The 103810-nt window shown below is 45.5% G+C and overlaps 1 protein-coding gene across 2 annotated transcripts; it reads right to left on the reverse strand.

The window, feature by feature from the left end:
- Positions 1-35340: 35340 nt before the first annotated feature.
- Positions 35341-100982, reverse strand: CUNH2orf42 (chromosome unknown C2orf42 homolog). 2 transcript variants are annotated; one of them, XM_073569082.1, is made up of 9 exons: positions 100826-100982; positions 90830-91665; positions 79071-79196; positions 58229-58321; positions 57528-57632; positions 50760-50867; positions 49507-49607; positions 48085-48244; positions 35341-36542 (listed from the first exon to the last, which is right to left on the reverse strand). In XM_073569082.1, exons 2-9 carry the CDS (start codon positions 91650-91652, stop codon positions 36331-36333), a joined length of 1728 nt encoding a protein of 575 aa, XP_073425183.1. In that variant the 5' UTR covers positions 91653-91665; positions 100826-100982; the 3' UTR covers positions 35341-36330. The 2 variants fall into 2 exon arrangements, with proteins under 2 accessions (XP_073425183.1, XP_073425185.1); XM_073569084.1 differs by lacking the exon at positions 79071-79196.
- Positions 100983-103810: the final 2828 nt, after the last annotated feature.

The following is a 103810-nucleotide window of genomic DNA, read 5'->3' on the forward strand; positions in this document are numbered from 1 at the left end:
GTATTGTATATTACCTACCAGTACTGACATGCTGCATTATATCTGTCTCTTATAGTTTTTACCTGAATCATCCACATTTTGTACAACAATCTCTGAATCATCCACATTTTGTACAACAATCTGCAGAATCATCCATAACTGTGTTCAACAACCCCTGATATCATCTACAACTGTGTTCTACTATACCATCTGTTATCATCTCCCATTGTTCTCCATATCATCCCAATAAATAATAGACTTACGCACCCATACAGTCTTATTTCTGGGAGTGGATGAAAGGTTAAGCCGTATGCTGGAATCCACATAGCGTCATATGTGGAGGAAGGCAGAACAGTAAAAACGGACCGCCGATCGCAGGCAGTGGTTACCCAGGCTATACGGCACCGCTACCACCCAAACTGCTCCGCATGCGGGTACTATAGCAGCCGCCATACAGCCGCAGAGACAAGAGCACAGGGCTCTGTAAAAACGGAACTGCTGGTCGCAGGCGGTGGTTACCCAGGCTATATGGCACCGCTACCACCCAAACTGCTCCACATATGGGTACTACAGCAGCCACCACACAGCTGCAGAGACAAGAGCACAGGGCTCAGTAAAAATGGACCGCTGGTTGCACGCGGTGGTTACACAGACTGTAAGGGACCGCTATCACTCAGACTGCACCGCATACGGGTATTACAGCAGTCACCATACAGCCGCAGGAAATAATATCCCAGGGCTCAGTAAAGGACCGCCGGTCAACCGCGGTGATTGCATAGACTGTACGGGAATGCTAGCACCCACACTGCTCCGCATACGGATATCACAGCAGCCGCCATACAGCACAGAATGCTACTGCAGCCCGCCAAGAAGTGCTACATCTTGCCCGCCACGCATAGACTCAGTTCCCACCAATATATTCAGCAGTACGCAGCTAGACGCACAATGTCTCAAAACAGCACATCCTCACTCAAAACGAGGTCACGAGCAAGCAACAGCAGCGAGCTCTGCTAATGATGACCTGCTGGAGCTTGTGACGAAGCTGAGGCAGCCAAAGCAAGATCTTCGTTCGCCGAACGAGATATGCATCTAAAGCTGAGACAAGCAGATCAAGATATGGAAGCTGCATGTCTGCAAGCCGAAACTGCGCGCCTGCAAGCTGGAACTTCACGCCTGGAAGCTGGAACTGCACGTTTCCAGGCAGAGCTAGAAAGACGTGCAGCAGACAAAGAGACAGCAGCCGCAATAGCTAAGGCTGAGTATTTGGAAGCCATGAAGAATCCTGATTCTGAGAGACGCAGCAACATTCTCGGACCAGATCTAGAGCAGCAAGATCCAGCGCAGCGCGTCGCAGAGTACGTCTGTCAACATTCCGGTGTGGATGACAGCCCTGAAGCATCATATCGATCAGCCCATGCCAATTACCAGCGACCCAACCCCGAGCTTGCCTACCATAGGCAAGAAGTCCAGCAGAGATGTCGACCACAGCTACCGTTCCACTGAGAAGAAGGTACAGCTCCCATCCCGCCTTAAATAGACACCTTCTTCACCGACAATATCTGGAGTCAGAAGCATCTTACAGGTATGGTGATACACCACACACTAGACATAACTACAATACACCGGCTTATGCGAACACTGACCGAGCCACCACGGACATTGCAAAGTTCTTTGCCCGCCGAGATCTGGTTACTAAAGGACTTGTAAAGTTCACTGAGAAACCTGAGAACTATCGGTCATGGCGAGCCTCATTACGGAACGCCATTCATGGTTTGGACCAGTCTTGTTGTGAGGAGTAAGATATGGTAAAGTGGCTCGGAAGTGAGTCAGTCGAGCATGACAAAAGACTGAGAGACAATAATGTAAAGCATCCCCGCACAGGTCTAAGTAAAGTGTGGGAAAGACTTGATGAATGCTATGGGACAGCAGAGGTCATAGAGAATGCTTTACATAAAAGAATTGATGATTTTCCTAAGATAGGACCTAAAGGTTTTCTAATGCTTAGAGATCTGAGGGATTTATTGAATGAGTTACAGGCTGCCCAGGCGGAAGGAGACTTGCCTGGATTGGCATTCTTAGACACCGCTAAGGGTGTCAATCCGATAGTACCGAAACTTCCTTACAACCTACAAGAAAAGTGGATTACATGTGGTTCACAGTATAAGCAAAAACATATTGTATCATTGCCTCCTTTCACTGTATTTGTTGATTTTGTCACCAAGCAATCAAGGATTAGAAATTACCCTAGTTTTGACTTTACTCTTTCATGTTCCGCTGCCCATGGTGTCAAACCCAGTAGGACACCCGTGGCAGTCCACAAAACTAACATTGTTTCCACAGGCCCTCCTCATAAGGTGAATAAAACCCCTCCAGATGAGAGCGAGTCTCAGGATTTCAGTAAACATTGTCCACTACACAAGAAACCACATCCTCTACTGAAATGCAGAGCCTTCAGGGAGAAGTCTTTGGAGGATCTCAAAGGTTTCCTTCAAGGAGAACAACATCTGCTTGAAATGTTGTGCCACAACCTCTCACTTTGCCAGGAACTGTGAAGCTAGCGTGAAATGTGCAGAATGCAGCAGCACGGATAACAATACAGCCATGCACCCTGGATTAACTCCACGAGTATTGTCGCTAGCAGAGGAGCACTATGGGAAGCAGGACACTGACGAAGGCACCCCTGAGGTCAGCTCTAAGTGTACAGAGATCTGTAAGGGACTCGAAGAAGGTTCTGTTCAAAAATCTGCCTTGTCCGAGTCTATCCTGCAGGCCGCAAAGACAAAGCATTCAATATATATGCAATCCTGGATGACCAAAGTAACAGGTCTCTAGCCAGGTCCATCTTCTTTGACAACTTCAGCATTGTAGGTCCTGGTTCTCCCTACACCCTGAGGACGTGTTCAGGTACCGTTGAGACGGCAGGGAGAAAAGTAACCGGATACAAAGTGGAGCCCGTAGATGGCCAAACCTTCCTATCATTACCGACCATCCTGGAGTGCAACCAGATTCCTGACAACAGGTCAGAAATACCTTCATGGGAGGTGGCGATTCATCACCCCATCTAAAGCGTATAGCCCACCTGATACCTGAGATGGATCCAGGAACCCCAATAGCTCTACTTCTGGGAAGAGATATACTACGAGTCCACAAGGCTAGAGAGTGTATCACCGGCTCCAGGAACGCTCCGTACGCACAGAGGCTTGACCTTGAATGGGTCATCATGGGAGACATCTGTCTAGGAGGAGCACACAAGCCAGCCTCAGTCAACAGTATGCTTACCAGCACATTAGAAAATGGACGTCCGTCTCTCTTCCGGCTATGTCACAATAGTCTGCTGGTAACGGAAATGCCAAACAGCACTCCACTACCTTGCCCTTTCTCAGCACCTACCAATGAAGACCACGCCTGTGAAGGTGAACAAGACTACATGGGATGTACAGTCTTCAAAAGGACAAAGGAGGACTACAAGGTAGCGATGTCCATAGAAGATAGGATGTTCCTGGACATCATGGATAGACAAATAGTCAAAGACGAATCAAACAGCTGGGTCGCACGTTTACCATTTCGGCCTTAGAGAAGGCACCTGCCCAACAACAGGGAACTGGTCTACAGCCGATTCATCTCCATCAGGCAAAGGCTTCAGAAGTCACCTGAGACGAAGGAACACTTCTTTACCTTCAAGGGGAAGATATTCCAAGACAACCACGCAGAGATTGCACCTGCACTTCGGCCCTCAGAGGAGTGTTGGTACCTGCCCATCTTCGAAGTATACCATCCTAAGAAGCCAGGTCAGATACGAGTGATATTCGACTCAAGCGCCAAATGCGAAGATGTTTCATTAAATGACGTCCTACTGTCGGGTCCAGACCTCAACAACAGACTTCTGGAGGTACTACTCTCTTTCCGCAGAGATACGGTGGCATTTATGGCTGACATACAACAGATGTTCCACTGTTTTCTAGTCAAAGAAGAACACAGAAACTACTTGAGATTCTTCTGATACCGTAACAACAATCCGGATAAAGACATCACAGGTTTAACACAGATAAGTGTAAGGTTATGCACATGGGAAGGAGAAACAGATGCTATAATTACTTACTAAATGGGAAACTGCTGGGGAAATCAGACATGGAAAAAGACTTAGGCATCTTAGTCAATAAGAAGCTAAATTGGAGTTCCCAGTGTCAGGCAGCTTCCACCAAAGCAAATAGGGTCATGGGATGCATTAGAAGAGGTCTGGGGACACGAGATGAAAACATAATTCTCCCTCTGTACAAATCACTCGTCAGACCACACTTGGAGAATTGTGTGCAATTTTGGACGCCGGTGCTCAAGAAAGACATTACTGAACTTGAAAGGGTTCAAAGGCGGGCTACTAAAATGATAAATGGAGTTGGTTCACTACAATACCCAGAAAGGTTATCAAAATTAGGTCTATTTACTCTAGAAAAGAGAAGACTTAGGGGAGACTTAATATATATCTACAAGTATATCAGAGGGCAATACAGAGATCTCTCCAATGAACTGTTTGTACCAAGGACTGTGACAAGAAAAAGGGGGCATTCTCTTTGTTTGGAGGAAAGACAATTTCTGCACCAGCATAGAAGAGGGTTCTTCACGGTAAGAGCAGTGAGGCTCTGGAATTCTCTTCCTGAGGAAGTGGTGATGGCCAACTCACTGAATGAATTTAAGAAAGGAATGGATGCTTTTCTTGTGAGTAACAGTATAGAAGGTTACGAATAACAGAATATTATAGGTAGATGGTTAACCCAGCTTAGGGAAATGAATTTTTTTCCCTATGGAGAAAATTGGCTTCTACTCTGTGGGTTTTTGCCTTCCCCAGGATCAACAATGCAGAACAGCTGCACTAAAAATAGGCTGAACTAGATGGACATAAGGTCTTCCTTCAGCCTTCAAAACTATGTTACTATGTTACTAGAATACTGGATGAGGGTGCACATCTTCGGGAACAGCCCTTCCCCAGCAGTCACTATCTATGGCCTCCGAAATTCCACCAAAGAGGGCGAAGAAAAGTATGGATCAGACATCAGATCCTTCATAGAAAAGGAATTCTACGTAGATGACTGTTTGAAGTCCACACCGACAAATGAGGCTGCAAAAAGTCTACTGAAAAGGGCTCAAGAAATGCTCGTCCAGTCTACTCTAAGGTTACACAAGATTTCCTTCAACAGCCGAGAGCTGATGGAAGCCTTTCCCTCTCCAGTGATTTAAAGGACCTAGACCTAAGCATCGACTCCCTTCCAATGCAGCAGAGCCTTGGATTGCTTTGGGATCTTAAGACAGATGCCTTCACCTTCCAGATCAGCAAGGAGGAGAAACCCTTCAAGTGCAAAGGAGACCTCTCTTTTGTGCATAGTCTCTACGACCCCCTGGGATTCGTAGCTCCAGTAACTATCCAAGGTAAAATGATGCTGAGACTTCACCCAAGACACGTCCGATTGGGATGATCCACTTCCAACAGAAAAGGCAGACCTGTGGGAAGAGTGGAGGAGTTCTCTCGAGGCCTTGACCGACCTTCGTGTGAAACGACCGTATGCTCCTGTGCCATCCACAGAAGTCAAGACACAAAGACTTTGTATCTTCTGTGACGCATCAGTCAAAGTGAACGTAGCAGTAGCATATCTCAAAACCATTGACAAGGACAAACAGAGCCACATCGGGTTTGTGATGAGCCGGACTAAACTGGCACCACTCCGTGAACACACGATACCCAGACTGGAACTCTGTGCTGCTGTCCTTGCAGTCGAGTTGGCTGAGCTTATCTCGGATGCTATGAATCTGGAGATCAAAGACGCAGAGTTCTACACTGACAGCAAGGTGGTACTAGATACATCTGCAACGAAACTCGACGCTTTTATGTCTACATCAGCAACCGGGTACTGAGGATAAGAAGATCCACCTGCCCTAATCAGTGGCACTATGTGCCTACTCACCTCAATCCTGCGGACCATGCGACTAGATCCATTGCTCCAAATCATGTTAAGGACACTACATAGTTCACAGTCCTTGCTTCCTTGTACCGTTCGATGCCCCACATCGACAGGCCTGATACGTTCGAACTAGTGGATCCAGATGCCGACGAAGAGCTTCGTCCTCTAGTGTCTGCTCTGCATACCGGGATTTCAACCATCACCTGGAATCTCATTGGTTCAGCAGGTTCTCAACCTGGAAGTCACTTGTTTGAGCCATAGCCTGTTTACTTCATGTGGCCGAGTCCTACAAGTCAGCATCATCTGAAAGCCAGGGATCTTGTAAAGGATGGCATCACTGCAAGCATGTGTTTACTGCCCTCAACCAAAATAGCCAAATTGTGGCATCTGTTGATGTCAAGCGGGGAGTGTTCTGCCTATTCTGTGCAGCTAGATGTTTTTAAGTGCTGTTCCAGCTATTGCCAGTAGGTGTAATAAGTTGCCCTCCTCTTTTTTTATTCATGTGTTTGGAATCTTCTGTTCCCCAAATGGTTAATTGTTCAGAACCGCCATTTCTTCCTGCCCAGGTTTTGCAGCATGTAACCATTTTTCCAGCCATCTCCTGAGTGGCTCACACCCTGATCAGCTCTCTGCAAAACCATTGCTTACAACAAGCGGATTCCGGTAAGGATAATGCAATTATATGGTATGCATCTGTGTTAGCTGGCCATAATGCATTCCTCATGATGTTTGCAATGCATGTTCAGCTCCTCTAATGCTAGTAAACTGCATGATAGTTATGCATCCTCCGTTCATTGAGTGGAGTGTAAAGCTGGCAGCCATTAGTTGTTATACATCTTTCTCTTTTACTGCTGTGTATGTTGTACTGCTCAGCTTCTATATAATGCATGCTACCGATATAACAGCATCCTGTATTAATGCTACTGTTGTGATAATACCTTGTATTGCTGCGATTACCTGCCAGTATTTGTGTATGGTATATTACCTACCAGTACTGACATGCTGCATTATATCTGTCTCTTATAGTTTTTACCTAAATCATCCACATTTTGTACAACAATCTCTGAATCATCCACATTTTGTACAACAATCTGCAGAATCATCCATAACTGTTCAACAACCCCTGATATCATCTACAACTGTGTTCTACTATACCATCTGTTATCATCTCCCATTGTTCTCAATATCATCCCAATAAATAATAGACTTAAGCACCCATGCAGTCTTGTTTCTGGGAGTGGATGAAAGGTTAAGCCGTATGCTGGAATCCACACAGCATCATACGTGGAAGAAGGCAGAACAGCCCATCTGTACTGGGCACTACAATGTACGGGCACTACAGGGGCAGATTTGCAATTTTCACTCAGCAACATTCACTGCTGCTTGTTTCTGGAATGAAAATCGTCACTGCACCTGTAGATAAATTCCCAAAGGGGTGTTATTTCCAAAATGGGGTCTCAAGGGGGAGATTCTGCTCTTCTTGCACTTAGGGGTTGTGTATATAAAGTCTGCAAACTATTCTATGATTTGTTCTCCAAGAGTCAAATAGTGCTTCTTCCCTCCCAAGTCTTGCTATGTGGCTATCTAGTACTATACAGACAAACATGGGGTATTGCCATGTTCAGCAGAAATTGTATGACAAATGTTTACACCATTTTTACCCATTTCCTGAGTGACAATGTATGGTAAAATCTGGGACTAAAAGAACATTTTTGAGGTAAAAATCTAATTGTTTTGTCTTCACTGCAAAATGGTATAAAATTCTGTGACACATCCGTGGTGGCATTATGATCACTGCACCCCTAGATGAAATCATAGAGACGTGTAGTTTGTGAAGTGGGGTCACTCATAGGGGGTTCTGCTGTTTTGTCACCTTTGGGGTTGTGCTAATGTGACATTGCACCCTCTAACCATTCCAGCAAAATCTGCACTACAGTATGTTTCTCCTCTTCTGAGCTTTGCACCAGGGGCGGACACTGACAGCTTGGGGCCCCTGTGCAAGAAATGTGTCTGAGCTCCCTTCCTTTTATGACTACTAATCTACATATATATATATAGCCACACACACATACATGCATATATATTACATAGTCTCCTTTATTATGTATATTGCTGTCCCTTTTACAGTGCCCTCTCTTGTAATGCACAGTACCGTCCCTTACATATTATGTATATTGCTGTCCCTTACACAGTGCCCTCTCTTATGTACAGTACCATCCCTTACATATTGGATTATATAGAGCCCTGTTTTTTATTACATACCATCCTGTCTTGTTAGCTGTATAATGCAATGATGGCTGATGGAGCATGGGAAAGCTTCCTTTCTAATGGAGGAGCTGATGGACTGGTAGTCTGGTCACCGGCTTCTCGATCAGCAATCATTTTATATCTAAAAAGAGAGGGCACTATGTAATAAAAGAGGGCACTGTGAATAACAAAATTAACAAGAATACGCTAGATGACCTCTTTTTAATATGGGACACACGTTTTATAAGTGCTGCTCAGTTCATTTCCACCATACAGAATAATAACTGGGGACTGGAATTCACCCCTCACATCAGTAACCAAACCATGAACTTTCTAGACATTACTTTTTATGTCAAGAATAGTAAGATTTGCACCAAGACTTATTTTAAACAGGTAGATACAAACAGCTATGTCCATTTTAGTAGTAGCCACTACCAGAAATGGCTTTTTAATATCCCTCACAACCAGTTCCAAAGGATCCGCAAGAACTGTACTAGTGATGATGATTTTACTAGCCAGGCTAACATTTTAAAGGAGAGGTTTTTAAGTCAGAAGTATCCTAGAAAATTAGTTTCTTCCACATGTGAGAATGTTTTTAAAAATTCTAATCAAGATCTTTTACTGTCCAGAAAGCCCACTCCCAAACCCTCAGGTGATAAATTTTGTACCAACTTTATCACCACCTACAGTTCACAACACAAATCTATCAGGAATATCATGGAGGGTCTGTGGCATATTGTCAAAAGAGACCCCATTTTAAACAAAATCATTCCAGAGAAACCTGCTATAACCTTCAGGAAGGCTAAATCCTTAAAAAACACATTGGCACCCATCAGGCTCACTATTCCATCTCACAAGCAGAACAATTTCTTATCTCTTGGCATCTATAAATGTCATCACTCTAAATGTAGTTGCTGTCACAATATTGCACATCAGACTATCACTTTCTCACATCCCATCACTCAAGAAAAATTCCCCATCAAATACCACCTCACTTGTCTGTACTCACACGTCATCTATATCATTACATGCACTTGTCCCAAAATCTTTGTTGGACGTACCACCCAGGCACTTCATTGTCGGTTATATTCCCACCGACATAATATTAAAATTGGCTTTCAGAGCATGGTCTGTCACGTCACTTTGACCTTAACACATGGTTGTGACATCAAGAAACTGACTATTTACCCCATTGAACAGATACCAGACAATACACCAAACCGAATCCAGACCCTTAATAGGAAAGAGGTGTACTGGATTTACAAATTAAAATCTCTGGAACCCTTTGGACTAAATATTGTTTCTGATGTCTTTTATTAAAAGTCCATTTTGTTTTTTGGAGATTTTTGTCCCTGCCTCCCATGCATACTGAACCCTCCATTGGGATGTTTAGCCTGACCATCTTATTTTATCCTTCCATTCCACACATTGGTTTCACACAGAAAGCTCTCTCTTTTAACTGTAGTATTCTTTTCAAGATTCTGCCCTTAATCATTTTTTTTATCTGTTATTCAGGGTACATCTCTTTGGATTTACTCTTTATTCTGGAAGAGAATGGATTGATCTTAACATTGATCCGAAAAATCATACCCCATTCCTCACTAGTCACCATGGTCTTGTGGATTAAAACACCATACACTCTCAACTTTGGAACTGTGTTCTAGACTCCTTGAGGATGGTTTAACTACTTTTTTATTGGACCCCGTGATCCCCCATGTCTATTTCAAAAGAAATATATATATTTTCTTTTTTATTGTTCTTGAGTATGTATTCTTATTATATGCGGTTTTATTATATTCTATTAAAATACAATTATTTTAATGTGTTTTATACCATTGCCTTGCTGATGTGGCAGTTACTTGTCCTGCCCCCCTTTTTTTTTCCACTTTGGATTGTATATAAACTCCTGCATTGCATGCTTGTATCATGCCCTGATGAAGTGAGCTGGGACAGCTCAGGAAACGCGTAGGCACCAATAAAGTTCCTTGAATTATACCTACAGCAGCGCAGTGTATCATTGCACCTTAAAGCCATCTTGACTTACAAGTCTTTGGACCCTGTGCAGACTGCAGCAGCTGTTTCATGCGTTTGTAGGTGTTGTGACCGAAGTTTCACATACCTATCAGGTGAGTCTCTCCTTGCCTCACCATTACAATTGTATTTTAAAGGTTTCACACAGTGGATGCGTCCTGTTTTGTTTCTTTTAAGAATACACTATGTAAGAGACAGCACTACTGTATTCATAACAGCAGAGGAAGCTATATAATAAGGGACCATATATAACTAGAGAGGATGGTACGTAATAAGGGAAGGTGTTATACATAATAAAAGACTAAACTAGGTAACTAAAGATGGTGTTATACAGAATTAGTGAGTACACTATATGCTTAGGACTGTGTTTTACATAATAAGTACATACACTATATACTAAGGCAGGGTTCCCTAACTCCAGTCCTCAAGGCCCACCAACAGATCATGTTTTCAGGATTTCCTTAGTATTGCCCAGGTGATAATTGCATCACCTGTACAATACAAAGGAAATCCTGAAAACATGATCTGTTGGTGGGCCTTGAGGACTGGAGTTGGGGAACCCTGTACTAAGGGACTGTGTTAAACATAGTGAGTACACTATATACTAAGGGACTGTGTTTGACATAATAAGTGAGTACACTATATACTGTAATGCAGTGACCTCTGTGACAGCTAGGGGGCGCTATGTGGGCTCCCCAGGTCATGCATACAGGCATTCCCTCTGTGGTGATGCAGAAACAGTGACTGGCAGGGTTGTGAATGGCCGATATGTCCCAGGGATGGATGCTCCCTGAGATGCAACCCGGAGTGTTTTATTATTAGTGCACGTGAGCACTAATATAACGGTTAGTGCACCTGGGTCCGGGTTGCAGGTAGCTATGAGGGATGGGAGGGTCAGGCTACCCATATTACCTCACCTTTGGGTGAGGGTGCTGGCTGTACCCCTGTTTTCCTTCGGGACCTGCAGGTATTTTCAGGACCTGCCGTGAGGTCATGACCAGGTGACCAGCCATGTGATCCATACCTCACCTGGGGTTAGTTTACAGCCTACATAATGAAGGTGTGTTTAGCACATGAGAGAGTGTGGGGAGTCTGGATTGTGCACAGACTTCCATGTGTCCAGGTGGGACACTACAGAGTTGTCTGTGACCTGGGAGGTACTGTAGAAGGCCTCCTGTGTGTGTGGCTCCAGGCCAAACCTGCTTGCTGGATATCACACAGCCTGGGGAAGCAGTGCTGGCTTTCCTGAACCAGAGGAACTAGGTCTGTGAGATACCTCCAGAGTGGACGGTCGGACAATCGAGAGTGGCACTGACCCCGGTCAGTAAGAGGCTGTACTGTCCTATGGAACTGAGTGTTTAACGGACATTGCCCTGGCCTGTGTGTGAACAGGGTCTGGGGAGCAAAGCCCTGTTTATGGACATTATTATTTTTATGTTACCGGACGTAAAGGCTGACTACTCTGTGTTTGTGCTGCTGGGGATATGGAGCAATAAACCCAGGAGAACTTTTAAGAAAATTGAGTCTTCCTGTATGTTACAGCGCTGCCAAGCGGGCGTTCCCTAATGCACTCAGTGAGCGCTGCCTTACAATACTAAGGGACTGTGTTAGACATAATAAGTGATAATGTCTTCCTCCACCTCCCCCTGTTCCTAAGGCCATTATAAGTCCCCCTTCCTCCCATCCCAATCCCCCACACCCCTCATTGTCCTCCTCCCCCACATCCTATTATTGTCCTCTCCCCCACCCTATCATTGCCCTCTTCACCACCTCCATCATTGCCTCCTCCCCCTCCACTATCTTTGCTTTCTCCCCCACCACTCCCATCATTGTCCTTTCCACCACCACTATCATTGCATTCTCCACCACCACCCCATCATTGTCCTTTCTACAACCTCCATCATTGTCTTCTCCCCTACCACCCCATCATTGCTCTCTCCATCACCCCCATCATTGCCCTCTCCATCTCCCCATCATCCCCATAATTGCCTTCTTCTCATCACTCCCATCATTGCCTTCACTATCACCCCATCATTGCCTTCTACCCATCACCACCATCATTGCCTTCTCCATCACCCCATCACTTGCCTTCTCCCCATCACCCCATCATTGCCTTCTTCCCATCACCCCCATCATTCCCTTCTCCTCTACCTACACACACACACACAGCACCATTGACCTATCTGCATATTCCCCCGCGGCACTACGCATGCAAGCACGCGTGCGCGCACACACACACCACACCACTCATCTCTACACACACACACACACACACATACAAAACACACACACAGCACCTCTCACCTGTCCGCAGCATCACCGGCGCCCACGCTTCCTCGCTCTGGCACAGCGGCCGCTGAATGTTGACGTCATCCAGGGCACTGCTCTCTGTGTCAGAGACAGGAAGCTTGGGTGCTGGGAAGGAAGTAGGACGGATCCTTGCAGCTCCGCTTCTGCCATTTCCTCTTGCAGGCAGCGGAGCTGCTGGGATCGCCCCCTGTCCGCCACACAGGCAGAGAAATTCAACCCATCTAATTCAACCCATAGCCTAATATGTTGATCCAAAGGAAGGTAAAATAAACCCATGCGGCAAATACTAAGCTCCACATTGGGGAAAAAAATTCCTTCCCGACTCCACATACTGCAATCAGACTAGTTCCCTGGATCAACGCCCCATCAAGTAATTTAGTATATATAACCTGTAACATTATACTTTTGAAGTAAGGCATCCAGGCCCTTCTTAAATTTTAGTAGGGAATCACTCATTACAACAACATACGGCAGAGAGTTCCATAGTCTCACTGCTCTTACAGTAAAGAATCTGTGTCTGTGATTATGCTTAAACCTTCTTTCCTCCAGACGTAGACGATACCCCCTTGTCCCCGTCACAGGTCTAAAGGCCTCGTCTCACATAGGGAGATCGCTAGCGAGATCGCTAATGCGTCACCGATATTGTGACACAACAGAGATCTCGCTACATGTGGCACTTAACAGCAAACGCCCCCCCTGCTGGATATCGCTGATCGTGCTTGAATGTCCTGGGCCATTTTTTCATCATCGGCGTCCTGCTGGCCAGCGCGCATCGTTGTGTTTGATCGTCGCTAGTGAGATCTGCCTGTTTGGCAGCTTACTAGCGACCATTGAGCGACACACCAGCGATCCCTACCAGGTCGTATCGCTGTCGGGATCGCTGGTGCGTGAAACGGGACCCTTAGCGACGCATCAGCGATCCTGACAACGATACGGCCTGGTAGGGATCGCTGGTGCATCGCTAAATGGTCGATTGGACCCTAAGCCTTCGTTTTTCCAAACTAAATAACCCCAAGTTGTAATAACCTGTCTTGGTATTGCAAACCCCCCAGTTCCCTAATAAGCTTGGTCGCTCTTCTCTGCACCCGCTTCAGTTCAGCTATGTCTTTCTTATACACCGGAGACCAGAACTGTACACAGTATTCTACTTCTACAGTGCCTTGCGAAAGTATTCGGCCCCCTGGAACTTTTCAACCTTTTCCCACATATTATGCTTCAAACATAAAGTTACCAAATATAAATTTTTGGTGAAGAATCAACAAGTGGAACACAATTGTGAAGTTGAACAAAATTTGTTGGTTATTCTAAATTTTTGTGGAAATTCAAAAACTGAAAAGTGGGGCGTGCAATATTATTCAGCCCCTTTAACTTAAAGGGAATCTGTCACAGGAAGTTGGAGGCCTATGTAAATGGCCTTTGTCCGGTCTGATGGGCGGTGTTTCTGCTTCTTTTTACACCCCATCCGTGGCCCCCGTCTGCGATCTTTGCTCAGTTTATTCACAGCTGTGTATTCACAGCTGATCACCGTGAGAAATTCTCACGGTGATCAGCTATGAAGACACTCAGCTTGAACTGCTGTGACCTCATCACTGGCATTTTCCAATGGTCCTCAGGTCACAGCAGTTTAGCCCGGCTGTGGGAACAGCCTCAGTGACTATTGGTGACGTAGCAGTAACCTTGTTGTTCAACGATTTCTCAAAAGCTATCTGGAGCTGCCCGATCTGCTTGTGAAAGTACGCCGCCTGTGTGCCCATTTTAGAAAGTCAGCTACAGCTTCCGCCGCCCTTGCCGTGCTTAAGCAGCGTTTGCAGCTTCCGGCTCACCGACTGTTGTGTGATGTCCCTACGCGTTGGAACTGTACACTTCAGATGTTGGAAAGGATTTGTGAGCAGAAGAGGGCAGTTGTTGACTAACAGCATCATCAAGGCCGTTGGTATTCAGTTCAGATTATACATAAGACCTCAGGAGTGGACATGGATGTCAGACATATGTACCATCCTACATAACTTTGAGGAGTCCACCAAGATGGTGAGCGGCGATGACGCCATAATTAGCGTCACCATCCCGCTTCTCTGTGTTCTGAAATGCTCTCTGCTCACAATCAAAGAAGATACATTGTAGGCGGAGCACAATGAGATGGAGCAAGGAACCATACAGGGTGATTACACACAGCCCAGCCACATTTCATCCCAACGTGGATTGGTTGACAATGAGGTTGAGGAGAAAGAGGAAGAACAGGAGCTACTTTCATGCGCTATAGACGGTACTACAAGCACAACTGTCATACCATCTGTTCAGCGTGGATGGCTTGATGTTACGGTGTGGCGGAAAAGCAAAGGAGTACCTGGAAGTGGACCCTCTGGGTCACGGCTCCAGAGCCCCCAGAGGCGAGTGCCCAGGTGAGGACCACCCCCTATACAGGGAGTGTTAGGGACAAACCTCCTGGGGATAGAGCCGCGACAGCCGGAACCAAAGGGACGACTGAGGTAGGAGAACAGGAGGCAGCGTATAAGGTGAGGCAGTAACCCAGTGGGTGCGGAACCGGGGACCCAGGGGCGCACAGGAACGGAGGCTGTAGATGTAAAGAAGCAAACAAATGAATACAGGCTGTACAGCAAATAACCCGAGACGGAGAGGGAAGTAGGTAGCAGGACAGAGGAGGGAAAGCACCAGGGAGACAGGGAGGGCAGAGCACAGAAAAGCAGACCGAGGTTAGGCAGGTGGAACCACGGTAAAACAGGCAGCAGGGACAGAGGACAAGAGGGGCCTGAGGACACAGAGAGCGAAGCTGCGGACAGCGTCACCGCATGAGATACTCAGGCGTCTTACCAGGACTGACGCCGGCCATATGTAGCGGTGGGCGCCGCCATCTTGGGGGCGGGGCCTAGCACGTCAGCTACCCAGGAGGCTGAGCGCTGTGGGCAGGAACCCGGCGCCGAGGGAGCCGAAGGCCGGGCGCGGGGACGCGCCGAGGGGCAGGAGCGCGCCGGACAGCGCGCGTGGACAGCGCTGTGACACTTGATGACAGGGAGGAGGAGAGTATGGTCAGTCGTCCTCTTGGTGAGGACACGGATGTCTTGTCTGTTAGCAGTCTGGCACGCATGGCTGACTTTATGTTGCCCAGCCTTTCCCGTGACCCTCGTATTCTCAAAATTTTGGGTGACAGTCATTACTGGTTGGTGACACTTCTAGACTCACGCTACAAGGATAACTGTCAATCTCTTCTTCCAGAGGTAGAGGGGTGTATTAAAATGGTGCAGTTCCAGAAGGCCCTTGATGCGGAATTATTTAAAAAAAACTCCCATCTGAAAACACTGGCGGCAGAGGTCACAGTTCGTTGGACAACCAAAGAGTACAGGCGAGAAAGACAACTCCAATCCAGCAAAGGCAGGGGAACGCTGGCAAAGTTCTAGGAGTGTTTTCTCAGACCCTCCCATCGCAGTGGCCCTGAGGCGTGGGGTACTCTCACAAGGAGTGCAGAGTTTTGGAAGATGCTGAGGGAGTCCTTGCTGACCATACCAACGTCCTCCGTGATTCCTCTGTGCCTTTTAATTATTGGGTCTCAAAGTTGGATACGTGGCATGAACTGGCTCTCTATGCCTTGGAGGTCCTGGCCTGCCGCTAGCGTTTTGTCAGAGCGCGTTTTATGTACCACTGGTGGAATTATAACTGATAAGCGCATCTGCCTGTTAAATGAAAATGCTGACAGGCTCACTCTTATAAAAATGAACAACAGCTGGATTGGGCCAGACTTCTGTACACCACCGCATGATAACAGCAAAACATAACCTCAAATCCAGTCTTTTTTTGTGAGGTATATTCCCATGCACATCGTCACACCCACACATGGGTATACGCTTCCTGATTTTGGCTATTTGCTGTTATCCTTCTCCTTCTCCTCATCATCCACCACTAGATCACCAGGGTGGGCGTCTTCCGTGATGCAACAGCCATGCTATTCTTTTGAAGGGTGTTTATGATAGCTGTAAAAAAAAAAATGTTGACACAGTAGGTTGATATATATCCCCCCAAGGTGCAGTGTTTGTCAGCCAATACACTTAGGGTATGGGCATTACAAGTATAGGAGACCCGCTCCTTTAAACTGGGAAAACATTTATCGGAGGCATCCTCCACGTCTCTTCCAAGGGGGACTGGAGTGCGTGCAAATTTGGGGAAGGCCTTGAATTCACTTCATGGGCAAACTTTATGTGAGTTAAAAAAAAAAATAATAATGGGAACTTTGGTTTCATGTGGCCATCCAGTACTTGGGTTCCAAGGCTTATTGGGGTGCATGTAATTTTGGGGCAGGGCAGGCCTTGCATTCAATGTGTAAGGAGGTGAGGGCCTAGCCCTGTAAATATTGTTATTACGTATTAACTGTGTTCCTTACATGTTTGTGTAGAGTATATATGTCGTGTGTGCGGCTGCATGACAATAGTTAGTTATTTGTAGTACCATTAAGGGACACTAGATGGGAGCACTGAGCATAACTGAGGGAACCTGTGGAGGGGGTTAAGTTAGAGGAGTGGCTAGCCAGAGACAAAAAGGAAGAGAGTTTTCCCTCATGTGGTAGTTGAGCAGAGGGTAGCCATACTGGACGGTGGAGGACAGAGAATGCTTACAGCAGTAGCCAGTACGTAGTGGTACTGGAGGTCCTACAGTTAGAGACTGGGAACTGCAGGACTAGGGAGACCGAAGGAGGAGGCTCAGCTAGCATGGAAGAGCTGAAGTGACAACCAAGCCAGTCTATTCAAACCAACCCGTGTCTGGAGTTGTGCAAGCCAGGGAGGTCCGTGGGTGAGCCCCCTTGAAAGTAGCAGCTGGAGTATGGGAGCTTTGTGAAGAGTCTAGTGAGCTGCAAATCTAGGTCATGAACAGGAGCAACAGTGCCGTAATGGGGTGAGCTGTAAGGGATAAGTCAGGTACCTTCATGGGCTGAAGTCTGGCTCAGGAAGAAGGGAAGTAGTTCCATGTTCACCGTGCTCCGTGTCAGCTTGTCTGTGTGGTTCATACGTGTGAAGTGAAGGAAGAAGTGGCGTACTGGTGTAGATGAAGATGTATTGTTGTTATCGAGTAAAGAGTCCTGTAGCCATTGTGGATATGCTGTTCCCTGAAGAGAATAAAGCTGCATTGTTAAAATTGTTTCCAGCCTCCGTCTGCAGTCATTTGAGTCCCCAAAGTGAACAGCATATGGGTGATGAAACAGCCTCCAGCACAGTGAGTACTGGAACGACCGCAGAAGCTACCCCCCCGGGGGCCGCATTATTACAAATGCATAAGCAAACTGTATGGGAGTACCAAATAAATAATGGGAACTTTGGTTTCATGTGGACATCCAGTATGTTGGCTCAAAGGCTTATTGGGGTGTGTGTAACTTTGGGGCAGGGAAGGCCTTGCATTCAATGCATAAGCAAAGAGTATGGGAGTACCAAATGAATGTTGGCAACTTTGGTTGCATGTGGCCATCCAGGACGTCTGTTCAATAGGTTATTGATGTGTGTACAAATTTTGGGCAGCCCTGCCACTCACTGCATATGCAGTAACAGTATAAGAGACCCACTGTTTAATAATGGGAACAACAAAGCGTAGCCGGCTGATGGCTCTCTAAGAATAGTGAGGGCCGACTGCTGGCCCTTTAAGAATAGTAAAGGCCGCCTGATGGAGCTATAAAAATAGGCTTTGTGAAACATAAATGAAACAGGATGTGTCAGATGATGAGTCACACACCACATGGCCAAGTAAGGTTGTAAAATGTTAAAATGACGTTTACCAGTTATCGCATTTGTCTTGGTTGTAAGCAATGCTAAAGCTGAAAAACGCTACATGTGAACATACCTCAAGTGGTGGAGGAACATTTTACTACTGGTTTACAACTGCAAGACAGCGACCTAGACCCTGGACTTCCAGTACCTCGTGGTAACATGGGCCTGAATATATCCATGAGAGTATCTAGCACACAAAAATCAATTAAAAAGCTCTAATTGACAAAATTAATTATTGATATTTTTCTTGTAAAGAGGCACATGGTGACATTACTATGAAGAATGGCATCTCCAGGGAGGTTTGTTAGGCAGCTGCAATAGTGGAGGAAATAGAGATTTTATTATTCTAGCAATGTCGTAAACAGAAATGCAGAGATGGGAAGACATAAGAGGACTATACAAAGACAAATATGGAGAGTCACATTCTCCAGACCCTCAAAATCAACCAAGGTCACAGGCGAGGAAAGGTCAAAGCAGAACGATCAATAAAACTAAGAGGATGGTTAATGGAAGAAAGTAATGATAATTCCCATCCAAAACGTACTACAAAAACATTGGTTTCATTCATGGTAGACATCTAAGACTATCTACACTATCTCAGTGATGGCCAGAAGAACTCATATGGCACAGAGATGTTCCACCATGATGCATGTGAGTATAATTTATCAAAAGAAAGGCAAGTATTAGCCAAAACTGTGTAGCATCAATGATGGGGTTAAGATTTTGAAGATGCTTTGATGACCAAAGACATCTCATAGTGTATCCCAGCCTCATTTGTAGGAACAGTCATGGCAAACATGAAGTTGTTTGTTTGGATCTCATATCTACAGCAATGACCAAGAGTCCGACAATGGTGTAGTACGGAGACACTCCAGTGTCACATGGAATATTTAGGACACACCATAAATGTGCAATGATCTCCCCTATGGAAATTATTTAGGTTTTTTAAAGTTCAGTTCCCACTATGAGTTTTTACACTGTCTCTGAGCTAAGATGGGATTTATAGGAATCCTAAACTAAGCTATGGGATTAATAGAAATCTCACGTCCATGTTTTTTTTTTTATGTTTATGCTGTGTAAAGTGACCTGTGGTGTGTTTTTTTTTTCAAATCCACAACATGACAATTTCTCTTGTGGGTGCGCCGAGTTTTATGTGCAGATTTTTCCCATAGAATTGCATTAGATGCCAAAAATCTGTAGGTAAAAAACGCATTTACGATACTAATATGTTTCCACTAAAATGCATGTAATCTGTACATGATGGAATGGATAAGGTTTTGGTGAAGCCAAATACCAGGAAGTATCAAAGCTGCTTTATTTAAAACATGACACCCCAACAAGAGACAAAAAAAAAAACAGCATAAAAATTGTGATAAAAATGCATGTAAAAGATGCAATGAAAAAAAACTAAATTCACCCAATTTAGCCAGTTAGAAAATTTGCAGAAAATCTGGAACAATAAAAGGTCATTATATATGTCATGATCCGTGTTGGATTATGACAGATAATTGCACAAGTAACCTTTTTTTTCCTTAAGCTGTGTGCTTAAAGGTAGTTTTGCCCCCGGTAGCCATTAGGGTCATTGCACTGTGGTGATTTCAGTTCTAGTTTTGCCCCCGGTGGCCGTTAGGGTCATTGCACTCTGGTTACTTTAGTTTAGTGCACGTGATTATCACTAGCAGGTGTGATTGCTCTGGTTTAACTATATAGGAGTGTCTTGTTCTCTCACTCACTGTTGGTGATATTGGTCATTTCCAACCATCCCTGGTGGAGGAAGGAGCTAGCGAGAGTTCCTTGCAGCACAGAGTCCTGGTGTGGAAGGACCCATGGTGAGGAGTTCCTTGCAGCTCTGACAACGCTTGGTGAAGTGGCAGCTATTCAGGAGGAAAGCTGCATTCTGGTGCTGGACTCTGTTGCTGGGAGCAAGAGCAACAGAGCAAAGCTAAGTGGTGTTATCCCTGTTTGTACCTTTCCTTTTGTTTCAGTGCAGTGGTGGGATTAGTTTCTGCACTGTCCATTTCACTAGAAATGGCTAGGTGCAGGGCGAGCTAGGGTTTTTAGGTATCCTGCTCGGCGCCAGGTGCGGAACCTGTATAGGGACTGTTAGGAGTGTAGAGACACTGACTCAGGGGAGTGCAGGAGGTCTCCACGTCCCCGTTCCCTATCGCAGGGCCCTCCATTGTATCGGTTTCCCTGGTGTTTCCCTTTATTATTTAAATTTGCCCTTCTGCAGGCAATGTATCCAGATTCGCGTGTAATTCTGAAATTCGCCTGCTGGAGGCGGTGTATCCGGCTGCACGTTATATTATTTAAATTCGCCCTACTGGAGGCGGTGTATCCAGGGTCACGTGTGTCAGAGAAATTCACCCTGCTGGAGGCGGTGTGTCCAGTCACACGTAACCATCACAATATACTAATTGTGGGAATGCGGCCTTAGTGTTTTTTTCTCACCTGCCAATGATACGTGCAATAATGTGCGATATGCAATGGTCATCTGACAAAAGTGCAAAATGGGCATGGCAGAACATGCAAAAATAAAATCATCTTGGGGCTTTGGCCTCATAATGCCAGAAATATGTGCCACAAAAGAGAAACTGTATGGAAGTACTTTAATCCTTTCGTCACCTTCAGTTTTTCCGTTTTTGAGTTGTTGTTTTTTTTTTTTTTGCTGACCTTCTTCCCATGTGAGGGCTTGTGTTTTGCGGAACGAGTTGTACTTTTGAATGATGCAATCGGAATGTACTGGAAATTGAGAAAAAAATTCAAAGTGCGGTGAAATTGCAATTCCACTATGATTCTCCAGGTCCTTACGAGTTTGTAGATATCAAACATGTATAGGTTCTTTTTTATATACAGTGGGGGAAATAAGTATTTGATCCCTTGCTGATTTTGTAAGTTTGCCCACTGACAAAGACATGAACAGTCTATAATTTGAAGGGTAGGTTAATTTTAACATTGAGAGATAGAATATCAAAAGTAAAATCCGGAAAATCACATTGCATAATTTATGTAAATTCCATTGAATTTTGCAGTGAGAAATAAGTATTTGATCCTTAGAGCAGCAGCTGGAAGAGCCACATTGCAGAACGGGTGAGGAGATATATATATATTTTTTTACCCAACCCAGCCCTAAAACAAATCCAGGAAAATGGTGGCCAGTTGGCAGACATATTGCTAAATTCAAATTAAGAAAATAGAAAAAAAAATTGACCAGAACCAAAAAACTGTATTATGGCAAATAGGATTTCCTTTGTAAAATTAGATTCTCTACTAATAATTGCTGAATCTGGCCACATACAGCACAGACCAAAAGTTTGGACACACCTTCTCATTCAAAGAGTTTTATTTTCATGACTATGAAAATTGTAGATTCACTCTGAAGGCATCAAAACTATGAGTTAACACATGTGGAATTATATAATTAACAAAATAGTGTGAAACAACTGAAAATATGTCTTATATTCTAGGTTCTTCAAAGTAGCCACCTTTAGCTTTGATTACTGCTTTGCACACTCTTGGCATTCTCTTGATGAGCTTCAAGAGGTAGTCACCGGAAATGGTTTTCACTTCACAGGTGTGCCCTGTCAGGTTTAATAAGTGGGATTTCTTGCCTTATAAATGGGGTTGGGACCATCAGTTGTGTTGTGCAGAAGTCTGGTGGATACACAGCTGATAGTCCTACTGAATAGACTGTTAGAATTTCTATTATGGCAAGAAAAAAGCAGCTAAGTAAAGAAAAACGAGTGGCCATTATTACTTTAAGAAATGAAGGTCAGTGAGTCCGAAAAATTGGGAAAACTTTGAAAGTGTCCCCAAGTGCAGTGACAAAAAGGAGATTTTTGTGTACTCACTGTAAAATCTCTTTCTCTTAGCCTCTAATTGGGGGACACAGAACCATGGGTGTTATGCTGCTGTCCACTAGGAGGCGACACTATGCATAATCTGAAAAAGATTAACTTTGGCTCCTCCTCTGCAGTATACACCCCTGGATGGCGTCAGCCTTCTCCAGTTTTGTGCAAAAGCTTTAGGAGGAAAATAACAGAAACAACATAACCATGCCTGTAAGAAGGCTACTATGCACGAGCTCAAGAACAGGAGCTGTGTCCCCCAATTAGAGGCTAAGAGAAAGAGATTTTACGGTGAGTACACAAAAATCGCCTTTACTCTGTCGCCTCATTGGGGGACACAGAACCATGGGACATCCCAAAGCAGTCCCTGGGTGGGAAGCAATGGACGAATATTGTGCTGACAGGTCCCTAAACTAGGGGCACTGCCGCCTGCAGAACCCGTCTACCCCGGCTCGCATCCGCTGAGGACTGGGTATGAACTCTGTAGTGTTTTGTAAACATGTGTAGGCTAGTCCAAGTGGCTTCCTTGCACACTTGTTGTGCCGAAGCCTGGTGCCAAATGGCCCAGGAGGCCCTTACCGCCCGCGTAGAGTGTGCCGTGATACCGGCCGGACAAGGAGAATTGGTAAGACGGTAAGCCTCTTGTATGGTGGACTTGATCCACCTGGCAAGGGTAGCTTTGGAAGCCGGCAGACCTTTGCGAACACTTCCGGAAGAAGGAAAGGGAATCAGACTTCCGGAAGGGTGCAGTCCTAGACACATATATACGCAATGCCCTGATGAGGTCAAGCGTATGCAGAGCCTTCTCCACTCTATGAACCGGAACCGGGCAAAGGGAAGGCAGTGAAATTTCCTCATTGAGGTGGAAGTTGGACACAACCTTCGGAAGGAAGGACGGGACTGTACGGAGAACCACCTTGTCCAGGTGAAAAGCCAGGAAGGGCCGTCTGCAGGAGAGTGCTGACAGCTCAGACACCCTGCGTAGCGAGGTGATTGCCACCAGAAGACCACCTTCTGTGATAGAAGGCGGAGTGGGACTTCCTTAAGGGGTTCGAAAGGTGGTGCCTGCAATGCTGTCAGGACCAGGTTGAGGTCCCACGTTTCCAGTGGACGTCTGTAGGGGGGAACCAATCGGGAAACCCCCTGGAGAAAAGTCCTTACTTGCGGCTTGTTAGCAATGCATCTTTGAAAAAGCACTGAGAGCGCTGACACCTGGCTCTTAAGGGAGCCCAGGGTTAGCCTGGCGTCCAGGCCCGATTGGAGAAAGTCAAGTACCTTTGGGAGGGAATAAGGGAGTGGGATCTGGCCGCGAGATTCGCACCAAGTAAAGAAAGCTCTCCAGGTACGGTAATAGATCTTGGCGGAGGCTGGCTTCCGTGCCCTGATCATTGTTCTAATGATGTCCGGTGAGAGCCCTGCCTGGGTTAGAACCCAGGTCTCAAGGGCCACGCCGTCAAATTGAGAGCCCCTGAGTTCTGGTGGTAGAACGGGCCTTGTGACAAAAGATTGTGATGGTCGGGGAGATGCCAGGGGGCGTCTGCTGTAAGTTGCACTATGTCGGCGTACCATGTATGTCTGGGCCAGACCGGTACGATCAGGATGGTTGGAACTCCCTCTTGTTTGATCTTCCTCACGACTCTGGATATCAGGGGGAGAGGTGGAAAAATGTACAGAGTTGGAACTGGGTCCAGTCCTGAACCAGGGCATCTGCTCCGAGCGACCGCGGATCGCGTGTCCTGGCCATGAAATTGGAGACCTTGGCATTGAGATGGGATGCCATCAGGTCGACGCTCGGGGTCCCCCAGCGATGGCAGATCTGGCGAAAAATTTCGGGATGGAGGGACCACTCCCCCGAGTCCACTCCTTGTCTGCTGAGAAAGTCGGCTTCCTAGTTGTCCAAACCTGGAATGTGGACCGCAGAGAGTACCGACCTCGTGTCTTCCGCCCAGTGGAGGATATGTGCCACCTCTCTCATCGCCTGGGTACTGCGGGTCCCGCCTTGGTGGTTCACATATGCCACCGCCGTGGCATTGTCCGACTGTACTCTGATATGAGAGGCTGCCAGTAAGTGACGAAAGGCTCTCAATGCCAGCAAGATGGCCCGAATTTCCAGGATGTTGATGGGCATGCTCGCTTCTACTGGTGACCACTTGCCCTGTGCTCTGTGATGTAGGTGCACTGCACCCCAACCTGTCAGGCTCGCGTCGGTGGTCAGGACCTTCCATTGACCTGAGAGAAAAGATTTTCCCGTTGCAAGCGAGGTTGGCTTGAGCCACCAGTGCAGGGACCGCCTGGTTGCCGATGTTAGCCGGAACTCCCAGTCAAGGGAGAAAGGATTCCTGTCGCAGGACTTGAGGATGGCTAGTTGAAGAGGCCTGAGGTGAAGCTGGGCAAATGGTACCGCCTCCATTGCTGCTGCCATCCTGCCAAGGACTCTCATGGCAAACCGGAGAGATGGGGGGGATTGCGGAGGAGTATGCAAACTCTTAGATGGAGAGCCAGTGCCTTGTCCCTGGGAAGGAGCACCAGACCCCTGGAGGTGTCGAATAGCATCCCCAGGAATGTCAGAGACTGACTCGGGGCAGTCGATGACTTTTGCAAGTTGACTAGCCAGCCCAGGCAACTCAGAGTGTCGATTGTGATTGAGACGCTGACCTCGCAGTCCTTGAAGGGGAAGCCTTGATGAGGTCATCCAGGTATGGAATGACTACTATGCCTCTGGAGTGTAGAACGTCCATGGTGGCTGCCATGATCTTGGTAAACGTTCTTGGAGCCGTGGCGAGTCCGAACTGGAGAGCCACGAACTGGTAGTGGTCCTGGTTGATTGCGAAACTGAGAAATCTCTGATGGGCGGGAGCAATTGGTATAGTATATGCAAGTATGCGTCTTGTATGTCTATGGAGGCTAGATATTCTCCCTTCTCCATGGACGCAATGATTGACCGAATGGACTCCATGCGAAAATGACGAACCCGTACGTACTTGTTGAGTTGTTTTAGGTCCAGAATGAGCCAGACGCTGCCTCCTTTCTTGGGGACTACGAACAGATTGGAGTAGAACCCTCGGAAGCGCTCGGCCGCGGGAATCGGTACTATGACTCGTGCTTGAAGGAGGGAGGAAACCGCTTGGTGGAAGGCACGAGCCTTGTCTGGCGGCTTTGGGGGAACAGAGAGGAAGAACCGGTTCGGTGGGCTGGAAGTGAACTCTATCTTGTATCCGGAAGACACTATTTCCTTGACCCACCTGTCTTCTGTAATAGGCAGCCAGACTTGCTGAAAGAGATTAAAAACACATGTGACATGCACAAATGTGAACAAGTCGGTCGGACAGTGTTCACACCACCCACTGACTGAAACACAAAAAGAAAACACAGAATGACAAATGTGCATGACTACTGTCATATTTGTTACTGCAGGGTATACCTATAGGAGAGCCTTATAGGTAATATGGATTCACAGCTGAGTAAAGAAAACCCAGCTGTGATCTTACCCCACCAGTGTGCCCCTAGGTCCAGCACCGACGATTCACAGTCCTGTGCCCCCCGGAGACTGGCTGACATTGCTGCTGACGTCACAGATGCCTTCTGCTGCAGCAAAAATGGCCGCCGAGAGGACGAGGAGGGAGAAGGGGGCGGAAAGCTGAAAAGAGCGTGCAGTGCCAAGTAAAAACGCACCCTTTCTGTGTCAATCCGCCCCTTCTATGACACTGTAGAGTGTCATATTCGTCATCCGGGGGGCGGGGGAGGAGGCGGCGGCTTCAGCTAGGCCGAAGCCGCAGTCTAAATTAGAAGCCTGATGCCCAGAAGGGCTCCAGGCCGGCGCAGATGTCCGGGAGTGGGTCGGATCTGAACCAGACCCCCCCAGATTAAGAGGCAGGATAGCGGTGGGGCTAGAAGCTGGAACGAGGTCCTGTGAGGGGTCCCCCGAGGCGCTATGGAGCCGGTGCTGCCGCAGAGACAGGGGCGCAGGGAGCCCTGTGTCTGCATGTGCCATGCCTGCCTGCACTCTCCCCCGGCCCCAACAGGAGCCCGCAGCGAGCTGGGGTCCCTGGCTTTCGGAGCTGCAGAATGCTGCCTTGTTCAGACCCTACCTGAGGCGTCTCAACCTAATGCCCCCAGAGGGGGATTAGGGAGGGTGCTTTTGTCACCATCAGGGGCCTTCATCCTCGCCTCGACCTCAACCCAGAACCCAAAGGAATTAGGGAAGGAGGGGGGTCTCGACTTCGAACCAGTACCCGAGGGACTGGGGAAGGAGTGACATGGGGAATATCCATCTCAACTTCAATCGGGCACCCCATAATAGGGGAACGAGGTAGGAGCCATGCCGGGAGTCTCGCATGAGACCCACTTTTCTTCATTTGTAATCCGTTGGAAAAAAAAAAATCTTTAGGTGTGCCTCCTATGCGACACTAAGCGAAAACTGGAGAAGGCTGACGCCGTCCAGGGGTGTATACTGCAGAGGAGGAGCCAAAGTTAATCTTTTTCAGATTATGCATAGTGTCGTCTCCTAGTGGACAGCAGCATAACACCCATGGTTCTGTGTCCCCCAATGAGGCGACAGAGTAAACCATCAAGCGCTACAAAGAAACTGGCTCACATGAGGACCACTCCAGGAAAGGAAGACCAAGAGTCACCTCTGCTGCGGAGGATAAGTTCATCCGAGTCACCAGCCTCAGAAATCGCAGGTTAACAGCAGCTCAGATTAGAGACCAGGTCAATGCCACACAGAGTTCTAGCAGCAGACACATCTCTACAACAACTGTTAAGAGGAGACTTTGTGCAGCAGGCCTTCATGGTAAAATAGCTGCCAGGAAATCACTGCTAAGGACAGGCAACAAGCAGAAGAGACTTGTTTGGGCTAAAGAACACAAGGAATGGACATTAGACCAGTGGAAATCTGTGCTTTGGTCTGATGAGTCCAAATTTGAGATCTTTGGTTCCAACCACCATGTCTTTGTGCGACGCAGAAAAGGTGAACGGATGGACTCTACATGCCCGATTCCCACCGTGAAGCATGGAGGTGGTGTGATAGTGTGGGGGTGCTTTTCTGGTGACACTGTTGGGGATTTATTCAAAATTGAAGGCATACTGAACCAGCATGGCTACCACAGCATCTTGCAGCGGCATGCTATTCCATCCGGCTCCCACGATCAAAAATATATTAGCCCCCAGTCGTTTGAAGGAGACGACCTCTAATCCTTTTTTGAACATTAAAAAAGCCAGCAATATTGGAGTGTTCCAGTGTGGGAAACAAATGCCATTGTTGCAAAGGCATTACTCATAATGTGTCCGCTTTCAGCTCTACCTCTACTAATGAATCCTTTCCCATACCTGAAAGGTTGTCGGACTTTGTTATTTATTTGATACAGTGTAGCTGCAATAAACAGTATATAGGGCGGACAACACAGACATTAAGAAAGAGAATCAATGCACATCGCCATAATACTAAAAAAAGGCTTCATGAAGCACGGCGTGTCCAGACACTGCGTTATTACACATGGACGGGATTTCTCGGGTTTGCGGTTTCTACCTATTGACCGGATTACTCCTAACAGATTCCAGGCTCTATGTAGGAGAGAAATTTATTGGATTTATAGGATGAATACTATAAACCCGAATGGCCTCAATGAGGTGTGTGATATCTTCGAGTAAAACTTCCTCATATGTATTCATCCGGCATTTTTTTTTCCACCTGGGATCCTCTGATACTTTTTAATGATCCCAATAGCTCAGACATCTGGTGTTGAAGGGTTCGGCTGACATCTCTCCGCTTCTTTGGAAATGTCTCCCTGGCCTCTGACGTCAGTACTGACCGTGGGAACTGGAAAACCCTTTGGGTTACTCAGTCATGGTTTCTGGGGCTCCCCGTGTATAATGTTTACTTTCCATTTTAACATACGTCTCTCTTATCAGTCAAATATAGCAGAATGCATATACCACTACTAGTTAAAGCGGATGACTTTGGTTCATATACATACATTCAGTCCCACAATCTTATTGGTTTGATTCTGGTGTGGGGAGTCTTTTATGTTTCATTTTTAAATACTCTTATTTTTTATTTTTTTTAATTAGTCCAACTTGTGATCTATGGGATGTAAGTTATTGTCTTTTAACACTTGGTCGTTTTTTGTGAAATTTCTATGTACTTGCATTTGGTTACTGCCCCGTCCCCCTCCATTTTTTTTTTTTTTTGAACAGCGGGGGGCCTAACCTTGATATGATATAAACCACCAACTTCTGATTTATCTTCATTTCTGTACATTCGACCTGAAGAAGAGGTCACTGAATGGACCTCAAAACGCGTTTTCTCTGTATGTACCATAAATAAAGTACTGAAGTTGGAACCAATTTCTACAATCTACTGGATTTCCTCTGTTTGATGGTTGAAATATAGCAGCGCGGGAATCTGGTGTTTTTTTCCCTCTTGGGATCTGCTCTTTGAATATTCCATCCGGTTTGCGTTTAGTTTGGACCATCATTTATTTTTCAACAGGACAATGACCCCAAACACACCTCCAGGCTGTGTAAGGGCTATTTGACCAAGGAGAGTGATGGGGTGCTACGCCAGATGACCTGGCCTCCACAGTCACCAGACCTGAACCCAATCGAGATGGTTTGGGGTGAGTTGGACCGCAGAGTGAAGGCAAAAGGGCCAACAAGTGCTAAGCATCAGTGGGAACTCCTTCAAGACTGTTGGAAGACTATTTCCGGTGACTACCTCTTGAAGCTCATCAAGAGAATGCAAAGCAGTAATCAAAGCAAAAGGTGGCTACTTTGAAGAACCTAGAATATAAGACATATTTTCAGTTGTTTCACACTTTTTTGTTAATTATATAATTCCACATGTGTTAATTCATAGTTTTGATGCCTTCAGAGTGAATCTACAATTTTCATAGTCATGAAAATAAAGAAACCTCTTTTAATGAGAAGGTGTGTCCAAACTTTTGGTCTGTACTGTACATTTAATATCCGCAGCCCAATTGAGGGTGTCACAAGTATATCCGATCACACATGACCATTGCCTCTAGATTTATATAAATATGTGTAATAAAAATATCCGAGGGAAAGAACAGCAGAGAGCACTTATGTCCCTCATAATCTGGGATACAACTGGGTTGGACCCACACCGATCACACATTTATGTCGTATCTAATCTAAGCGTGTTCCGATGGACAGCCCCTTTAAGAACATATGCTGCAGCATTGCACTTATCTTGCCCGCTGTGCTGCTCAGAGATAAAGGCTTGTGCCAGACGTGAAAGGAAATCTCTTTAGTTTGTGAAACAGATCTCCGGGGATCGCGAGTGAGCGAAAATGCTCACTCCGAGGCCTGCTGTTCTGCTGCTTTGTTTCTTTATGGCATCAATAAAAAGGTTCTGGAAATAACTAGTAATAAACCGAGCACAGAAGGGAGGCCAGCGATCATTTTAATTAAAAAAGACCTGATGACACCACTACACAGACCACAGGGTGCCCAAATGTTTAGAGAAAGCCGTTGGAAAATGTGCTGACCTCAAGATGGACAAGCGAGGATATAAGAAGCTTCAAGGGGCCACAAAGTCTCATCAAGTTTCAATCACGGAGAATGATCACGTGGTTCTGCTAAACCCCAAACTATATCTATGAAGCTTCATTAAAGGGGTTGTGCGGGCTTGGGGTTCATATCTGCAGTCATTCTATGTGACTGCGGACTTGTGAGTCTTCACAGCGTGCACAGTGCGTACTGTCAGGATTCCCCAATGCCAGGATGCGGGTGCTCATATGACCACAAGTGTGCGATCTGCATACATCCATCCACATTCAATTCACTTGTACTGAAGCCGCAGACATCTAGTCAGCATGTGACTGCATGTATGCAAATTACATACTTGCGGTGCGCTGAGAGGATTGACAAGCCTTTAAGAAGCTGGCGCACCTGCAATTGTTTTCCTTGGTGAAGCCGCTTTGGGATAAAAAATGGCAATCATTTTACTGAAGTAGCTTTGCAGGTGGTTTTGCCGACATTTCTGCGGCATCTTGTTTTTGCTATTTAAATTAGAATAAACATGCTACATATTTTAATTGCTTCATAGTTTCCAAATGTTGAAGTGATTAAAAGAATAAAAGACTGAACATCACACAGCAATGTGTTTTTTATATTGCTGTGCATTATGTGGGCTCAGCAGGGCTTTTTCAAACATTCCAGGTGGAATTCGCCTAAAAGGGGCTTTTTCCAGACAGATTCCATGTGGAATTTGCCTTAAGCTGCCATTATGACTCAATGCTCTGATGTGTTGCACTGATGCAGTGTTTTTATGTTGATGTCTGATGCGGCTGTTTTTATTGTATAGTAAGTGCCTTTTCTTTTATACTGAAGCACATTACTGTGATTTTGTGGTTTACACAACTCTCTTAGGCTACTTTCACACTTGCGCTTTTTTGCGCTGCGTGCGCAGTGCAAACGCGCATAAGAAACGCATCATGCGTTTTTATGCATTTTCTTGGTTTTTGCGCATGGTTTTTATAAAAAAAAGCATGCGTGCGCATGCGTTTTTTTGAGACAGGTCAGGCACACAAAAAATGCAACAGGATGCATTTTGTGCGCCCGGGCGCACACTACAAAAAACCGCATGCGCCTACAATCGCATGACTATGCGCACCCATGTTAAGTATAGGAAAAAAAACGCATGCGCATTTATGCGCAAAAACGCAGCGCAAAAAAAACGTAAGTGTGAAACCAGCCTTATTACATGATAATTACTAGAAAGTCTGATACTAATGGGGAGTGTCACTGCCGATACAGGGGCAGGGAAGAGGTAAACCGTTACAGCCAGACCCTGCAGATGGGAGGTCGGAGAACACAAAAGATATGGTTAGAAAGTTCTAGTCGGTTTAGTTAGGGAGCAGAAAGTTCTTAGGAGTGTGGTACGTTGGGCCGCAGAGTGTAGAGGAAGGAGCCAGAGGTAACAAGTCTGCGACTGTACTGAAACGTGGTTATTGGGTCTGAACACAGCAGCACAGAACAGACCACTTCAGTGCTTCGGAGCAAGAGGTCCAAAAAGGTATATGGGCTATAGCTTAGGCCTGTTTCACATTTCAGTTTTTCGTGTCAGTTCGAATCCGCCAAAATAGCGGAAAACGGATGCGCAGGCAGACTGACAGGAACGGGTGGCATCGGATGGGCGAATGTACGGATCCGCAGAAGTTGAAAATTTAAAGGAACCGCGCCTGTGAAAAAAAAAAAAAAAGTAAAAATATCGGTGATGTAGCGCTGTCCGGGAGCGGGCATGTTGACGTGGGAGCTGTCATCGGGATGACGTGGGCACGGCGGGATTAGCAGGTGCGATGTCGTGGAGAAGCAGCATGATGTGCCGTAAAGGACGGAGAGAGATCTCGCGGGAGCGGCGATGACGAGAGATCTCGCGGGAGCAGTAGCGGCGATGGGGAGAGAGAGATTTTATCCAGCAGCCAGACAGAAATGCGGGTTAAATCAGTAAATAGCGGATCCGGACACCAAAAAAGTTACATGCTCCGTCCGGGCCGCTGAGCGGACGCCAAAATCTTAGCGGATCCGTACAAAAGCGGATCAAACGGACGACCATCCGTCAAGATCCGTCGATAATGCAAGTCTATGAGGAAAAAACCGGATCCGCCAAGAAAAATGGCGGATCCGTTTTTTTTCAAATCGGCGGATCTTGACTGATGGTCACAAACGGAAGTGTGAATCAGGCCTTAGCTGGCTATAGGTTAGCTGGGAGCCTTAGATGGCACAGGAGAAGATGATAACACAGGAGGCCTGTAGCCTGGACCTGGAAGGATATTGAAGGAATAAATAGTTAAAAAGGTTTTCGGATATTAAAAAAAAAAAAAGACAAGATCAAACAACAGCTGCCACCACTTCCATTCACCAAACCATTAAACTATTCAGCCCCTTTTAGTCGCTGACACTACTCACAACTTATCCAGAATCTGGGCACGAGTGCTGGACCATAAGCTACATAGATGGCCTTCATCCCCCAAGACCAGGACTTCTCACTCTTGGAAGATAATTTATTAGTAAGACAGAACGCTTTTCACTTTGCCCTCATTTTCTCGTGCTAGGCTGTGGGACGTTCTGCCATCAGAGCTCTCCTCGGCACTAGATAGGAAGGAATTGGTTCTTATTTCCTCAAATATTTCAATATGGTGCAGAATGCGGAGAAAATCTTACTCCTTAACGCAGTGTTTTCCACCTAACAATCAGACCCCACTGTTTCCTTAGGTGGCAGAATGATCTGACAAAGTTTTTTTTTTTTTTTAACTCTAGGTAAGAGTGAAAGACAGATTTTCACATAAATCTACCATTTCTGGGAGAAAGAAACTACAAAATGTTCTCTCTGACATAGGCATTATGCACCTCTCCACTCATAGGCGTATTCGATGGGATTGTCCTTGTCTGCACCGCTTCTAGGTGATCTTCTGTGGATCATCAGCTCCTCCTCACTATGCTCCATTCCATTGGCCTCAAGGACACCGTTCTCTCCTGGTTCTCCTCCTATCTCTCCGACCGCTCCTTTACTGTTTCTTTTGCCGGTTCCTCCTCCTCTCACCTTCCCCTTACTGTTGGGGTTCCTCAAGGATCGGTTCTAGGCCCCCTCCTCTTCTCCTTGTACACTGCCCCTATTGGTCAAACAATCAGTAGATTTGGTTTCCAGTACCATCTCTATGCTGATGACACCCAATTATACGCTTCTTCTCCTGACATCACGCCAGCCTTTCTAGAAAACACTGGCGATTGTCTAAACGCTGTGTCTAATATCATGTCCTCACTATATCTGAAACTGAACCTGTCAAAGACTGAACTCCTTGTGTTTCCTCCCGCTACTAATGTACCTACACCCGACATTGCCATTTTCGTCTGTGGTTCCACTATTACTCCCCAGCAACATGCCCGCTGTCTTGGGGTCATACTTGATTCCGAGCTTTCCTTTGCCCCCCACATTCGATCACTGGCTCGCTCTTGTCATCTGCACCTCAAAAACATTTCTAGAATTCGACCTTTTCTTACTTTTGACTCTGCAAAAACTCTTACTGTTTCTCTTATTCATTCTCGTCTCGACTATTGTAATTCTCTTCTAATCGGTCTCCCTCTTACAAAACTCTCCCCTCTCCAATCTGTCTTGAATGCTGCAGCCAGGATCATATTCCTCACCAATCGTTACACCGATGCCTCTACCTTGTGCCAGTCATTACACTGGCTACCCATCCACTCCAGAATTCAGTATAAACTTATTACCCTCACCCACAAAGCCCTCCATGGCTCAGCACCACCCTACATCTCCTCCCTTGTTTCAGTATACCACCCTACCCGCGCCCTCCGTTCTGCTGATGACCTGAGGTTAGTATCCTCAATAGTCAGAACCTCCCACTCCCGTCTCCAAGACTTTACACGTGCCGCGCCAATTCTTTGGAATGCACTTCCCAGGTCAATACGATTAGTCCCCAATCCCCACAATTTTAAGCGTGTCCTGAAAACGCATTTATTCAGACTGGCCTATCGCCTCAACACATTAACCTAACCTATCCCTGTGTGGCAGAGCCAAAAGTTTTACCATAACCAGGTTCCCAGCATCATGTTCCCACATGCTTTATGCATCCATTAGCCCTCTGTGTCTGTACTGTTACACACTTATCATTATGGCTGGTCCATACAATCAGGGCAACTGTTACCACCCACCTTTCGTGTCTACCTCTTTCCTCATAGACTGTAAGCTTGCGAGCAGGGCCCTCACTCCTCTTGGTATTTGTTATAATCTACTGTATGTGATTATTGTTATGCTGTAATGTCTATTGTCTGTACAAATCCCCTCTGAAATGTAAAGTACTGCGGAATATGTCGGCGCTATAAAAATAAAATTTATTATTATATTATTATTATCTTCTCCCTGCATAATAATGTTTGCAGAGGATGTCTCACATTGACATCTGACATGAAGACTTCTCCTGAGCGTTCTCACTAAAGCAGTGATGGGTCTGTTTTAATACATTGTAATTATTGGAGTGGTTCCCAAGAGACAGGAAATCACTCCTTCCCTTCCCTAATGGAGGTTGAAGACACTTAAATAAGTAATCGATAATGGCTTGTTATAAACATCTCCTGACTCGAGCGCCAGGGCTGGCATATTCCCTCTCCATTGGCAAGCTCCTCTACATGTCGGGTTGCCAAGTATCATGACTCCTATGTCATCATCTCGCTGAGTTATATAAACCGGCTAAGGCAGACGGCAACCTGTCGCTTCTTTGAGCTGGGACTCCTTTATTGATCCAGCTCTGCTACATCTGCCACCACAGTTCCAGCTTCGCTACATTGGTTTCCACTTTAGTAACTACAATGATCTAATCCAGGCTACATTGCGTCTCCCATTTCTATAGATTACGTTGCTCAGTTTTGCTACTCCATCACATCAGCTCAACAACACAACTAATCTGCTACACCAGCTCCATCTGTCCGTGTTACTTACACTCTACACCAAAGGCCGTGGCTCCAACTCAGCAGGCGACACATAGCAAGAATGCATTGGTTACTCCCCAGAAACATGGTATTACTAGATGTCTTTTCACTTCCAGCATTGAGTGCCAAGTAGTATCTCATAGACGGGCGCTAGGTGGCATCTATTAACAAGTTAAGCTTGCCTCTTACTTTGGCTTCTGCTACTCACTTGTGACTACTCGCACTTCAGTCATTAGCATCATAAGTATAGTATGTACCTACCTCAAGGACGTGTCACTTGAAGCGCCTTTCATTTCAGTTCAAAATGTTAATAAAAAAGCAATTTACCACAAGAAAAAAATAATAATAAACATGTCTGCTTTGTTCTAGAAACAGCTCCATTCTTTTTCATGGCATTTGTCTGATATTGTAGTTCAGTAAAACTCACTTAAAAAGGGCTGATCCGCAATGCCAACACATACAAGTGGCACACACAACTTTTGCTTAGCACAAGGACTACGCAGATCACTGAAATAAAGCAAATAATAGGAATGAGAACTTGGGATTTTTGCTCATTTTAGTTTATGGTGTCTAAGAATCTCATTTTTAGTCTTCACAGGGATTTTGTGCTCATTTGTCAGATTAAGTTAACGGTTACAATTCTTCCGTTAATGATCGCCTATGGTTGACCGATATATTAACTATATACACTGGGGATTAAAAAAAAATGGGTTACACAGGCAGGGAGATAAAATAACAGATGGGAAATCTATAAAAAGGCTTTACTGGAAGAAACTCTTCAAGGTGATCTTTTGTCATCTTATATTCAATATCAGAGGATGCTCCCTGTCATCCCTCTACCAATGTGGCCACTTTAAAGCACCACTCCAGTGTTTTTTTTTTCACTTTACAGATGGAGTGGTGCTTTTAATCTTAGGTCCCTGCTCTAATCTAAGGACCCTGCCCCTACTCTCATACTTACCAGCCGCTGCCTTCACCTTCTACGCCGCAGATCCCATTATTGGTCTCCAACAGCTTGTGATCTGCCGGATGGCTCCAGCGTTTGCTGGGCAAGCCGAAGGTCACTTTTCAATGCCAGTCTATGAGAGCCTCGTCTGACCATCATAGAATGGCATTGAGAGATTGTGAACGTTACTTAAGACTTCTGGACAGTAAAAAGTTGCGGTCACAAGATGGCACTGATAAAAGGTGAAGACAATGGGAGTGTGTGTGTGTGTGTGTGTGTTGTGTGTGTGTGTGGGGGGGGGTGTCGACTTGGCCAAGGGCCTCAGATTAGAAGCACCATTCCAGTGCTGAAAAAAAAAAAAAAAATCCACAAATTGCTGGAGTGGTGCCTGAATGACAAGGCTCCTGTATGACAGCTATGGATGGAAGGGTCATAAAAACTTGGAACAATTAATTTTTCAAAAATTGATCTTAAAATACGGCTTCTCAAAAAATTCATAGTGAAGATATGAACCCCATTTCAGTCCAGACTTGTTTCTTCAGAACAATATTGGCTGTTTTATGAAGACAAGAAGGAAGCTTGACTTAAATACACACAAAAGACAGTGTACCATAGCAGCAAATCACATTTAAAAAAGAGAAACTCTGCATATTAATGCACAAGAAAAGTTCATGGTCCTGAATTTGTGTCACTGGATGAAGCGCTCCTCCTTTGGCAGCTCACTAAACAACAAACCACCAAGATGGCAGCTGGAGAGCAGTCATCCTGCTGCTTCCTACTGTATAGAATTATCAATCAAAGGTAATGGTGGTCAGAGGTGTGATCTCTAGGGTGTGCTCCAGGGCGTGGGGAGCGGGATCAGTGAATTCTGGCAACGGTCCGTTTCGATGGTGGCCATATTCAAATTTAATGCGCAGCTCTCCGATCTTGGAGAGAGGAAGAATATCTGGGATCCACTCAATAGTGAATGGGGTGGGCTCCTTCTGATCTGGGGACGTGTTACCTGCAAAATAAAGAGAGTGTTAAAAGCCTCGGATTTAACCATATAAAGTAAACTAACTGGTATGTACTGTACATACATACACAAAAATGTTCCATTTTTTTAATCCATCCAGACCCATTTTTATGAATATGGCATTATTAGTAATAAAAATTATACATAAAAAATGTCAATAGTTCGTCAGTTATACATAAACAGAGGTCTTCTAACCAGGGCTGTGGAGTCGGAGCTCATTTTGGTGGAGTCGGAATAAAATGGTCCGACTCCGACTCCTAAAATAATAATAAATTGGGTACAGTAGTTCAATGCAGAATGTGCTGAATATTTTTTCATAGGAATTTGGGAAAGTTATGAAATGTCCTATAAATGGCTGATCTAAGGCTACATTCACACACAGCGTTTTTCCTGCGTTTTTTGTGGATACATTTTTCAGTTGCGAAAGCAGATCAGCTTTTTAAAAAACGGCATCACCTGAAAGATTTTTGAGCTCATAGATGTTTTCAATAGCAAAAGCAGATTAGAAATCTGCTCTATCTATATATCCATTTATCCATATCGGTCTATCCATATCATATCTGTACCAAAAAGAATGAAAGCCGGGTAGCACACAGACTAACACTCCTTTTTTTTAGCACCAGTCAGGTACACCTCATAGCTGCCCAAAAGGACGCCCAGGACAGGCATTGCTCGTCTTCAGTAACATCAACATCAACTGATAGTTGGAATAAATAGACTGTATTCACCACATCTTCTTAAGGTGCAGGCTTTATTTTATTTGGGCTGCATGTCTTGGGATTCTGGGAAGAGGGACTATGGGTAAGAGTGGCATTATTAATATTCGTGACTTTTTCCTGTAATTTACTTGGATATTGTTTACTTCGAGTGGCTTGTTTTTAGCCATTAGGCCAATCTATTTAAAACCTTTAACACTGGTCCATTTATGACCTGGATGTCAAACGACACTGTCAATCTGGCACTGAAGTACATTTTGGATCATACAGATGAACTGCACTCATATGTCCGGATTCTTTTCATGGACTTTAGCTCAGCGTTCAATACCATTGATCCGAATTTACTTCATAAGAAAATGGTAGCTCTTGGAGTCCCTCTCAACTTATGCTTGTGGATTTATAACTTCCTGACAGCCAGGATACAGAGTGTAAAAGTTGGACCATTCACTTCGGACACCTTGGTCACAAACATCGGGGCACCTCAGGGGTGTGTTTTGTCCCCGTTATTGTTTTCTCTCTATACGAATGATTGCATCTCTTCAGCAGACTCAGTAAAAATCTTGAAATTTGCCGATGATATGACACTGATTGGTCTCATCAGGGGAAATGCTGAAGACTTGTATCGGAGTGAGGTGAAAAGAATATGTGACTGGTGTAAAGCCAATAATCTTGTACTCAACAATAAAAAAAAACTGCTGAGATGGTTGTGGATTTTAGGAAAGATCAACATGAGATACTTCCAATCTACATCCATGACGAAGTGGTTCTTAGGGTAACAGAGACCAAATTCCTTGGTGTTATCATCTCTCATGATCTTAAATGGGGGAAAAATGTGGATGCTGTTATAAGAAAAGCACAACAGAGGATGTTCTTCCTGCGTCAGCTGAAAAGATATGGTTTGTCTAAGAATCTACTGATCTTATTCTTTAATGCTGTCATCAGATCTGTGATTTGTTCCTCTCTGATAGTCTGGTATGGGGGAGCCACTGCGCATGACAAACTCCGCTTACAAAGGACTTTCAGAACAGCAGAGAGAATTATAGGTTCCCCCCTGCCTAAAATCCAGGATCTTTATGATAAGAGTATTCGATCCCACGCATTGAAAATTTCATCCGATCCCTCTCACCCGGGACACTCCTCATTCCAACTACTCCCTTCAGGACGTCGCTTCAGAGTCCCCAAATGCAGCACCAACCGCCATATGAACAGCTTCTATCCACTCTCTGTTCAACAATTAAATTGTCATGTGTAGACTATATACTGTATCTGTCTTGTTAGATGTTACTTGTTGTATCTGTTGTTATATATTATGTTGCCTCTTTGCCACAAAGAATTCCTTGTGTATATGTAATATGTACTTGGCGATAATAAATTTGATTGATTGATTGAATTACTAGTTTGATATAGCATATATTTCTTGGCCATATGCAATGAGTGTTTTTCTTGCACCTTTATTGGTTACTACGATTGATTTACAGTATTTGCCGCTCTCCCACCTCTTTACATATATCTTCAGTACCAGACCCGGTGTGACATACTATTTTGCTTACCCTTTCCCTCGTCTTATGTATTTAATCATGTTTATGATATTGTATTACATTTTCTAATAAAGTATTGTACTTTTACATATATGGGATCTACACCTTGTCTCTTTTTGGTATCATTTTATTTTCAAGTGTAGGGGTGTGAAATATGAGGTTCCGCAGCAGCTGAGGTGTGCAGTATGAAATTCTGCGGAACAGGATGAGATTCTGCCCCCCCCCTCCCCGGGTTTGATCCTGGCTACGCCCATAGTGTGAATGTAGCCTGAGGATCTAGGCTTTATCTTAGCCGAGATATGTCATAGTGTGTGTGTATATATATATATATATATATATATATATATATATATATATATATATATGGAACAAAAATAGGCAACACTCAAATTAAATGTGAAAAAGTAGCCACCTTTTGCTTTGATTTCTGCTTTGCACACTCTTGGCATTCTCTTGATGAGCTTCAAGAGGTAGTCACCGGAAATGGTTTTCACTTCACAGGTGTGCCCTGTCAGGTTTAATAAGTGGGATTTCTTGCCTTATAAACGAGGTTGGGACCATCAGTTGCGTTGTGCAGAAGTCTGGTGGATACACAGCTGATAGTCCTACTGAATAGACTGTTAGAATTTGTATTATGGCAAGAAAAAAGCAGCTAAGTAAAGAAAAACGAGTGGCCATCATTACTTTAAGAAATGAAGGTTAGTCAGTCCGAAAAATTGGGAAAACTTTGAAAGTGTTCCTAAGTGCAGTGGCAAAAACCATCAAGCGCTACAAAGAAACTGGCTCACATGAGGACCGCCCCAGGAAAAGAAGACCAAGAGTCACCTCTGCTGCGGAGGATAAGTTCATCCGAGTCACCTGCCTCAGAAATCGCAGGTTAACAGCAGCTCAGATTAGAGGCCAGGTCAATGCCACACAGAGTTCTAGCAGCAGACACATCTCTACAACAAGGGTTAAGAGGAGACTTTGTGTAGCAGGCCTTCATGGTATAATAGCTGCTAGGACACCACTGCTAAGGACAGGCAACAAGCAGAAGAGACTTGTTTGGGCTAGAGAACACAAGGAATGGACATTAGACCAGTGGAAATCTGTGCTTTGGTCTGATGAGTCCGAATTTGAGATCTTTGGTTCCAACCACCATGTCTTTGTGCGACGCAGAAAAAGTGAACGGATGGATTCTACATGCCTGGTTCCCACCGTGAAGCATGGAGGAGGAGGTGTGATGGTGTGGGGGTGCTTTGCTGGTGACACTGTTGGGGATTTATTCAAAATTGAAGGCATACTGAACCAGCATGGCTACCACAGCATCTTGAAGCGGCATGCTATTCCATCCGGTTTGTGTTTAGTTGGACCATCATTTATTTTTCAACAGGACAATGACCCCATACACACCTCCAGGCTGTGTAAGGGCTATTTGATCAAGAAGGAGAGTGATGGGGTTGCTCTTTAACTCCTTTGCTCATATTGGCGTAACTCTACGTCCGTACTGGGGTGACCACATGTGGAGGGGGCTCAGGTTCCAAGTCCCCTACACATGCCATTTCAGCAATTTTCCCCTCCCCCCTTTTTTATCATGGTTTTAATTTTTCCCTGGTTAATTAAAACATTACGTTTATTTGTATCTACCATTTTTGCTGCGGATGCTGGGATCGCACATTTTTTTTCTAGCCTTCATCACCCAGAAGTTGGTCTGGAGCCTCTGTGCTTCGCACCCTAATCACAGTATTTTCCCATATTTGGTGAGCTGACGTCCATGCTTTTTTCTCTCTCCCTCCACATGTGGCTGATAGCAGCTATAATAAACAGCTGGCACCCTTTGCTAACAGCCGTGGCCGGAGCAGAGGTCCAGCTGCAGCAGGTAATAACCATTTAAATCAGCAATCACAAACATTTAAATGATGTCGCAGCCAATGTGATCAAGCGCTGGCTCCCATCGGCGCTCCGTGATGCGATCATCGGGCGCCGGCAGAAGGTCCCTGTGACCGCCATCACTGTCCTCCACTATATATGGAGCTTCTAAGGAGACTCAGATTTACACTATCTACTGGAATACCCAAGTACTGCAGTATATAGTATAAGTAATCAAATGATCGCAGGTGCAAGTAACCTAAGGGGAAAGATGCATAGAAATTCAAAAGTTTTTAAAAATGTATATAAAAAAAATTAAATAAAAATTCAATTCACCCTCTTTCCCTCATTAAAAATAATGAAATGAAAGAAAAAAAAAAAGATGGATTTTTGGTTCTTACCGTAAAATCTCTTTCTTGGAGCCTTCATTGGGGGACACAGAATACCATGAGTGTATGCTGCTGCTGCTAGGAGGCTGACACTATGCAAAAACAAGAAAATTAGCTCCTCCCCGGCAGTATACACCCACCGACAGGCACCAAGCACCTCAGTTGGTGAAAAAGCAGTAGGAGAAGCAACGAGAAAAACTCGAACCATATGTACCAACCCAACAAGGGACTCTAAGACCCAACACGGTACAACTTAAACAGGGAGGGTGCTGTGTCCCCCAATGAAGGCTCCAAGAAAGAGATTTTACGGTAAGAACCAAAAATCCATCTTTCTTTATCGCCTTATTGGGGGACACAGAATACCATGGGACGTCCCAAAGCAGTCCCAAGGGTGGGAACAGCAAAAAGGGACGACAGTAACCGAAAGGCTCAGGTCGGCCGGTGAGCCACCGCCGCCTGCAGGACCTTCCTACCAACCACAGCATCAGACGAAGCCTGGGTATGAACCCTGTAGAACCTCGTGAAGGTGTGCAAAGATGACCAGGTTGCAGCCTTGCAAATTTGCATGGCTGAGGCCTGGTGACGAGCAGCCCACGAAGCCGCCACAGCCCGGGTGGAATGAGCTCTTACTCCCGGAGGGGGCCGCTTTTCCTGAAGACGATACGCTTCCAGAATGGTAGAACGAATCAGAGATGACCAGCAAGGAATCGGACAGACGAAAGGAAGAGGTCCTGGTAAGATAGACACGCAAGGCTCTAACTACGTCCAGTTTGTGGAGAGACTTCTCAAGAGGATGAGATGGAGCCGGACAAAAGGAAGGAAGGACGATATCCTCATTGATATGGAAAGCGGAAACCACCTTTGGAAGAAAAGAAGGAACGGGCCTGAGAACGGCTTTGTCCTGATGGAGAATGAGGTAAGGGGAATGACATGACAAGGCCGCCAATTCAGAAACTCTTCTGATGGATGAAATGGCGATCAAAAAGGTGACCTTCCAAGAGAGAAGGGACAAAGGAATGTCCTGGAGAGGCTCGAACGGCGCCTTCAGGAGCGCGCTAAGGACGAGGTTGAGATCCCACGGGTCTATTGGCGAATGATGAGGAGGAGCCACGTGGGAAACCCCTTGTAGAAAGGTCTTGACCTGTGGTAGAGAAGCTAGCTCTCTTTGGAAGAGGATAGAGAGAGCGGAAACCTGGCCCTTGAGTGTACTGAGGGACAGACCCGCGTCTAATCCAGCCTGAAGAAACCCCAGGATAGACGGGATAGAAAAAGACATTGGGAAGACTCTGTTATCATCGCACCAACGGAAAAAAGCCTTCCGGTACCTATAGTAAATGCGGGAAGAGGCTGGTTTCCTGGCTCTGATCATAGTTTGAATACCCTGACTGGACAGACCTGATTCCTTCAGAATTGCGGTCTCAACGGCCATGCCGTCAAACTCAGAGACTGAGAATTCTCGTGGTAAAGGGGGCCTTGCGAGAGAAGATCTGGACGTCCGGAAGCCTCCAGGGAACGTCCGCGAGCATGTTGACCAGTTCCGCGTACCAAGGCCGTCTTGGCCAATCTGGAGCGACTAGAATCACTGGTACGCCTTCCGATTTTATCTTTTTGACCACCCGAGGGATCAATGCCAGAGGCGGGAACAGATACGGAAGTTGAAACTGGGACCACGGAGTCACCAGTGCGTCGCATGCGACGGCTAGAGGGTCCCTGGACCTGGCTACGAACTGCGGCACCTTGTGGTTCATCCGAGATGCCATGAGATCGACATCCGGGGTGCCCCAACGGTCGCATATCTGAGAGAAAACCGCGGGGTGCAGGGACCATTCGCCGGACGCTAGGCCCTGGCGACTCAGAAAGTCGGCTGCCCAATTTTCCACCCCTGGAATATGGACGGCGGAGATTGTCGGAACGTAACGTTCTGCCCAGCGTATTATCTTGGCCACTTCTGACATTACTTGTTTGCTGCGCGTGCCTCCCTGATGGTTGATGTAATCCACGGCCGTGGCGTTGTCCGACTGAATCCGGACCGGCTTGCCGGAGAGGAGGGGCTGCCAATGAAGAAGGGCCAGGAAAATAGCCCTGATCTCCAAAAGATTGATTGGGAGGAGAGACTCCTGTGGCTTCCAGCGGCCTTGGGCCGCTTTCTGATGGAACACGGCTCCCCATCCTAGAAGGCTCGCATCTGTGGTGATGATTTGCCACTGAGGCGGAAGGAATGACCTCCCTTGGAGAACTGACGCTGGCCGTAGCCACCAAGTGAGAGACTGCCTCACTCTGAGAGGAAGCCGAATAGGACGGTCCAAGGACATCGTGGTCTTGTCCCAGGCTGAAAGCAGAGACAGCTGGAGGGGGCAAAGATGAAACTGCGCAAAGGGCACTGCTTCCATGGAGGCCACCATCTTCCCTAGGACCTTCATGCAGAACCGAATGGGAATGGGAGCAGGCCTCTTGAGAGTTCTGATGCTCTTGGACAGAGTTGTAAATTTTTCCTTTGGAAGAAAAACACGGGCTAGCTCCGTGTCTAATTCCATACCCAGAAAGGTCAGACGCTGGGTGGGGATCAGAATGGACTTCTCCTTGTTGACCAGCCAACCTAGGCGGCTGAGAGTGTCCAGGGTTATCTGAAGGCTCCGGAGACAGTCCTGGCGAGACGAACCCTTGATCAAAAGATCGTCCAGATAAGGGATGATGAGGATCCCTCTGGAGCGAAGGATGGCCATGACGGTCGCCATCACCTTCGTGAAAACCCGGGGAGCTGAAGCCAGGCCGAAAGGAAGAGCTGTGAACTGAAAGTGGCCTCCCTGAAACGCAAATCGAAGATACTTCTGATGTTGCACACAAATTGGAATGTGCAGATAGGCATCCCAAATGTCCACCGAGCAGAGAAATTCCCCGGGCTCCATGGAAGCAATCACCGACCGAAGAGACTCCATTTTGAAATGAAGAATCTTCACGTGGCGATTGAGCAATTTGAGGTCCAGAATAGGACGAAGAGAGCCGTCTTTCTTCGGGACCACAAAGAGATTGGAGTAGAACCCGGAAAACCGTTCGTCTGAGGGAACGGGAACAATGACTCCGGCGGAAAGAAGGGAGGAAATGGCCTGCAAAAAACCCGGAATCTGGGCCCGCTGTCGCGGAGGCCGAGACCGGAAAAACCGTCTGTTCGGGAGTGAAGCAAATTCGATTTTGTAACCGGACGCGACGAGTTCTCTGACCCAAGCGTCGTCGACAACGGACAGCCAAGCATCCGCGAAAAAGGAAAGTCTGCCTCCCACCCTGGAAGAAATTCCAGGTGGGGGTGACCCGTCACTTAGGCGAAAATCTGCCGGAATTGGCTCCTGCAGATCTGGAATATTGACCTCTAGATCTCCAGCGAGGAGCGGGTTTGTAGGAAGGTTTCCTCTGATCCCGCTCCCTGGTGGCAGGCGGCCGATCCTGTTGAGTGGCTCTCTTCGTGGCAGAGAAGGGACGAAAGGGCCTGAACGGTCGAAACCCCCTTCTGTTGAAAGGACGTTTTGGTCGAGACTGGGGAAGCGAAGTACTTTTACCTCCAGTGGCATCGGCAATTATCTGATCCAGCTTTGCTCCAAAGAGCCTAGAGCCATGGAATGGCAGATTGGTAAGCGACTTTTTCGAAGTAGTGTCCGCATTCCATGACTTTAGCCAAAGGACTCGGCGTACAGCTACTATGTTGCTGTTAGCCCTTGCTACGCAGCCGGCCGCGTCCAAGGAGGTGGCCAAAAGGTATTTTCCCGCCTGGTTAATCTGATCTGCAAGATCTGCCAACTCGTCTTGAGGAGCTGACGCTAAAACGCCTCTGCGAAGAATTTTTGCCCAAGCGGAAATGACCTTCGCCACCCAGGCGGATGCGAAAATAGGGCAGAGAGAGGCGCCAGATGCCTCAAAGATAGACTTAGCCAGAGATTCAATCTGCCTGTCAGTAGGATCTTTGAGCGATGCCCCGTCTGGCAGAGAGAGCACCGTTTTTGAGGCTATCCGGGAAACTGGAGGATCTACCTCGGGAGCCTTGGACCACTTTGAGAGCAGTTCTGCGTCAAAGGGGTACAGAACGTCCAAGTACTTGCGGCCTGAGAAACGTTGCTCAGGGCGCTCCCAGTGTTTGGATAAGGTAGTGTCGAAATCGTCGTGATTGGGAAAGGTTCGAGACGGAGGTCTGGCTCGTCTAAGGAGAACAGAGCTTTCCTGAGTTGGAGCCTCATCCTGTTTAAGTTTTAGTGTTTGGAAGATAGCTGCAATAAGACTATCGACCATGTCCCGCGTTTTAGAAACGCTGTTCCCCTCTGAGCTAGCTTCCGAATGAGAATCCTCGCCTGATTGAAGGTTGTCATCCGAGGAAGGAGAAGGAGGCCTGGGCGCGGAAGGGCCCTGCGAGCCCGAAGACGAAGGGGACAGAGCCCGCTTCCTAGAAGTCCTTCCCTGTCTGTCTCTCTGAAGGTCGCGGTCAGGTGCGGACGACTCACCCCGAGAGGTGGTCGGAACAGAGGTGGCTGAGGATAGCTGAGGTAATCGTTCTAAGACCTGGACCAGCGACTGTGATACTTTTGTCAAGTCAGAAACAGACTGTGACATTGTAACGGCCCACTCCGGGGGGAAAGAGGAGGGAAGAGCGCCCTCCGCCCGGGACTCTGTGCGTTCCTGAGATGCTGACATATTTGAAGGACTGCAGGGGGGGCAGAATGGGGACGACTGACCCGATGCCCACTTCTTTTTACAGCGCGCACAGGCGTAATAGGTAGCGGTGGGCCTGAAGCAGAGATCCCCTGAAGGGTTGGGCATAAGTAAACTGCACTGATTGGCTGCAGATATTAGGGAATAACTGCCGAGGAGAGCTAATCCCTGCCCCAGAGCCGAGCCTACCGAGATTCTGTGAGCAGCAGAAGAAAACGCCGAAGTGTCCCCCAAGCAGCGCAGGAAGGAGTGGTTCAGGCATCAGGAAACGCTGTGCTGGGAGATGGGGGCAGAGCTTAGCGGCCGCGCCGTGATTGGTTAATAGCGCCTGGGGAGGGCATGGCAGAAGAGGGGGCTGGCATCCAAGAGAGAAAGAAGCCCTGTGATGGGCTAGAAAGGGCGCGCTGAAAAGAGCGCGCTCAGGAAGGGAGGAGGGAGAGCAGAGGAATTCCCCGCGCTGAGGGGAAAGTGAAAGTGCCTCCCACCCTGACGGCGCCGCAGCCCCATGCCCGACATACCGCGCTAAGGATGATCTGACCAGGTCCTGACGCTGCGGTGAGTGAGGGGATCCCCGTAGACTCCCTGGCTAGAGCAGGGAAAGTGAAGGAAGGCAAGCGCTGAGCACGCGACAGGCAGAAAAGGGCGGGAGATTCAAACTTGTGGAACTGCAAAACAAGGTCCCTTCTTCTCCCATGTCACTGGAGCTTATGCGGGGCCGGAGGGAACGTACAGGCACTTACCTGACGTCCCAGAAGAGGATGACCACAGGGGCCCACGGGGAAACGGCAGGCCGCTGGGAGGGGAAGGAGTCCTCTGTACCCGCATCCTGCAGAAGACGGCTTGAAACACCTGCGATCACCGTCTTCCTCTCAGCCCTGTCCCGAGAAAGGGGTGAGGAGGGGGATTCGGCAAGGACCAGCCACCTGTCCGTAACCCTTGTCACCAGAAGGTGATAGGGAAAAGTCCTGCCTGCGGTACTGAGAGTTGCGATGTGGGTGACACCACACTGCTCGCTCAGCCGCATGATATGGGAAATCAGAGTGATAACTATACCCTGTTTCCCGATGGAAAAGAACCTAAAAGAGAAAAGAGGGAAAAATTAAAAAGTTCAAACTAAACCTGAAAGGAAAATTGGATTAAAACTGCGGATCTGGGGAGATCCCGGTCCGCCTCCTACAGACACTAAGCACAAACTGAGGTGCTTGGTGCCTGTCGGTGGGTGTATACTGCCGGGGAGGAGCTAATTTTCTTGTTTTTGCATAGTGTCAGCCTCCTAACAGCAGCAGCATACACCCATGGTATTCTGTGTCCCCCAATAAGGCGATAAAGAAAATGCATTTGTGGTATCACAGCTGTAGTAAAGGTATGGTTTACCAAAATATAAAGTTAATTAACCCGATCAGGAAATGCGGCAACAAAAATACATTAAAAACAACCACAGAATTGTGTTTTTGGTCAAAATAAAAAATAATACGAAAAGTGAGTGAAATGTTGCATGTACCACAAAAATGGTATCCGTGAAAATGGACTTTGCTTTCATACAGCTCCATCGATGGAAATGTAAAAACGTTATGGGTCTCGGAAAATGGGGACACAAACACATTTTTATTTTTTTCCTTTACAAACTGCTAAATTATTATTTTTTCATTTAAGTGGTGAAAAATAAAAGGTGGAAATTTGGTATTACCACGATTGTACTGACATGGATAATTAGGTTTATAGGTCATCTTTACCATTCAATGAACATTGTAATAACTAAACCCAAAATAACAATGTCAGCACTGCATGTTTTTCACCATTTCGCCCCACTAGGGAGTTTTTTCCCCACCATTATTCAACATATGATAAGGTAAAAAGAATGGAGTCATTCAAATGTACAATTCATCCACAAAAACAAGCTCTCATACTGTCGATAGAAAAAATAAAAAAATGAAAAAAGTGGGGGGAAAATGAAAGAAGAATTGAAAGTGGTTTATTTTTTTACTTTATTTTAATTCCTCTGTATACTGTAGCATATACAGTATTACAATATATAGTACAAATATGACGCTTCATACGAGGACCAAGATGGAAATGACAGGTGCCTTCAGAAGGCCCCCAGCTGCTTTGGCAGCCCACCAACACCACGTGAATGTCACAGACAGGGATTGACAATGGCATGTAAATGGTTAAACAGCAGAGATTGGAGCTACAGCTAGGTGCCATGTATGGATCGGGCCCAGCTCCTACCAGCCGGCACTATATGGAGCGGGCACAGTTTCTGAGCCTGCTCCATACACCCACAGCCTCCCTAGGACGTACCACTACCTCCTGGGGAGTTAGAGAGCTAATTATGCACAAAACATACCAACTTTCAGGAAGGTTTTCAGCTCCAGAGGGCGTATAGGCTGTTTTTCCAGTCTCCCATATGTTTCTGCTATGTTTTCCACTTCCACTTTTGGGCATTTAAATAAATCGAATGTCCCATCTCTGTTCTGAACAAAACTTCGGGTAATTTCTAGGGGCATCTGAGCAGGAGAAAAAAGATCTATTAGTGCTGTGTAATACTGACATATAGCAGCCAAACGTACGTACTCCGTTTTGTCATCTGTTTTGGTACTGAAAGCACAAAAGCATGTCAGAGTATTTACTAGTGATGAGCGGGTATACTCGTTGCTCGGGTGGTCTCCGAGTATTTTGGCGTGCTCGGAGATTTAGTTTCCGTCGATGCAGCTGCATGATTTGCGACATGTAGACAACTTGAATACATGTGAGGAATGCCTGTTTGTTAGGAAATCTGCACATGTATTCAGGCTGTCTAGCAGCCGCAAATCATGCAGCTATACAGCTACAGAAACTAAATCTCCGAGGACATCCAAATACTCGGGAGGACACCCGAGCATGCTGGGGAAATCTCGAGAAACGAGTATACTCGCTCATCACTAGTAGCTACCCATCTTATAGCTGAACGTTCAATGCAAATGTGAACCTCGTCTGACTCGTGTTAGAGATCAAAATAATATTAAAAAGTGAATAAAAGAGTCAAATTTTTCCAGATAAAAGTTGGTAATTGGCCATGTATTCTGCTCTTAATAAAGATACAAGTGGTTCCAGCTTTGCAAGAAACCACATTTTCTTGAAGTCAGTTGTGTCCTGCCTCTAGCATGCCAATCAATTAGAAAAAAAAAACACTTTTAATTTTAACATTTGTTATAAGAGGGAGGTTACACCATCCCCTCTTCTCTGTTTCATCTTTTTCTGCCTGCAGGCTCTGTGTAATTGTGGATAAACCTCGTCAGTCAGTAAGGGTCAGTTTATATAGAACGACCGGTGGCATGATATGACTGCTGATCAGTATAAACCCTTTGGTTTACACAGGCAGATCAAAGTCTTTGGATTACACAGGATGATGATCTTTTATGCTGCACAACAAGCATTTTGCTCATTCATTGGGTGATTGGCAGCCTGTTTACATGGCAGGATAATCGTGAGACGAGAGTTTTTAGCAATATATCATGCTTTGTAAATGCACCTTAAGTAGAAGATAAGGAGGAGGGGGATGCAGCTGCAGTCATGAAGTGAATGCTGCCAGAATGGAGGTGTACAGAATTGGGGATAGATTTATTGTGATGTCCAAGTATGATTTCAGAAGAGCGCAGCGGCTCATGAAGAGAGAAAATAGGTATGCTCAAAAGAATACAAAAAGATGATATTAAGACCCCAAATCACAATATCTACAGCGTCCCCATTGTCGTAACCTAAGCAGCTGTAAAAAGCCACAATGCCCTACCTCTGGTGTGTCGAAGATCTGTTTAACATGTAAAATGTTAGTGATGTGCCAGGTATACTTGGAGAAAGTTCCCAAAGGAAGAGCGTCTTTTCTTACGAAGGCTGAAATATACAGACATTCAATGCATCAGCTCAGCACATTCTTTATAAAGCAGGTATTGCAAATTTACTCTTTAATATCCACTTGTCTGTCTGGAACATACCGCTTAGAATTATCCCCAAAAAGTTCTATCGCCGTCTCATCAGACCAGAGAATCTTATTTCTCATAGTCTGGGAGTCCTTCATGTGTTTTTTTTTTTAGCACACTCTGTGCAGGCTTTCATATGTCTGGCACTAAGGAGAGGCTTCCGTAGAGCCACTCTGCCATAAAGGCCTGACTGGTGGAGGGCTGCAGTGATAGTTGACTTTGTGGAACTTTCTCCCATCTCCCTTCTGCCTCTGTGAAGCTCAGCCACAGTGATCTTTGGGTTCTTCTTTACCTCTCTCACCAAGGCTCTTCTCCCACGATTGCTCAGTTTGGCTGGACGGTCAGGTCTAGGAAGACTTCTGGTGGTCCCAAACTTCTTCTATTTAAGGATTATGGAGGCCACTGGGCTCCTAGGAATCTTGAGTACTGCAGAAATTCTTTTATAACCTTGGCCAGATCTTTGCCTTGCCACAATTCTGTCTCTGAGCTCCTTGACCAGTTCCTTTGATCTCATGATTCTCATATGGTCTGACATGCATTGTGAGCTGTGAAGTCTTATATAGACAGGTGTGTGCCTTTCCAAATCAAGTCCTATCAGTTTAACTAAACACACCTGGACTCCAATGAAGGAGTAGAACCATCTCAAGTAGGATCACAAGGAAATGGACAGCATATTTCAGCTTTTCTTTTTTAATAAATTTGCAAACATTTCTACATTTCTTTTAATTTTCATTCAAGATGTGGTGCAGAGTGTACATAATCACACTTTAATAGGAAAAAAAAATGTGTAAATCACTTGGGAAATATCATCTGATTGGTAAGGGGAGAGGTGATAATATGAAGACAAGCTCGAGTCCTGTATGACATCTGAGGCCAGTGGAGGCTGCACAGTGAGAGAAGTGACAGGAAAGGATTGGATCTTTATTCCTGATCTCAACTGCAATGCCATTATTCTCTATCAGGTGCTGTCCAGGTGAATCTGCAATGTTACCGTGACATACAAGACTCTGTGCACATGAATTGGTACGGCAGTGCGGAGCGACGTGTGCATATGACATGACAGTACCTGTAGTGCAGTTGGGAAGGCGCATCCTCACATTCCCCATGGACAGTCTCTGTGACAGGGCATCAAAGAAAGATTGGGGAATGTGAAACACCAATGGCTCTGGTTTACCTAGGAGAATTATTAAATGAAGAGGTTAGTTCGTGTATAGAGAGTAATCTCCTGCATAAAACACATCTGCCATAGGCTCTACTAAGGGCAGTTTATAGGGAGGGACGTAAACTTTTATCAATGGAACCGACTGACAAAAGGAATTTGTTCATGTCATTAAAATGATAGAATTTGTTCAAAGTGATTAAAACCTCAATGGGACCTATGACGGAGACTTGAGCTGCAAATGTAAATATAAGACTTACAGTTTTTTTAATTAATTTATACACATAAAAGTAGTGACCGTGGAAATACATATAGTGGATATAAAAAGTTTACACACCCTTGTTAAAATGCCAGGTTGTCATAAAACAAAAATCATACCAAGAAGAATAATTTCAGAGCTTTTTACACCTTTACTGTCACCCATGACATTATCAAAATCATTTTGAGGGGGAAAACAAAAATAACAAAACTAAAATTATGTGGCTGCATAAGTGTGAACATCCTCTTATAACTGGGGACATGGTTATGTTCACAATTAGCCAATCACATTAACGCTCATGTTACATAGTGATCGGTACACAGCTGCCATCATTTACAGTGATTCTGATTTACTCCATAGAAAGTTTAGCTGTTTTCGGAGGATTTTCCTGATATTTTCTAAGTTGACTATTACAGCAAAAGCCATGGTATGTAAACAGCTTACAACACAGCAAAGGGATCTTATTGTTGAATGTTATCAGTCAGAAGGGTACAAAAACATTTCCAAGGTATTTGATATACAAAGGACCACTGTGCAATATGAAGTGGTTTAAATTTGGCACAACAGTGATATTATCTAAATTGGACATTCCTCAAAAAATGGTGAAAAGACAAAAGGAAAATAATAGTCAGTACACAGCTGCTATCATTTACAGTGCTTCTGATTAACCCCATGTAAAGGTGTTGTAGTAGGATTTTACAGCAAAATCCATGGTTCGTGAACAGGTTACAACACAACAAAGCGATCTCACTGTGAAAGTTATCAGTCAGGAGAAAGGTACAAAAAATTCCAAGGTATTAAATGTAGCTGGTCCCTCAAAAATTGATGAGAAGACATTAAAAAAATTGGTCCGGGAGGCTCCAAAAGGCCTACAGCAATAATAAAGGAGCTGCGGGAATTTCTGGCAAGTACTGGATGTGTACTGCATGTGACACCAATCTTCTGCATTCTTTATACATCTGGCTTGTGGGGTAAGGTGGCAAGACGGAAGCCTTTTCTTACAAAGAAAAAATTCAAGCCTGCCTATGTTTTGCCAAAGCCTACTTCGAGTCTGCCAAAAGCATGTGGGAAAACAGGATTTTTGGTTACTCACAGTGAAATCTGTTTCTATGAGCCTTCATTGGGGGACACAGGAAACCATGGGTGTATGCTGCTGCCACTAGGAGGCTGACACTATGCACAAAAAAGTTAGCTCCTCCTTCACAGTGTACACCCCACCGACTGGCACTAGGTTAATCAGTTAGTGAGAAAGCAGTAGGAGAAGCAACAATTAAAAGAAACAAATAACTCAAACTGTAACAATATAACACAGTAAGCAGAGCTGATAAACATGGGAGCGTGCTGTGTCCCCCAATGAAGGCTCCGAGAAATAGATTTTACAGTGAGTAACCAAAAATCCTGTTTTCTCTATCACTTCATTGGGGGACACAGGAAACCATGGGACAGTCCCTGGGGAGGGAAACGCAGAAACTCCGTTCAGGTTGGAGATCTCACCACTGCCGCCTGCAAGATCCTTCTACCTAGGCTGGCGTAGGAATGGACCCTGTAAAATTTGGCGAATGTGTGGATGGAAGATCAGATTGCTACTTTGCAGAGTTGCAGGGCAGATGCCTTATGATGTACTGTCCAGGTAAAGTGTGCCTTAATCCCAGGGGGAGGCGCTTTGTTCTTAACCCAGTATGCCTCTAAGATTGCCTTCTGGACCAAAAGAGCAATCATAGCCTTGGAGGCCTGCAGGCCTCTTCGTGCACTCTGTGGAATGACAAAGAGAGAGTCAGTCTTTCTAAAGACTGATAGCCAGATAGATCCGCACCGCCCTGACCAGGTCTAACCTGTTCCGTGAAAGCTCCAGAGGATGAGTTGGAGCCGGGCAAAAGGAAGGGAGGACAATATCCTCATTTAGGTGAAAGGTGGACACCACCTTGGGAAGGAAAGAAGTAGTGGTATAACTTGAAGCTCATGGGCCAACGATGCAAAAGCTCCAATGGGGCCCCCAATTACGGAAAGTCTTTAATAGAATTGGTCTTTTCATAAGGGCCAAAGGGTTTCTTTAGGCCCTTTAGGCTCCAGGGCCCGGGTGTAATTGCAACCCCTGCACCTATTGTAGTTACGCCCCTGGAAAGAAGGTAGAGGCCGCAAAACCACCTTGTCCTGGTAGAGAACCAGGAAGGGGGGGTAACAAGAAAGAGTTTCCAGTTCCGATATGCACCTAATGGAGGTAATGGCCACAAGAAACACCACCTTCCAAGGCAGAAGGACAGAGCGACCTCTCAGAATGGTTCCAAGGGAGAACTCTTAAGGGCCTCCAGGACTAGATTAAGGCCCCAGGGTTTCACGATTGTCCGATACGGGGGCGCAGCGTGTGCTACCCCTTGGGTTCTGACCTGAGAACAGGAGGATACATTTTTCTAAAAAAGAATAGAAAGTGCCGACACCTGGCCCTTCGGCAAACTAAGAGCAAGACCAGTGTTAATTCCTGCCTGGAGAAATGCCAGAATGGAAGGGAGAGCAAAGGACATAGGCGGGATGTGATTAGACTCACACCAGCTGAAATAGGCTCTCCAAGTCCGATAATAGACCCGGGACGATGACTGCTTCCTAGCCTGGATCATGGTTTGAATCACCGGATCTGAAAACCCGGAAGCTCTCAAAACCACAGTTTCAAAATCCATGCCGATAAATCAAGCGACCGAGAATTCTGGTGGTAGATCCTTCCTGTTCAGTCGGTTCGCCATAAGGTCCACATCAGGAGTTCCCCATTGAAGGCAAATCTGATGGAAAACTTCCTGATTCCTGATGCAGAAACCACTCTCCCGTCACGAGACCCTTGCGGCTGAGAGAGTCGGTGGCCCAATTGTCCACGCCGGGAATATGCACTGCAGATATCGCCGGAACAGTCATCTCTGCCCAGAACAGAATCTTGGATATCTCGGCCATCGCCAAGGGACTCCCGAGTTCCTCCTTGGTGATTGACATATGCCACCGCCGTGGCATTGTCCATCTGAACCCGGATTAACAGACCCCTGAGAAGCCTTTCCCAGTAGCGGAGGGACAGAAGAATGGCCCTTATCTCGTGGATGTTGATCGGCAGAGAAGGGCGACAAATTGAAAATGGTCTTGCCATATCGCAAAATGCAGATATCTCTGATGCCCTGGGAAGATAGGGACATGGAGATAGGCGTCCTGGATGTCTGTGGAGCACAGGGACTCCTGCGGCTTCATGAAAGCAGTTACTGAACGAAGAAACTCCATCCTGAAATGACGCAGACCAACACTTTTGTTCAGTAACTTTAGATCCAGAATGGGTCGAACCGAGCCGTCATTCTTCGGCACAACAAATAGGTTTGAAGAAAACTCTGTGAAACGTTCCTGGTTTGGGACGGAAACGATGACACCTGAACTGAAAAAGGAGGCAATGGACGCGAAGAATCCCGGAACCAGAAGCATGTCGTGGAGGATGGGATTTGAGGAACTGATCTCAGGGCCACAAAAGAAAATCTATTTTGTATCCTGAGGATACAACCTCCCTGAATCATGCGTCCTCCACCGAGGCGAGTCAGACGTCTCTGAAAAACCAGAGGCGGACCAGCCTGGCAGATTCCCTGGAATCTGGAGAGGAGTCATACAGAGAAAGATCTGCCAGTTCTAGACCTGGTGGATCTACCCTGTGGGTTACGGAGACGCCAGGAGAGAGTGGGTTTAAACTAAGCACTTTTCCTATCTTGGTGAGCCTGTAGCCTCACTTGGCAGGAGAAATATCGAAAGAGCCGAAGCTTACGCTTCACAGGAGGCCGATGAGGTTTGGACTGAGGAAGGAGTGCGCTCGTCCCTCTGGTGGCCTCCTTAATAATTTGGTCCAGCTTGGAGCAAAATAGACGGGAACCCTGGAAAGGCAAGTTGGTAACGGCCTTTTTTGAAGATAAGTACGTCTGCCATGCCTTAAGCCAAATAGTCCATCGGATGGCCACTAAATTGCTGGACGCCTGAGAAGCACATGAAGCGGCGTCCAGTGAAGTGGATACCATGTACTTCCCTGCATGAGAAATTTGGTCCGCGAGGTCGGCCAATTCCTCCGGTCGGGCTCCAGAAAGAATGCCCTGACGGAGTTGTTTAGCCCATGCAGCTATGATCTGTTCAAGTAGTGGCAAAGACAAGGCACAATGTAGTAGTGGCCACTTTATAGGCAGACTTTACGAAAGACTCTATGATCCTGTCATTGGAGTCCTTGAGGGATGCTCCATTCATAAGAGGGAGGACCATTTTGGTGGACAGTCTGGAAACTGGAGGGTCCACAGTCGAAGAAGCGGTCCAGTTCGCAGTGAGTTCAGGGATATAGAATGCCGAGGCGCTTCCCTCTTTGGAAGTGTCTGGTTATCCTGTTCCCTGGAAAGTATCTCCTTAAATTCTCTGTGTGGGGCAAAGAACTTGGGAGCTGGTCTCGACCTTTTATTCTGCGGGTTCCGAAGTGGTATCCTTAAGGATAAAAGTCTGGTTGACCGCCACAATGAGGCTCTGGACCATCTCTCTCATAGTAAAGGCCTGGCCAGAATCCAGGTCTGAGTCATCCTCTGACAGTATATCCGAAACCGCCTTGCCTGACTCAGGGGAGGAAGACCTAGAACGACGCTCCTGCCAAGATCTCTTATAGCCCCTGTTGGTAGGTACAGTCAACGAGTCCTGCGATCTGCTAGTAACGGCGGAGGTAGGAAGGGGCAATCTATCAAGAACTGACACCAGGGTCTGCGACACCTTGGTGAGGTCCGTCACAGATTGCAACAGGGAGGTAGCCTACACTGGAATAGAGGAACCATTCTCTCCTGGGGCAGTAGGGGGTTCTCCTGGGTAGCAGGGGGATTGACAGACCTGAAGGGAGTTTGCATTTGCATGAAGAGCAGACAAAGTACCTTACAAGAGCAGAGGAAGAAGAAAAAGCAGGAGGGCGGGAGCACTCTCCTTTAGGAATAGGCAGACCCACTAACTAATGTTAGAAGGTTAGGGGACAGAAAGATATATGCTGAGGATTGTGTCAGATTGCAGAACTATGAGAAAATAAACCGCGGTCAGAAGGGCGCCAAGGAAGATAATTTTTTGATATCTTTATTCCACAACGCGTTTTAACAGCAACACGCGTCCTTGGCGCCCTTCTGACCGCGGTTTATTTTCTTACAGTCTTCATCTCTCAATGAGCGTTTGCGGCAGGTGCTGCCTTGGACTTGGTACTCATCTTTCCCTTAATCGGCGTGGCTGAAGTTAGCGCTCCATTGAGACTGCTTCTATTATATTTTAGTCTGCAGAACTACTCACAGAAAGATGCAGATCCTGTCTGGTTCCAGGCTGTAGGGGAGCTCCAGGACAATTTCAGGAGTAAATGCAGACCTTCCTGCAGAGAAAAGCCACCTTCCGGGTTCCGATGCCGGCAAATGGTGACCGCAGAATGAAAAGCCAGGTGGATAAAGACTACCAATTCTAGATGTGCCATACTGATAGACTTCGACCCAAAAAGACTGAATGCTGTTATAAATTCAAAGGGTATTTCAACAAAATATTAGTTCAAGGGTGTGCATATTTTATCTATGGAATCACATTATTTTAGTTCTTTATATTTCTTCCTGCACCCGAAAACATTTCAGTATATTTTTCAACTGAATTGTACATATTATGGGTGACATCAAAGGTGGAAAAAATACAGAAATGATTCTTCTTTATAGTTTTTTTACATGACAAAAACCTGGCATTTTAACAGGGGAGTGTAGACTTTTTATATTCACTATAGCATTACTTATATTTTACTGCACTAAAAGGGCCTATTTTTCCAGATTAGCGTACAGTAACTACGCTTTATATAATGAAATTATAACCATGTGCAGTGCAGACACTGAAGAAGCAAAAGAAGGCTGGAAAGTGTTCAGCTCTGAAACCTTGAAATTTTTAAAAGCAGCTCTAGATAATATAGGCCTTAGGCTTGGACCATGTAGAAAGTATTTCCAACAGTACTCCATGTTTTCGAGATATCAGTTCTACATAATTAGCAAGAGGTGTATAATGAAGCTACTGGGTACCAGCTCAACATCTGTGTCATTTATAAGAAGAATATTAATAATAATAATCTTTATTTTTATATAGCGCTAACATATTCAGCAGCGCTTTACAGTTTGCACACATTATCATCACTGTCCCCGATGGGGCTCACACTCTAAATTCCCTATCAGTATGTCTTAAAGTATGTCTACTTATATTGCAAAGACCTTTCAGGAACAAGCGACTTGGTGCAACCGATACCTCAGCAACCCCTAAATATGTGTAAAACGGTGTTCATAAGTAACTTTAGACAATAAATGTAGCCATTTTATTAAGCCCACTCACCAATGAGAAATGGACTTACCACATTCCCCACCACTATGTATATGGCTACTTACCATCAAACTGGAAATGCATGGTCTGGTGGATCCGCTCTGTCACGCTGGCCAACCAGTCAAGGAAGGTCAATGACACCTGACTCTCGTTCATCAGCTGATTTGGCACTAACAAACATATAAAAAGTTGTCAAATTTGCACACAGAAAAAAATCCAGTATTATTTGTCCGCCTGTACAGAGACGGGTATGGAGTTAGCTTAACAGACAACTGGAGCGTAGCAGCAGCAAGTTGTGTGTGAGGCAGGAGATGACACTAAGAGGCAATTGTGTCAATTTAAAAGTGTAAAATTGCTGGGGCTTGTATTTAATTAAAAAGAATAAATGCCAGTTCCTCTTTAAGACAGGGCACCAATGTCAGATCACTTGGCACCCATGCTGACCAAGGTCACGCACTTCACGGATTACCAGGTAAAGCGTCAGACATTTAGCAGTGGCAGTGCCTGGAATTGCAGCCTAGTCGCAGTCACATACAGTATATAGTACTGAGCTGCGGTACCAGGCAATGTCACCGCTAATGATCAGATCTGTGGCTGATATACAGTGGAGGACACCAGACTTATGCTCCCTGAGTATTCACGGTTCCTTACACTGATAAGCAATACGACAAAACAAAGAAGATCCACTCCATGGCTTGAAGGGGTTTTCTTGGATTATATTTTTTTACAGGGATTTAAAAATGTCTTGCAATTTAAGTTTGTTTACCTGGTCTCTTTGTAGCGGAATTGATTACTGGCTTTTTTGGAGTGGTCTTCTTCAGACTGGGTGTTACAGAATCCTGGACTAAAGAGTTTACACCTGACAAAAAAAATAAATAATAATAGAAAGCTCAATCTGAAATCATCATTGCTAAATGGTAGAGAACTACTACTATATGTGCATGTTATGCAAGGGCACAGTTAGCGAACTGATTTCTGCTCGAAGGGTTGTCCACTTAAAAGTTTAGCTTAATTTAAACCTAAATGCATGCATCTTGGGCTTAAAAATACTTCTTGAAAAAAGGATTTTTGGTAATTCACCATAAAAACTGTTTCTTGGAGCCTTCATTGGGGGACACAGGAAACCATGGGTGTGTGCTGCAGCCACACTAGGAGGCTGACACTATGCAAAAAATGTTTTTAATCTCCTTCCCAGTGTACACCAACTGATACCAAGGTAATCAGTTAGTGAGAAAGCAGTAGGAGAAGCAACAGGTAAGGAAAGCTATACCACAAAACCAAACTGCAACAAAGGAAAGAATCAACACAGTTTTCAAACAGGGGAGGGTGCTGTGACTCCCAATGAAGATTCCAAGAAATTTTATGGTGAGTAACCCAAAAAAATCCTGTTTTCTCTATAGCTTCATTGGGGGACACAGGAAACCATTGGATATCCCAAAGCAGTCCCTGGGGAGGGAAACAGTACAAACTCCATTCAGGTCAGAGATCTAGCCACTGCCGCTTTCAAGATTCTCCTACCGAGGCTTAGGTATGAACCCTGTAGAACTTGGCGAATCTGTAAATAGCGCCGCTTTGCAAAGATGTAAGGCAGATGCCCGAAGGCGAATGGCCCAGGAGGCACCCGCCACTCGAGTAGAGTCGGTCTTAATTCCAAGGGGAAACGCGTTCTGTTCTTAACCCAGTAAGCCTCCAAGACGCCCGCCTGGATCCAGAGAGAAATTGTAGCATTGGACAGCGGAAGGACAATACGATAACCTTCAGGGACAACAAAGAGAATTTGTCCTCTGGAAGGGGGCGGTTCTGGAAAGGTAAAAGCGAATTGCCCTGACCAGGTCCAACCTGTCCAGAGAATGCTCCAGGGGGATGAACCAGAAAAAGACAGAAGGAGGGGAGGAAGCCCACTTTTCAGGATAGAAAAGAAAGGGAGACTTCTCTGAGCTGTTCAAAGGGAGAACTCCTGAGAGCTTCCAGGATCAGGTTGACGTCCCAGGGATCTACTGGCAGACAATGCGGAGGAGCCGCATGAGCCACTCCCTGAAGAAAGCTTCATGGTCTCAGGTCAGAACCGAAGTTCTTTTGGAAAATAATAAATAATGCTGAGACTTGGCCCTTCAGTGGGCTGAGAGCAAGTTCGCATCGAATCCTGCTTAAAGGATGGCCAGAATAGAAGTAAGAGAAGACCATAGGCACAGTGTGATTAGACTCACACCAACGGAAAAAAGCTTTCCAAGTCCAATTGTAGACTCGAGACAATGAAGATCCAAGCTTCGAAGATTGCGTCTGAATCACTCGGCCCGAAAACACGGATGCTCTTAGAACCACGGTTCCAACAGACACGCCATCAAATTAATCGAATGAGAATTCCATATTCTGGCATGCTCGGAGATTTAGTTTGTGTCGACGCAGCTGCATGATTTGCGGCTGCTGGACAGACTGAATACATGTGAGGATTGCCTGTTTGTAAGGGAATATTATTATTATTTATTTATATATATATATATAGCACCATTGGTTCCATGGTGCTGTACATGAGAAGGGGTTACATACAAATTACAGATATCACTTACAGTAAACAAACTAACAATGACAGACTGATACAGAGGGGAGAGAGGACCCTGCCCTTTCGGGCTTACATGCCACAGGATGGTGGGGAAGGAGACAGTAGGTTGGTGGGTTGCAGCAGTTCCGGTGTTGGTTGAGGTGATATCGCCGGTAGTGGTGAGAGAGAAGGAGGTAGCGGGGTCATTGCAGGCTATAGGCTTTCTTGAAGAGGTGGGTTTTCAGGTTCCGTCTGAAGTTTCCAAGTGTGGTTGATAGTTGGACTTGTTGGGGCAAAGAATTCCAGAGAATAGGGGCTATTCGGGAGAAGTCTTGGAGGCGGTTGGGTGAGGAGCGAATAAGTGTGGAGGAGAGAAGGAGGTCTTGGGAGGACCGGAGATTACGTGAGGGAAGGTATCGGGGAGATTAGTTCAAAGACATATGGGGGAGACAGGTTATAGATGGCCTTGTAGGTCAGAATTAGTAATTTGAACTGGATACGCTGAGGGAATGGGAGCCAGTGAAGAGATTTGCAGAGGGGAGAAGCGGAGGAGTAGCGAGGAGAGAGATGAATTAGTCGGGCGGCAGAGTTAAGGATGGACTGGAGAGGTGCGAGGGTGTTAGCAGGGAGACCACAGAAAAGGATGTTGCAGTAGTCGAGGCGGGAGATGATGAGGGCATGCACAAGCATTTTAGTAGATTGAGGGTTGAGGAAAGGACGGATTCTGGAAATATTTTTGAGCTGGAGGCGACAGGAGGTAGAAAGAGCTTGGATGTGCGGTTTGAAAGACAGGGCAGAGTCAAAGGTTACTCCGAGGCAGCGGACTTCTGGTACTGGGGAAAGTGTGATGTCATTAATTGTTATAGCTAGGTCGGGTAAAGAAGATCTGTGAGATGGAGGAAAGATGATGAGTTCAGATTTGTCTACATTGAGTTTGAGGAAGCGAGAGGAGAAGAAGGAGGATATGGCTGATAGAATACCCACATGTATTCAGGCTGCGTCGACACAAAATAAATCTCCGAGCACGCCAAAATACTCAGAGACCACCCAAGTAACGAGTATACTTGCTCATCACTAGTCAAGACCAATCTTCAGGTCACCTGAACATATCCTGTGTGTTAGGGACAGGGGTTCTGCTGGATAGACAGATGAGGATACAGGGTGTCAGGCCACGGCGTACTCTTTCCCTCTACGTGGGATAAGAGATTGACTATTCACACTGTTTCCTTTCAAGAGATAGAAGAGAAGAACCTTCTGAAAAAGGGGAAAACGATACTGAAAAAGCAGAAAACCGAGGTGGATATGGGTCTATTGAGAGACCTGTGTCCGCCTCCTACTGACACGAAGCTAAAACTGATTAATTTGGTGCCAGTCGGTGGGGTGTACACTGCAGAGGAGGAGCTAATTTTTTTGTGCATAGTGTCGGCCTCCTAGTGGCAGAAGCATACACCCATGCATTCCTGTGTCCCCCCCAATGAAGCAATAAAGAAATTGGAATGTTGCACAGTTTGCCTTCTATACCAGTATAGCTGTCCTCTGTTGGCTATAGATGGAGTTAACTGAGAATCTGTTAGCAAGCTTTTCTGACACAGAGTCTGACTCTTATCTGTCTTTTCCTAAGTTTCTCTCAGTTGATTTGTAACCACAGGCCATATCAATGCTGAATAATTTTCACGCTCTGAATATATAATTTTGCAATGAGGGAGCCAGCAGTCCTGGTGGCATTAAACAGATGACAGTTTCCCTTTAATTTGGTAACAAAATCCAGTAAGTGTACAGCGGCATGTAAAAGTTTGGGCACCACTGGTCAAAATTACTGCTATTGTGAACAGCTAAGGCTGGTTTCACATTAGCGTTTTTTAGCGCTGCGCTTCGTGCGCGTCCATGCACATTCGTCCTGCGCCCCTATCTTTAACATGGGGGCACATGGTCTAGTATATGCATGCGTTCGCATGCGTTTTCGTGTGCACGCGTTTTTGTAGCGTGCGCCTAGGCGCGCGGGATGCAACCTGTTGCACTTTTGGTCCGTCCGACCTGTCTCGCGCACGCTTGTGCACGGAATGCGCAAAAAAAAAATCACATTACAGTCTATGGGAACGCAGGGGTGCGCATGAACATGTGCACGACTGCGTTTAAAATCGCATGCGTTTTAAGAGTTAACATGGCTAGAAACTGGTTAAAACGCATGCGCCTAAAAAAGCAAACTCACACAAAACGCATGATGCGTTTTTTTTTTTACATGCGATTCTATTGCGCACGAAGCGCAGCGCTAAAAAACGCTAGTGTGAAACTAGCCTAAGGCCTCTTTCACACTTCAGTTTTTTGCATCAGTTATAATCCGTCAAAAAGGCGGACAAGCGGATCCGTTCTCAACTGATGTCACAGGATCCGTTTTGAGACGGATCCTGAAAATGACGAAATTTAAAGGAAACGCTGGGAGAGAGAGAGAGAGAGAGAGAGAGAGAGAGAGAGAGAGAATGAATTTTTTTTTCTTCTTCTTCTTCTCCGGCACCCAGACAGAATTTGGGGTTAATTCAGTGTCTGGAGGATCCGCCAGAGAAAAAAACGTTGCAAGCTCCGTTTTGAAATCTTTGAGGATGTTGATGGACACTAGCATCGTGGCGGATCCTCACAAAAAACGGATGCAACGGACGGCAATCAGTCAGGATCCGCCAATAATGAAAGTCAATGGGAAAAAAAACGGATCCGCAAAGAAAAATGGCTAAAGGTTAAAGGTGACACATTTCATTTGTAGGCAAAAAAATATTTTATTATATATATATATATATATATATATACACACACACCGTATATCTAATATATAAAGCTCAATGTGGCTGTATGTATGTATGTGTGTATGTCCGGGATTGGCATCCACACTGTCGCAGCTACAGCCACAAAATTTTGCACAGTCACACGTCTGGACTCCGAGAGCGTCATAGGCTATGTTGTGAGGCAAAATTTTAACCCCGCGCTTTCCAATTCACCAAACAATTTTGCCCCTATCTACATAATGGGGAAAAGTGAAAGGAAAATTGTTGGAAGGAAATTGACAGCTGCCAGATGTGAACAAGGGGGACATAAAGAATGAGAGCGATGGCGCCAAAGAGTATATACCGTACAGTTGCTAAGGTGGGGCCCTGACATGGGATACTCACCACACACGGGGATATGAACACACACAAAATGCGCCGCACACTACCACGTGCTTCAACACATATACCACCCTCAGCACACATTTCACCACACATACACCAACCAGTGCTGTGGAGTCGGAGTCGGTATAAAATGGACTGACTCAGACTCCTAAAATATATAATAAATTGGGTACAGTATTCAATGCAGAATGTGCTGAATATTTTTTCATAGGAATTTGGGAAAGTTATGAAATGTCCTATAAATGGCTGCTCTATTCCTGATCTAAGGCTACATTCACAAACAGCGTTTTTGCTGCGTTTTTTGAGGATATGTTTTTCAGATGCAAAAGCAGATCAGATTTTTAAAAAACCGCATCACCTGAAAGGTTTTTGAGCTCATAATGTTTTCAATAGCAAAAGCAGAATAGAAATCTGCTCCATCCATTTATCCATATCTGCCTGTCCATATCATATCTGTACCAAAAACAATGAAAGCCGGGTAGCACACAGACTAACACTTTTTTTTTTTTAGCACCAGTCAGGTACACCTCATAGCTGCCCAAAAGGACGCCCAGGACAGGCATTGCTCGTCTTCAGAACACATCAACTGATAGTTGGAATAAATAGACTGCATTCACCACATCTTCTTAAGGTGTAGGGGTGTGCAGTATGAGGTTCTGCAGCAGCTGAGGTGTCAGTGGTGAACTCTAGCACCAGTGAAGCTCCTCCTCTACAGACAAGGGTACAACACAGACAAGTAACCATATTAAGAAAGAAGGAAGGCACTTATCTCAGAAGAATTGCTAGAGTGAACAGGATAACAAGATTAAGGTAATTACTTCTTAAAGCATTTTTAAACTTTCAATAAACTGTGCATAAATCAATAGTCCAGTATACTGTATGTTCTCTCTGTATGCTTGATGCTTGTTTGTTTTTTCTTTGAGCTCATATACTTTTGGGAAGCTAGCTTTTATACAATATACAGGGAAAATAAAGCAATAGGTATGGAAGCCAAAACATCAAGTTATTAGCTCTGTTATCAGTTTCTTTGTTCCTGGAGTATGATACACAACAAACTTGCTCCCTCCCTCCTCATAGACTGTGAAGCATTTAGTGAGCTGTACCCTAATAAGAAAAGCCTTGGAAATTCAAAGTAAAGCTATCTAATGACATATTTTACAAACTTTATATTTGTCATCTGTACTATTGATTTATGCAAAGTTTGTTTTATTTCTATATAAAATTATACAGTGGGGAAAGTATGTATTTGATACACTGTTGATTCCCACCTACAAAGAATGGAGAGGTCTGAAATTTTTAATCATAGGTACACTTCAACTGAGAGAAATAGAATCTACAGGAAATGTCTGACCTCTGTAATTGCAAACAAAGGTTTCTGTACCAAATATTAAGTTCTGTTTTTCTATTGTATCAAATACGTATTTCATTCAATAAAATGCATATTATTTAAATCATACAATGTGATTTTCTGGATTTTTTTAGTCTGTCTCTCACAGGTGAAGTGTACAATTGTAGACCTCTCCATTCTTTGTAGGTGGCAAAACATGCAAAATTGTCAGTGTATCAAATTCTTATTTTCCCCACTGTACATGGTTCCCTGTTCTTGCTGGAATTATTTTATTTTATAAGACAAAATTATTTTGAGAGTGAATTTATATGATTACAAAATGTCTAAGAAGTTCCCCATGAAGTCAGCTGTATTTGAGCATTTCACAGTGACGCCAAAATCAGCGCATACTCAGGCAGTGATAAAAATGCTCCTACAAGAGCTTCCAATCTAAAAAGACAGTTACAACGCTTCCACCTAGAAGTTTTCAAAGCTGTGACTGAGAAAGATAACAGCAGCACCAAGAAACCAGCACCCAGCACTTCCTGCCAGGCAAATGAGGAGGAAAGAGCATCTCAAACATCATTAACAAGATATTTTGTAAGTGATAAAGTTACTGTAACAATGACAGCAGATATGTTTAAAAGACAGCTCATACAGCTTGTTGTGAAGGACGGTGTACCATTATCACTATTTGCACGACCAGCTTTTACAGCTCTTACTGGAGAAATGGCCCGCAAACTTGGTGTTTCTCTGGAAAGAGAAAGTATTAGAAAATTAGTGATTGAAGAAGCCCTTAAACAAAAGGAAGATCTTAAAAAGACTCTCAAAAGACGCTTCATGTTTCTTAAAATGGATGCCTGCACACGTCACAGAGTGAACTATTTTGCCATCAATGTTCGATATGTTTGTGACAACAAAGAAATTGGTACCAAGACATTGGCAGTAAAAGATACTAAAGCTCATCACAGCAGCCAGTTTCTCCAGGCCTTAGTGGAAAAAGTCCTGCAAGATTACAAACTCAAAAAAGAACAAGTTCTTGCTATTGTAACGAAGAATGCTTCAAACATGATAAGTACAATTAAACTGATGAATGAGAGTAATGAACAACAGCTAGAAGAAAATTTAGGATTTAGTATGTTTGAGATGGAAGGCCACAGTGCTGTTCATGTAACTGAGGAACAAACAGATATTACAACAGAAGAACAGCAAAATTATACTTTAGAAATAGATGATCTTGTTGAAGCTGCTTCAAAACACTTTCCTATTCATCACATGCATTGTGTTGTGCACACGCTGCAGCTGGCAATAAGAGATAGTCTGCAAGAGGGACATGCTAGAAATCTGACTGGAAAAGTGAGGAAATTGGCTATTGCTGCCAGAACCCCTAAAATTGATTCCATCTTGAAGAGACGTGCTGGGAAAGGGGCAATTGTCGATCAAGCCACTCGGTGGGGCAGCACTTATTTAATGATTGAGCGATTGCTTGAACTAAAACCATTTCTTATAGATATGGCGAACCCTCAGGTAACCCTGTTACAGAACCACTCAGCATCCAGAATATGTTGTGCAGTTATACGTATATATAAAAGGTTCCATGTGAGATGCATGTCCCTAATGTATCAGCAGTGTCAGCCTTCCCCCCACCTTTGTAATTCCCACAGTAAACATCCGCAGGCTCCGGCCACCGGCAGCTTTTGTAATGCATGTCTGGCCTGACGCTTGTCTATTGGCCGGCCCTCTGTATCTGTGTGATATATTCTGTGTCCTGTGAGTAAAGTGTTGTCAGACTGGAAATACATGGAGAAGCAGTGATCTTTTATATGCGCCCATGCACTCAGAGGAATTCCAGCCAGCGCCATTCATTCAGACTCCAGCCAACGCAGAGCGGACCTCCGAAAACACGGGGTGGTACTGAAAGAGGTACCCCAGCTTGGAAGACCCCGTTACACCCTAAATGAAGGTCAATGGACACAGGTGGCTGAATTGAAGGAATTGCTTAACCACCCATTTACCGTGACTAAAAAATTACAAGCAGAGGATTTAACTCCTGGCATTTTCAGAAGGGAGTGGAAGAACTTGCTATTTTGCCTGTTTCAAATAGGAGGTTTAATCGCAGATGGCATTTCTGCTTCAATGAAACGGAGAGAGACACAGCTATTGGAAAATAAAATTTTTCTGGCAGCTGTTTATGTGGACCCAAGTCATCGTATACTGCTTGATGATCAACAGCTTACTAAAGGAAAAGAAGCTCTGACTGAGGTAGCAGTTAGGATGAGTGGCCTACAGGAGGACTGCCAGGCGCAAGAGGACTTGGGTACTGACAGTGCTACTGCTGCCATATCTTCATCCTCGCCAGATGAGGAGTTTGACATTGACAAGTATTTGGATGACATGGAGCAGGAAAAGCGTTGCTGCAAGGAAAAAGACTTCACTCAGTCTCCTATAGCAAGCAGATTGACCATATTTCAGCAAAATGTTTCACTTGCTCTCAAAGAAATAGAAAAATTCAACCGTTCATCAAAACTGACTGTACATGAGGCAATTCCTTTATACCCGGAAATTGTTAGAGATGTTCCCATGTGGTTACGGCTTTGCCTCCAACCCAAGTTACTGTAGAGAGGTTGTTCTCTGGCCTTAAAATTATTAGGTCAGATTTGAGGTCATCTATGAAGGAGGATCTGGTGGAGGCAATTCTATTTCTTAGGACAAATTCATAGACTGCACGAATGTTGCTTAGTATGTTTTTGTTGAAAACTGCTTTTTGCCACTTACATAGTTTATTATATATAAATATATATATATATATATATATATATATATAAATACACACACAATATGTATATATATATATTTTGTGGGGAATAGATAGCTCAGCTGGGATCTTTGCTTTGGCACAAGCGTGTGGCTATGGAGTCACTACAGTAGACTAGCAAGTTCCACATGGATATTGACACGGCATATTTATTGTTACACATGCCAAACATGAAATAAAACATCTAAGGCCGTCTGGCCACTAACTAACAATAGCAGGCTAACTACAAAATAAACCTATACAACAGCAAACAAGTCCATGTAATCTTACTGTGTCAGCTCCCAGCTCAGCAGACGAGATAGACAGAGCTCCCAGCTCCTCCTGATTATATCAGCTGGACCAGTCAGGAAACCAAAACCTGGATTGAAGTAGTGGAGGGGGAACTACCAGTCCTTTCTATGCTGATCACTAAGGAAACCAGGACTGGATTACAGTGAAATAAACTGGCTTCATCATCAGTACAGGGAGACATATGAAATGAAACGGGGAGAAATATACCTGTTTTCTAGTACCTCTCCCCTTGGCACCTCACACACCCCCCTCCTCTGTTTGAGCCCGTGGGGTCGGACACGACGAGTCACCAAGCAGTGCGTTCTAGACAACGCATCTGCATTTCTGTGCGCTGTGGCCGCCCTGTGCTCAATGGAAAATGTAAACCCTTGTAATGCTAAGAACCAGCGTGTCACCCGCGCATTGCCCTCTTTTGCCCGGGACATCCACGTTAGGGGCGAATGGTCTGTCACTAGCCTAAACTGGCGACCTAGTAAATAATAGCGCAAGGTGCACAGGGCCCATTTCACAGCCAGGGCTTCCCGCTCAACTACACTGTAGTTCTTTTCTGCTCTCGTAAGCTTTCTGCTTAGATAGGCCACTGGGTGTTCCTCGCCATTTACTTCTTGAGACAAAACCGCGCCGAGGCCCACCCCAGAGGCGTCCGTTTGGACAATAAACTCCCGTTTAAAGTCTGGTGCAACCAACACTGGATGGTCACAGAGGACTGTTTTCAATCGTTGAAAGGCCTCCTCTGCTTCTGCGTTCCACTTTATTGTGACAGATTTCGACCCCTTAGTAAGATCTGTGAGAGGAGCTGCGATGGTCGCAAAATGTTTGATGAACCGCCTATAATAACCAACGATCCCTAAAAAAGCTCCAACCTGTTTTTTGGTTACCGGTCGTGGCGAATTTTGAATAGCGTCCACTTTATTGGCTTGAAGCTTTACGACTCCTCTCCCTATGCTATATCCCAGATAGCGAGCCTCTTCCAATCCCAACGTACATTTCTTGGGATTGGCAGTCAACCCAGCTGTTTTTAGGGAGTCTAAGACGGCTTGTACTTTTGACAAATGCGTGTCCCAGTCATCGCTAAAGATAATGATGTCGTCCAAGTATGCGGACGCATACTGGCCATGGGGTTTTAGGACAATATCCATTAGACGTTGGAAGGTGGCTGCGGCACCGTGCAACCCAAATGGCATATCTCGGTACTGGAATAATCCCTGGGGCGTAACAAAGGCAGTTTTCTCTTTGGCTGATTCCGTGAGGGGAATCTGCCAATAACCTTTTGTTAAGTCAATAGTGGATATGTACCTGGCCGAACCCAGTCTCTCTATCAGTTCATCGACTCTTGGCATCGGGTAGGCATCGAATTTCGATACTTCATTTACTTTCCCAAAATCGTTACAAAATCGGATAGTCCCATCGGGTTTGGGCACCAGTACAATAGGGCTAGCCCAGTCACTCCGGGACTTCTCAATGACCCTGAGCGCTAACATCTTCTTCACTTCCTGGGCAATGGCTTGTCTCCGAGCCTCCGGAATTCGATATGGTTTTAGCCGTACCCGCTCCTGTGGATCAGTAACAATGTCATGTTTAATTAGGTGAGTCCGGCCAGGAAGTTCCGAGAAAACATCTGCGTTCCTCTGTATGAACTCCCTGGTCTCTCGTTTTTGGCTTTCGGATAGCGTGTCTGCAATACCCACTTCTGGCAGAGCTACCTGGGGGTCCTTTAGCTTAGAAGGTGGTGCCCCTCGAGGCCCATCCTCAAGGGCAGCTCCTGCCACCAGACTCTCCCTGTCCTGCCAGGCCTTAAGCAAGTTTATGTGGTATATTTGTTCGGGCTTTCTCTTGTCTGGTTGGTGTATCTTATAATTTACTTCACCTATTCGTTCCAGCACTTCGTATGGTCCCTGCCATTTCGCAAGAAATTTATTTTCTACGGTAGGTACCAATACCAACACCCTGTCTCCGGGTTGAAAGACTCGTGTTTTAGCCGCTCGGTTGTATACCGTGCTTTGGGCATCTTGTGCGCGCTCTAAACACACTTTAACTATTGGCATAACTGCTGCAATTCGGTCCTGCATAAGTGTTGTGTTCAATTACACTGCGATAAGGAGTCACCTCTTGTTCCCAAGTCTCCTTGGCAATATCTAACAGGCCTCTAGGACACCGCCCATAAACCAACTCAAAAGGTGAAAAGCCTGTGGAGGATTGGGGTACCTCACGTATAGCGAACAGGAGATATGGTAGTAGGGCATCCCAATCTCTACCGTCCTTATCCACCACCCTTTTCAACATTCCCTTTAGGGTTTTGTTAAAGTGCTCCACCAAACCGTCAGTCTGAGGGTGATATACTGAGGTACGCAAATGGGAGATTTTTAGCAGTTTACATAAATCCTTAAGTATACGAGACATAAAGGGGGTCCCTTGACCCGTAAGTATCTCTTTCGGAATGCCGATGCGGGAAAACATATTAACCAGCTCCTTTGAAATTGATTTCACATTGGCATTCCGCAAGGGCACTGCTTCGGGATAACACGTGGCATAATCCAATACTACCAAAATGTACTGATGACCCCTGGCAGATTTAACTAACGGTCCGACTATATCCATTGCTATCCTCTCGAAGGGCACCTCTATTATTGGTAAGGGCACTAAGGGGCTTCTAAAATGTGACATAGGTGCGGTCAATTGACACGTAGGACATGACCGACAGTACTGGGTCACGTCTCCCACAAGACCCGGCCAAAAGAAACGTTGCAGAATACGGTGTTTTGTCTTTTCTACCGCCAGGTGTCCTCCCAAGGGATGTTTATGTGCCAACTCCAAAACTACCTGGCGAAAGGACTTAGGTACCACTAGTTGTTGTACCACCACTCCTCGCACCTTGTCTATGTGATACAGCATATCCTGCCGCACCGCTATGTGTGGGAACTCGGTTTGAGCCCCTGGGTACAATGGTCTTCCCTCGGAGACCTTTACGTTTTCCCACGCCCTTGCTAGAGTAGGATCCTGGTGCTGAGCGGTCCCGAACTTACCACGGGCCACCTCAAGATCAGGCATTTCTAAAACATCCTCTAGCTCGTCTGCCTCGCCTGCATACACAGCCAGAGGAGAGTCCACAGATCCTGGTACTTCCTCTGAGATGGGTTCTCCGTCGTCTTGCTGTAATGGTTCAGGGGCTAGCTCCAGAGTACCGTCATCAACTAGAGGGTTCATGCCACTTTTGAAGTTCCACAAGTCCCAAAATAAGGGAAAGTCTCTCCCCAGGATTACACTATGTCCCATAGACTTTATGACTGCCGCCTGATGTCTTTTGGTCCCTACTGGCGTGGCAAGAGTAACCCAGGCAGTGGGGTAGTTCTTAGTATCCCCATGGATGCAACTAATGCCCACGGTTAAGTTTGTTAGGGCGCTAGAGTCCACCAAACTGGCATGTACCAAAGTTACTTGACTGCCGGAATCCAAGACGGCATTCACACTATAACCGTCAACCTCGACGTGGCACACGTGTTGTTCATTTCCCGTGAGGGTCTCCGCCACACAGACTGACTGCACATATAATGAAAGACGCCTCATAGCGCTACAGTCCATTGGCTCTATAGTCATTGGGCAGTTAGCTGCTACATGGCCAAGCCAGCGACATCGCCAACATTGTATAGGCCCTTGCCTCCTCGATGGAGATCTCAGACGAGGTCTGCTGGCTTGCTGTGAGCCCACACCACCTCCATAGTCCTTTGTAGGTCTGCCACCCTTCATTGTGACGTTCTCTTCTTTTGAAGATGAAGTAGGTTTCGCAGGACTCTCCAGCGCTTTCTTGCGGAGCCAGTGGGGTGCTAACGTCCCTTGGAGTAGGCTTTCAGAAGCATTGTAGCGTTCGACCATATTCACCAACTGGTCAGCGGTAGTTGGGTCACCCTGTCCAACCCACCTATGGATCTTAGCGGGTAAGGACCGCAGGTACTTGTCTAGAACACGCTCCACCATTTGTGCGGACGTCAAAGCCTCTGGTTGCAGCCATTTTTTTACTAGATGGATGAGATCATGCATTTGTGAGCGGGCTGGCTGATGCTCCACAAAAGTCCATAAATGCACCCTCTGTGCCCGTACATACGTGTTTACTCCCAGCCTTGCCAGGATTTCGCCTTTGAGTTTGATATAGTCCATAGCATCCGCTCCACTCAGATCGTAATAGGCCTTTTGTGGATCTCCGCTCAGAAACGGAGCAACTACCTCAGCCCATCTGTCCAGCGGTAAGTGCTCACGTTCTGCAATACGTTCGAACACGGTGAGGTATGCTTCCACATCATCGTCTGCGGTCATTTTAAGCAAAGTCTTTTGTACGGCTTTCTGCGCACTAGCAACGCTTTGTGCACGGTCTCCCTCATCTTGGGGTTTCCGAACCAAGGCCTGTTTTATTGCCTCCAACTGCTCTTGCTGCATCTGGTGTTGCTGCTCCAGAGCCTTCTGGAAGCAAGCATTAGTCTGCTGTTGTTGCACATTTGCTTGCAATAACTGCTTCACTAGTTCTTCCATATTACTGGACTCTTGGCTCTTCAAAAGCGCAGAAGCTTTCAGCCAGGACATACACAGCGTTTTCTCTGCAGTCACAGTCCAGCAGCCACAGTTGCCTGCATTCTCCACCATTTGTGGGGAATAGATAGCTCAGCTGGGATCTTTGCTTTGGCACAAGCGTGTGGCTATGGAGTCACTACAGCAGACTAGCAAGTTCCACATGGATATTGACACGGCATATTTATTGTGCACACTTGTTATTCAATGTTACACATGCCAAACATGAAATAAAACATCTAAGGCCGTCTGGCCACTAACTAACAATAGCAGGCTAACTACAAAATAAACCTATATAACAGCAAACAAGTCCATGTAATCTTACTGTGTCAGCTCCCAGCTCAGCAGACGAGATATAATCAGGAGGAGCTGGGAGCTCTCAGCCTATCAGCTGGACCAGTCAGGAAACCAAAACCTGGAATGAATTAGTGGAGGGGGAACTACCAGTCCTTTCCATGCTGATCACTAAGGAAACCAGGACTGAATTACAGTGAAATAAACTGGCTTCATCATCAGTACAGGGAGATATATGAAATGAAACGGGGAGAAATATACCTGTTTTCTAGTACCTCTCCCCTTGGCACCTCACAATATATATATATATATATATATATATATATATATATATATATATACACAGTATATCTAATCGATATTACATAGTGTATTACATATTTACAATTTATTACAGTTTTTTGTGTTCTAAAGTTGTATTCCAATAAATATATATTATGTTCTATCTAAATGTCTTGATTATTGTATCATAAAAATGATTAAATGTTTGATGTTCACATTGTACTACAATAAATTTTTCACTTGAATATAAGCAATATATGTGGGAGTTGGAGTCGGAGTAAAGGAAATTGAGGAGTCGGAGTCGCAGGTTTGGCTTACCGACTCCACAGCCCTGACACCAACCTCGCCACATAAAAGTCGAAACACAAAAGTCGCCACTCAAAACTCGCCACGCTGTCCCAGAGCTGTTTAAAAGATGAAAAATGAGCTGTGATTGGTTGCTATCAGCAACAGTTTTCTTTGTAGACAGTTGTGGTAACTGAGGTCTATTATTATCATTTCTATGGTGTTATCGTCCATTAGATACACGGCTCAGCAGACCGTATCACACAGGATAGGATTAGATACACAGCTCAGCAGTCAGTATCACACAGGATAGGATTAGATACACAGCTCAGCACACAGTATCACACAGAATAGTACTAGATACACGGCTCAGCAGTGAGTATCACACAGGATAGGATTAGATACACAGCTCAGTATCACACAGGATAGGATTAGATACACGGCTCAGCAGTCAGTATCACACAGGATAGGATTAGATGCACAGCTGAGCAGTCAGTAACACACATACTAGGATTAGGTACACAGCTCAGCAGTCAGTATCACACAGGATAGGATTAGATACACGGCTCAGCAGTCAGTATCACACAGGATAGGATTAGATACACAGCTCAGCGGTCAGTATCACACAGGATAGGATTAGATACACGGCTCAGCAGTCAGTATCACACAGGATAGGAATAAATACATAGCTCAGCAGTCAGTATCACACAGGATGGGATTAGATACACGGCTGAGCAGTCAGTATCACACAGGATAGGATTAGATACATAGCTCAGCAGACAATATCACACAGGATAGGATTAGATACACAGCTCAGCAGTCAGTATCACACAGGATAGGATTAGATACACAGCTCAGCAGTCAGTATCACACAGGATAGGAATAGATACACAGCTCAGCAGTCAGTAACACAGGATAGGATTAGATACACGGCTGAGCAGTCAGTATCACACAGGATAGGATTAGATACATAGCTCAGCAGTATCACACAGGATAGGATTAGATACGCAGCTCAGCACACAGTATCACACAGAATAGCATTAGATGCATGGCTCAGCAGTCAGCATCACACAGGATAGGATTAAATATGCAGCTCAGCAGAAAGTATCACACAGGGGAGGATTAGGTACACAGCTCAGCAGACATCATCACACAGGATAGGGTTAGATTAGATACACAGATACACATGTTGTTTATCAAAAGGCTCTTGAATGAGTTGAAAATAAAATACTATCAATACTTGGGTAATCGTTTAATTTGTGTTGCAAATCTGTAGTGTTGAATATATGATGTGAAATGTTTTTATGTGCAGTATAATCATTATAATTTGTTGTAACTAACCACAGTTGGTTACTATGCCCAGGCAATGCCGGGCTCTTCAGCTAGTGTATATTTATATATATATACACATACTAACTTTTTTTTACATTTTAAAAATTGCAAAAAAAAAAAAAAGGAAAATGGGTCAATGCAAAAGTTTGGCCACTGTTGGAGTTTTGTGTGCTCAGATAACGTTGACCAAGGATTTAGGCCTTAATTAGCCCGTTAGGGTTGTGATGTGTTCACTGCCATCGTTAGGAAAAGCCAGGTGATGCAAATTTCTCAGCTTCATAAAATCCCAGCCTCCTCTAACCTTGCGCCAAAAGACAGCAGTCATGGGTTCTTCTAAACAGCAGCCTAGCACTCTGAAAATGAAAATGGTGGAGGCTTACAAAGCAGGAGAAGGCTATAAGAAGATAGCTAAGCGTTTCCAAGTTGCTCTTTTCTCAGCTCGAAATTTAATTAAGAAATGGCAGTTTCCAGGAACAGTGGAGATCAACAAAGTCTGGAAGAGCAAGCAAAATTTCAGTGAGAGCTGCTCATAGCACTGGTGGAGAGGCTAATTAGAACCCCCGTTTAACTGTAAAAGACCTTCAGAAAGATTTAGCAGACCCTGGAGTTGTGGTACTTTGTTGTACTGTTCAGACACACTTGCACAAATATGGCCTTCATGGAAGAGTCATCAGAAGAAAACCTCTCCTGCATCCTCACCATAAAATTCAGCTGCAAAAGAACATCTAAACATGCCTGATGCATTTTGGAAACAAGTCCTGTGGACCGATGAGGTTAAAATAAAAGTCTTTGGCCACAATGACCAAAAGGTACACTACCAATCAAAAGTTTGGGGTTACCCAGACAATTTTGTGTTTTCCATGAACACATACTTTCATTAATCAAATGAGTTGCCACATGAATTTAAAATTTAGTTCAGACATTGACAAGGTTCGAAAAAAAGATTTTTTGTTTGAAATAATTTTCTCCTTTAAACTTTGCTTTCGTCAAAGAATGCTCCCTTTGCAGCAATTACAGCATTACAGACCTTTGGCATTCTAGCAGTTAATTTGCTGAGGTAATCTGGAGAAATTTCACCTCATGCTTCCAGAAGTCCCTCCCACAAGTTGGTTTGGCTTGATGGGCACTTTTTGCATACCATACGGTCAAGCTGCTCCCACAACAGCTCAATGGGGTTGAGATCTGGTGATCTGCCTGCCTCTTTCCTAATAGTTCTTGCATAATTTGGAGGTGTGCTTTGGGTCACTATCCTGTTGTAGGATGAAATTGGCTCCAATCAAGCTCTGTCCACAGGGTATGGGATGGCATTGCAAAATGGAGTGATAGCCTTCCTTATTCCAAATTCCTTTTACCTTGTACAAATCTCCCACTTTACCAGCACATGACCTCCACCATGCTTGACAGATGGCATCAGGCACTCTTCCAGCATCTTTTCAGTTGTTCTGCGTCTCACAAAAGTTCTTCTGTGTGATCCAAACACCTCAAACTTGGATTCGTCTGTCCATAACACTTTTTTCCAATCTTCCTCTGTCCAATGTCTGTGTTCTTTTGCCCATATTAATCTCCTTTTATTAGCATGCCTCAGATATGGCTTTTTCTTTGCCATTCTGCTCTGAAGGCCAGCATCCCGGAGTCGCCTCTTCAATGTAGACGTTGACACTGGTGTTTTGCGTGTACTATTTAATGAAGCTGCCAGTTAAGGACCTGTGAGGCGTCGATTTCTCAAACTACAGACTCTAATGTACTTGTTTTGTTGCTCAGTTGTGCAGCGGGGCCTCCCACTTCTCTTTCTACTCTGGTTAGAGCCTGTTTGTACTCTCCTCTGAAGGGAGGAGTACACCGTTGTAGGAAATCTTCAGTTTCTTGGCAATTTCTCGCGTGGAAAAGCCTTCATTTCTAACCAGTATAGACTGTCAAGTTTCACATGAAAGTTCTTTTTCTCTGGCCATTTTGAGAATTTAATGGAACCAACAAATGTACTGCTCCAGATTCTCAACTAGCTCAAAGGAAGGTCAGGTTTATAGCTTCTCTAATCAGCCAAACTGTTTTCAGCTGTGCTAACATACTTGCACAAGGGTTTTCAAGGCTATTCTAACCATCCATTGGCCTTCTTACACAGTTAGCAAACACAAAGTGCCATAAGAACACTGGAGTGATGGTTGTTGGAAATGGGCCTCTATACACCTATGAAGATATTGCATTACAAACAAAATGTTTGCAGCTAGAATAGTCATTTACCACATTAACAATGTATAGAGTGTATTTCTGAATCATTTAATGTTAGCTTCATTAGAAAAACCTGTGTTTTTCTTTCAAAAATAAGGAAATTTCTAAGTGACCCTAAACTTTTGAACGATAGTGTATATATATATTTTTTTGCCTAATATACCAAGGAAATGTCTCATGTTTAACTTTAGCCCTTTTAGAGATCATTTCATCTTCAACTTGCTTAACTGTTCACAATAACAGTAATTTTGCTAAGGAGTGCCCAAACTTTTACATGCCACTAGGTGCACATGACATGTGTTAGTCACAGTTTTCCCTGACATACAGTTGTGGCCAAAAGTATTGACACCCCTGCAATTCTGTCAGATAATACTCAGTTTCTTCCTGAAAATGATTGCAAACACAAATTCTTTGGTATTATCTTCATTTAATTTGTCTTAAATGAAAAAACACAAGAAGAATTGTCCTAAAGCCAAATTGGATATAATTCCACACCAAACATAAAAAAGAGGGTGGACAAAAGTATTGGCACTGTTCGAAAAATCATTTGATGCTTCTCTAATTTGTAATTAACAGCACCTGTAACTTACCTGTGGCACCTAACAGGTGTTGGCAATAACTAAATCACACTTGCAGCCAATTGACATGGATTAAAGTTGACTCAACCTCTGTCCTGTGTCCTTGTGTGTACATTGAGCATGGAGAAAAGAAAGAAGACCAAAGAACTGTCTGAGGACTTGAGAAACCAAATTGTGAGGAAGCATGAGCAATCTCAAGGCTACAAGTCCATCTCCAAGACCTGAATGTTCCTGTGTCTACCGTGCGCAGTGTCATCAAGAAGTTTAAAGCCCTTGGCACTGTGGCTAACCTCCCTAGATGTGGACGGAAAAGAAAAATTGACAAGAGATTTCAACGCAAGATTGTGCGGATGTTGGATAAAGAACCTCGACTAACAACCAAACAAGTTCACGCTGCCCTGCAGTCCGAGGGTACAACAGTGTCAACCCGTACTATCCGTCGGCGTCTGAATGAAAAGGGATTGTATGGTAGGAGACCCAGGAAGACCCCACTTCTTAGCCCGAGACATAAAAAGAGCCAGGCTGGAGTTTGCCAAAACATACCTGAAAAAGCCTAAAACGTTTTGGAAGAATGTTCTCTGGTCAGATGAGACAAAAGTAGAGCTTTTTGGGCAAAGGCATCAACATAGAGTTTACAGGAGAAAAAAGAGGCATTCAAAGAAAAGAACAGGGTCCCTACAGTCAAACATGGCAGAGGTTCCCTGATGTTTTGGGGTTGCTTTGCTGCCTCTGGCACTGGAGTGTTTGACCGTGTGCATGGCATTATGAAGTCTGAAGACTACCAACAAATTTTGCAGCATAATGTAGGGCCCAGTGTGAGAAAGCTGGGTCTCCCTCAGAGGTCATGGGTCTTCCAGCAGGACAATGACCCAAAACACACTTCAAAAAGCACAAGAAAATGGTTTAAGAGAAAGCACTGGAGACTTCTAAGGTGGCCAGCAATGAGTCCAGACCTGAATCCCATAGAACACCTGTGGAGAGATCTAAAAATGGCAGTTTGGAGAAGGCACCCTTCAAATATCAGGGACCTGGAGCAGTTTGCCAAAGAAGAATGGTCTACAATTCCAGCAGAGCATTGTAAGAAACTCATTGATGGTTACCGGAAGCGGTTGGTCGCAGTTATTTTGGCTAAAGGTTGTGCAACCAAGTATTAGGCTGAGGGTGCCAATACTTTTGTCTGGCCCATTTTTGGAGTTTTGTGTGAAATAATCAATGTTTTGCTTTTGGCTTCATTCTCTTGTGTTTTTTCATTTAAGACAAATTACATGAAGATAATAATACCAAAGAATTTGTGTTTGCAATCATTTTCAGGAAGAAACTGAGTATTATCTGACAGAATTAAAGGGGTGTCAATACTTTTGGCCACAACTGTACCTTCTATAGTGTATCTTCCGTTGTTTTTGTGGTGGCTTTGTTGTTGTGACTTTTAAACACCTAAAGAATTGTCGGGTCACATCTTTTAGTGTTTTATGGCTTTTAAAGCCTGAAGAGTTGAAAAGAATCATGAGCATATGTACAACAGGGCATTTTTACATTGCTGTGGATATGCTCACTGTTTTTGCAACTTTTTAAAGGCCTTATCATTCAGACGGGTTGCAGTCAGAATCTGCCTGAAAAACACTGTGTGCACACACCCTAATATCGAAACCTGCGTTCTTAGAGACATTAGAAATTAAATCTGAATCTTTATTATTACGATCCTGGGAAACAGAATACATAGCAGTGATGCCAAGAGTGAGCACAAGGATAGCTGGAGTGAAGGCTACATGATGTGGTCTCTGGTGTCAGCCACCAATAACTCACCACTTGCTGTCATTTGTGCCTGTAATATTTGCATTTCATTTTCTTTTGCGCAGCTGGATGAATCTGCTTATGCACATGGCCCCATATTGTACACAGAGACTGAGGTGCGTAGAATCTTTACCTGGAGACTCCTCATTTCTTGGTTTCTTGGGTTTGAGCATTGGCGAGTATTCTTCATGTATCTGCACCACCGTCTCTACAGTATCCATCTTATTGTCCGTCTCCAGCACTGTGATCTCTTTTATTCCTGGAGGAAATAGTGAAGGGTACAATTAGGCTATGTGCCCACATTAGCATTTTAAAGCTGTTAGAAAACTGGACTTCTTCCCAGAAAAACAGGATTTTTGGGTTGCTTACCGTAAAATCTGTTTCTCGGAGCCTTCATTGGGGGACACAGAGACCATGGGGTGTATGCTGCTGCCACTAGGAGGCTGACACTATGCACAAAAAAAGGTTAGCTCCTCCTCCGCAGTGTACACCCCACCGACCGGCAGGGAATTCCTCAGTTAGTGAGAAAGCAGTAAGAGAAGTAACAGAATAGATTGAAAACAGAACAAACAACTCAACTGTAACCAATCAACCAAAGTAAGAACAGGAGTTGTAGAACATGGGAGGGTGCTGTGTCCCCCAATGAAGGCTCCGAGAAACAGATTTTACGGTAAGCAACCCAAAAATCCTGTTTTCTCGTTCGCCTTATTGGGGGACACAGAGACCATGGGACGTCCAAAAGCAGTCCCTGGGGTGGAAAACAAACTTCCATCAGGCCAGTGGACTCACCACCGCTGCCTGCAGGATCCTTCTACCTAGGCTGGCGTCCGCCGAAGAGTAGGTGTTGACCTTGTAGAATTTCACAAACGTGTGAACCGAAGACCAGGTTGCAGCTTTGCAAAGCTGCAGCGCGGAGGCTCTGTGGCGTACCGCCCAGGAAGCACCCACTGCCCGGGTAGAGTGCGCTCTGATCCCCGGAGGGGCCACTCGATGCTTAACCCGGTAGGCCTCCAAAATTGCTGATCTGATCCAGCGAGCAATAGTAGCTTTGGAAGCCGGGTGACCTTTCCGCGCCCCATCTGGAATGATGAAAAGAGAGTCTGTCTTTCGCAAGGAAGACGTCCTAGACAGATAGACTCTCATCGCCCTGACCGATCCAGGTTGTTCAGGGACCGCTCCCGAGGGTGAGTTGGACTCGGACAGAAGGACGGCAGAACAATATCCTCATTGAGGTGAAAGGAGGACACCACCTTCAGAAGAAAAGAGGGCGGAGGCCGCAGAACCACCTTGTCCTGGTGAAGTACCAAGAAAGGAGAGTGGCAGGAAAGAGCCGCCAATTCTGACACGCGCCGGATGGAAGTGATGGCCACCAGAAAAGCTACCTTCCAAGAAAGGAGAGAAAGGGAAATATCCCTGAGAGGTTCAAAAGGAGAACCTTGCAGAACCTCAAGAACCAGATTAAGATCCCATGGATCCACGGGCGCTCGATACGGAGGAGTCGTGTGAGCCACGCCCTGAAGAAAGGTTTTGACCTGAGGGCGGGAGGCCAACATCTTCTGAAACAAAATGGACAGCGCCGAAACTTGACCCTTCAAGGAACTGAGAGCAAGCCCCGCATCCAGCCCTGCCTGAAGAAACGCCAGAACGGAAGGGAGCGAAAAGTACATGGGTGCGATGTGATTGGCCTCACACCAAGTGAAATAGGCCTTCCAAGTACGGTAGTAAATTTTGGAAGATGATGGCTTCCTGGCTCGAATCATGGTATGAATTACCCGACCAGAGAATCCTGCTCATTTCAAAACCTCGGTCTCAACAGTCATGCCGTCAAATTGAGCGGCCGAGAATTGGGGTGGCAAATCGGGCCTTGAGACAGCAGATCTGCCCTGTCTGGAAGCTTCCAGGGGGCGTCAGCGAGTAGGGTGACAATGTCCGCGAACCAAGACCTTCTGGGCCAATTCAGGGCGATGAGAATGACTGGAATTCCTTCTGCTTTGATCTTCTTCAACAGCTTGGGAAGAAGAGGCAGGGGAGGAAACAGGTAGGGGAGCTCGAACTGCGAGCAAGGAATGGCCAGAGCGTCAGCGCCCACTGCGAGAGGATCTCGAGCCCTGGATACAAACTGTGGGACTTTCCTGTTGAGGCGAGAAGCTAGCAGATCGACGTCCGGGGTTCCCCAACGACGGCAGAGCTGAAGAAATACCTCCGGATGTAGGGACCACTCTCCTGCCACGAGACCCTCGCGGCTGAGAAAATCGGCGGCCCAGTTGTCTACGCCGGGAATGTGTACCGCGGAGATTGTCGGGACCGAAATCTCTGCCCACTGAAAGATCTTGGACACTTCTGCCAGGGCTAAAACACTCTGTGTCCCTCTTTGGCGGTTGACTTATGCCACCGCTGTGGCATTGTCTGTCTGAATCCAGACAGGCAGGCCCCTGAGGAGCCTCTCCCAGTGGACGAGAGCCAGATGATCGCTCGTATCTCTAGGACGTTGATCGGCAGAGCAGATTCCTGAGTCGACCAACGACCCTGAACAGTGTGATGGCGGAACACTGCACCCCAGCCGAGGAGGCTGGCATCCGTTGTTACAATCTGCCAGTGAACGGGAAGAAAAGACCGCCCCAAGAGGATGGGAGGTGACGTCAACCACCAGTTGAGTGACCGCTTGATCCGGCATGAAAGGCGAACAGGGCGATCCAGGGATAGAGCCGACCTGTTCCACCTCAACAAAATGGCGTGTTGGAGAGGTCTGGCGTGAAATTGGGCAAAGGGAACTGCCTCTATCGCCGCCACCATCTTTCCCAGGACCCTCATGGTTGTTCGGAGGGACGGAAATCGTGTGGTCTGCAGCGATTGTACATCCTGCCGCAGGGAGAGAATCTTCTCTTGTGGGAGAAAGACCCTTGAACGACGAGTGTCGAACAGGAGGCCCAGAAACACAAGACGTTGAGTAGGAACCAGACAGGACTTTTTCCTGTTGACGATCCACCCGAAATTGGAAAGAGTGTCTAGGACGATCGTCAAGCTTCGGCGTGCCTGTTGGAAAGAGGGAGCTTTGATCTGAATATCGTCGAGGTACGGAAAAAGAACGAGACCTCTGATCCTCAACAAGGCCATCAACGCAGCCATGATCTTCGTGAAGACTCTGGGAGCGGTGGCGAGACCGAAGGGCAGCGCGACGAACTGGTAATGTTCCTGGCGAACCGCAAAACGCAGGAACTTCTGATGTCCGGAGAATATGGGAACATGTAGATAGGCATCTTGGATGTCTATTGAACATATGAATTCCTGCTCCTCCATGGAAGCGATTACCGAACGAACCGACTCCATCCGGAAGTGGCGAAGACTGACTCTCTTGTTGAGCAGCTTGAGATCCAAGATGGGTCGGACCGCCCCTTCTTTTTTCGGCATGACAAATAGGTTTGAATAAAACCCTGTAAACCGCTCCAATTCGGGCACGGGCACAATCACCCCGGAACTGAGGAGAGAGTCGATGGCAGTAAAGAACCCCGGGACCAAAGCTGGATCTTTTGGAGGACGGGATTCGAAGAAACGATCCCGTGGAAGAGAGACGAACTCTATCTTGTATCCTGACGATACAACCTCCCTGACCCAAGCGTCCTCTACTGAGGCCAGCCAGACGTCCTTGAAGAAGAGAAGTCGACCTCCCAATTGGAAGGGACCCTCGGGAGTCCGACGTTAGTCATGCCGATGTAGACCGTCCAGATCTGGATCTGGATGGTCTGCCCTGGGCAGAGTGGGATCGCCAGGAAGGAGTGGGCCTGAAGGAAACTTTCTTTCTGTCTTGGCGCGCCTGTGGTCTCTGTTGGTTGGATGGGTTCTCCGCCGTATTGAAACGGCGGAAAGCCCGAAAGGGTCGAAACTGACGCCTTAGTGGAGGTCTGCGAGGCTTGGACTGAGGCAGGAGAGAACTCGTGCCACCGGTGGCGTCCTTAATAATCTGGTCCAGTTGGGATCCAAAGAGGCGCCCTCCCTGAAAAGGCAGATTGGTAAGAGACTTTTTAGAAGACAGGTCCGCCTGCCAGGCCTTGAGCCAAATTGTACGTCGGATTGCCACAACGTTACTTGACGCCTGGACTGCGCAGGACGCGGCATCCAAAGAAGCAGAAAGCAGATAATCCCCCGCATGGGAAATCTGATTGGCGAGATCGGCCAATCGATCTGGTTGTGCTTTCTCTAGGATGCCCTGACGAAGATCCTCTGCCCAAGTAGCTATGGCCTTTGCTGCCCAAGATGAAGCAAAAATTGGGCTTACCACCGTTGAAGCCGCTTCGAAGGCAGACTTCGCTAGGGATTCTATAATCCTATCATTAGAATCCTTTAGAGACGCCACGCCTGAAAGCGGGAGAACCGTGTTAGTAGAAAGCCTGGACACGGGCGGGTCGACCGAGGGGGAGGCTCTTTAGCAAACGGGTACAGAAAGCCAAGACGCTTTCCTCTTTGAAAGCGTCTGGTCGGATCTCCTCTTTCCCTGGTAAAAATCTTTCCAAACTCGGAATGTAAAGGGAATACCCTGGAGGGTGTTTCCTCCCGTCTGAACGAAACCTCCTGATCTGAGGATTTCGCAGGGGGGTCAGCAATGTCGAAGGTCTGATGGATTGCTGCAATGAGGTTCTGTACAGTAACCCCCATGTTCGCATCCTGGTCCGAATCCAGCTCTAAGATCCCCTCAGATGACCTGTCCGAGAGCGCTTCACCTGACTCGTGAGAGGAGGCCCGGGAGGGAGGCTGCCGAGAAAGACTATGTGGTGACATGGGGCGAGGAGAGGATTCCGGCTGGAGATCCTGCCTGGGTCTTTTGCGACTAACGCTGGCCGACTCAGATGGAACCTCTTGAGGCCTGCTGGACCCTGTAGAGGTGTCCAGGGTTAACTTATCCAGAACGGCTACTAGGGACTGAGACACCTTGGTGAGGTCTGCCACTGACTGTGATAGAGACGAGGCTCAACTGGGCATGGGGTGTTCACTCTCGCCTGGGGCCCTAGATGGCTCCTGGGCGGCGTCAAGTTGAATAGGATTGCTACAATCCAGGGAGAGGGAAGTGGACTGACCTGAGGGAAGTTTGCGATTGCAAGAAGAGCATGCAAAGAAGTTGACTAGAGTGCAGGGGGGAGCCGCAGAGTGGTTACGGTCAGATTTGGAGTTAGACATAGTGAAACCTGAGGTAGTGCCGGAAGGTTGGGGGACAGGGTGCAGAGTAGGGTGTTCATCCTGCAGATGCAGAGCTACTCACGGTCCGGTGACCCCAGAGACGAAGGTATCCACCTCTCTGCAGATGCAGGATGTCCAGCGCGATATCCGGCTGGCAGGCCCAGGGAGCGATATCCGGCTGTGCAGCTGCAAAGATGGCGACCGCCTGAGATGAAACCGGGAAAAACGCGCTCCCAGGGGAAGGAGGGCGGAGCCAAGCGCCTGCTGAATCCGGCGCCGCCCCTGGCCAGGAACAGGCTGAGAAGGGCGGTGGGAGGGCCTGGAACGGGTGGGAGAGAAGCCCGCTTAGAAGAAAGGGGCGGGGGGCGTGGCCGCGACGCTAAGGTAGTCCCGACAAAAGCCGGGGCCTAAATTAGTAGCGGCGGCCGTCTGTCAGCACGGGGTCGGCGCGGAGGTGCCGCAAAGTGAGCGCCGCCGCGAGAGGACCCTGAAATACCTGATCGGAGAGTCGGGGTAGAAGAGGGCGGTGAAGGGGCTGGCTGTAGGAGCAGGATGGGCGCAGGAGTTCGCAGCGCCACCGCATCCCTGCTCCGGGGAAGACACTGCAAACGTGCCCTCGGGGAGGAATGCTGCAGGCCAAAGAGTCCCCATACTTACCCGTCCCGGGAAAGTACCTGTACATGAAGAGTCTGCGTCTCAACCAACCAACAGGCTCTGGTAGGCAAGTGGGTGGGAGACTGGCGACGAGCAGGGCTGTGGAGTCGGTAAACCACAGTTGCGACTCCGACTCCTGGATTTTATCCGGCTCCGACTCCGGCTCCGACTCCTTCATAAATGGCCAATTCATAACAACAAATTTACTGTTGTAAAATATTAAATATCGTGCTTATTCAGTTTCTCACCATCATATAAGTAATCAGACCACTTAGAGCAAAAACTACATTTATTAGAATACAATTAGAATATAGCAAATAACTTTTATAAACTTTTCTAAACTGTAAGTAAATATGCAATAAACACTTTTATGCAGTTAATAAGAAGAAATCTATAAATTTGTCCTCAGAAAAAGTATTGCCTCTGTCAGATCCTCCTTCATGGATGCCCTCAAATCTGATCTAATTATTTTGAGAGCAGAGAACAACTTCTCTACACTAACTTGTGTTGGTGGCAAAGCAGTAACCACTCGGGCAACATCTCTGACAATGTCAGGATACAGAGGAATCGCTTGTTGCACTGTTATTTTTGATGAACGGTCAAATTTCTCAATTTCTTTTAGTGCACATGAAAAATTCTGCTGAAATGTACTGGCTGTGTTCCTTGATGGGGATGACTCTTCTTCTATGCGGGAACGCTTTGCACGGTCCTTGTGATCCAAATATTTTTCGAAATTAAATTCTTCATCAGTTGATGATGAGGGTGAAGATGTGGCAGGATGACCAAATTCTTCTTGTTCCTCCTGACTGTTCTGCAGCCCTTTCATCCTTACTGCTATTTCAAACAGAGCTTCTTTTCCTTTACTTAGCTGTTGATCATCTAGAAGAATCCGATGCATTGGGTCTACATAAACAGCTGCCAAAAGAATGTTATTTTGTAATAGTAGCTCCTCTCTCCGTTTCATTGATGTAGCAATGTCACTTGCAATTAACCCTCCTCTTTGGGATAGGCGAAACATCAGGTTCTTCCACTCCTTTAAGAAAATACCTGGAGTTAAGTCCTCTGCTTGTAATTTTTTAGTCACTGTAAATGGGACTCTAGCAATTTTTCCAGCTCAGTCACCTGATTCCACTGACTTTCATTTAGCGTCAGTTGAGGGTTAGCCATGTCTACAAGAAAGGTTTTCAGTTCAACCAAGCGCTGAATCATTAAGCAAGTACTGCCCCATCGTGTGGCTTGATCAATAATTGCCCCTTTTCCTAAAAACAATTGTACAAAATTATTGCCAGGTCGTACAACTGATATAGTGTTCAGTAATACTGTTATTATTCCTCATGTACTCACAGTTAACTGATGCAGTTTGTTGAAAGGATAATACTTCTTACAGTCTTCCTCTTCTGAGTAGCAGGCAGCTGTGAGATGCTTGGAAGACGCACACCTAGTATGATCTAGTCTAGAGGAGGAGCTTTACTACTAAGAATTTGCAACACATTTTCACTTTCAGTTTCATACATTGTAAGTAGGGGGGGTTGGGGCAGCATGAGGTTAACCAAGTATAAGATTAGATAAGGGCAGTGGAGAACAGTGACACACAAGAAGTAAAAAAAGTCTCTATCTCCAGCAGAACTGCTTATCACTGTTGTTCATAGTTTGATAGAACATATATATTTGAGTAACATTTATAAAATTCATATGAAAGTTCAATTATGAAATATTAATACATTTTTTTTAAAGCTGGAGTCGGAGTCGGTACATTTCTACCGACTCCGACTCCAACCAAAACTAACTCCGACTCCACGACTCCGACTCCACAGCCCTGGCGACGAGGACCCTCTGGATCGCTGACACATCTTCGTGTTGGCGTCCGCCTGGAAGGCTGGTGGTCCTGCTACGGAGAACTGTGAGGATACGGGGTGGCAGTACACTCCGTACTCACAGACTCCTTGTGGGAGTACAGATGTGACCATTCACACTGTATCCCTCCGGGAAAACCTGAAAAGGAACGACGCACATCGAGGTAGATATGGATCTAATTAAAGACCCGTGTCCACCTCCTACTGACACTACGCTAAACTGAGGAATTCCCTACCGGTCGGTGGGGTGTACACTGCGGAGGAGGAGCTAACCTTTTTTTGTCCATAGTGTCAGCCTCCTAGTGGCAGCAGCATACACTCCATGGTCTCTGTGTCCCCCAATAAGGCGAACGAGAAATGGGCGTTTTTGTTCCGCGCATAAAAGCCAGGCGTTTTTGATGCGTTTTTTCCGCGTGTCTTCTGGACTCATAGGAAACAGCTAAAAACGCGGACTGAAGCGGAAAATAATGAGCATGCTGCATTTTTAGCCGCTAAGCGTTTCCTATGCGGAAAAAAACGCATCAATTGGCACAAAAATACATTAAAATGAATGGGAAGCTTATTTTAAGCGTTTCTGAAGCGTCTGATCGGGCACAAACGCTTCAAAAACGCTTAAAAAACACAACGTGGGCACACAGCCTTAATGTGGCCTGGACATCACAGCTAGAGCTCAATAGCTAAAACTAAAAAAAAAAAAAACGGGGGCGTCTTAAGTCTCATGCAACATTAATTATTTCACTGGACTGCAGCTGTAGCTTAAAGGGAATTCGATTAAAAAAAAAATGTTTTAAAACAACTGAAACATGTAAAGGGATAATTTTTAAACCTATTTTTTAATGGTATAAAATATGAAAAATAATTTAAACAATTGATATTTTCTACTTTTAAACACGAAGAGGAGCAGCTGCTAAGAAAACCTAGTGTACTGCTAGTGGTAAAGTAACCTGGAGACATGGTCCCCACCAGACAGGGCCGTGGCCCCCCACCAGAAAGGGCTGTGGCTCCAAGACAGGGCCGTGGCTCCCTTGCTGCCACCAGAAAGGGCCCTGGCCCCCACGCTGCCACCAGACAGCAACACTCCTGCACCAAGTAACATACCAACATTCAAGTGAATCACATTATTGCAAAAGAGAAAAGTCCAGCTCCGAGGATAAAATCCAAAAAACTTTATTAGAAATCCATTAAAAGAGTGAAGTGGCTGCTACATTCATGAAACAATTGTCCAAAAAGGAATTGCCCAAGTTTTTTGGATTTCATCCTCGGAGCTGGACTTTTCTCTTTTTCAAAGAATTTCCTGTGATGTCTGGAGGAGACATGTCCCTCTGCTCGTGCTTTCTGTGCTCCATCATGAACACCAAGGGGTGAGCTGAATTATATTTTCTTGTTTTAATCACATTATTGCCACAAATGGAAAGACAGAAAAAGATTCCTCTGCCCCTTCCTTGCTGGAATCAGTGATCAAATCATTCATTGATAGGTATGACTTGTCTCAAGGTTGGCCCCTTTTTAAAGGGATAATGTGAAGCGTGGCTCAGTGGTTAGCACTGGTGCTTTGCAGCGCTGGGGTCCCCAGGGTTAAAATTCCACCAAGGACAACATCTGGCGTTTGTTTGTTCTTCCGCTGTTTGTGTGGGTTTCCTCCCACACTCCAAAGACATACTGATAGGGAATTTAGATTGTGAGCCTCAATAGGGACAACGATGGTGACATCTGTAAAGGGCAGTGGAATCAATGGCGCCATATAAAAGAGTAAAATAAATAAATCTGAACCACGGGCAGCATGAATCAGATTAAGGCTATGTGCCCACGTTGCGTTTAAATCCGGACACTGAAAACCGGACTCTTTCCCAGAATTCGCGCGTTTTTTTCAGCGCGATTTTACCGCTATTATGTTCGCGATTTTCGCGTGTGATATTCAAGCACTTTCCAAGCAATTTGAAGCATCGCTTGGAAAGTGATTGACAGGTTGGCCACACTCGTCAAACATAGTGTTTGACAAGTGTGACCAGGTTTTTACTATTGAGGCCGCCTATGCGGCCTCAATAGTAAAAGAAAGAATGTAAAAAATAATTAAAAAATAAAAAATCGGGGTATATTTACCTTCTGACGTCCCGCGCAGTCTCAGCGACGCTCCCGTTCCCAGTGATGACTTGCGAGACCTGTGATGACGTTGGTCTCGCGTTGCTATGGCGATCTCACGAGACCGCTAGGGTCACGCGAGACTACGTCATCACAGGACCTTGCCGCAAGGCATTACTGGGAACGCTGAGGCCCGGGAAGGCAGCGCGTGACGCCGGAAGGTAAATATACCCCGATTTTTTTATTTTTTATTCTTTTTTTTACAGGGGTATGGTACCCAGGACCTGGAGGACAGTCTCCTCTCCTCCACACCGTGGGTACCAACCGCACGAGACGCTTAACTTTGCGCATAGTGGGCATAGCCACATGTGGGAAGTAAGCGATTCTCATGCATTCCTATGGGTGCGGAATCACGGCAATTCTTTGCGATTCCGCACAAAAGAATGAGCATACTGCGATTTTTGCCATGATGCGATTCCGCCGTGGAAAAAAGCGCAGCATTAGCACAGCATGTGCGGAATGCCATAGGAATGCATGGGGTGCGTCATGTACAAGATTTTTAAATGTTTTCGCGCCGAAAATCGTGGCAAAAACGCTTAAAAATCGCATCGTGGGCACACAGCCTCAAGCTTACACATTTTATTCCGAAAGGCTCTGCTGTTTCGGAAGAAACAATACTTTGAAAAGCCATCTGTAGACCATGTGTGTGGGATGACCAGTCTAATGCAAGGCCATGGCGGCTTCTCCCCACCCCACTACCCGAGCTGACTTGTCTCTACTTACACACACATAGACAGCGACAAAGAGAGCGGGCAGAGAGAAGCCGCAGAAGACCTGCCTTGGACTAGTCATCAGACACATACTGGGCGCGATTCATCAAGAACCACATTGTGTCGCCATTTTCCGAGATGTGCAACTTTTAGATTTTTCTGTCTTACCTGTGTAAGGGCATGGGGTTTTTTAATCAAGTTGTTGAGTTTATTGATTTTATTTTGGGGTGCATATGCTGTTTTGACCGCTTTTTGTTGCATGTTTTGTGGGGAGTGTTGTGACCCCCCCCCACAAAAAAAAAAAAAATCTGGCGTTTCAATTATTGTTCCATTTCGATGTTTACTTTTGTTTTTCATTAGTTTGGGCAATTATGCAAGCAGCAATAGGAAATATGTTAAGAGGTATCTGTCACCAGGTTTTTGCTTCTTCATCTGACAAAGCATAATGTAGGGGAGAGACCCTGATTCCAGTGATGTGTCACTTGCTGGGCTGCTTGCTGTCATTTTGATAATATCAGTTTCACTTGCAGTTCTCTTAAAGCTGAGCTCTGTGTAACCCCGCCCACATCATCGATTGGCAGCTTTCTGGGTACACTGTGCATAGGCAGAAAGCTGGCAACGAGTGATGTGGTGGGGGCGGGGTTATTCAGAGTTCATGAACATGGAGGACTACCTGGCAGCAGTTTTTGTAGTCCTCTAGTGATAATCTCTGGCTGATAAAACAATGATTTTATCAAACCTTCAACAAGCAGCCCAGTAAGTGACACATCGCTGGAATCAGGGTCTCTGTCCCTATATTATGCTTATCTCAGATTAAATGACAAAAAAATGGTGACAGATTCTGTTCTATTTTTTTACATTTTGCTATTTACATTTGTTTAAAAATGGGGATGGGGCAATTTAAATTTTTATTTACATTTTTTAATGTTTTTTTTTTATATTTTTAAGTAACTCCTTAAGGAACTTGTACCTGTGATAGCTTGTAGTGCTACAGCCTGTCAGACAACTTAATAGATTATAGGTTCCCCTAAAAGGACTAATTAAAAAAGTAAAAAAAAAAATGGAAAAATATAAAAGTCTAGCTTCACAGGAGTTCAAACAAGGCAGACGCACAGACTTCTAAAGACCGCTGGCTGCCATAACAATCAGCACCCTGTGATGTTACACAGCGTGCCACCGTTAGCCATGACAATGCTGCTTAAGAGGGTAAATGGATGAGATCACAGCTTGCTGTCCGTTGCTGGCGCACGGCCGGCGCGTGCATATCATGGAGAGGGCTCATCTCCTAAGCCCACCAACACATGTCGTGGTACCACTGCTAATGAGTTGAGTGAAGACGTCATCAATGTCCTTTACTAGTACCTTACCTTCAGACATTATGTAGAAATATTCGGTGAATTCCTCAGTAAGGGTATCATCACTGGCAAAAGCCCCCAGGCAGGTATAGAAGTGCACACACTTCTCCTCATTCTCACCCTTTGACGATGTGGCTTTGGCCGTTTTCTGGGTTTCACAGGAACAATGAAAAAGGTGGTTGGCTCCTTTCTGCGTGCCAGTTTTTTGTGTGAAGTACACATGGATGTAGCCAAGGCTGTTTTGTGGGCAAGGCTTGCACCGCACCACCAGGGCAGATTTGTTCACCCTCTGAACCAATGGCCCCATGCACTCACTAGCGAGTACCCAGATATCCTGCTTAATTTCGGTTGGCATCTGCATAGCATTCAGCACCGAGCTTTTTAGTGGCAGCGGCTCAGCTTCAATGTGACAGGTTACTGCCTGCTTAATGTGCTGGCACTGATTCTCTACCACCCCTCGAACTGCTGCTTTCAGACAAGACGGAGCAAAACAGCGTCCAGAGCTGATCTGGGTAATGATTGTCCCCTCTGCAGTCTGTATGGTGGTCTCAGAAATACCCAGGACCACCAGGCATCTGTGATCAGGACCGCGGTCCCTTTGCCTCACTGAGAATATCTGCATATCAGACCCAGTAAGAAGCTTCACGGCATCGCGAGGAGGCGGCTTGTTGTTTCGACAACGGAAGACGGTGCCACAGCTCTTGTTCTTGCAGCTCAGGCCACGGGTCCCATTGTAAGTGCCACAGTGTGGGCATTTCCGAACACCTCGTAGGGTAGGTTTTCCCAGGTTAGAGAGAAAATCAGGGACTTTTGGTTTCCCAGGACTTGGCTCCATACTGATATATACCCTAAAATGAGAAAACAATCACAATTAGATAATCCATCTTTTCCTAAAATACTTAAAGGAGAATGGATTGTGAACCCACTGTAAGGAAAAGTTCACTTTCGTAAAAATAACAGAAGCTGTCAGACACTAAAGGTACTGTCACACTTAGCGATGTACCAGCGATCCCGACCAGTGATATGACGCGGTCAGGATCGCTGGTGCATCGCTAAGTGGTCGCTGGTGAGCTGCCACACAGGCAGATCTCACCAGTGACATCACTGGGGACGGGGATCGCTACTTACCTGTCACACCAGGCGATCCTGCATCCTCCCGCCCGGCTCCACGCGTCGCTCGTCCTCACAGCAGGAAGCGCCACAGGAACCTGACGACGAGAAACGGTCCAGGACGTTCTTGCGCGATCAGCGATAACCAGCGGGGGAGCCGGTCGTTGGTAAGTATCAGACACAGAGATATCGCTAGCAATATCGCTATAACGTCACTAGTTATAGCGATATTGCTAGCGATATCTCTTAGTGTGACATGCCCTTTAATGACGACCTCTTGGGGCAGCAGAAAGTAATGATACATTGGCCAATGTCAGCAGCATGTATCACTGATAGCTTACCCATCCTGAATGCTTTAATGCAACATTAAATGCTTATTCCTACATTTAGAGGTTATCAACTTTCCAGAAGATAAAGGATAATTTGCTGATCAGTGGGGGCAGAAGATAAAGGATAATTTGCTGATCGGTGGGGGCAGAAGATAAAGGATAATTTGCTGATCAGTGGGGGGATCCAACCTTTGGGACCGTCACTGATCTCGAGAATGGAGCTCTGTAGAACCACGTCTGAAAGGATCGGTGGCCCGACCAGCGCACTTCTGATTCACTCATTCTCTATGGAAGAGTTGGAAATAGCCAAGCGCTGAACTTTGCCATCCCAGGGACCCCACAGACCAGCAATCTTGCATATATTCTGAGGATTTGTACAATGAAAATAACCCTTTAAGGGTTCTCTTATATTCATAAGAAACTTTCCTGTACAGCTCAGTCCCTTCATCCATATACAACCCCTGGCAAAAATTATGGAATCACCAGCCTTGGAGGATGTTCATTCAGTTGTTTAATTTTGTAGAAAAAAGCAGATCACAGACATGGCACAAAACTAAAGTCAATTCAAATGGCAACTTTCTGGCTTTAAGAAACACTAAAAGAAATCAAGAACAAAAAATGTGGTAGTCAGTAATGGTTACTTTTATTAAACCAAGCATAGGGGAAAAATTATGGAATCACTCAATTCTGAGGAAAAAATTATGGAATCACCCTGTAAATTTTCATTCCCAAAACTAACACCTGCATCAAATCAGATCTGCTCGTTAGTCTGCATCTAAAAAGGAGTGAGCACAACTTGGAGAGCTGTTGCACCAAGTGGACTGACATGAATCATGGCTCCAACACATGAGATGTCAATTGAAACAAAGGAGAGGATTATCAAACTCTTAAAAGAGGGTAAATCATCACACATTGTTGCAAAAGATGCTGGTTGTTCACAGTCAGCTGTGTCTAAAATCTGGACCAAATACAAACAACATGGGAAGGTTGTTAAAGGCAAACATACTGGTAGACCAAGGAAGACATCAAAGCGTCAATACCAGAAACTTAAAGCAATATGTCTCCAAAACAGGAAATGCACAACAAAACAAATGAGGAACGAATGGGAGGAAACTGGAGTCAACGTCTGTGACCGAACTGTAAGAAACCGCCTAAAGGAAATGGGATTTACATACAGAAAAGCTAAATGAAAGCCATCATTAACACCTAAACAGAAAAAAACAAGGCTACAATGGGCTAAGGAAAAGCAATCGTGGACTGTGGATGACTGGATGAAAGACATATTCAGTGATCAATCGCGAATCTGCATTGGGCAAAGTGATGATGCTGGAACTTTTGTTTGGTGCCGTTCCAATGAGATTTATAAAGATGACTGCCTGAAGAGAACATGCAAATTTCCACAGTCATTGATGATATAGGGCTGCATGTCAGGTAAAGGCACTGGGGAGATGGCTGTCATTACATCTTCAATAAATGCACAAGTTTATGTTGATATTTTGGACACTTTTCTTATCCCATCAATTGAAAGGATGTTTGGGGATGATTAAATCATTTTTCAAGATGACAATGCATCCTGCCATAGAGTAAAAACTGTGAAAACATTCCTTGAAAAAAGACACATAGGGTCAATGTCATGGCCTGCAAATAGTCCAGATCTCAAGCCAATGGAAAATCTTTGGTGGAAGTTGAAGAAAATGGTCCATGACCAGGCTCCAACCTGCAAAGCTGCTCTGGCAACAGCAATCAGAGAAAGTTGGAGCCAGATTGATGAAGAGTACTGTGTGACACTCATTAAGTCCATGCCTCAGAGAATGCAAGCTGTTAGAAAAGCCAGAGGTGGAGCAACAAAATACTAGTGATGTGTTGGAGTGTTTTTTGTTTGCTTGTTTTTCATGATTCCATAATTTTTTCCTCAGAATTGAGTGATTCCATAATTTTTTCCCTATGCTTGGTTTAATAAAAGTAACCATTACTGACTACCACATTTTTTGTTCTTGATTTCTTTTAGTGTTTCTTAAAGCCAGAAAGTTGCCATTTGAATTGACTTTAGTTTTGTGCCACGTCTGTGATCTTCTTTTATTCTACAAAATTAAACAACTGAATGAACATCCTCCAAGGCCGGTGATTCCATAATTTTTGCCAGGGGTTGTATATGGCACTTAAAACTGAGGAAAACCGGAAAATCACAGTGTGGGGCACGGGGGAGGGGGGGGAATTGTTCAAATCCTTCAAATATGCCTAGATAAATACTGTGCTATGGCCCCTTGTACTGGTTATCAGAGGGGGACGGCTTATCCTGAAGGATGGCCCACCAGGACATGTTTCTGAAAAACCCCTTTCATTTATAAAATTTAGGTATTTATTGAAGGCAGGAGGAATCCACCAGGTCCACAGTAATTAATCTCCTACTGTGATGGCATATCTTTCAGATATACTATCACTTTGTGATCACTGCGGGCATCTGACCCTAATAATATAGGGGCTTCATAGTCGGTAACACCCTATGCCCTGACCAGTTTTCCCTAAACAGCATTGCTCCTGTCCACACAACTCGGCTCCATAGACTTGAATAGCATTGAAGACTGCACAGACCTACAGCCCCTCATTCTCTGAGTTAGTGGAGCTTTGGGCTGTTAGTCCCCCACCGACCATGATGGCATATCCTTGTGAGATGCTATTGCTTCGTGAGATAATAATAATAATAATAATTTTTATTTATATAGCGCCAACATATTCCGCAGCACTTTACAATTAAGCGGGGACATGTACAGACAATAAATTCAATACAAGTTAAGACAATTCAAACAATGACATTAGGATGAGAATACTGAGATGGGAATACTGCTTAACCCCTTCCCGACCTTGGGATTTTTCATTTTCGTTTTTTGCTCCCCTTTTTCCCGAAGCCATAACTTTTTTTGTTTTTCCGTCAATATTGCCGTGTGAGGGCTTGTTTTTTAGGGATGGGATGTACTTTTAAAATACACCATTGCTTTTACCACATAGTGTACATACTGTACTGGAAAACAGGAGAAAAAAAATTCAGGTGAGGTGAAGTTGCAAAAAATGTGCAATTCCACAATTTTTCTTTTATTTAACATGTTCACTAAATGCTAAAACTGAGCTGCCATTATGATTCTCCAGATGATTATGAGTTTGCAGAGACCAATCAGGTCTAGGTTCTTTTTTTTATTTAAGTGGTGAAAAAAAAAGTAAAGTTTGCAAAGAAAAAAAAATGGCATTTTCCGAGACCCGTAGCATCTCCATTTTTCGTAATCTCGGGTTGGTTGAGGGCTTATTTTTTGCACGCCGAGCTGAAGTTTTTATTGATACCATTTTGGTGTACATATGATCTTTTGATTGCCCGTTATTGCATTTTATTATAATGTTGCAGAGACCCCCCCCCCCCCCCCCAAAAAAAAAAAAAAAATTATTCTGAAGTTTTGAATTTTTTTTTTTATCTCGTAACACAGTTTACCGATTGGATTTTTTTTTTATACTTTGATAGATTGGGTGTTTCAGAATGCAATGATACCAAGTATTTTTGTTTTATTTTGAATAGTGCAAAAGGAGAGCAATTTGAACATTATATATACAGTTAGGTCCATATATATTTGGACAGAGACAGCATTTTTCTAATTTTGGTTCTAGACATTACCACAATGAATTTTAAACAAAACAATTCAGATGCAGTTGAAGTTCAGACTTTCAGCTTTCATTTGAGGGTATCCACATTAAAATTGGATGAAGGGTTTAGGAGTTTCAGCTCCTTAACATGTGCCACCCTGTTTTTAAAGGGACCAAAAGTAATTGGACGGATTAAATAATTGTAAATAAAATGTTCATTTCTAGTTCTTGGTTGAAAACCCTTTGTTGGCAATGACTGCCTGAAGTCTTGAACTCATGGACATCACCAGACGCTGTGCTTCCTCCTTTTTGATGCTCTGCCAGGCCTTCACTGCGGTGGTTTTCAGTTGCTGTTTGGTTGTGGGCCTTTCTGTCTGAAGTTTAGTCTTTAACAAGTGAAATGCATGCTCAATTGAGTTGAGATCAGGTGACTGACTTGGCCGTTCAAGAATATTCCACTTCTTTGCTTTAATAAACTCCTGGGTTGCTTTGGCTTTATGTTTTGGGTCATTGTCCATCTATAGTATGAAACGACGACCAATCAGTTTGGCTGCATTTGGCTGGATCTGAGCACACAGTATGGCTCTGAATACCTTAGAATTCATTCGGCTGCTTCTGTCCTGTGTTACATCATCAATAAACACTAGTGACCCAGTGCCACTGGCAGCCATGCATGCCCAAGCCATCACACTGCCTCCGCCATGTTTTACAGATGCTGTGGTATGCTTTGGATCATGAGCTGTACCACGCCTTCTCCATACTCTTCTCTTTCCATCATTCTGGTAGAGGTTGATCTTGGTTTCATCTGTCCAAACAATGTTCTTCCAGAACTGTGCTGGCTTTTTTAGATGTTTTTTAGTAAAGTCCAGTCTAGCCTTTTGATTCTTGATGCTTATGAGTGGCTTGCACCATGCAGTGAAACCTCTGTATTTACTTTCATGCAGTCTTCTCTTTATGGTAGATTTGGATATTGATACGCCTACCTCCTGGACAGTGTTGTTCACTTGGTTGGCTGTTGTGAAGGGGTTTCTCTTCACCATGGAGATTATTCTGCGATCATCCACCACTGTTGTCTTCCGTGGGCACCCAGGTCTTTTTGCATTGATGAGCTCACCAGTGCTTTCTTTCTTTCTCAGGATGTACCAAACTGTAGATTTTGCCACTCCTAATGTTGTAGCAATTTCTCGGATGGGTTTTTTCTGTTTTTGCAGCTTAAGGATGGCTTGCTTCACCTGCATGGAGAGCTCCTTTGACCACTGGTTTCCTTCACAGTAAAACCTTCCAAATGCAAGCACCACACCTCAAATCAACTCCCGGCCTTTTTATCTGCTTAATTGAGAATGACATAATGAAGGGATTGCCCACACCTGTCCATGAAATAGCCTTGGAGTCAATTGTCCAATTACTTTTGGTCCCTTTAAAAACAGGGTGGCACATGTTAAGGAGCTGAAACTCCTAAACCCTTCATCCAATTTTAATTTGGATACCCTCAAATGAAAGCTGAAAGTCTGAACTTCAACTGCATCTGAATTGTTTTGTTTAAAATTCATTGTGGTAATGTCTAGAACCAAAATTAGAAAAATGTTGTCTCTCTCCAAATATATATGGACCTAACTGTATATACATAATTTTTTTTTTATTTTTTTTTTACACTTTTCACTTTCTTCAATAGTCTCCTTAGGAGACTTGAAGCTGCGATTGTCTGATCGCTTGTGCTACGCATAGCAGGGCTTCAGCCCTTCTATGTGTAGCAGAATCGATCATCTGCTATGAGCGCCGACCATGTTGTGACGCTCATAGCAAATCGGCAATGACAATCACAGGGGTCTCCTGTAGACCCACGGTTGTCATGCCAACCCATCAGTACCCCAAGATCATGTGATGGGCGCCAATGAGCGGCGCAGCCACGTCAAATACCACTATCAGAAATTGACAGTGGCATTTAACATGTCAACAGCAGCGGGTGGATCACGATTCCAACTGTGGCTGTTAGGGGCACATGACAGCTGATCAAATTAGCCATCACGTGCCAGAAAAGATGCAGGTTCAGTGCCGGAGCCAGCATCAAACGGGGAGGCGAACTAAGATGTACCTATACGTCATAGGTTGCAATAGGGTTAAAGGGTTGTCTAGCCTTAAGCCACAAATCTGCAGTCTATGAGGAGGGAGCGTGACCACAAGTATGTGATTTGTATACACCCGGTCATCTACTGACTAGATGGGCACAGCCTTTCTCAAGGCAAGAGTATTGAGTGAGGCCGGATAGTCTAGTCAGAATGTGGCCAGAAGAATGCAAATCAAGTACTTATGGTCACATGACCACTGATCCCAGGAAATCCTCACATGTGACTGCATAGTGGGACAGCAGACTTGCAGCCTAAGGCCAGTAGGCCCCTTTAAAAGCCGGTTTCACACAACCGGTATTCACGGTTCAAGTATGAAGTGTGATGTCGGAGGAAGCCATGGCTCTCGTAACCCCAACACAACAGCATCAGTGTGCCTAGTAGGCTGCTGCGCTCAGGTCAGGACACCTCTGCCTGGTTTGGGTTGTGCAGTTTGTACCCAGACTGTGAAAGTTGTACATGTGAATCAGCTAGTATGGCTCCTGCACCCGGCACTTACAGTTGTTGCCAAAAGTATTGACACCCCTGCAATTCTGTCAGATAATACTCAGTTTCTTCCTGAAAATGATTGCAAACACAAATTCTTTGGTATTATCTTCATTTAATTTGTCTTAAATGAAAAAACACAAAAGAGAATGAAGCAAAAAGCAAAACATTGATCATTTCACACAAAACTCCAAAAATGGGCCAGACAAAAGTATTGGCACCCTCAGCCTAATACTTGGTTGCACAACCTTTAGCCAAAATAGCTGCGACCAACCGCTTCCGGTAACCATCAATGAGTTTCTTACAATGCTCTGCTGGAATTTTAGACCATTCTTCTTTGGCAAACTGCTCCAGGTCCCTGATATTTGAAGGGTGCCTTCTCCAAACTGCCATTTTTAGATCTCTCCACAGGTGTTCTATGGGATTCAGGTCTGGACTCATTGCTGGCCACCTTAGAAGTCTCCAATGCTTTCTCTCAAACCATTTTCTAGTGCTTTTTGAAGTGTGTTTTGGGTCATTGTCCTGCTGGAAGACCCATGACCTCAGAGGGAGACCCAGCTTTCTCACACCGGGCCCAACATTATGCTGAAAAATTTGTTGGTAGTCTTCTGAATTCATAATGCCATGCACACGGTCAAGCAGTCCAGTGCCAGAGGCTGCAAAGCAACCACAAAAGATCAGAGACCCTCCGCCATGTTTGACTGTAGGGACCGTGTTCTTTTCTTTGAATGCCTTTTTTTTCTCCTGTAAACTCTATGTTGATGCCTTTGCCCAAAAAGCTCTACTTTTGTCTCATCTGACCAGAGAACATTCTTCCAAAAATGTTTTAGGCTATTTCAGGTAAGTTTTGGCAACTCCAGCCTGGCTTTTTTATGTCTCAGGGTAAGAAGTGGGGTCTTCCTGGGTCTCCTACCATACAGTCCCTTTTCATTCAGACGCCGACGGATAGTACGGGTTGACACTGTTGTACCCTCGGACTGCAGGGCAGCTTGAACTTGTTTGGATGTTAGTCGAGGTTCTTTATCCAACGTCCGCACAATCTTGCGTTGAAATCTCTTGTCAATATTTCTTTTCTGTCCACATCTAGGGAGGTTAGCCACAGTGCCATGGGCTGTAAACTTCTTGATGACACTGCGCACGGTAGACACAGGAACATTCAGGTCTTTGGAGATGGACTTGTAGCCTTGAGATTGCTCATGCTTCCTCACAATTTGGTTTCTCAAGTCCTCAGACAGTTCTTTGGTCTTCTTTCTTTTCTCCATGCTCAATGTGGTACACACAAGGACACAGGACAGAGGTGGAGTCAACTTTAATCCATGTCAACTGGCTGCAAGTGTGATTTAGTTATTGCCAACACCTGTTAGGTGCCACAGGTAAGTTACAGGTGCTGTTAGTTACACAAATTAGAGAAGCATCACATGATTTTTCGAACAGTGCCAATACTTTTGTGCACCCTCTTTTTTATGTTTGGTGTGGAATTATATCCAGTTTGGCTTTAGGACAATTCTTTTTGTGTTTTTTAATTTAAGACAAATTGCATGATGATAATAATAACAAAGAATTTGTGTTTACAATCATTTTCAGGAAGAAACTGAGTATTATCTGACAGAATTGCAGGGGTGTCAATACTTTTGGCCACAACTGTATGCAGAAAGGTGCCCCCCACATACTCATCACTTCCCTTTATACCGTGACCATTGGTTCTGGCTGTGCCACCAACAGCAAAATTGTGTAATCCATAGCAACCATCACAACTCCGCTCCGACAACACAGCAACTATGGCCCCAGCTGGTTTCTATACTGCCTGCTCCTATCATCCATTATCTGGGTCGGTCAGTGTTGCCGAGACAGAATATGTACATAAGTGGTGACTACAGCAGGGCCCCAGGGGATAGGAGGCAGAGGAGAGGGCCCCCACGGGCCAGGAGGCAGAGGAGAGGGCCCCCACGGGCCAGGAGGCAGAAAAGAGAGCCCCCACGGGCCAGGAGGGAGAAGAGAGGGCCACCACACGCCAGGAGGGAGAAGAGAGGGGCCCCCAGGCCAGGAGGCAGAGGAGAGGGCCCCCACAGGCAAGGAGGGAGAAGAAAGGGCCGCCACGGGCCAGGAGGGAGGAGAGAAGGCCACCACGGGCCAGGAGACAAAGGCGAGGGCTCCCACGGGGCAGGAGGCAGAGGAACCTTCTTCCTCCTCCATACATCAGCCCTAGGGCAGAAGCACCGGCGCCTACTGACGTCACTTCCGGCCCCTGAACCCGCTCCGCTTTCCCGCACAGTTCCGTTATATATCAACCACTGTTGCCGCCCCCGCCCTGCTACCCGTACCCCAGCTCTTACCGGCGGCCAGGGGCCCCTCTGTGCTCTGCAGGGCCCTCGTCTTTCCTCGGACCCTGCTCCGGAGCTTCTTACAAACGCAACGCAGCGAGCGCTGTAACAGAGAAAGTGATTGCACGACTCAGGTCACGTGGAAAGTGACGTTACCCGGGGACGACGGGAGATGTAGTTCAGCAGAAAGCTGCTGGGGGAGAAGGGCCGTGTGAACTACTGGTCCCAGCCAGCCCGGCTGCTGCAATTCGCAGTATTTGTGCAGTGTTTTAGTTGTCACCCACATAGACATATGAGGAGGGCTTGTGTCTTGTAGTCGTAGTCAGTGTCGGACTGGGGTACCAGTAACCGTGACTTTGTGGGGGGACTGATTAAAAAGAATGAAGAAAAAGAATGAACATCATAACTTATAGATCCAAAGAGATGGAGAGGTATTATGGATTTCTTAGGCATCTTGGATATGAAATGAACATGAATTTTATGTAGACAACTTGCTGAAGAGCCCGGCGTAGTGGTTAGTTATAACAAATTATAATGATTATATTGCACATAAAAACCGTGTATCTAATCCTCTCCTGTGTGATACTGTGTACTGAGCTGTGCATCTAATCCTATCCTGTGTGATACTGACTGCTGAACCGTGTATCTAATCCTATCCTGTGTGATACTGCCTGCTGAGCCGTGTATCTAATCCTCTCCTGTGTGATACTGACTGCTGAACCGTGTATCTAATCCTATCCTGTGTGATACTGACTGCTGAGCTGTGTATCTAATCCTCTCCTGTGTGATACTGACTGCTGAGCTGTGTATCTAATCCTCTCCTGTGTGATACTGACTGCTGAACCGTGTATCTAATCCTATCCTGTGTGATACTGCCTGCTGAGCCGTGTATCTAATCCTCTCCTGTGTGATACTGACTGCTGAGCTGTGTATCTAATCCTATCCTGTGTGATACTGACTGCTGAGCTGTGTATCTAATCCTCTCCTGTGTGATACTGACTACTGAACCGTGTATCTAATCCTATCCTGTGTGATACAGACTGCTGAGCTGTGTATCTAATCCTCTCCTGTGTGATACTGACTGCTGAGCTCTGTATCTAATCCTCTCCTGTGTGATACTGACTACTGAACCGTGTATCTAATCCTATCCTGTGTGATACTGCCTGCTGAGCCATGGGTCTAATCCTCTCCTGTGTGATACTGACTGCTGAGCTGTGTATCTAATCCTCTCCTGTGTGATACTGACTACTGAACCGTGTATCTAATCCTATCCTGTGTGATACTGCCTGCTGAGCCATGGGTCTAATCCTCTCCTGTGTGATACTGACTGCTGAGCTGTGTATCTAATCCTATCCTGTGTGATACTGACTTCTGAGCCGTGTATCTAATCCTATCCTGTGTGATACTGACTTCTGAGCCGTGTATCTAATCCTATCCTGTGTGATACTGTCTGCTGAGCCGTGTATCTAATCCTCTCCTGTGTGATACTGACTGCTGAGCCGTGTATCTAATCCTATCCTGTGTGATACTGTGTACTGAGCTGTGTATCTAATCCTCTCCTGTGTGATACTGACTGCTGAGCCGTGTAGCTAATCCTCTCCTGTGTGATACAGTCTGCTGAGCCGTGTATCTAATCCTATCCTGTGTGATACTGACTGCTGAGCCGTGTATCTAATCCCCTCCTGTGTGATACTGTCTGCTGAGCCGTGTATCTAATCCTATCCTGTGTGATACTAACTGCTGAGCCGTGTATCTAATCCTATCCTGTGTGATACTGCCTGCTGAGCCATGGGTCTAATCCTCTCCTGTGTGATACTGACTGCTGAGCTGTGTATCTAATCCTATCCTGTGAGATACTGACTGCTGAGCCGTGTATCTAATCCTATCCTGTGTGATACTGTCTGCTGATCCGTGTATCTAATCCTATTCTGTGTGATACTGTCTGCTGAACCGTGTATCTAATCCTATCCTGTGCGATACTGACTGCTGAGCCGTGTAGCTAATCCTCTCCTGTGTGATACTGTCTGCTGAGCCGTGTATCTAATCCTCTCCTGTGTGATACTGACTGCTGAGCCGTGTAGCTAATCCTCTCCTGTGTGATACAGTCTGCTGAGCCGTGTATCTAATCCTGTGTGATACTGACTGCTGAGCTGTGTATCTAATCCTATCCTGTGTGATACTGCTGAGCAGTGTATCTAATCCTCTCCTGTGTGATACTGTCTGCTGAGCCGTGTATCTAATCCTCTCCTGTGTGATACTGACTGCTGAGCCGTGTAGCTAATCCTCTCCTGTGTGATACAGTCTGCTGAGCCGTGTATCTAATCCTGTGTGATACTGACTGCTAAGCTGTGTATCTAATCCTCTCCTGTGTGATACTGTCTGCTGAGCCATGTATCTAATCCTATCCTGTGTGATACTGACTGCTGAGCCGTGTATCTAATCCTCTCCTGTGTGATACTGTCTGCTGAGCCGTGTATCTAATCCTATCCTGTGTGATACTGACTGCTGAGCCGTGTATCTAATCCTATCCTGTGTGATACTGACTGCTGAGCCGTGTATCTAATCCTATCCTGTGTGATACTGACTGCTGAGCCGTGTATCTAATCCTATCCTGTGTGATACTGACTGCTCAGCCGTGTATCTAATCCTATCCTGTGATACTGACTTCTGAGCCGGGTATCTAATCCTCTGTGTGATACTGTCTGCTGAGCTGTGTATCTAATCCTCTCCTGTGCGATACTGACTGCTGAGCCGTGTATCTAATCCTATCCTGTGCGATACTGACTGCTGAGCCGTGTATCTAATCTTATCCTGTGCGATACTGACTGCTCAGCCGTGTATCTAATCCTATCCTGTGTGATACTGACTGCTGAGCCGTGTATCTAATCCTATCCTGTGTGATACTGACTGCTGAGCCGTGTATCTAATCCTATCCAGTGTGATACTGACTGCTGAGCCGTGTATCTAATCCTATCCTGTGTGATACTGTCTGCTGAG

Source organism: Dendrobates tinctorius, unplaced genomic scaffold, assembly GCF_039654945.1.
Source record: "Dendrobates tinctorius isolate UK_male_01 unplaced genomic scaffold, ASM3965494v1 ptg000022l, whole genome shotgun sequence".
Taxonomy (NCBI): Eukaryota; Metazoa; Chordata; class Amphibia; order Anura; family Dendrobatidae; genus Dendrobates; species Dendrobates tinctorius.

What these genes read in the sequence shown, in the direction of transcription:
- CUNH2orf42 (XM_073569082.1), bottom strand. Translation starts at nt 91,652, where the DNA reads ATGGAGCCAAGTCCTGGGAAACCAAAAGTCCCTGATTTTCTCTCTAAC. An exon ending in AGATCTTCGACACACCAGAG is followed by an intron (nt 48,245 to 49,506) that starts GTAGGGCATTGT and finishes TCTCCTGCTCAG; the next exon opens with ATGCCCCTAGAAATTACCCG. An exon ending in GAAAACCTTCCTGAAAGTTG is followed by an intron (nt 36,543 to 48,084) that starts GTATGTTTTGTG and finishes TTTATTTTGCAG; the next exon opens with GTAACACGTCCCCAGATCAG.